Source organism: Medicago truncatula, chromosome 7 (genome assembly GCF_003473485.1).
Source record: "Medicago truncatula cultivar Jemalong A17 chromosome 7, MtrunA17r5.0-ANR, whole genome shotgun sequence".
Lineage (NCBI taxonomy): Eukaryota > Viridiplantae > Streptophyta > Magnoliopsida > Fabales > Fabaceae > Medicago > Medicago truncatula.
Genome location: NC_053048.1, coordinates 24,941,466 through 25,085,644, shown reverse-complemented (window position 1 = coordinate 25,085,644; position 144,179 = coordinate 24,941,466). Strand labels below are relative to the sequence as shown.

At 33.7% G+C, this 144,179-nt stretch overlaps 10 protein-coding genes and 2 non-coding genes across 12 annotated transcripts; 9 read left to right on the top strand and 3 right to left on the bottom strand.

Moving 5' to 3' along the window:
• The first annotated feature begins 6,068 nt into the window (after window positions 1-6,068).
• Window positions 6,069-9,216, top strand: LOC11442997 (cation/H(+) antiporter 4). The gene is made up of 3 exons (XM_003622771.1): window positions 6,069-6,374; window positions 6,831-7,874; window positions 8,101-9,216. Exons 1-3 carry the CDS (start codon window positions 6,069-6,071, stop codon window positions 9,214-9,216), a joined length of 2,466 nt encoding a protein of 821 aa, XP_003622819.1.
• Window positions 9,217-21,346: 12,130 nt separating this feature from the next.
• Window positions 21,347-21,450, top strand: LOC120577229 (small nucleolar RNA R71). The gene has a single exon (XR_005643304.1). It is a non-coding gene; the product is annotated as a small nucleolar RNA R71 (small nucleolar RNA).
• Window positions 21,451-23,586: 2,136 nt separating this feature from the next.
• Window positions 23,587-26,566, top strand: LOC25498168 (cation/H(+) antiporter 4). The gene is made up of 4 exons (XM_013593047.1): window positions 23,587-23,892; window positions 24,350-25,393; window positions 25,621-26,026; window positions 26,133-26,566. The coding sequence occupies exons 1-4, from the start codon at window positions 23,587-23,589 to the stop codon at window positions 26,564-26,566; spliced, it is 2,190 nt and encodes a 729-aa protein (XP_013448501.1).
• Window positions 26,567-40,160: 13,594 nt separating this feature from the next.
• On the top strand, window positions 40,161-46,867 carry LOC11435934 (fimbrin-2). The gene is made up of 14 exons (XM_003622766.4): window positions 40,161-40,519; window positions 41,129-41,299; window positions 41,997-42,241; window positions 42,339-42,510; window positions 42,882-42,920; window positions 43,043-43,114; window positions 43,198-43,314; window positions 43,585-43,796; window positions 43,881-44,036; window positions 44,383-44,582; window positions 44,879-45,036; window positions 45,727-45,823; window positions 46,474-46,565; window positions 46,645-46,867. The coding sequence occupies exons 1-14, from the start codon at window positions 40,433-40,435 to the stop codon at window positions 46,816-46,818; spliced, it is 1,992 nt and encodes a 663-aa protein (XP_003622814.1). The 5' UTR covers window positions 40,161-40,432; the 3' UTR covers window positions 46,819-46,867.
• Window positions 46,868-46,999: 132 nt separating this feature from the next.
• Window positions 47,000-47,072, bottom strand: TRNAK-UUU (transfer RNA lysine (anticodon UUU)). The gene has a single exon. It is a non-coding gene; the product is annotated as a tRNA-Lys (tRNA).
• A 46,980-nt stretch (window positions 47,073-94,052) lies between these two features.
• On the top strand, window positions 94,053-95,558 carry LOC11432664 (uncharacterized protein At5g48480). Its single transcript, XM_003622761.4, has 2 exons — window positions 94,053-94,417; window positions 95,070-95,558. Exons 1-2 carry the CDS (start codon window positions 94,143-94,145, stop codon window positions 95,290-95,292), a joined length of 498 nt encoding a protein of 165 aa, XP_003622809.1. The 5' UTR covers window positions 94,053-94,142; the 3' UTR covers window positions 95,293-95,558.
• Window positions 95,559-96,241: 683 nt separating this feature from the next.
• LOC11438470 (cation/H(+) antiporter 4) lies at window positions 96,242-99,385 on the bottom strand. The gene is made up of 3 exons (XM_003622760.3): window positions 99,113-99,385; window positions 97,584-98,627; window positions 96,242-97,357 (listed from the first exon to the last, which is right to left on the bottom strand). The coding sequence occupies exons 1-3, from the start codon at window positions 99,383-99,385 to the stop codon at window positions 96,242-96,244; spliced, it is 2,433 nt and encodes an 810-aa protein (XP_003622808.3).
• A 5,986-nt stretch (window positions 99,386-105,371) lies between these two features.
• LOC11439441 (F-box/kelch-repeat protein At3g23880) lies at window positions 105,372-110,594 on the top strand. The gene is made up of 3 exons (XM_024771570.2): window positions 105,372-105,489; window positions 106,333-107,686; window positions 110,155-110,594. The coding sequence occupies exons 2-3, from the start codon at window positions 106,400-106,402 to the stop codon at window positions 110,242-110,244; spliced, it is 1,377 nt and encodes a 458-aa protein (XP_024627338.1). The 5' UTR covers window positions 105,372-105,489; window positions 106,333-106,399; the 3' UTR covers window positions 110,245-110,594.
• Window positions 110,595-111,736: 1,142 nt separating this feature from the next.
• On the top strand, window positions 111,737-112,368 carry LOC11431692 (putative lipid-transfer protein DIR1). Its single transcript, XM_003622756.4, has one exon. It carries the CDS (start codon window positions 111,800-111,802, stop codon window positions 112,112-112,114), a length of 315 nt encoding a protein of 104 aa, XP_003622804.1. The 5' UTR covers window positions 111,737-111,799; the 3' UTR covers window positions 112,115-112,368.
• A 4,395-nt stretch (window positions 112,369-116,763) lies between these two features.
• On the top strand, window positions 116,764-120,012 carry LOC11435618 (uncharacterized). The gene is made up of 4 exons (XM_003622755.4): window positions 116,764-116,918; window positions 117,039-117,263; window positions 119,487-119,657; window positions 119,786-120,012. The coding sequence occupies exons 1-4, from the start codon at window positions 116,913-116,915 to the stop codon at window positions 119,837-119,839; spliced, it is 456 nt and encodes a 151-aa protein (XP_003622803.1). The 5' UTR covers window positions 116,764-116,912; the 3' UTR covers window positions 119,840-120,012.
• A 10,155-nt stretch (window positions 120,013-130,167) lies between these two features.
• Window positions 130,168-138,419, bottom strand: LOC11436958 (protein NRT1/ PTR FAMILY 4.2). Its single transcript, XM_024770889.2, has 5 exons — window positions 138,315-138,419; window positions 133,034-133,139; window positions 131,755-131,972; window positions 130,562-130,966; window positions 130,168-130,278 (listed from the first exon to the last, which is right to left on the bottom strand). Exons 1-5 carry the CDS (start codon window positions 138,417-138,419, stop codon window positions 130,168-130,170), a joined length of 945 nt encoding a protein of 314 aa, XP_024626657.2.
• A 26-nt stretch (window positions 138,420-138,445) lies between these two features.
• Window positions 138,446-142,621, top strand: LOC112416627 (uncharacterized). Its single transcript, XM_024770888.1, has 6 exons — window positions 138,446-139,583; window positions 139,644-139,765; window positions 139,904-140,010; window positions 140,128-140,212; window positions 140,984-141,592; window positions 141,767-142,621. Exons 1-6 carry the CDS (start codon window positions 138,446-138,448, stop codon window positions 142,619-142,621), a joined length of 2,916 nt encoding a protein of 971 aa, XP_024626656.1.
• Window positions 142,622-144,179: the final 1,558 nt, after the last annotated feature.

Here is a 144,179-nt window from a genome sequence, read left to right as displayed (position 1 = left end):
CCAAAGACTGTTTAGTTATTGAATAAATTCTGCTGCGAAGTATTAAAGATTTTGTTATTGAATTTTAAAGGATAAATAGTTATTTATTCAGTTTATGATTTTAAGAAAAGAATGTGACATTCCGTTTTATGTGAATACTCTGATTATTTTTATGTTGGGAAAACGGGGTGTTACACTCGCCATTATTTCTTTTGGCTGAAAAATGTCCCCTAAAAGGTATTCATTGAAGGTGTTAAATTTTTTTGAAAACTATTGAAGGTGTTAAATTAAAAAATGTCTTACGAGAATTATCTCTCGAGTTTTTTTAAGGAGTCTAAGAGACATTGAGAGAGCCTAAAAAGAACTGCTCGAGTTATTTTTGGCAGGCTGAACTAAAATTTTTAGGGAGGTGAGTGAGATATCCTATAAAACCAAGCATTGCATCCTGCTATCTGCTCCTCGAAGGGACGCGTCTCCCGATGATCATCATACGGACTGAAGATCACTTTGTCGACCTCAGACGATCAAGGAACATCATATATTTATCTATTGTCTTGTGGCCCCTGCTACGAATGAACCGCAAAGCATGTGGCATGTCAAAGGCAGCGTATGGATCGTCAAAATATGGATATATTCCTCTCATATGCTCCGTAGCCCAAGCCTACAATCAAACACAAATATAAAAACATATTACAAGCACAAATATAAAAACACAAACACAAGTATAAAAATCTACTAAGTTAAAAAACATTATTAAAGTACAATTAATTACCTACATTAGGGTAATCTATCCACCCATCGATCATGTATGGGGCTTACCTGTAGTCGTGCCAACGTTGGCCCCTTTTAGAAGAAGGATTTGCTGCAGTATTTGCTCTGTGTACACTGTTGGTCTGGGTCGGCCTCTCTAGCCTGAGTATGTCTCTGTTGTCAGCCATATCTACATATCAACCAACAACAACAAAATCCACGAAATTTTTTGAGACATTTCATCAAACAGTTAGAGCACAAAATATACATACTTTGTTCATCATGTATTTCATTTCTCAAACTACCACATTACACTTAAACTTAGTTTAAACAACATTCATAGTCAACACATACAAGCATTTGATCAAAAACTACCCAAAATATCATCAATTTCAAAATAAAAAATAAACACTAAAATATGAAGAATTAGAAAAGAAAAAAAACCCTAACATATAAAACTAAAAATGTGTATGCTTAGGGATTTCGAACACATACTTGATTACTTGTTTATGCAACCACAATCAGCGCTTGAGGGGTTCGATGTTGCTCATATTTTACAAGAGATGCTGACTTATAAATCTGATCATATTAAAGCTTTTCAAGAAGTACTCAAAACTAAGATTATTGGAGGAACAATACATAAACATGTGGATGCTCCATAATCTTTTCGATTGCTCGTGCAAGAACTACAATATTTGGCTCTTAAGCTGAATCATTTCCTTGTATATGAGAAAGACTTTCAGATTCAAAGGAAGGAAATTTAATTGGACTGAATCAGAAATTCATATCCCAGTAAGTGGAGCCAGCTACATAAATCAAAGGACATCATGGTGTTCTATACAAACTAATATTTTTCTTCAACTCATTTATTTCTAAATCCTTCATAATAGTTTCTCTTGTAGTTTTTCTAGGTCTACCCATACATCTAGTGATTTGACTCTCCTCGATCTGATCTAATCTCCTAACTATATAATCTACATGTCTTCTCTCTACATGCTCAAACCACCTAAGTTTAGTTTCTACCATCTTTTATAATATAGGTGCTACCCTAGAACTAATGTCGTTATTTTTAATTTTATCTCATCTAGTTTTGCCACATATCCTAGGCACAACCTCATTTATGCTGCACTTATTTTATGTTTGTGTTGGTTCTTCACCACCCAACACTTTGCGTCGTACAACATCGTCGGTCTTACGTTGTCTGATAAAAAATTTCCTAGCAGTACTTTTGTATCACATAAAACACATGAGGCACTCCTCCATTTCAACTGCTCAGCTTGGATTCGATGGTTTACATCTTCTATTTCCCCGTCATTTTGTACTATCAACTTAAGATATTTAAAATGTGTAACTTGTGATATGATATGATCTCCAACTTCACCTTCACACTAGAGACTCTATGCCTCTTGCTAAAATTACAATCCACGATTTCTTGCTTATGTTTGAATAAATTTGATCGAGCTTGATTTTGTGATGTTGGAGGGAGTATGGTTTATGTGTGACAGTTTTTGTATATGTGTGGTGGTTCTGTTATGATATATGATCAATGCAAAACAATAATTAATAACCGTTCAACAATGAACGACAGTTAATTGTCGTTCAACATCAAGCGATAATTAATTATCGTTGGGACATTTCGGTCAGTTCAGGGTACCTTAGAACAAACCATGAGTATCTAAAAAGTAATTTTCTTAATTATTTACAAGACATATTATAAACAAAATTTGTCAACAAAAAAGAAATATTAGAAAAAAAAATTGTTTGATATGCCGGTCCACCAACTTATCAGTCTCACATTAACCGGAGTTTGGTGAAATTTTAGATTCGATCACTTAAATTGACTCTTCATCCCACTTTACCATCCATATATTTAGCCTAAAAATTGAATCTTGAGTCTCAATTTATAAAATTAATGATCGGTATTGATTCTTCTGAATCTTAGGAGATTATTTTCCATTTGTCTATTCTTAGCTTGGACAGGTTGGATATATATTGGTGAGGAACACCAGGGTGATTTGATTAAGCAAGACCTTTTACACCATTGCCTTGCTTAACCAAAAAATCAACGAGTTTTACACGGGTGAACAAGATTTAATTAAATTAAATATAATAATAATAATGATGATTGGGATTTGAGAACATGGAACAAGAGCAACCTCCGATATTATATATCGCATGTTTGATAAGAATATCTAGTACTGTATGAGGCATGAGCCCATTTGTTATTATTTTTTCCTATAATTTTTTAAAATGTTATTCTAAATATATTATCATTTAGTTATAATTTTTTTTGATAATAACTTTTTTTAAAAACTCTCGAAAATGAGAAGCTATTTCAATTAACTTCTCATAAAAATCATTTTTGAAAAAAAAAATGTTATTTTTATTACGTAAAATCACTAACAAAGAATATTTAAGTTGGTGAATGTCAAAATATCTTTTCTATGCACTGGGCTTTGTTGTAGTCCCGTTTTCTGGCCGTTTCTGCTGAGCTTTCACAATCGGCATGTTGTAATATGTTGTTTTCAGAAGAAAAGAAAAAACTTATAAGGAAAAGTATATGAAGAAGGAAAACCATGAGTATCTAAAAAGTAATTTTCTTAATTATTTACACGACATATTAACAACAAAATTTGTCAACAAAAAGGAAATATTAGAAAAAAAAAATTGTTTGATATGCCGGTCCACCAACTTATCAGTCTCACATTAACCGGAGTTTGGTAAAATTTTAGATTTGATCACTTAAATTGACTCTTCATCCCACTTTACCATCCATATTTTTAGCCTAAAAATTGAATCTTGAGTCCCAATTTATAAAATTAATGATCGGTATTGATTCTTCTGAATCTTAGGAGATTATTTTCCATTTGTCTATTCTTAGCTTGGACAGGTTGGATATATATTGGTGAGGAACACCAGGTGATTTGGCTAAGCAAGACCTTTTACACCATTGGCTTGCTTAACCAAAAAATCAACGAGTTTTACACGGATGACCAAGATTTAATTAAATTAAATATAATAATAATAATGATTGGGATTTGAGAACATGGAATAAGAGCAAGCTCCGATATTATATATCGCATGTTTGATAAGAATATCTAGTACTGTATGAGGCATGAGCCCATTTGTTATTATTTTTTTCCTATAATTTTTTAAAATGTTATTCTAAATATATTATCATTTAGTTATAATTTTGTTTTATAATAATTTTTTTAAAAACTCTCGAAAATGAGAAGCTATTTCAATTAACTTCTCATAAAAATCATTTTTGAAATGTCTTTTTGAAAAAAAGATGTTATTTTTATTACGTAAAATAACTAACAAAGAATATTTAAGTTGGTGAATGTCAAAATCTCTTTTTTATGCACTGGGCTTTGTTGTAGTCCCGTTTCTGCTGAGCTTTCACAATCGGCTTGTTGTAATATGTTGTTTTCAGAAGAAAAGAAAAAACTTATAAGGAAAAGTATACGAAGAAGGAAAAATATTCCCCCGCCACCCACAAGCTAGCATGCAGGTAAAACGACTCACCAATAAGTTAAGATACTCGGTGAAGGGTGATAAATGACGTAGTATGCAGTATCCACTATGAAGAGCTCGTCTTCGCATTATAAGTTGTGTGAATTTTTGTACATATTTTAAAATTTCATGAGTATGCATAATTAGTATAAATTATCTTGGTTTAATTAAACATGTGGTAGTTATGTTCATTTGAGTGTTAAAATTTACGTAAGTTTTTAGATATTTTGGAGTTTAGTTGACTACAGTTCTCTCGCTGACAATTTTTTTTTAACATTTTAATTTATTTTAAGTAACTAATATAGTAAATTAAGATGGAGCATTGTGCAACGTACAATACACTAAAATATACATCAAAATGGTGGAGTTCCTTTTCAAACTCATGCAGTAGTTTTAGTACATCGAACTACCTTTTTATATATATATATATATATATATATATATTTAATGATTGGATAAATAATATATAACCGACCAAACTTCATAAATACCATCATATGTTCAATGTTCATCTAAAATTTATTTGATTTTACAACTTAAAGAAATAGGTGGATTCTAAGGTGAGGGCTCTATCAAGCCCCTCACCGGTGATCCATCAATAAGAGCAATTGGATTAATATAATCCATACATCTTATTGTACATTTTCTACACTTGATTACAATTACCTTCTCCCTTTCACCAACAATCACCTTTTGCTGCTACTGCATCCACCAACCAGCCACAACAACAATCAAAGACTTACAAAATTGTTCAATCAATTGTTAATCAATTCAATATCCGTCAATCAAAATTGTCCAATCAATTGTTACAGCTAGATTAATTATAAATAAAATACTATACACATTACAATTCTCAACATCTTAATTGTCATGGGCAAAAGGATATATTATCACAAGTCTAATCTTGAATAGAAATTTCCTCAACCATCCATTTCGTAAGCAAATTTCATGGTAGGGAGTGTGCAAAACAGTTCTAAGTACTAGGCAAATAAACTAATGTTAATTTTAAATGATTTTTTTAATGTAACCGAAGTTTATCAAATTTCTCCATTATCCATTTTCTCATGCTTTCTGGATTGAAGGATATTTCGGTAAGGTTTTTTTGGATTAAAGATTTTGCTGGTGTTTTAGAGCATTGAGAGAGGAGATTTATGATCCAGAGTAGAGAGTGTATAGTAAGATGTGTGAATTTGATTAATCTAATGGTTTTAAATAATGGTCCACCGGTGAGGGATTTACTAGGACCTTCACCCTAGAATCCACCAAAGAAATAAATGGGACCTAATAAAATTTATTATTTTGTAAAAAAAAAAAAAAGTTATTGGTGAGACGGTGAACATGACAAAAAAAAAAAATCGAAAATTGAAAGGCAGATAAAAATAGCTATTCAATTTCAAATGAAAAACTTGAAAACTAATGAAAATCACGATGTTTAACGGTAAAACGATAATAAAAAAATTGAAACAGATAAAAATAGCTATTCAATTTCAAATGATAAACTTGAAAACTAATGAAGATAAGGATGTTTAACGGTCTTCAGTTTCTGTTTTAAAATGTGTTATGATGCAGTTTAATAACTACAAAAACAAGTTGTTAATTTCTGATATTATTGTTATACCATATGAATATGATTATTTGTTAATGATACCTAGCTGTTAAAAATGTCACACCCATGCATAATAACGTAATTGTTTACAAATGAAGTAGTTATATTAAAGACACATCTTGTTACTTGTTCATATTAATTAAATTTGTTTACAATCTTACACTCTTCAATTGATTTCAATTCATCATTCCATTCTCCTTGTGTTTTTGGAGACATAATGAATCAGGACAAAGCAGAAAAATTTACAAATATGATATTAGACCGAACAATTTTTCCACGTTCATCTATTAATACAACAGCCTCGGATCCTGAAGGCAAATTTTTAGTCTTAAATGTTTGTATTGACATGCCACCCAAGGTTACATCTGATGGCAATTGGGCTAATCATGATCAAGCTGCAATGCCTATGCAATCCACTTTGCCATTGTTAGAGCTTCAAATTCTCACAATCTTTGCCATTACTCAATGCTTTCATTTGGTACTTAAGCGTCTTGGGGTCCCTTATTTCGTTTCACAAATCATGGTAATAATATTTCTTATGCATTTCACACTTCTTTTTTTCTATAGCTAGTTTGAGATGTAAATTGAAAACGTATAAACACAATTTTCATGGCATAGCTCTTTAGGGAAGTTCATTTGAATGAATATCAAAACTAATGAAAACAACTTTTTCTTCTTTGTTTTTTTAAAAAATATGATAGTATTAATTTTTTCAATCTATGTACTTATTTAAAAGGTTGGAGTAGCAATGAAAACAAATTAAAGACATAGAAACATGAAATTCATCTATAATTTCGTTACCAAGGTTTTTTTTTTTTTTTTTTAGGAAACGTTGCTAAGTATTCTTCTCTATTTTTCGTTGTTAATTCAACTTTTTCTAAAAGAAATGATTTGATGAGATACTTGTTACGTTTTAGTTTTTATTTAAAAATATATTTGTTTTCATGGCGTCAAAATTACTGATACATAAATTTTGCAGGCTGGTTTAGTTCTAGGACCATCTTTGAAGTTTTCAAAAACATGGACTGGATTCAAAAATATCTTGTTTCCATACGGTACTGAAGATGTAATAAGTGTAATATCCCTAATTGGATATGCATTTTTCCTGTTTCTAACTACTGTGAAAATGGACTTCACCATGATAACAAGAACAGGTAGAAAAGCATGGACAATAGCTTTTTGTTCCTTTTTGATTCCAATGTTTTTTGGTCTCCTAGTGTGTTACAGATTCCAAGAATTTTGGAAACTCGAGATGGGAAATTTTGAAGCAAAAAACCTTCCTGTTATAGTTATAGGGCAAAGTGGTTGTTACTTTGCTGTCATAGCTTCTTTGCTTTCTGACCTTGAGATTCTTAACTCAGAACTCGGACGTTTAGCACTCTCAACAGCTATGGTTATGGATTCTTTCAACTCAATTGTTACAGGAATTGGCACAGCTTTTATTAGCAGCATCAAAACAGATTCACATGATAATGGGGATGGAAAAGGAACTCTTAAAGCCTTTTTAAATGTTTTCTATTACTTATGTTTTATGGTAGTGACTCCTCTTGTGTTGCGTCCTATATTGAAGTGGTTTGTTAAAAAGACACCAGAAGGTAGACCGATGAAGAAAGTATACATGTATATTGTGTTCATTATTGCTCTTGCAGTTGGAATGTTGGGATTATTGACAAAGCAAAGTGTTTTAGGTGGAATTTGCATTGTTGGTCTTATTGTACCTGAAGGTCCTCCATTAGGAACTGAAATGATCAAGCAATTGGAATTGTTTTGTAGTTGGTTCCTTTTTCCTATTTTTGTCACAAGTTGTGCTATGAAGATTGATCTTAGTGTATATGTTAAAAGCGACTATATTTATGTTTGGCTTGGCATTATTGTTGCTGTTCATTTGTTCAAGATGCTGGTGACCATTGGAATTTGTTGGTATTGTAACATGCCTATGGCTGATGGTTTGTGTCTTGCTCTGATGTTGAGTTGTAAAGGTGTTGTGGATTTTTGCAACAATGTGTTTCTTCATGATTCCATGGTAATTTCTTTAACTAATAATCCTTTCAAAAACATAGTAAGTTGTAGCTCATTTCAACACAATGATCACAAAGTGTTTTTTAAAATCCAGGGACCAGTACCGTGTAGCACAAGTTAGAGTGGCTAATAATATAATGAACTCAAAATAGTAAATTCTAAGTGGTTTCTTTTGATTTACTTGTTAAATAAAAGTTATCTAACTTTTGTCCACTATAACGTATGTGCAGCTTTTGAGCAGTGAAGCACTATTCGTTTTGAGTATAAATGTGTTGGTGATTGGAACCTTGGCACGCATTGGTGTGAAGTACTTGTATGACCCTTCAAGGAAATATGCAGGTTATCAAAAGCGTAACATCTTGAGCTTGAAACCAAACTCAGAACTTAAGATAGTTTCATGCATCCTCAAACCAAGTCACATAATTCCCATAAAGAATGTTCTTGACATTTGCAGTCCAACATCAAGCAATCCATTGGTAATTCATATCTTACATCTCTTGGAGCTTGTTGGAAGATCTTCTCCCGTTTTCATATCGCACCGGCTTCAAGAAAGAGTTGGTTCAAGTTCCCACACTTTCTCTGAAGCTGTCATCGTTACTTTTGATCTTTTCGAACATGACAATGCTGGTACTGCATCAGTGAGTACCTACACAGCTATATCGCCAGTGCGTTTCATGCACGATGATATTTGTTATCTTGCATTGGACAAACTTGCATCCATCATCATTCTTCCTTTTCATCTGAGATGGTCAGAGGATGGTTCTGTTGAATCAGCGGATGAGACCACAAGGTCTTTGAACACCAAGGTTCTTGAAAGAGCACCTTGTTCGGTAGCGATCCTTGTGAATAGAGGACACTCTTCTCCATTCAACCACAATGAGAATTCAAAGCAAATTGCCATGATTTTCTTAGGAGGTTCAGATGATAGAGAAGCATTGTGTTTGGCTAAAAGGACAATCAAAGAAGATACTTATCACTTGGTTGTGTATCACTTGGTTTCAACAATCAAGAATGATGAATTCACTAGTTGGGATGTTATGCTTGATGATGAGTTACTAAAGGGTGTTAAGGGAGTTTATGGTAGTGTAGATAACGTGACATATGAAAAAGTAGAAGTCGAAAACACTTCTGATACCACGGAATTCATCTCAGATATAGCGATTCAACATGATTTCATTATAGTTGGGAGGCGAAATGGCATCAAATCGCCTCAGACACAAGCACTTGCATCGTGGACTGAGTATCCAGAGTTAGGTGTGTTGGGAGATTTGCTTGCTTCACCCGATACTAATACCAAAGCTTCAATTTTAGTTGTGCAGCAACAAGTAATGCCTAAGGCGTCATAAACATTTAATACATGTACAAACACACAACCGTTTTCTTGTATGTAACATTTTAGTTTTCTATACATATTCTAATGTTGCAGATCATATTTTTCATCAAAATTCGATTTTGTGTAGATACTTCCTGGAATTATTTGTCCTGTAATGTGAATATTCATTTGAATGCAATTTTGAGAATCAATTATTCGCATACTAGAGTCCATTTGTTACAATTATTAAATTGTACTGTGATAGCAGATAAAATGCCCTTATTTGTGAGAAAAAATCGCTTCACCTCAAACTCAATTTTAACCAAATTAAGTTAACAAATTTTCAAAATAAAAAGTTATTCATTATTTTAGAGATTTTTTTTTTAAGCTCGCTGTAACGCCCTCTTTGAATTATTTGTTTTATTTAATTGTTTAGAATATATTATATGATTATATGATTTATTAGGTAGCTTATTATATTATTTAATAGAATAAGATTTGAAAATAAAATAATATTGAGTTTAAGGGTTGTTATGAGATTTGAAAGAGTTTTGGGGAGAAAGAGAAATAAGATAAAATAGAATAAAGGGTTATAAATAGGATAAACCTAGTTTAGAAAAAAACATAACGTACGATCAATTTTGGAGAAAAGGGAGAAAAAGCCAAGAGAAGGGAGAAAGACCTAGAAAGCGGCGATTTTGAGTTATAAGGTAAGGGTGGGAATAACATTCAATAATCTTAAGTCATTGATTCTGAAAATTGGATTTAACATGTTGTAGGTTTTAGTTTTTGAGAATTTGGGAATTAGGGTTAAAAATGATTATTTGATGATTTTCTAAAATAATATTTTGGGTCAAGTTTTGTATGGTTTTGAGTCTCTTTTGATGTATATAAATGTTTAGACAAACTTTGGGATCAAATTTGGGCATAGGGAAGTTAAAATTGGGATTTTGGGGTGAAAAGTGTGTTTTTCCCGAGTTGCTCTGTGACAGCATGTCCTGTTTTATGTTCTTGCATCTTTGTCATATGTTTCTGTTTCAAATTAGCCTTTGGTGTAAACATGAAAGTTGTAGATAACTGTGTTAGCTTTCCAGTGGCGTCCGTTTTACCTGAAAATGATTTTCGGGTTATGAGTTATGGTCAAATTACTGCACGTAGGTCACAGTGAATTTTTATGAATTTCAGCACAACTTTGTCCGAATTTAAAATGAAAACTGATATTGATTGGCACAGAATTGGTCTTAGGTGTAAACACGAAAGTTGTAGGTATAAATGTTAGCTTTCTAATGCCGTTGGTTTGACTTCAAAAGGATTTATAGAACTTGATTTATAGTCAAATTACTGCACGTAGGTCACAGTGAATAATTGAATATGATTGATGAATTATTATATGAATGTATATGTTGTGAATACGATATTTTCCGTGATTGATGAAGTGTTATATGTATATATGATGTTTTAAGATGTTGATTAGTATTTGATCTTGTTATATTGTGATATAATTTGTTATCGCGATTTTCGGGTGTCAAGTCATTAATTAGGCTTGAACCTTTCAATCTTTGATATTCTCTATTTTTTCTTGGGAAGGGCAAAATTGAGAAAAAACCCTTAGATTCTAAGTTCGGGGGTCGTTTTCACTACGGGAAGGTGTTAGGCACCCACGGTGACTATAGTACTCTATAGGAGCCGTTTTCTTAGTTTATGTCTACGCTTTATTTTTAATGTTATTTATGAAAAAGGAAATTTATGTTAAGAATGAGGGGAGAAAGTGTTTGAGGTTTTATTTTAGTGGACTTGGAGAGGTTTTGACCTCATGCCTACATACCCATTTAAGGGATCAAACTCCATGTAGTTCTCTTTCAAAAAATGTTTTTTGTGTGTTTGGTTGATTTTAGTTTTTTGTTGGAAAATGGTTTTGAAGAAGAGGAAGAGGCCTTAAAGGCATAAGAGAAGAAAATGGTGAATGGTTGGTTCAATTGTTATTAAAAAAGTCTAAGTAGGAATTAGGATTCATTTGGATTTGGTTAAGAAAATAAAGGAAAAAAAATTCAATGGAGTTTTGACTCCAAGGTTTGTTTGGAAAAAAAAATAAAATTGAGTGATGGAATTTATTATTATTTTTTTTGACAATTGGTATTTGTCTAAAAATCGCGTTTCCTAAGCATACATCTAAACGGTAAGCATGCAATGTGTGTGCGTGTCGGTGCTTGTGTCGGTGTACATCATTAGAGTCCATTGTCCTTTACATTGAGTCCTAACTACATGCTACGGTCTTGCAAGGAATTAAAAGGAGACTAATTTACCTAAAATTATTACAAACCCATTTGATATAGAAATGAATAGGGAAAAAAAAATGCCTAAACCATGAGATGGATGAAATATGAGATGAAATGGTTAGTATCATAAGGCATAAAAATGGTAAAAAGGTAAACAAAATTGAATAGAATAGCAAGAGAAAAAAAAAAAGTAATGAAATGAAATAAAATGGCAAAATATACCTAAAATTGGTTATGACACTTAGACATGCACATGACCTATAATCCTCTCATCAACTGCTCAGCTTGGATTCGATGGTTTACATCTTCTATTTCCCCGTCATTTTGTACTATCAACTTAAGATATTTAAAATGTGTAACTTGTGATATGATATGATCTCCAACTTCACCTTCACACTAGAGACTCTATGCCTCTTGCTAAAATTACAATCCACGATTTCTTGCTTATGTTTGAATAAATTTGATCGAGCTTGATTTTGTGATGTTGGAGGGAGTATTGTTTATGTGTGACAGTTTTTGTATATGCGTGGTGGTTCTGTTATGATATATGATCAATGCAAAACAATAATTAATAACCGTTCAACAATGAACGACAGTTAATTGTCGTTCAACATCAAGCGATAATTAATTATCGTTGGGACATTTCGGTCAGTTCAAGGTACCTTAGAACAAACCATGAGTATCTAAAAAGTAATTTTCTTAATTATTTACAAGACATATTATAAACAAAATTTGTCAACAAAAAAGAAATATTAGAAAAAAAAATTGTTTGATATGCCGGTCCACCAACTTATCAGTCTCACATTAACCGGAGTTTGGTGAAATTTTAGATTCGATCACTTAAATTGACTCTTCATCCCACTTTACCATCCATATATTTAGCCTAAAAATTGAATCTTGAGTCCCAATTTATAAAATTAATGATCGGTATTGATTCTTCTAAATCTTAGGAGATTATTTTCCATTTGTCTATTCTTAGCTTGGACAGGTTGGATATATATTGGTGAGGAACACCAGGGTGATTTGATTAAGCAAGACCTTTTACACCATTGCCTTGCTTAACCAAAAAATCAACGAGTTTTACACGGGTGAACAAGATTTAATTAAATTAAATATAATAATAATAATAATGATTGGGATTTGAGAACATGGAACAAAGAGCAAGCTCCGATATTATATATCGCATGTTTGATAAGAATATCTAGTACTGTATGAGGCATGAGCCCATTTGTTATTATTTTTTTCCTATAATTTTTTAAAATGTTATTCTAAATATATTATCATTTAGTTATAATTTTTTTTGATAATAACTTTTTTTAAAAACTCTCGAAAATGAGAAGCTATTTCAATTAACTTCTCATAAAAATCATTTTTGAAAAAAAATATGTTATTTTTATTACGTAAAATCACTAACAAAGAATATTTAAGTTGGTGAATGTCAAATCTCTTTTCTATGCACTGGGCTTTGTTGTAGTCCCGTTTTCTGGCCGTTTCTGCTGAGCTTTCACAATCGGCATGTTGTAATATGTTGTTTTCAGAAGAAAAGAAAAAACTTATAAGGAAAAGTATATGAAGAAGGAAAACCATGAGTATCTAAAAAGTAATTTTCTTAATTATTTACACGACATATCAACAACAAAATTTGTCAACAAAAAGGAAATATTAGAAAAAAAAAATTGTTTGATATGCCGGTCCACCAACTTATTAGTCTCACATTAACCGGAGTTTGGTGAAATTTTAGATTTGATCACTTAAATTGACTCTTCATCCCACTTTACCATCCACATTTTTAGCCTAAAAATTGAATCTTGAGTCCCAATTTATAAAATTAATTATCGGTATTGATTCTTCTGAATCTTAGGAGATTATTTTCCATTTGTCTATTCTTAGCTTGGACAGGTTGGATATATATTGGTGAGGAACACCAGGTGATTTGGCTAAGCAAGACCTTTTACACCATTGGCTTGCTTAACCAAAAAATCAACGAGTTTTACACGGATGACCAAGATTTAATTAAATTAAATATAATGATAATAATGATTGGAATTTGAGAACATGGAATAAGAGCAAGCTCCGATATTATATATCGCATGTTTGATAAGAATATCTAGTACTGTATGAGGCATGAGCCCATTTGTTATTATTTTTTTCCTATAATTTTTTAAAATGTTATTCTAAATATATTATCATTTAGTTATAATTTTTTTTTATAATATTTTTTTTAAAAACTCTCGAAAATGAGAAGCTATTTCAATTAACTTCTCATAAAAATCATTTTTGAAATGTCTTTTTGAAAAAAAGATGTTATTTTTATTACGTAAAATAACTAACAAAGAATATTTAAGTTGGTGAATGTCAAAATCTCTTTTTTATGCACTGGGCTTTGTTGTAGTCCCGTTTCTGCTGAGCTTTCACAATCGGCTTGTTGTAATATGTTGTTTTCAGAAGAAAAGAAAAAACTTATAAGGAAAAGTATACGAAGAAGGAAAAGTATTCCCCCGCCACCCACAAGCTAGCATGCAGGTAAAACGACTCACCAATAAGTTAAGATACTCGGTGAAGGGTGATAGATGATGTAGTATGCAGTATCCACTATGAAGAGCTCGTCTTCGCATTATAAGTTGTGTGAATTTTTGTACATATTTTAAAATTTCATGAGTATGCATAATTAGTATAAATTATCTTGGTTTAATTAAACATGTGGTAGTTATGTTCATTTGAGTGTTAAAATTTAGGTAAGTTTTTAGATATTTTGGAGTTTAGTTGACTACAGTTCTCTCGCTGATAATTTTTTTTTAACATTTTAATTTATTTTAAGTAACTAATATAGTAAATTAAGATGGAGCATTGTGCAACGTACAATACACTAAAATATACATCAAAATGGTGGAGTTCCTTTTCAAACTCATGCAGTAGTTTTAGTACATCGAACTACCTTTTTATATATATATATATATTTAATGATTGGATAAATAATATATAACCGACCAAACTTCATAAATACCATCATATGTTCAATGTTCAACTAAAATTTATTTGATTTGACAACTTAAAGAAATAGGTGGATGTTATCGCGATTTTCGGGTGTCAAGTCATTAATTAGGCTTGAACCTTTCAATCTTTGATATTCTCCATTTTTTCTTGGGAAGGGCAAAATTGAGAAAAAACCCTTAGAGTCTAAGTTCGGGGGTCGTTTTCGCTACGGGAAGGTGTTAGGCACCCGGAACGATTATGGTATTCCATAAGAACCGTTCTCCTAAGTTTATTTCTACGCTTTATTTTTGTTGCCTACTTATAAAAAAGAAGTTTATTTGAGTGAAGAATGGGGAAAGAAGATGATTGAGATTTTATTTTACTTGGCTTGGAGGAGTTTTAACTCATTGCCTACGTACCCTTTTAAGGGATCAAAACCAAACGTAGTTCATTCTCGAAAATTGTTTTTGTTTTTGTTGGTTGATTTTAAGTTTAAAAAAGGAATTTTGAAGAATGGAGATGAGAGGCCTCAAGGGCATGAGATTTGGAAAAAGTGAGGTGAAAGTAGTTATTTTTGCAAAATAAGGTCTAAGTATGATTAAAATTTATTAAATCTTTTACTTAAGAAAACAAAAGGAAAGTGAGGAGTTTTGACTCCTATTTTAAAAAAGTTTTCAAGTGAGGTTATTCACATTTTTTTGGAAAATGATTTTTTGTCTAAGCGTTGTAAAACCTAAGCATACATCTAAACATACATTCCCTAATCATGCATCTAGAACATCCATGTGGGGTGTGTGCATGTGTCGGTGCTCGTGTCGGTGTACATCACTTATAGTGTCCATAGTCCTTTACATTGAGTCCTAAATACATGCTATGGTCTTGCAAGGAATTAAGAGGAAACTAATCTACCTAAAATTATTACAAACCCATTTGATATAGAAATGAATAGGAAAAATAATGCCTAAACTATGAGATGGATGAAATATGAAATGAAATGGTTAGTATCATAAGGCATAAAAATGGTACAAAGGTAAACAAAATTGAATAGAATAGCAAGAAAAAAAGAGCAATGAAATGAAATAAAATGGCAAAACATACCTAAAATTGGTTATAACACTTAGACATGCACATAACCTATAATCCTCTCATCATAGCAATGTTAAAGGGGTTTGATTTTGAGCTATAATGTGAGAACAAATAGGACACTTTCAAGCCAAGAATTATGACACATTTTTAAAGATACTTTGTACTTTATTTCTTGATAAAAACACACATTACTTGCAAAACAAGAAAGAAATGAAAATCTACATCCACAATCAGCAAAACACACATATGATCAGCAACACATTCACCATGAAATTGCACACCAATCATCCACATCACATGCCAACATTTTATGAGAAATATACCACAAAAATGCACAAACTTAGATCAAACACAAATTAATCAAGAAAAATAACACACACATTTTTATCATTTTTAAACCATTGAAAAATATCACAAAAGTATTAAAATGTATCAAGAAACATACAACAATTTTTTAGGAATTTTTAGAGAAAAGATTGAGCACACAGAGGTTCAATTAGCAAAAAAGCAGGGTGCAGATAGCAAGAAAATAGCAAAAACGAAAAAGGAAAAGCCCAAACCAAAACCAAGGGATCCGGATTCACAGGGAGCGTTGGATTGATCCAGGGAGAGAAACCCTAGATCCAACGGCCAGGAATGAAGGGGATTGGACCGGTCTTGGACCGGTCCGGTTCACTGGCTTATATATACATGTTTGCACCGGTTTTTTTCATTTTTCTTTGTTCTCTCTCTCTAACCTAAACCTAGTGAGAGAAGCTCTCACCTCTCTCCTCTCTACCTCGCCGGATTCCTGGAAATGAAGATGATCTTCATCTTCTCTGGGGAAACTTGTTCCTCCGGCGTGGTGGCCGGCCGCCCCAAGGGTGGCGGCGCCGCCGCCGGAAGTTGAACAACTTTCTCCGTTTTCAAATTTTTTTACACTTTTGGAAATCCTTTTTCGTTCTAAACACGAATCCGGCACTGGTTTTTTCATACAAGGCTTAAATCTTTGTAGATCTACACTTTTATTCACGGTTTTGAAAAAGATTTTTCTTGATTCTTTTTAGTTTTTTGTTGAATGAAAGCTTTGGAACTTTGCAGATCTATATTTGATTCGTGTTTGTTGATATTTTTGAGAAAGAAAGTGGAGTTTTACGTGTTTACCTGTGGTTTTCAGTTGGAGATCTTGAGCGAAGATCTTCGGAAACACTTGAACTTGATTTTCGTTTGTTGATTTCTAGCTTTGAAACCGAAAATAAATCGGTGTTTCTTCACTGATTTGATATCTTCTTCTTCTTCACCGGTTCAATCTTCTTCGTTTTCTTTCTCTCTTCTTCTCACGGATTCTCTGTGATCGTGCTTGAATTTGTCGCCAAACGGTGACGGATTCGCACTTGAATTGCAGAGAAATCAGTTCGATGATGATGATTCTTCAATGAATCACTGAGAACCGTGATGAATTTGTTGAATCTTGTGTTGATTTTTGATTCTGGAGAATTAGGGTTTATGAATGTTCTTGGTGATTTTCTGAGTTTTGATCTAACTGACAAGAGAGAGAAAAATTGATTCTGTTTGTTGAGGTGGCGTGTGATTAATGGATCTGATTGGAAATTCTGACACTGTGTTGTATTTATAGCTGACATGTGTACTTGAGACCCAATGGGGTGATGACACCTGGACTTGCACTGTGTTTGATTCAAGGACCTTCCTGCAAAATATAAAACTTGGGGACCGGACTGCAATTAAAAAAAAGTTTTGGACTAAAATGCAAATTAAAATAAAATTGGATTAAAATTGGTAATTTGAGAAAAAAGTAAAGTGAAACAAAAAATAAAATCAACAAAAAGACTAAAACGAACCAATTACTGACATGAGGTATTTTAAAATACCTCCCTGCCGAAATTTTGACAGGAAAAGACCAAAATGCCCCTAGGGACTAAACTGACCTAAACTGCCTCAAATGCAATTTTTGAAATGATTTTTAAACAAAGACTCAACAATGATTTGTACAGACCAGTTGAAAAGACTCAGAGGCAAACACAGGGACTAAAATGGGTTCCACTGCAGGAAATGACCAAAATACCCTTTTGTATGATTTTTTTGAAATAAAGCGCAAGAAAAGTAATGCGATGTTTCTGAGAGTTCTTAAATGACTTGTAATGCAAGAAAAGACACTTTGAATAATTTTATGCAAGAAAATCGAGCTTGAACGTACTTTGAGACAGAGATAGTAAAATATGCAGATGAAAAGAGAGCAAAGATTCAGAGTAAAACAACAGCGAATTGACAAGTATCAGTGTTAGAAAAGAAATTTGAACGAGTATTTTTAGGTCCAAAATCAGGGTACAACAGTGGATTCTAAGGTGAGGGCTCTATCAAGCCCCTCACCGGTGATCCATCAATAAGAGCAATTGGATTAATATAATCCATACATCTTATTGTACATTTTCTACACTTGATTACAATTACCTTCTCCCTTTCACCAACAATCCCCACCAACCAGCCACAACAACAATCAAAGAAATCAGGGTATGTCCAGTGGATTTCTAAGGTGATTGCTCTATCAAGCCCCTCACCGGTGATCCATCAATAAGAGCAATTGGATTAATATAATCCATACATCTTATTGTGCTACAATTACCTTGACTTTTTAAGAGATAGCAAGAAAATAGAAGCTTGAACGTAATTAAAAAAAGACATAAACTAATTATGGGACGCTTATACTAGGCTTTTACCAGAGAACAAGCAGCGAATCCACCGGTGAGGGATTTACTAGGACCTTCACCCTAGAATCCACCAAAGAAATAAATGGGCCTATTTATTATTTTGAAAAAAATCCTTGTCTGAATTCTTGATCGAAATAGCACTTTCGTTTTATGAATTGATATTTGATGGACGAACAAACCCCCCCATTCCACCACACCAATTGATACCAATAAGAATACGGTATGAATTCAAGATAAAAGAAATGGTATTGTGAGCATAAAACATAAGGTTAGGTCTTCCTAGTGTTTAGTTCTTTCCGTGTTGTAAGCTAACCTTGGATGTTAAGGGAGTTGAATGTCAGTGTTGAGGTTAACTGGTCAAGAATATTGCTCCAAAAAGACGCGGTTGATAGTCATCGGTTTACAATCTTAGATCCCAAGAGTCGTGGATGAACCCCGCATTTGTAGAAAGCCCATTCTCATCGACAGAATGCTGAAGAACATCTCGTAGAATCAATATTCAAAAGCCGAAAGAAACTTATGGTTAGGTTTATCAAAGTCAACCTATCTGTTGTAAAACTAATTAGAAAACTTAAAAATTGTCATTAGTTGTGAAATTCTATACCTCGCAAGGTTCTTCAACATGATGCAACCCATCCTAACCTTCTAGCAGATTAAACACATTATCTTTAATACCTAGCTTATTCATGTCATGGTTATCAGGGTACCTGCAAGGTTGTAGAGGTTTAGAGATTAGAAGTTTGTACCTATCCCCTTGTTTGTTGTCCCGGAAGATGATGCCATGATTTTTGGCCTGTGCTTTCTTCTTTGGGGGAGTCCTCCGGATGAGCTTGCAACTTCCTTTCCACTTCTCTTTGAAGTCATTGCCTTGACCTTGCTTTGGTGTGGTGTTTGGGTAAGGGTTTTTTGTGAAAAGGTTTTTTTTGTAGTTTAAGTGAGTTTTGGTTGTTATGGAGATTGGTGAAGAATTTTAGGTTTTTGGGTTAGGTTTATGAGGGTTACGAATTTGTGATGTTTTTGGATGGATGAAATTGGTTTTGAATGGTGGGTTATGATTGGAATGGTGTTTGTGATTGATTGGGTGGAGAAATTTGGGAATTGGTGAGATTTGGGGTGGGTGTGGAGGTTTGAGGTTGTATGGTTATGGAGTTTTAGAGAGAAGGTGAAGGTAGAGAGATGTTTGCGTTTGAGAGTGAAGGAAGAAGATGAGGGAAAAACGAGCAATAGCCTACCTGGGTCGGCACGGCGTGCCAACCTTAGCACGGCCGTGCCAACATTCTGGAATTGCTGCTGGTTTTGGATAGGCAAGGTCTGGCACGGCCGTGCCAGTGTGAGCACGGGCCGTGCCAAGGTTCTGGACATGGAGCCTCAAAATTTTTCTCGTTTTCTTGAATCACCTTCGGACAATTACCTACAAAAAAACTTAAAAACAAAAAAAAACAAACAAAACGAAAGCAGTTAAATGCGTGGGTTGCCTCCCACGAAGCGCTCTTTATTGTCATTAGCTTGACGTTAAGAAAGTGTCCATTAGAAAGGATCAAAGATGTTGTATTGTGTAGATGACGCTAAAAAGCGTTCTTTCACATCATATTCTTTGACCATATTGCATAATAAAGGCGGACCTTCTTAATGTTTTCAAACTCAAATCCTACCATGTCTTCACTCACTTGAAAAACTATCCTACCACTCTTAACGTCAACTATAGCACCCGCAGTAGCGAGGAAAGGTCTTCCTAGGATCATAGGGCAATCATGGTCTTCCTCGATGTCAACAACCACAAAGTCAGTTGGGATGTATATCCCTTCTATCTGAACGGGGATGTCTTCAACATATCCAGCTATTAGGATAACAGAACGGTCGGCTAACTTAATATCATCTCGGTAGGTTTCAACTCTTCTATTCCCATCTTTTAAAGAGGGATAGAGGCAACAAACTAACACTACTCCTAAATCCACAAGGCTTTGTCAACGGTCTCTTTCCCTATCACACAAGGGATGGCAAAACTACCTGGATCTCTAAGCTTTGGGTTGCTTCTGACGATTGCACTACTTTCCTAGTTAGCTATTGTCTCTTTGTGATCTATAACCTTTTTCTTTGAAAAAATTTCTTTTTAAAAATTTGGCGTATAGAGGCATACGAGACAAAGCTTCAGCAAAGGGAATCTTAATGCAAATTTTTTAAGAATGTTTAAGAATGTAGCGAATTGAGCCTCCAAGTTGAGCTTAGTAAGCCTTAACGGGTTAAGGGCCTTGTTCTTATCAAGTGGTTCTTTTATCGCATCCTTCTCACCTAGAAGCTTAACACTCTCTCCCTTGATACTTTTGGCTTTAGTAATGGTCTCTTCTAACTTACTGCCCCCGAGAGAAATAGCATTGACATGGGCTTTGGGGTTTGTTTCAGGTTGACCAGGAAAGACTCCTGGTATTTGAGAAGAGGTGGCCACTTGTTGGGCTACTTGGGAGATTTGGGTCTCAAGCATTTTGGTGTGTGTGGCGATAGAATCAACCTTGGTAGTGAGTTTGGAGAGAGAGTCGTTCAGAAATCCTGTTTGGTTTTTCAATTCTTGAAGATTTTTATTTTGATTAGCAATGCAATTTTCCAATAAAATCTCCAAACTTGATTTCTGAGCCACTCTCTGGTTGTTTGTATAGCCAGGTGGTGCTGCTTGTCCATAGGAACCTTGAGATATGTAAAATTGATTGGCCTCATTCCTTGGTTGTATTGAGCGTAATTTAGTTGCTCAATATTGGCAGCACTACCTAACTGACAATCAACACCTGTATGACCAGTTATACCACAGACTTCACATGTAGGGGATGCAGGAGAAGGTGGGGCAGCATTAACATTAAGTTTTTCAATTTTTTGTGTTAATGCCTCAACCTTAGCAGCAAGGTGGTTATATTCAGAGACTTCGTGTATACCTGCCTCTTTCTTAGAGGGAGTAGGAGTGGTGACGGCTCTTTCGTTGGTCCATTGATAGTGATTTTGAGCCATGTCCTCAATCAAAGCATAAGCCTCCGTGTAGTTTTTGTTCATTAGAGCTCCACATGCAGCTGCATCAACAGACATCTTAGTGGTATATGACAAGCCATTATAAAACGTGTGGACTATAAGCCACTTCTCTAGGCCATGGTGGGGACAAAGTCTAAGCATTTCCTTGAAACGCTCCCACGCCTCATAGAGAGACTCCCCATCTTTTTGATTGAAACGCGTTTGGTCTCTAAGCTTAGCTGTTTTAGATGGGGGGAAAAATCGGGCGAGGAATGCTCGCCTCATATCGTCCCATGAAGTAATGGAACCGACTTCTAGGGAATGGAACCAAGCGCTAGCTCTATCCCTTAAGGAAAAGGGAAAGAGATGAAGTCTTACGGCTTATTGGTTCTCTTTTATGGTGCCACTGAGTCTAAGGAAGGAAGAAATATGGAGATTTGGATCCTCAGTGGGTGATCCAGAAAACTGGTTTTGCTGCACTAAATTGAGTAGTGCAGGCTTGATTTTGAAGTTATTACCCGTAACCGTTGGGTACAATAGCTTGTGACTCTTCCGTTGAAGGAGTAGCATACTCTTAGAGAGTACGTTCAGCCATAGCGGTATTATTTTGTGCCTCTCTCTTTTTCTTATGCAAAAATCTTTCGATCTCAGGAATAAATTCTCCGAGACTTTTACTTCTTCGCATAAGAAACCGAGAACCCAAGAAGTTAGTGGTAAAACAAAAGAAAGAAAAGTAGATGAGAAGAGGAAGAGAAAAGAGAAGAGAGTTCTAATCACAAAGAAAGATTTAATTAAATTAGTTTACTCCCCGGCAGCGGCGCCAAAAACTTGATGAGATAAAACCGCAAGTGTACGGTCTTACCGAAGTAGTATAAAAGAGTATCGTTCCGACAGGGAGTAGTTCAATTTAATTAACCTTAGAGATGATTAGAAGAGAGAAGAGAATTGTAAGTTGGGGGTTTTTAAACGGTCAAAAAGCAATATAATAAAAGAGCCTTGGGATCGTTGGTTTCATCTAAATAACAAGTCCTTCTCAAACCAAAACCATAAGCTTATAATGTTATGTTAGACCTAATTTCTCAAGACAGTTTCTCTTAAGTTCCTCTAGCAACCAAGCCTATTTCGCTGACTTGATTACTATTGGATTTTGGTTCCTCTAACAACCAAGTCTATTTCGCTGACTTGATTGTTATTAGTTCCCTTGAAGATCGAAACTATATGTCTCAAAGATTGCAAAGCCTATTTCGCTGACTTTGCAATCCTTGTCTAAATTCACTTGTTCGAATATCAAAGCTCCACTTTCGTTTTATGAATTGATATTTGAAATAATGGACGAACAATTATCAAACCCTCCACTTTCGTTTCCACAGTTTGATAATGGTTAATCCATGTTAAGACGGTGAATTCAGATAAGAAATTAGGGTTACATAAGGTTAAGGCTTAGGGCTTGGTTTGATTAGGATTATGTCATTTAGACTTATCCAACAATCCCAAGACAAGAAGAAGTCTACTCACTCATGTTCATCGTAGACATGGGGGAGAAGAGAGAAAGCATGAAAGTAAAAGACAGGAAAATAAAGGAAAGGAAAAGAACTTTATTTAGAAAAGCAATTGTCACTTATTGTATTCCAAGTAAAGATGAATATTTGTGATGGCTAGCTACTCTATTTATAGTACACAATTGACTTAAAATCTAAGCAAGTATATTCCAAGAATATTCCTCGGTAGATTGTGTGCCAAAATAGAATAGCTTGGAGTCCAAGCAAAAGCAGCAAAAGGTCTTCTGGAGGGTGGCACGGCCGTGCCAAGGCTAGCACGGGCCGTGCCAGGCTTCTGACTTGTGGGAGATATATTTTGTTTCCCAATCTTCGTATTTTCGTGTCCAATTTGCTCCAAATCCCTTTCTTTTGCTCCAAGACTCAATCCATCCAATATTCTTCCCTGAAATATAATAAATTGCAATTTAAAGTAAACTATCCTAAAAAGGAAATAATACTAATATAAAATTATATAAAATCTAAATAAAACTAAACTAAAAAACATATTAAAATAGCATATAAATGACTCATCAGATGTTTAACGGTCTTCAGTTTCTGTTTTAAAATGTGTTATGATGCAGTTTAATAACTACAAAAACAAGTTGTTAATTTCTGGTATTATTGTTATACCATATGAATATGATTATTTGTTAATGATACATAGCTGTTAAAAATATCATACCCATGCATAATAACGTAATTGTTTACAAATGAAGTAGTTATATTAAAGACACATCTTGTTACTTGTTCATATTAATTAAATTTGTTTACAATCTTACACTCTTCAATTGATTTCAATTCATCATTCCATTCTCCTTGTGTTTTTGGAGACATAATGAATCAGGACAAAGCAGAAAAATTTACAAATATGATATTAGACCGAACAATTTTTCCACGTTCATCTATTAATACAACAGCCTCGGATCCTGAAGGCAAATTTTTAGTCTTAAATGTTTGTATTGACATGCCACCCAAGGTTACATCTGATGGAAATTGGGCTAATCATGATCAAGCTGCAATGCCTATGCAATCCACTTTGCCATTGTTAGAGCTTCAAATTCTCACAATCTTTGCCATTACACAATGCTTTCATTTGGTACTTAAGCGTCTTGGGGTCCCTTATTTCGTTTCACAAATCATGGTAATAATATTTCTTATGCATTTCACACTTCTTTTTTTCTCTAGCTAGTTTGAGATGTAAATTGAAAACATATAAACACAATTTTCATGGCATAGCTCTTTAGGGAAGTTCATTTGAATGAATATCAAAACTAATGAAAACAACTTTTTCTTCTTTGTTTTTTTAAAAAATATGATAGTATTAATTTTTTCAATCTATGTACTTATTTAAAAGGTTGGAGTAGCAATGAAAACAAATTAAAGACATAGAAACATGAAATTCATCTATAATTTCGTTACCAAGGTTTTTTTTTATTTTTTTTTAGGAAACGTTGCTAAGTATTCTTCTCTATTTTTTGTTGTTAATTCAACTTTTTCTAAAAGAAATGATTTGATGAGATACTTGTTACGTTTTAGTTTTTATTTAAAAATATATTTGTTTCCATGGCGTCAAAATTAATGATACATAAATTTTGCAGGCTGGTTTAGTTCTAGGACCATCTTTGAAGTTTTCAAAAACATGGATTGGATTCAAAAATATCTTGTTTCCATACGGTACTGAAGATGTAATAAGTGTAATATCCCTACTTGGATATGCATTTTTCCTGTTTCTAACTACTGTGAAAATGGACTTCACCATGATAACAAGAACAGGTAGAAAAGCATGGACAATAGCTTTTTGTTCCTTTTTGATTCCAATGTTTTTTGGTCTCCTAGTGTGTTACAGATTCCAAGAATTTTGGAAACTCGAGATGGGAAATTTTGAAGCAAAAAACCTTCCTGTTATAGTTATAGGGCAAAGTGGTTGTTACTTTGCTGTCATAGCTTCTTTGCTTTCTGACCTTGAGATTCTTAACTCAGAACTCGGACGTTTAGCACTCTCAACAACTATGGTTATGGATTCTTTCAACTCAATTGTTACAGGAATTGGCACAGCTTTTATTAGCAGCATCAAAACAGATTCACGTGATAATGGGGATGGAAAAGGAACTCTTAAAGCCTTTTTAAATGTTTTCTATTACTTATGTTTTATGGTAGTGACTCCTCTTGTGTTGCGTCCTATATTGAAGTGGTTTGTTAAAAAGACACCAGAAGGTAGACCGATGAAGAAAGTATACATGTATATTGTGTTCATTATTGCTCTTGCAGTTGGAATGTTGGGATTATTGACAAAGCAAAGTGTTTTAGGTGGAATTTGCATTGTTGGTCTTATTGTACCTGAAGGTCCTCCATTAGGAACTGAAATGATTAAGCAATTGGAATTGTTTTGTAGTTGGTTCCTTTTTCCTATTTTTGTCACAAGTTGTGCTATGAAGGTTGATCTTAGTGTATATGTTAAAAGCGACTATATTTATGTTTGGCTTGGCATTATTGTTGCTGTTCATTTGTTCAAGATGCTGGTGACCATTGGAATTTGTTGGTATTGTAACATGCCTATGGCTGATGGTTTGTGTCTTGCTCTGATGTTGAGTTGTAAAGGTGTTGTGGATTTTTGCAACAATGTGTTTCTTCATGATTCCATGGTAATTTCTTTAACTAATAATCCTTTCAAAAACATAGTAAGTTGTAGCTCATTTCAACACAATGATCACAAAGTGTTTTTTAAAATCCAGGGACCAGTACCGTGTAGCACAAGTTAGAGTGGCTAATAATATAATGAACTCAAAATAGTAAATTCTAAGTGGTTTCTTCTGATTTACTTGTTTAAATAAAAGTTATCTAACTATTGTCCACTATAACGTATGTGCAGCTTTTGAGCAGTGAAGCACTATCCGTTTTGAGTATAAATGTGTTGGTGATTGGAACCTTGGCACGCATTAGTGTGAAGTACTTGTATGACCCTTCAAGGAAATATGCAGGTTATCAAAAGCGTAACATCTTGAGCTTGAAACCAAACTCAGAACTTAAGATAGTTTCATGCATCCTCAAACCAAGTCACATAATTCCCATAAAGAATGTTCTTGACATTTGCAGTCCAACATCAAGCAATCCATTGGTAATTCATATCTTACATCTCTTGGAGCTTGTTGGAAGGTCTTCTCCCGTTTTCATATCGCACCGGCTTCAAGAAAGAGTTGGTTCAAGTTACCACACTTTCTCTGAAGCTGTCATCGTTACCTTTGATCTTTTCGAACATGACAATGCTGGACACCAAGGTTCTTGAAAGAGCACCTTGTTCGGTAGCGATCCTTGTGAATAGAGGACACTCTTCTCCATTCAACCACAATGAGAATTCAAAGCAAATTGCCATGATTTTCTTAGGAGGTTCAGATGATAGAGAAGCATTGTGTTTGGCTAAAAGGACAATCAAAGAAGATACTTATCACTTGGTTGTGTATCACTTGGTTTCAACAATCAAGAATGATGAATTCACTAGTTGGGATGTTATGCTTGATGATGAGTTACTAAAGGGTGTTAAGGGAGTTTATGGTAGTGTAGATAACGTGACATATGAAAAAGTAGAAGTCGAAAACACTTCTGATACCACGGAATTCATCTCAGATATAGCGATTCAACATGATTTCATTATAGTTGGGAGGCGAAATGGCATCAAATCGCCTCAGACACAAGCACTTGCATCGTGGACTGAGTATCCAGAGTTAGGTGTGTTGGGAGATTTGCTTGCTTCACCAGATACTAATACCAAAGCTTCAATTTTAGTTGTGCAGCAACAAGTAATGCCTAAGGCGTCATAAACATTTAATACATGTACAAACACACAACCGTTTTCTTGTATGTAACATTTTAGTTTTCTATACATATTCTAATGTTGCAGATCATATTTTTCATCAAAATTCAATATTGTGTAGATACTTCCTGGAATTATTTATCCTGTAATGTGAATATTCATTTGAATGCAATTGTGAGAATCAATTATTCGCATACTAGAGTCCATTTGTTACAATTATTAAATTGTACTGTGATAGCAGATAAAATGCCCTTATTTGTGAGAAAAAATCGCTTCACCTCAAACTCAATTTTAACCAAATTAAGTTAACAAATTTTCAAAATAAAAAGTTATTCATTATTTTAGAGATTTTTTTTTAAGCTCGCCATTATTTCTTTTGGCTGAAAAATGTCCCCTAAAAGGTATTCATTGAAGGTGTTAAATTTTTTTTGAAAACTATTGAAGGTGTTAAATTAAAAAATGTCTTACGAGAATTATCTCTCGAGTTTTTTTAAGGAGTCTAAGAGACATTGAGAGAGCCTAAAAAGAACTGCTCGAGCTATTTTTGGCAGGCTGAACTAAAATTTTTAGGCAGGTGAGTGAGATATCCTATAAAACCAAGCATTGCATCCCGCTATCTGCTCCAAGGTGACTCCACTTCTAGACATCGACCACCCTAATGTGTAACGTGCAGCAAGAAATCATAGAAATGATGATCAACACCAAACACATTAACATGAGCTACCTTTGAAGGATGTCTCGAAATATCCTGAACATGCATGTACTGCCTCTTCTCTTCACCCTCTCTCACAAGTGACGTTAAACCTTCCCTCGACCGCATATATTCATCTTGAGTACCAGCATACCTCCTCAAAGGGACGCGTCTCGCGATGATCATCATACGGACTGAAGATCACGTTGTCGACCTCAGACGATCAAGGAACATCATATATTTATCTATTGTCTTGTGGCCCCTGCTACGAATGAACCGCAAAGCATGTGGCATGTCAAAGGCAGCGTATGGATCGTCAAAATATAGATATATTCCTCTCATATGCTCCGTAGCCCAAGCCTAAAATCAAACACAAATATAAAAACATATTACAAGCACAAATATAAAAACACAAACACAAGTATAAAAACCTACTAAGTTAAAAAATATTATTAAAGTACAATTAATTACCTACATTAGGGTAATCTATGCACCCATCGATCATGTATGGGGCTTAACTGTAGTCGTGCCAACGTTGGCCCCTTTTAGAAGAAGGATTTGCTGCAGTATTCGCTCTGTGTACACTGTTGGTCTGGGTCGGCCTCTCTAGCCTGAGTATGTCTCTGTTGTCAGCCATATCTACATATCAACCAACAACAACAAAATCCACGAAATTTTTTGAGACATTTCATCAAACAGTTAGAGCACAAAATATACATACTTTGTTCATCGTGTATTTCAATTCTCAAACTACCACATTACACTTAAACTTAGTTTAAACAACATTCATAGTCAACACATACAAGCATTTGATCAAAAACTACCCAAAATATCATCAATTTCAAAATAAAAAATAAACACTAAAATATGAAGAATTAGAAAAGAAAAAAAAACCCTAACATATAAAACTAAAAATGTGTATGCTTAGGGATTTCGAACACATACTTGATTACTTGTTTATACAACCACAATCAGCGCTTGAGGGGTTCGATGTTGCTTTTATTTTACAAGAGATGCTGACTTATAAATCTGATCATATTAAAGCTTTTCAAGAAGTACTCAAAACTACGATCATTGGAGGAACAATACATAAACATGTGGATGCTCCATAATCTTTTCGATTGCTCGTGCAAGAACTACAATATATGGCTCTTGAGCTGAAATAATTAATCAAAGGAAGGAAATTTAATTGGACTGAATCATAAATTCATATCCCACTAAGTGGAGCCAGCTACATAAATCAAAGGACGTCATGGTGTTCTATACAAACTAATATTTTTCTTCAACTCATTTATTTCTAAATCCTTCATAATAGTTTCTCTTGTAGTTTTTCTAGGTCTACCCATACATCTAGTGATTTGACTCTCCTCGATCTGATCTAATCTCCTAACTATATAATCTACATGTCTTCTCTCTACATGCTCAAACCACCTAAGTTTAGTTTCTACCATCTTTTATAATATAGGTGCTACCCTAGAACTAATGTCGTTATTTTTAATTTTATCTCATCTAGTCTTGCCACACATCCTAGGCACTGTAACACCCCGTTCCCAATTATCAATCATTTAATAAGATAAACATGCATCAGAGTATTATCCCAATGGGCATGTCACACTTCTAACTCAAAATCTTATAAATAGAATATAAAAATCTATTTAATTCACAACCTTCAAAAATCATCATTTATTTCTCAGCGGAATTATTATCTCGACATTAACAACCACAACATATTAAATCTTTGGCATAAAAGCCTCAACCAGAAAGAAATCCAACAATCATAGGGCTACAACAACATTATCCAAAATTTGATACATAGGAATGAAAGAAACATTAAAAATCCCATCCCACGTATCAGAGCCCTAGACACTTTGAGCCATCACTCCTACTAATCTTTATTACCTGCAAGTTACCTATACGAAGGGCAACATTTTCAAGCAGAATGGGTGAGATTCACAATCAATAATAATAATATATAATTCATCAAATGCATCTAACAACTTAAACTCCATCAATTAGTAATAATAATTCTTTTAACGACTCTTAAACCATATCATGTACTGATCATATCAACAGTCATAACTCGATATCATAAACAACATCATAACAGCATCATTTAACATCATAATCAACATCTTAATCATAATCATATAACATCATACTCATAATTTGTATACAACATGACAACTTCATAATCAATGACATAAACAACGTAACAACATCATATTCATAGTTCATATACAACATAACAACATCATTAATTCGTATTAACATTCTCCACCAAGCACCTTATTAACAACTCATGAATAGAGGACAACTTAGCAACTATATGTAACATCATCATTTCATAATAATAATAATTATTCATCAAACATTCCATTAGCAATTCATGAATAAAAGACAACTTATCAACTTAACATAACCATCATCAAGTACATTTAACAACTCATAGATAACATCACATAATCATCATCACAACATTCATAATCATCATCACAACATTCATAACAACCTCATATTCAACACCATAAACAGTCATCATAACATCATAATCAATTATCATAAACATCTTCTCATAATAATATAAACGACATAACATAATCATCACATCATAACAATATAAACAACTACATATATTTAACAATAATGTTCTTACTTCTTTAACTTTAGTAACACTTACTAATTCAACCAACAACGACGATAACAACAACAACAACTCAATCAACAACGACAACCACAACTTAATCAACAACAACAACAACAACTCTCTCAAGAACAACGACAACTACAATTATCCAATATATGTATATATTTCATAATCAACAACATCATCAATAACATGGCAATTCAAACCAACGACAACGACTCATGCAATGACATGACGACACTTCTAAGACTCCTCAACAAATGCAATTATGCATGTGGTACCATGTTCAGGACCGTAGCCCACACCGCTGTCGAATGGTTAAAGCATTCTTTTCAGAACATAAGTCCTCACCGCTAAACACCGCTTTGAACCACTAGTGTTCCACCGCTTTGAACCACAAGGCGTTCCAGAGTCGAAGCTCTCTCACTTTTATGCTTATGCAACTGACCCACTTGTGTATATCTACATACAACTCAACAACATCAACGACAACCACTACTCATCAATGCATATATGTAAATATGACTTCACCTCGACAATCCAATAAATAATACTTCAACCTTTGAAAAGAATTCAGCAACATGTATAATTTATTTAAATATAAATATACATCACAATCAACAATAATCCATCATAATTGATCCAATGATTCCAGAAAATACACAATTAATCATAATCAAACTAATGCATCAAGTTCATTCAACATAGTATATGTTCACTTGGTTTCATACTCAATCATCTCCAATTCACTAAACTCAACAACGGCAACATCAACGACAACGTAGACAACGACGACTGTGCATAAATAATTATAACTTACTCCACAACTTGGTCAACAACTTAAGACTCCAATACTTTGGACGACATCTTACATCTTAGACCGACACATTCAGCTTAATCAATTTACAACAGCAACATAGGCAGCACATAAACATCTCAATATATAAAAATATCAAATGATAATCAACATCAACTTAAACATCTTATATAATCCACATAATGCATATACAAATATATCTCATTACTAACAACATCAAATCATATTATATCTGACTCACTCAACATCAACAGTACTATAATCAACCTCCATTCCTACCCCAAGGGTCAACTCACAACATGGGTTAAATACTCTTAAACACCTTAATTGCACTCATATTACTTCTAGTTTTGAGCCTTGGAATTATCCCATAAGTTTTGGATTAACTTGGAAATGGTTGTGCTGAATTTTCATAAGATTTCCTTAAGACCTACTTGGAGTATTTTCATCATAACTCCTAAACCAAAAATCATTTTAAAGTCAAACCAAAGCCATTGGAAAGCTGACAAAAGTATCTAAAACTTCCATGTTTACACCAAAGTCCAATTCAAAACAAAAACGTGTGAAAAAGACACAAGAACGCGAAATAAGAAATGCTGTCAAAAGGCACTTCGTTTAAGCGAACGAGTCTTCGTGTCTTACGTTGGTTCTCATTTCTGCTGCACTTATTTTATATTTGTGTTGGTTCTTCACCGCCCAACACTTTGTGTCGTACAACAACGTCGGTCTTACGTTGTCTGATAAAAAATTTCCTAGCGGTACTTTTGTATCACATGAGGCACTCCTCCATTTCAACTGCTCAGCTTGGATTCGATGGTTTACATCTTCTATTTCCCCGTCATTTTGTACTATCAACTTAAGATATTTAAAATGTGTAACTTGTGATATGATATGATCTCCAACTTCACCTTCACACTAGAGACTCTATGCCTCTTGCTAAAATTACAATCCACGATTTCTTGCTTATGTTTGAATAAATTTGATCGAGCTTGATTTTGTGATGTTGGAGGGAGTATGGTTTATGTGTGACAGTTTTTGTATATGCGTGGTGGTTCTGTTCTGATATATGATCAATGCAGAACAATAATTAATAATCGTTCAACAATGAACGACAGTTAATTGTCGTTCAACATCAAGCGATAATTAATTATCGTTGGGACATTTCGGTCAGTTCAGGGTACCTTAGAACAAACCATGAGTATCTAAAAAGTAATTTTCTTAATTATTTACAAGACATATTAACAACAAAATTTGTCAACAAAAAAAGAAATATTAGAAAAAAAAAATTGTTTGATATGCCGGTCCACCAACTTATCAGTCTCACATTAACCGGAGTTTGGTGAAATTTTTTATTCGATCACTTAAATTGACTCTTCATCCCACTTTACCATCCATATATTTAGCCTAAAAATTGAATCTTGAGTCCCAATTTATAAAATTAATGATCGGTATTGATTCTTCTGAATCTTAGGAGATTTTTTTCCATTTGTCTATTCTTAGCTTGGATATATATTGGTGAGGAACACCCGGGTGATATGGTTAAGCAAGACCTTTTACACCATTGCCTTGCTTAACCAAAAAATCAACGAGTTTTACACGGGTGAACAAGATTTAATTAAATTAAATATAATAATAATAATGATTGGGATTTGAGAACATGGAACAAGAGCAAGCTCCGATATTATATATCGCATGTTTGATAAGAATATCTAGTACTGTATGAGGCATGAGCCCATTTGTTATTATTTTTTTCCTATAATTTTTTAAAATGTTATTCTAAATATATTATCATTTAGTTATAATTTTTTTAAAAACACTAAAAAATGAGAAGCTATTTCAATTAACTTCTCATAAAAATCATTTTTGAAATGTCTTTTTGAAAAAAAAAATATGTTATTTTTATTACGTAAAATCACTAACAAAGAATATTTAACTTGGTGAATGTCAAAATCTCTTTTTTATGCACTGGGCTTTGTTGTTGTCCCGTTTCTGCTGAGCTTTCACTATCGGCTTGTTGTAATATGTTGTTTTCAGAAGAAAAGAAAAAACTTATAAGGAAAAGTATTCCCCCCCCCCCCCCCCCCCCCCCCCAAGCTAGCATGCAGGTAAAACGACTCACCAATAAGTTAAGATACTCGATGAAGGGTGATAAATGAGGTAGTATGCAGTATCCACTATGAAGAGCTCGTCTTTGCATTATAAGTTGTGTGAATTTTTGTACATATTTTAAAATTTCATGAGTATGCATAATAAGTATAAATTATCTTGGTTTAATTAAACATGTGGTAGTTATGTTCATTTGAGTGTTAAAATTTAGGTAAGTTTTTAGATATTTTGGAGTTTAGTTGACTACAGTTCTCTCGCTGACAATTTTTTTTTTACATTTTAATTTATTTTAAGTAACTAATATAGTAAATTAAGATGGAGCATTGTGCAACGTACAATACACTAAAATATACATCAAAATGGTGGGATTCCTTTTCAAACTCATGCAGTAGTTTTAGTACATCGAACTACCTTTTATATATATATATATATATATATATATATATATATATATATATATATATATATATATATATATATATATATATATATATATATTTAATGATTGGATAAATAATATATATCCGACCAAACTTCATAAATACCATCATATGTTCAATGTCCATCTAAAATTTATTTGATTTTGCAACTTAAAGAAATAGGTGGATTCTAAGGTGAGGGCTCTATCAAGCCCCTCACCGGTGATCCATCAATAAGAGCAATTGGATTAATATAATCCATACATCTTATTGTACACTTTCTACACTTGATTACAATTACCTTCTCCCTTTCACCAACAATCACCTTTTGCTGCTACTGCACCCACCGACCAGCCACAACAACAATCAAAGACATACAAAATTGTCCAATCAATTCAATATCCGTCAATCAAAATTGTCCAATCAATTGTTACAACCAGATTATACATAAAAAACTATACACATTACAATTCTCAACATCTTAATTGTCATGGGCAAAAGGATATATTATCACAGGTGTAATCTTGAATAGAAATTTCTTCAACCATCCATTTCGTAAGCAAATTTAATGGTAGGGAGTGTGCAAAACAGTTCTAAGTACTAGGCAAATAAACTAATGTTAATTTTAAATGATTTTTTAATGTAACCGAAGTTTATCAAATTTCTCCCTTATCCATTTTCTCATGCTTTCTGGATTGAAGGATATTTCAGTAAGGTTTTTTTGGATTAAAGGTTTTGCTGGTGTTTTAGAGCTTGGAGAGAGGAGATTAATGATCAAGTGTAGAGAGTGTATAATAAGATGTGTGAATTTGATTAATCTAATGGTTTTAAATAATGGTCCACCGGTGAGGGATTTAATAGGACCTTCACCCTAGAATCCACCTATATAATTACACTGATTTATATCATTTTCTCAAATCATTATTGGTATTAACGTGTCGATGTCCGTGCCCTCATATTGCAAGCTCATGTAACACCATATTTTCCCAACATATAAATAATATAACATAAATCAGAGTTCATCGCAAACAGAATGTCACATTTCGTTCTTCAAACTAATATTTAAACACAAATATAGTTAAAATTCACTCTTTATTTAAATCATTTATTTCCAATAATTTTCAACAATGTTGCAGGGGAAAATAATTATTATTTCGACAAAATTGACGCTAAGGCCTCAACATAAACAACGTCATAAAATTCCAACAAAACGGTTCAACAATAAAGTCATAAAGAAAAATATGTAACAAAGGAAATAAACATCAAATCTCCATCCTGTTACGTATCAGAGCGACTCCTAAGACGACACGAGGAATCAACTCACATCAGTGGTTACTCTTGGTTATCTGCATGTTACCCACGTAGAGGCAACATTCAAACAAAAGGGGTGAGATTTCACATTCAATAATAATAAGCATATAATTCTATAAAAGAATTTAACAACACATAACAACTATTCATCATTGGCAATAAATTAGATTTCCAACTACAATTCATCAATTGATTCTGCTCAACAATGTAACAACAACGACAACTCAATGATGCAAAAACAACGACAACTCAACAACTACAATATGCATGTGGTACCATCATAGAATCAAGCTTTCTTCATTAATGTCATAATTCGACTTGTCAGGCTACATCCCCCTTCGCTTAAATAACATAGCATCAAGCCCTCTTCACTTAGAGTTGACATAGCATCAAGCCCTCTTCGTTTCAAAATGATTATGCACTGACACAACTAATGCAACAGCAACAACAACATCAGCAACAGCAATAACATTAACTTCATAGTTTCACAATTCATTAATAGGAGATACATCATATAGGCATCATATTGAACAACCCCAATTCATCATACATCTTTGTAAAAACATATTGAATTATCCTCAAAAGATTTTCACGTCATACCAAGGCTACTGGAAAGATAACACAGATATCAACAACTTTCATGTTTATATCAAAGACCAATTTAAAACAGAAACGTACGAAACAGACGCAAGAACACGAAACAGGGCAGACTGCCACTGAACAACTCGTGAGGCGAGCCAATCTACTTGCTATGGCGAGTTCAACAATTGAACTACTCGCTATGGCGAACTAAAACTGATAGGTCTCGGGAACTTTGCATTTTTCACCCAAAAATCTCATTTTTAACTTCCCTATTTTACAAAACATTATTTTACAAAATCATCGATTTTCTTACTGAACAAGAACACTCGCCGTAGCGAACGCTGACAGACAGCTCTACGGGAAGAAACCTGTTTTCAGCCAAAAACCCAATTTTCAACCACCCAAATCCCAAATTCAAGAGGAAATTCAACCTATGTTTATTCTACAATTCTGAACCTCATTCCTTACGTTAATTCAATGGTTACCTACTCTTTCAACAATCAATTCTACAAATTAACCATAACTTCTATAACATCAAAACTAACAAAACAACAATATGTTAAACCCCTTTCTAGAATCTTACAACCCATTATTAGAGAAAGCTAGTCTCACCCTTACCTTAGATTGGTTGAATTCGGACTCTAAAGCTTGCCCCTCTTCTCTTTCTCTAACTTCTCACTTTCCCCCTTTTCTTCCAAAAAAAACAGTTTGCATGTAGTCTACCTTTTTTTCTAATCTGACTCTCTCATTTATATAAATCATTAACCTACTTATTTTTCTTTATTTCCAATTCTGCCCCCAAGCCTCATTATTCTAATTAATTATATTTCTCCACTAAATAATAAAATAGAGGCTACTAATAAATATCATACACAACAAAAATATCACCTATCAAAATAAATCGATTTAATTATAAAAAATAAAAAAGACTCTAAACTCAATAAAATAAATAAATAATAAAATAGGGCATTAAAGCTCATGCTGGGGGTGGAAAACATTTTCCTAAATGAGATCAAACCAAACCTAATGATACCCCAAATACTTGTCAGTGTCCAACAACACGACACCTACATATATAATGATAATGATTTATATCATTTTTTCAAATTATTATTGATATCGACGTGTCGATATCCATTTTGTGTCTGATATCCATGTTTGTGCCTCATATTTCGAGCTCATGTTGGATGGAGGTGGAAAACATTTTCCTAAATGACATCAAACCAAACCTAATGGTACCCCAAATCAGCAAGCAATGATGAAGCTCAGTGTCCAGTTAACAATAGTGGAAAAACCATGTGTGTGAAGGCCCCATTCTGATACGCAGGGCAATGAAAACTTTGATACATATGCAATATCAGGGTATACTTACCATGTTGTGGACCTTAATAATGATTCTAGTGGTGGTGTGAGCAATAGTAGCAAAAATAGTAAGACGTATAGTATCCTCTCTGGAATTTATAATTACCAAAGTTGCTGGCCTTATATCCTCTCAAATGCCTCTCTTGTATAATTTCATTAGGTTGAGTGGTTTTAAGTGGTGTGAACTAATTAACAAATGTTACATAACACACTGTATGTTAAAGAGTCTCACATATGATAAAAGATAACATGAACATTATAAATAAGATAATTTTTCACCTTTAAAAATCGATTTTATGGAATTGTGTTAGACCCTGCCACGATTTTTAAGATAGTACCAGAGCTTACGGAATTGTGTTAGCTCCATGTACCTGCTAGCAAGTTTTCCATCCCTAGTTAAATAATAGTCCCTCCTTCTCATATTAATTGGCTTAATTGTAAAAAATAGTGTCCGAATATGACTGTCACCTTAAAATTTTAAGGTGATATTAATATATTTTTAAAATTTTACTATTTAGTTAATAGTACATGCGCACCTCTTCTTTTTAACTAACGAATTTAATATCTTTCATTATACATTACTTTTTTTCCCTAAAAAGAATGTAACTATAAAATATATCAATATTTGATAAGAGTAGTTCAGTAAATTTGTTATTCTCTATTTTATTTGTAATTATTTTTTTTCATCTATATCAAAAAAAATTAGGTTAAAGATGGAGTGCAGGTCACCTCTTTCAACACCCTAACTAATCTATATGAACCGATAAATATGCTGATGATTATAGTCATGAGAGAAGTCCAATTTTTTTTTTTTCTTTTCAATAAGTGGTGTCAACTCATTTTTGTGGTCTATTCTCATATCTAAAGTTGATTACATTTTGAGAGTTACCTCTAGGTAGTGGCTACAAGAGGTTTCTTCCAAATGAGATGAGACCATATTTGCTTTTATGATTTTGGTAGGATGGCTAAATCCCAATTAGAAAAAGTTGAGTTGCCCACGTGAGAAGTCTTTTCGACTCACTGCTTTCAAAACTATGCTTTTTATTGTTAATGAATAACTTTCGGTACAAAAACAATTATTATAGACACATGTTTTTGTTGAAGATGGCTATCAAATATACAAATGAAGATTTGATTTGAGAGTCGTTATTAAAATTATTTTTTAAACATGTGATCCAAGTTCCATGACCAATAATATTTATTGAAGAACATTTATTAGAAAATTTGGAGTGATTCTGATTCCTTTTAAAGTGTCAGATTTGATTCTTCTCAATTTTAATTTTGTTGAGTTAGTTTGACTTCTTATAAAAAAAATCAATTTTTGATGGAGGTTGAAATTGATAGATCTCCGACGACGATGGCTCTCCTGCCCATTATGATGGTGATACTGGTCCGAAGGAGAATGTACCTCCACGAAAGGCATTATGATATCAAAGTCAGTTCAAACTCTTTATATTGGAAGTGAGAGAGAATCGATTGCCTGTCTTATGTTTTTAAGTCATAAGGTAATGAAATTACATATTCATTCGGTTGGTCTAACATCCTAATAAATCAGTCATTAGTTGGATTGTTTGACATAACACAAATGTAATCGGTCCCTCCTATTTATATGAACGAGTTACCTTGCATGGTATGAACTCAGTCTTACGGACCGGTACATAGATGAAGCAAGGCTACTTGGACTGGTATAAAGGACCATACCACGTGGACAATATATTGACTATTCAACATGTACAACTCAGCTTGATCGTACAGGTCACGTGAGCTCCACCTGCTTAGCTCAGCTTGATCGTTCAGGTCATGTGAGCTCCACCTGTTTAGCTCAGCTTGAACGTTCAGGTCATGAGCTCCATCTGCTTAGCTTAGTTTGATCGTTCAGGTCACGTGAGCTCCACCTGCTTAGCTCAACTTGAACGTTCAGGTCACATGAGCTCCATCTACTTAGCTCAGTTTGATCGTCCAGGTCATGTGAGCTCCACCATCAACGTCACTAGATCTCTCTCAAGTCGTTGTCCAAGCAACATTGTGGTCCTCCTCTTTAGGGCATCTCATAACGTGCCATGCGTCCTGCACCGACAGGTGATGTGAGTTGTGTACCCTTGACTCCACGCGCCTGGTACAGATGAGCCATATGGACCTCAGGGTTAATGGCCCTGGATATCCAAGAAAAGGCCCATTAGGTCAAGAAAGTGAGGCCTATAAAAGGAGACAACTAAAGAGCAGTATGAGGATCGAATTCATTATCTTGAACAATGTATTTTTCATCTAAGTCTTATTCAAAGTGCTCTTGGAATTCTACCTAAGACATTTCATTGAGCAACTCACCTTTTGTAATTAACTTTGTGTTTACATAAGCAAACACTACTCAAAAATAACTAATTGGTATGTTTTTCCCAAGAAAAAAGAAGTATATTTTTATATTTAATTACTAATAATATATATCTAGCTATTCCAAATAAGTTCATTTGTTTCTAAGAGTTATAAAAATTGAAAATGAAATATTAGATCTATTCAATGTAGAGTCAAGTCAATTATCGATGATTTTGACTCGTTGAAACATTGTCAAGCGCAACTTTTCTACATTATCAATTTTTGCTTCATTTTATGTAAGTTAAAATTGTTTCCCATTTTCCATAATATGCATAAATAACTTTAAAAAACCATAAAAAAATTACCAACATTTGAGGAAAATTTATATAAATAAAATTATGATTTTGTTTTTCCATTTTATATAGAAAATAAACTTTTAAGTAGGATTTAATACAACTATATGTAATGTACCTCACCTACTAACTTCAATTTTTTTAATTACAAAATGCTCCTTCCTTAGAGCATATATGAAAGTTGCATAACTTTTTGGTGTTGTAAAAGTATTATTACATGTCATCACAAGTTCCATAAAATTGACAGCTTCTTTACCAATATAGATAGAGAGAGTGTGTTTGATTAGTGATAAGATAATTAAGTAATGCAACTTGGTTTAGAAAGACATTTAAAAAGGTAGTTATAATGTTAAATAAAATATAGTTAAGCAGATTATGATGATGAATTCGTTTTTTTAATATACGATACGACAATAGTCATTAGAAATCCAACCACATAAATATATGAATCAAAATTTGAACCCGATCATGACGTTTGGTTAAGCAGTTAAGCAAGCTAGAATTTGTGGACTATGACAATGAATTCCATCAAAAGAAAAAAAGATTATGATGATGAATTCTTTTTTTAGATCTGCGATACGACAATAGTCATTAGAAATCCAACCACATCATGAACCAAAATTTGAACCCGATCACGACGTTTGGTTAAGCAGTTAAGCTACAATTTGTGGACTATGACGATGAATTCCACCAAAAGAAGAAAAGATTATGATGATGAATTCTTTTTTTAATGTGATACGCCAATAGTCATCAGAAACTCACTCACATGAGTATATTAACCTTCCTTCCTTAAAAAAAAAAGAGTATATTAACCAAAATTTGAACCCAATCATGAAGTTCGGTTTAGCAGTTAAGCTAGAATTTGTGGACTATGATGATGAATTCTACCAAACAAAAAAAAAAGATTATGATGATGAAACATTGGAATAATCTCTTTAACGGCAATACACATGGGGGCCATCCCCAAGTGTTTAGGAACTTGTTGGGACTAAAAGGATATTGTTGTAATAATTTGAATTTTTTCTCTCTCTTTCTCTAACACACACATGCAATGACACACTCACCAAAACAACTTTGAACTATGACAGCTCTTCCCGGTCCCAAAATGGTGTCCTTGTTCCATCTCCTTCTCTAACACACTTTCATCTTTTTTATTAAGTTTTAGATAAAATTCAGATACATACATAGACTCATTGCATTGGTGCAAGCAAGAACAAGCACAAAAGATACACAAGTAACATAATTCAATAATAGATTTTTAGTTATAGTCTTATAGCTATGTCTAGTCATTGGGGTATTATAGTTTCAGATCCATGGCTTCAAAACCAGTTTACACAAGTTGAGCTTCGCAGCTTAAAATCACAAGTAAATTTATCATCTTATTGTTGTTGAGAATGAATCATGTTTTTTACTTTTTGTATTGATTCTCCAAAAAAGATTAGATTTTGATTGTTTTCATTGTAATTCAGCTCCTGGGTCATGATCATTTTTTAAGATATTGTTGATCATCCTATTGCTTGGTTTGCAAGATATTGTTGTTGAGATTGAATCATATTTTTTTACTTCTTGTGTTGATTTTCCAAAAAAGATTAGATTTTGATTGTTTTCATTGCAATTCAGCTTCTTGGTCATGATCATTTTTTAAGATATTGTTGATCATCCTATTGCTTGGTTTGCAAGATATTGTTGTTGAGATTGGATCATATCTTTTTACTTTTTATGTTGATTCTACAAAAAAAGACTAGATTTTGATTCTTTTCATTGAAATTCAGCTTCTTGATCATGATCATTTTTTAAGATATTTTTTATCATACTATTGTTTGGTTTGCTTTGCAAGATATTGATGTTGAGATTGAATCATGTTTTTTTTTTTTCCTTTTTTGTATTGATTTTCCAAGAAAGATTGGATTTTTATTCTTTTCAATGCAATTGAGCTTCTGAGCCATGATCATTTTTTATGGTTGTTGATTGCAGTTCATGATCATGAGGAGAGAGAGTGGGAAGCTTACCATTGGAGACTTGTCTTCAAAGATGTCAAGATTGAAAGTTGTAGGAGAAAATCTTAGTGAAGAAGAGAGAGATTCTTATATCAATGATTTGTATCAGAAATCAGATGAAGATGTTGATTTTGAATTGTTTCTCAAGGTTAGTTTTTGTTAACTTGGTTTAATACCATCCTTTCTAAAAGCCAACTTTTTGTATTTGTTCTTTTTGCCTTTTGGTAATTCTGATCTAAAACTTTCTAGTAATTTTCTAGGAATTTTGTTAACAAGTTTACCTTTTTACTTTCTAGTAATTTTCTTTTTGTGATCTATCTCAATCTTGATATCTATCTAATTTCAATATATATGAAATGGAAAGGAAAGTTACGAAATTAGTGTTAGCTCGTATTTTCCTTTCCTTCTTTTGTTGATCTAGAACTATGAAGCACTGACTCGGACATGACACTAACACTGACACGTTGAAACTAGTAATAATTTGAGAAAACAAAAGCAACTAAGTGTAACTACATGTGTCGGTGTAGACACTAGACACGCCTTCGATTTGAAGTGTAAGTGATTCGTAGGAATATATGCATACATACACTTTTTCTTTACATTTGACACAAAAAGAAGAGGGCTAATTAGAAAAGCACATTTTTCTCTGCATGTTTTCTGTAGAATGTTTTGAACTGCAACCATATTTTTCAGCTCTTCAATCATTTTCTTTAATGCTAAACACCATAAGGGAAGTAAAATTTGGAACTGGCTCACCTTAAAACACTTAATGCATGAGAAACCATCAAAATTTAAGTGTTTGATTTGAGTGATATCAAATAATGGTTGCTATATAATGATGACAGGTATACTTGAAACTGCAAACTTTTGCAAGTTCTAGAACAGGAAGCAATAATGCAAAAAACACATCAGCATTCCTCAAGGTTGCCACTACAACATTGCTTCACACAATAAGCGAATCCGAGAAGGCGTCGTATGTTACACATATAAATAACTATCTTGCAGAAGATGAATTCCTCAAGAAATACCTTCCTCTTGATCCTTCAACCAACGATCTCTTCGAAATCGCAAAAGACGGTGTTCTTCTTTGGTATATACTAGATATTATCCTTTTATCTTCTTATATGACTCATTATGCCAGCATTTTTTATGGAAACATTTTGAAAACAAATTACTTGTTCTTGCAGTAAACTTATTAATGTGGCAGTTCCGACAACTATCGATGAACGCGCAATCAATACAAAAAGATTACTTAACCCTTGGGAAAGAAATGAAAATCACACACTTTGCCTCAACTCTGCTAAAGCAATTGGATGTACCGTAGTCAACATTGGCACTCAAGACTTAATTGAAGGAAGGGTACGTCAGTGTAAAAAGTTTCACTCCGTCAACAAATCATAATTAATCATATATGTGACTTTCGAAGTAGTTATGTTTAAAGTCAAACATTTTTTAATGATCCAGTGATTAAAATTAATTGACAATGTAAAATTTTTTTACACTGTGTATATGAATTAGTGTTTACATTAAAGCTTTTCGCTGTGACCCAATGAAAATTCAAACTAACATTAGATTTATGTTTTGCCACTCTACGGCTTCTCCTTACATTTTCTTAGGATTGATCCACTTTTCTCATCGAAGTATCTATTGATCTTGTTGAAATAACCCTTCTCTATTTTTATATTTACATTTTGTAGGTTGGTATCTAACTTCTTTCGTTTTAATTTCAGCGTCATTTGGTGCTTGGTTTGATTTCACAGATTATTAAGGTAAGTGATCAATGATTTATGCATTCTAGTTTTTAGATCAATGAAATTAATACATACTAAATACAGTAAAGTAAACTTTATGCTGCAAAATTTTGACATTACTAATGCTGATGTTAAATTAGATACAATTATTGGCGAATCTGAACCTAAAGAAAACTCCTCAACTTTTGGAACTGGTTGGTTGGGATAGTAAGGTAAAATACCGTTCTTCACTATTATCTTTTCATATTCGTCATCGCTTCTGTATATTTTGTATTCATATTTAGTAAAATAACAGGATATGGAAGAGTTGATGAGTCTACCGCCAGAAAAAATCTTGTTGAGATGGATGAATTTCCATTTGAAGAAAACAGAATATAAGAAGATTGTCGCAAATTTCTCCTCCGATGTTAAGGTAACTGTTTATTTTTGAAACATAAATGTACTTAGTTATCTTTAGTACTTATAGTTATATACTACTCCTTCCGTTTCAAAATAACTTCGATTAAGATTTTTTGATAGATTAAGAAAAACAATAAATGAATGAATGTGTAACAGATTTATTGAACTGCCTTCATTAACTATATTTAGAGACAGTGCTAATATTAATTATAACAGAAACTTCTTAACACATTTCTTGTAAATAGTCTTTTCATTAACATATATAATTCTTTTGGCATTGTAGGATGCAGAAGCTTATGCACACCTTCTAAATGTTCTTGCATCTGAATACACTAATCCATCGACATTGGCTGTGAAAAATCCGTTTGAAAGAGCAAAACTAGTTCTTGAACATGCTGAAAAGATGGGTTGCAAGAGATACTTAACTGCAAGAGATATAGTGGAAGGTTCACCAAATCTTAACCTTGCTTTTGTTGCGCATATTTTCCAAATCAGGTGATAATAATATACTTTCTCTTCAGCACATGCTTTTGTTGACATATGTGATATGTGCAAGCTAATTCAATTTCTTTGTAACAGAAATGGACTTTCAGCTCTAGCAAAACAAAGTTCTCTCCTTGACTCATTGCTAGATGATACTCAAGACTCGAGAGAAGAGAGAGTTTTTCGTCTTTGGATTAATAGTCTTGGAAATTCAACATATATCAACAATGTGTTTGAGGATGTCCGGAACGGGTGAAATATCGAAATATCTCTTGTTTTCATTACTTCTCGTAGACATTTTGAATTTGAACTGTTTTTGTTAATATAATCTATGCGATTGAAAATTGCAGAGTGTGCCTCATATTCGCTTATAAGTGGGAAGATTCACGAGTAAACTTGTAAACTGGACCATAGTATTTGAACAAAACTTTGTACTTTGTAACGCTAATTCTTTGCATGATAGAAAAGTATAGCAGCTACTTTGCTATCGGAAACATAGTCATAATTGGCCAAACATCGTGATCAATCATTGTTTTCTTATACATTTATCGGAAACATAGTCATGATTGAGATTTATATTTTTTTTAATAATTTACAGGTGGGTACTTTTAGAGACTCTTGACAAAGTGTCACCTGGGATTGTTAATTGGAAGATTGCAAACAAGCCTCCCATAAAGATGCCATTTAAAAAAGTAGAGAATTGTAACCAAGTTGTGAAAATTGGAAAACAACTTAAGTTTTCCTTGGTAAATATTGCTGGAAATGACATTGTGCAAGGATATAAAAAATTAATACTAGGTATGTATTGTCGTCCTACAAATTATAGTGAATCAATTGAACATATATTCCAAACATTTAATATGTTTTTCATCAGATCTCTGTAACGATGAAACCTCGCATTAAAGGCGTGTTTGGTGTCTGACATTGTGTTAGACACCGACAGGTTACAATCAATTGTTCCATTTTTTTCAAATTATTACGAGTGTTAGTGTAGTGTAGTGTAGTGTCTGGTGTACGTATTTGTGTCAGTGTTTCATAAGATGTTAGATGGTATTAACATTGTCGAAACCATTATGATTGATTTTTTATTTTAGCATATTTGTGGCAATTGATGAGATGCAATATCCTACAACTTCTAAAGAACTTGAGATTTCACTCTCATGGGAAGGAAATAACTGATTCTGATATTCTGCAATGGGCAAACACCAAAGTCAAAAGCTCAGGAAGCCAAAGCCATATATATAGTTTCAAGGTATTTTTAATTTTTTTTCCTTTTAAGAACTTGATGTAAAGGACTAAATTATCATGTTCATTAGTTTACCTAGCCCTTAATCTTATTCATTATTCATTTTCATTTATTAATAATAGTGCTGATGCACTTTGTTTGTGAGATTTGTGTAATTTTCTTGTTTTATCCTTAGTCTTGCTGACTTGCTAATGAAGTAAGATAAGAAGCTACTGTGTTTTTGTATAACCAATTATTAGTTTGTAAACTTTGGTGTTAAACTCATAGGTACTACCATGATACATTAATTTGCAATCATTTGTATTTAATTTTGATACATTGACGGTGTACAAAAATTTGCACCATTGACAAACTAAAATCGATCATACTGTAAGTTTAGAAGTAGTTATGATTAAAGTCATACATTTTTAACTATTTGATGACGATGATTGAATGACAGTGTAAAGAATCTTTATACTTACGCTTCTGTGTGAATTAAATCCATACATTTGTAAATACTTTGTATATACATTTTGTACTCCTCAAGATCTCAAATTCGATTGTCCCTGGTGTCAATTTGGATGTCTTAGTTTAGCTTCTTCAAAAGAAAAATATATATATATATACACATTGCACTTTTTATCCACTTGTATGTATTAAAATTCAAGGATTAAAGGACTACATGATTTTTTTCATTATAATTGTTTGAAATTTCAGGATAAAAGTTTATCAGATGGAATATTTTTTCTGGAGCTCCTCAGTTCTGTACAACCTAGAGCTGTGAATTGGGGTCTTGTGACAAAAGGAGTAACTGGTACATTTTCATTTTACTTGTTGAATCTTTGACTTGGATGCCTTTTCCAGATTCTTTTTTTATATGTACAATCACATGATTTGCAGACTGAAAATGATGTTCCCTCCACAATTTTAGATTCTTTATTTATAGCATTTATGCTTTAAAATCAGAAACATCTCCCATATTGTTTTCTACCATGGCCCGGATATTATATATTATAAATAAATAAAATACTATTCATAAACTTTCTTACAATTGACAAATCAATAATCCTTCTCCCTCAAAAAAAAATTCAATAGTCCTTTATTTTTTTGTAACCATGATATTGGTACAAAGTATCCACCGATTTTGGTGGCGGCTAATTCTAAAAGGAATTTGACTGACCATAGTTAGCGGTGTCTCCCTGCTTAAACACATTTTTTCTATTCACAAGGCTCGAATCTGAGACCTTGTTCCTTCTAAAGCTTTGGTTGAAGTGCATATTGTATATAATTTTCTAATCATAAATCAACTAAATTAAATCATGAAATTCTCTCAAGTGGGGTTAATTTTATCTTACTTTTCACAATTGTAAGGTTTGGTGTGAACATAAATTTGAAAACATGTACTTTTAGCAAACCATGATTTGTCAACAAAAACATGCTTCATATTTGGTTTAAATTTTGTAGATGAGGAGAAAATGATGAATGCTACCTACATTATCAGTATTGCAAGAAAACTTGGTTGCTCAATATTCTTGCTTCCTGAAGACATCACTGAGGTAGTTCAAATTTTGTAAACATTTATGATACCTACTTTGTGGTTTTTATGGTAAATATTTGAATGATGTATTTATATAGGTAAATCAGAAGATGATCCTAACACTAACAGCAAGTATAATGTATTGGTTCTTAAAACACCCTGCTGTTGTTGAAGAAAGGACAAGTTCAGATTGTGAGAGTCAAGTTGAGACCATATCAAATTCAACACTTGATGATTCTGCTTCTGATTTTTCAGCAGAAGATAACATGTAAATAATATGAATATATATTTGACTTATGAAAAAGTTTTGTTATGATCCAACAGCATGCATGCATATACATATGAGAGGTTTTTTTATATTTACATTATTACTCTTTTGCTTCTTCTCCATTTACACAGAACCGAATAAATTCTCAAACAACAAAAATATAAAAAATAAAAATATAACAATTTCGCCGTCTGTGGGAATCGAACCCACGACCACGTGGTTAAAAGCCACGCGCTCTACCAGCTGAGCTAAGACGGCTTGTTATTTATTAAACGAAGAAATATGTATAAATATACAGAATACATATTATTTATGAAAAATGATTTGTCTATTTCGGATTTAATGACGGATCAAACATGTGAAAAAGGTAAGGTAGGAAGTTAGATCTAAAGTGGTGATATTAGTAAAACATTGATGACCAAAAAATTCAACATATAATATCAAAATAGTATGTTTTTGTCAAATAGTTTATCGACTAAACTCACACGATATAAGTGTGGAGAAGCGGGGATTTGAAATTCAAACTCTGACCCTTTTATATCAATGTCGACTAAGCTAAATAAAACATAATTACAAAAATACAACATGCCTGCAAGTTAAATGGCTTAAAAATAAATAAACATTATGCATACATAGTAATATAAGACACAATTAGCCTAAAATGAACACTATATATATGTGATAGAACCTTGAATGTGTGTCTTGACACATGCATGATAATTAAATTTACCACTTCTCAATGGGTCATAGGGGATTATCTACAAAAATATAATGTCCTTCCTGAAAGCAATTCATGATTTCCTTCACCATAAATCACAAAACAAAATCATTATGTCGGATTAAGATAGATTGCTTCAAGACAACCCACACCACATGACCCATCACACTCACCACATAACTAAAAGATGCATGAGCATACGATTCACTATATATGTTAATACAACAACTTACGTATCGATCTAGCATATGTAAACATGAGAACATGTATATCATACATATATTCCAATCATATGAAAGCAAATTACATCAATAGATCATAATCACGTAGATCACACATAATTGTCTTTGTCAAGAAACTTGCAAAATCAATTGGGAGAAGCTGAAGAAAAGGAAAGTTAGATAGGATATTGTTTAGTATATGAAATGAATTTAATATGATATGTTGAAAAGGAAAAAAATTACTAATCGTCCTTCTCTCCATCAAACTGTTGTTTGATAATGTAATCTTAAAAACAAGATTTTGAGTTATAAAAGTTGTTTTAGCATAGAAACGTGAAAATTTATTAGTTGTTTTGTGCATGTAGGTTATGACTGATCAAGATGCACTAAGCCCCAGTGAGTCAAGCATGCGTGAGTTGATACACTGGTCATCCTTTTTATCTATATTTTCTTCCCATTTCTTCATAATTTACCTTTTTTCAACTCGATCTACACTTATTTTCTTTTTTATTTGCCCTTCCCTATTTTTTTGGATAATTATATTTTGATATGAATTTAATGATCTTCATGTTTCCTTTTTTTAAGGATTGTGGTTGACATCCTTGGAGGAACAAACCCAAAGCGAGGTATATATAAAAGAAATAGTTTTCGATCGGCTTCTCATAACTATTTTTTCTTCTTATAATTATGTACATGGGTTTATATAATTATATTATTTTTTTCACTTATCAAGATGTTGCATGGATGAGTTGATATAAAAAAATTTGGATGACATACAATGTGTTAGTAACATTTTAAGAAGAAAAAAAACTTGATGGTACTGGTTATATTGTTCCACCTGCCAAATGCTGATTTTAGAAATGTTTGTTTCGTTTCTATCAAAAAATTAACATGCATGCAAATTCTTGTTTAATTGTATTTGTTAATTTCCAGCTGATTTATTTTGTACTTTCGTTTTTTAAACAAGAAAACGAGAATACATATTCATTAGTTAGAGGACTAATTGTGTGCATTGGGAATCTCCACATTATTCCGTCATGTGTAATGGCAGACTGATATAATAATTCTGACCATGTTGTAAAAAAGTTAGTGTTGCGATATCTTTGGCTTTGATAGTTATTTTTGGCTTTTGTACTTATAATGTCTACAATAATTATAATTAATAATCAGAGTTAGATTATGTTTCAAAAGAGTTTATATCCTTAAATGATATAGAGGTCTTGTTTTTGCAGCTTTGGATGCAGAACATTTTCCCTCCAAGGAGTTGGTTTACAACAGGCTAAGAGTGATTGACTAGTTAAGGTTGTTATATAACTTATAATAAATTAATATAATAACCGTTGAAAAATAAATTACTTTAGAGTTGAATACAATGATACATAGAAATATAAAATGCTAAATGTAACGTCCACTTTCGTTTAATCGTTATTTAATCGAGTTTAGGCCATTATATTATAATTATATAGTATATGCATGATTTTGATATGTTTTGATGATTTGTGGTGAATTTAGTGATTTGATTGATGACGTGATAAGTTATGAGTTTTGGAGGATTTGATTATGATATGAGAATTATTTTATTGATAAATAGAATAAAGATTTGAAAATAATATAAAATATTTAGTTGAGGGCTGTTTTGATATTTTAGATAGTTTTGGGGGAGAAAGTGAGATAAGATAAGTATTTTAAGAGGAGATATAAAAGAATAGACCTAGGTTTAGAAAAAACACTTTGTACGTGAAAACTTTTGGAAAAGGGAGAAAAAGCTTAGAGAGGAGCAAGAGACCAAAGAGGGCTGCGATTTCTTCATAACCAGGTAAGGGTGGGACTAATAACTCAGTAACATTAATCTCTGTAATTCTGATGATTAGTTGACAAAGTTAGGATTGATTTAGAGAAGTTTTGGAATTAGGTCAAAACCCTAAAATTTGAGAATAAACGGTAAAACTTGTTTAGATTGATGAAAGAACCGTCCTTTAACCTTAGAATATGTTTAGGAAGAATTCTGGAATCAAAACCAAGCTTAGAACCATGGGAATCGACGGATTTTTGTGTTTTTAGGAAGCCTGGCCGTAGCGACATTCATCGCTCGCCACGGCGAGCTATGATCCTCGCCTCGCGAGTGATGGAGTTCATCGCTCGCCACGCGAGCCTTTTCCCTTCGCCTCGCGAGTTGTTTGGTGCAACTCGCCATGGCGAGCAACCCTTCCTCGCCTTGGGAGCTTAGGCAGAGTGCATGTCATATTTTGTAGTTTCGACTTTTTAGTTGGACCTTGAGTGCCTTTAAGTGCCTAAACATACCTAGAGATGATTAGGAATGATTTTAGGACAGGATTGAACCCAAAACAACATTAGTTGGGAATTTGAGTGGTACTCGCCATGGCGAGTGAGAACTCTCGCCTCGCGAGCAAGTCCAGAATGTAGTTGTTTGAGTGGTTGTGCGATCTGTGTCGCACCTTTTGATCAGGAGTGAACCCCTAATTGGTAATGAAACCTTATGATAACGTTTAATGCAGTCTGTAAAGCTATTAAGATGTGTTGATATTAATTGAGCATGATTAATGTATTATGTAATATGTGAGATATAATGAAACGATTATGATTCTATTGAATTGCTGTTGATATATTGATATCTCCCTGCTGATATGTGACTTGACTATGCTGCTGCTGTTATTTAACTGAGTATGCAATGTTTATTTATGAATATAATGAAAATGATGACGTTTCGCTTCAAGTTATTGAATGCACATGATTACGATGTTTTGTTGTTAAGAGTCCATGCATAGCATATCATTGAGCTTAGTCCTCACCACGTTTTATTAGGAGCTTTGTCCTCCGCACGATTAAAGTATATTTATACTTATGATGATGATTGGTACCACATGCATATACGGAGTCTAGGAGCATTGTCACATTGTCATGTTTATTATGCTATGTTGATGATGTTTGATTATGTGATTACGTGATAACGTTATAATGTTGAAGATGATTAATTATGTGATTACGTGATAAATGCTTATTAAAGACACAATGATGATTATGTTTTAAATTGATTATGATCAAGACGGATTAGGATGTTATCTTATGATTCTTAATTGCATTGATTAACGCTATTCTGTTATGAAATCTCACCCCTTCTGTTTGAATGTTACCTCGACCGTGGGTAACGTGCAGGTGATTGAGCTTAGTGTGCTGTTTCCGTCGTGAGTGGCCTTGCCTTCACTGTGTCGTCTAGGTCGCTCTGATACGTAACGGGATGGGGCTTTATGATTATGGATGCTTCATTCTATTACGTGACTTTTATGCTGTTTATGATTATGAACTAATTTCTTTTAAGATTTAAGATGAGGCCTGCGTGCCAAAACGTTTTATGACTATGACATAATTTCCGCTGCGATGTTTAAGATATTTGGTTAAATCATTATTTAACTGTTTTGGATTACGTTTATGTGATATCCCGTTGTTTATGATGCTTACTCTGATAAATGTTTTAAGAAAATTTCATATTGGGAAAACGGGGTGTTACAATTGGTATCAGACCAGGTCGATCCATCCGGTCAATTAGAAGAGTCGTGTCGAGTCTTAGTAATATTTATATTACTATCTTATACTGTTGTTGCTACTTTTGTAGAATATCAGAAATGGCTGGAAGAAACGATGTTGCGTTAGCTGCTGCTCTACAAGCTGTTGCCCAAGCTGTGGGACAACAACCTAACGTGAATGCTGGTGCAAATGCTGAAGCTAGGATGTTGGAGACGTTCATGAAGAAGAACCCTCCGGCTTTCAAAGGACGTTATGACCCTGATGGAGCCCAGACGTGGCTTAAAGAGATTGAGAGGATTTTCCGAGTTATGCAGTGCACGGAGGATCAGAAAGTGTGGTTTGGTACTCATCAGCTGGCCGAGGAAGCTGATGACTGGTGGGTTGCTCTTCTGCCTACCCTTGGGCAGGAGGGAGCTGTTGTGACTTGGGCTGTTTTGAGGAGAGAGTTCCTGAGAAGATACTTTCCGGAAGATGTTCGCGGGAAGAAAGAGATCGAATTCCTTGAGCTGAAGCAAGGAAATATGTCCGTGACAGAGTATGCTGCCAAGTTCGTGGAGCTGTCTAAGTTCTATCCGCACTATACTGCTGAGAATGCTGAGTTCTCGAGATGCATCAAGTTCGAGAACGGTTTGAGGCCCGACATTAAGAGGGCGATTGGGTACCAACAGCTGAGAGTTTTTCAGGATTTGGTTAATAGCTGCAGGATCTACGAAGAGGATACGAAGGCTCACTACAAGGTAGTGAATGAAAGGAAGGGCAAGGGACAGCAGAGTCGTCCTAAGCCGTACAATGCCCCCGCTGACAAAGGGAAACAGAAGATGGTCGATGTTAGGCGGCCTAAGAAGAAGGATGCTACAGAGATTGTGTGCTTCAATTGTGGTGAGAAAGGCCACAAGAGCAACGCCTGTCCTGAGGAAATCAAGAAGTGTGTCCGGTGTGGTAAGAAGGGTCATGTGGTGGCTGATTGCAATCGTACGGACATTGTTTGCTTTAATTGCAACGGAGAGGGTCACATTAGTTCACAGTGTACTCAGCCTAAGAGGGCGCCGACTACTAGTAGGGTCTTTGCTTTGACTGGGACTCAGACAGAGAATGAGGATCGTTTGATCAGAGGTACTTGCTATATTAATAATACTCCTTTAGTTGTTATTATTGATACTGGTGCTACGCATTGTTTTATTGCTTTCGATTGTGTTTCTGCTTTGGGTCTTGATTTGTCTGATATGAATGGAGAGATGGTTGTCGAAACTCCAGCTAAGGGTTCGGTGACTACTTCTCTCGTATGTTTGAAATGTCCTTTGTCTATGTTTGGTCGTGATTTCGAAATGGATTTAGTTTGTCTACCTTTGAGTGGTATGGATGTGATTCTGGGTATGAACTGGTTAGAGTACAATCACGTTCTTATTAATTGTTTTAGCAAGTCAGTACATTTCTCTTCCGTCGAAGAGGAAAGTGGTGCAGAGTTTTTATCTACTAAGCAGCTGAAGCAACTGGAACGCGACGGTATCTTGATGTTTTCGTTAATGGCTACTTTATCTATTGAGAATCAAGCAGTGATTGATAGGTTACCGATGGTGTGTGAATTTCCTGAAGTTTTTCCAGATGAGATTCCTGATGTGCCTCCAGAGAGAGAAGTTGAGTTTTCTATTGATCTTGTTCCTGGAACGAAGCCGGTCTCGATGGCACCTTATCGTATGTCTGCTTCTGAGTTATCTGAGTTGAAGAAACAGTTGGAAGACTTGCTTGAGAAGAAGTTTGTTAAACCGAGTGTTTCACCTTGGGGAGCGCCGGTTTTGTTAGTAAAGAAGAAAGATGGTAGTATGAGGCTATGTATTGATTATCGACAGTTGAACAAGGTAACTATCAAGAATAGGTATCCACTTCCGAGAATTGATGATTTGATGGATCAGCTAGTGGGTGCACGTGTTTTTAGCAAGATTGATTTGAGGTCAGGATATCACCAGATTAAAGTAAAGGATGAAGATATGCAGAAGACAACTTTCAGAACGCGTTATGGTCACTATGAAAATAAAGTTATGCCTTTTGGTGTTACCAATGCACCTGGAGTGTTTATGGAGTATATGAATTGCATCTTCCATGCATTTTTGGATCGGTTTGTGGTTGTGTTTATCGACGATATTTTGATTTACTCCAAGACTGAAGAAGAACATGCTGAGCATTTGAAGATTGTTTTGCAAGTGTTGAAAGAGAAGAAGCTTTATGCTAAATTGTCTAAGTGTGAATTCTGGTTGAAAGAAGTGAGTTTTCTAGGCCATGTTATTTCTGGTGATGGAATTGCAGTGGATCCGTCTAAAGTTGAAGCGGTATCACAGTGGGAGACTCCTAAGTCAGTTACTGAGATTAGAAGTTTCTTGGGTTTAGCTGGTTACTATAGAAGATTTATTGAAGGATTTTCTAAGTTAGCTCTTCCGCTAACGCAGTTGACTTGTAAAGGTAAAACTTTTGTGTGGGACGTTCATTGTGAGAAAAGTTTCGGTGAATTGAAGAAGCGTTTGACGACTGCTCCAGTGTTAATTTTGCCGAAGTCAGATGAACCTTTTGTGGTATATTGTGATGCGTCCAAGTTGGGTTTAGGAGGTGTACTTATGCAAGAAGGTAAAGTGGTAGCTTATGCTTCAAGACAGTTGAGAATTCATGAGAAGAATTATCCTACGCATGATCTCGAGTTGGCGGCCGTAGTCTTTGTATTGAAGATAAGGAGACATTACTTGTATGATTCGAGATTTGAAGTGTTTAGTGATCACAAGAGTTTGAAGTATTTGTTCGATCAGAAGGAATTGAATATGAGACAGCGAAGATGGCTCGAATTGTTGAAAGATTATGACTTTGGTTTGAATTATCATCCAGGTAAAGCTAATGTTGTTGCAGATGCCTTGAGTAGGAAGACGTTGCATATGTCCGCCATGATGGTCAGAGAGTTCGAGTTGCTTGAACAGTTTAGAGATATGAGTTTGGTTTGCGAATGGTCACCTCAGAGTGTGAAACTGGGTATGCTGAAGATTGATAGTGAATTTCTGAAAAATATCAAGGAAGCACAGAAAGTTGATGTAAAGTTTGTGGACTTGTTGGTTGCTAGAGATCAGACTGAAGACAGTGATTTTAAAATCGACAATCAAGGTGTGTTGAGATTCCGAGGAAGAATTTGTATCCCAGACAATGAAGAGATTAAGAAGATAATTCTTGAAGAGAGTCATAGAAGTAGCTTGAGTATTCATCCGGGAGCTACGAAGATGTATCATAATTTAAAGAAGATTTTCTGGTGGTCTGGTTTGAAACGAGATGTGGCACAGTTTGTGTATTCCTGTTTAGTTTGTCAGAAGTCGAAAGTTGAGCATCAGAAACCTGCTGGGATGATGGTACCTTTAGACGTGCCAGAATGGAAATGGGATAGTATATCGATGGATTTTGTGACGAGTTTGCCGAATACTCCGAGAGGGAACGACGCAATTTGGGTTATTGTTGATAGGTTGACGAAGTCAACTCATTTTCTACCTATTAATATTAGTTTTCCCGTTGCCCAGTTGGCAGAGATTTATATCAAGGAGATTGTGAAGTTGCATGGTGTTCCTTCGAGCATCGTGTCAGATAGAGATCCAAGATTTACTTCTAGATTTTGGAAAAGTTTGCAAGAGGCCTTGGGTTCGAAGTTGAGATTGAGTTCGGCGTATCATCCACAGACAGATGGTCAGTCGGAGAGGACAATTCAGTCGCTAGAGGATTTGTTGAGAATTTGTGTTCTTGAGCAAGGAGGAACTTGGGATAGTCATCTTCCGTTGATTGAGTTCACTTATAATAATAGTTACCATTCTAGTATTGGAATGGCACCGTTCGAGGCTTTGTATGGTCGGAGATGCAGAACTCCGTTGTGTTGGTTTGAATCAGGAGAAAGAGTGGTCTTAGGACCAGAGATTGTTCAGCAAACTACTGAGAAAGTTCAGATGATCCAAGAGAAAATGAAAGCGTCGCAGAGTCGACAAAAGAGTTATCATGATAAGCGTAGGAAAGATCTTGAGTTCCAAGAAGGAGACCACGTGTTTTTGAGAGTCACTCCTATGACTGGTGTAGGACGTGCTTTGAAGTCAAAGAAGCTGACCCCGAAGTTCATTGGTCCGTATCAGATATTGGAAAGAGTTGGAACGGTGGCTTACCGAGTGGGTTTACCGCCGCATCTTGCGAATTTGCACAACGTTTTCCATGTGTCGCAACTTCGAAAGTATGTTCCGGATCCATCTCATGTAATCCAAAGTGACGATGTGCAAGTTAGAGACAACCTTACGGTAGAGACTTTACCGGTGAGGATTGATGATCGTAAAGTGAAGACGTTGAGAGACAAGGAGATACCTCTCGTGAGAGTCGTTTGGACGGGAGCGACTGGTGAAAGCTTGACGTGGGAGCTTGAGAGTAAGATGCTGGAGTCTTATCCAGAGTTGTTTGCTTGAGGTAAATTTTCGAGGACGAAAATCTTTTAAGTGGGGGAGAGTTGTAACGCCCACTTTCGTTTAATCGTTATTTAATCGAGTTTAGGCCATTATATTATAATTATATAGTATATGCATGATTTTGATATGTTTTGATGATTTGTGGTGAATTTAGTGATTTGATTGATGACGTGATAAGTTATGAGTTTTGGAGGATTTGATTATGATATGAGAATTATTTTATTGATAAATAGAATAAAGATTTGAAAATAATATAAAATATTTAGTTGAGGGCTGTTTTGATATTTTAGATAGTTTTGGGGGAGAAAGTGAGATAAGATAAGTATTTTAAGAGGAGATATAAAAGAATAGACCTAGGTTTAGAAAAAACACTTTGTACGTGAAAACTTTTGGAAAAGGGAGAAAAAGCTTAGAGAGGAGCAAGAGACCAAAGAGGGCTACGATTTCTTCATAACCAGGTAAGGGTGGGACTAATAACTCAGTAACATTAATCTCTGTAATTCTGATGATTAGTTGACAAAGTTAGGATTGATTTAGAGAAGTTTTGGAATTAGGTCAAAACCCTAAAATTTGACAATAAATGGTAAAACTTGTTTAGATTGATGAAAGAACCGTCCTTTAACCTTATAATATGTTTAGGAAGAATTCTGGAATCAAAACCAAGCTTAGAACCATGTGAATCGACGGATTTTTGTGTTTTTAGGAAGCCTGGCCGTAGCGACATTCATCGCTCGCCACGGCGAGCTATGATCCTCGCCTCGCGAGTGATGGAGTTCATCGCTCGCCACGCGAGCCTTTTCCCTTCGCCTCGCGAGTTGTTTGGTGCAACTCGCCATGGCGAGCAACCCTTCCTCGCCTTGCGAGCTTAGGCAGAGTGCATGTCATATTTTGTAGTTTCGACTTTTTAGTTGGACCTTGAGTGCCTTTAAGTGCCTAAACATACCTAGAGATGATTAGGAATGATTTTAGGACAGGATTGAACTCAAAACAACATTAGTTGGGAATTTGAGTGGTACTCGCCATGGCGAGTGAGAACTCTCGCCTCGCGAGCAAGTCCAGAATGTAGCTGTTTGAGTGGTTGTGCGATCTGTGTCGCACCTTTTGATCAGGAGTGAACCCCTAATTGGTAATGAAACCTTATGATAACGTTTAATGCAGTCTGTAAAGCTATTAAGATGTGTTGATATTAATTGAGCATGATTAATGTATTATGCAATATGTGAGATATAATGAAACGATTATGATTCTATTGAATTGCTGTTGATATATTGATATCTCCCTGCTGATATGTGACTTGACTATGCTGCTGCTGTTATTTAACTGAGTATGCAATGTTTATTTATGAATATAATGAAAATGATGACGTTTCGCTTCAAGTTATTGAATGCACATGATTACGATGTTTTGTTGTTAAGAGTACATGCATAGCATATCATTGAGCTTAGTCCTCACCACGTTTTATTAGGAGCTTTGTCCTCCGCACGATTATTAGGAGCTTTGTCCTCCGCACGATTAAAGTATATTTATACTTATGATGACGATTGGTACCACATGCATATACGGAGTCTAGGAGCATTGTCACATTGTCATGTTTATTATGCTATGTTGATGATGTTTGATTATGTGATTACGTGATAACGTTATAATGTTGAAGATGATTAATTATGTGATTACGTGATAAATGCTTATTAAAGACACAATGATGATTATGTTTTAAATTGATTATGATCAAGACGGATTAGGATGTTATCTTATGATTCTTAATTGCATTGATTAACGCTATTCTGTTATGAAATCTCACCCCTTCTGTTTGAATGTTACCTCGACCGTGGGTAACGTGCAGGTGATCGAGCTTAGTGTGTTGTTTCCGTCGTGAGTGGCCTTGCCTTCACTGTGTCGTCTAGGTCGCTCTGATACGTAACGGGATGGGGCTTTATGATTATGCATGCTTCATTCTATTACGTGACTTTTATGCTGTTTATGATTATGAACTAATTTCTTTTAAGATTTAAGATGAGGCCTGCGTGCCAAAACGTTTTATGACTATGACATAATTTCCGCTGCGATGTTTAAGATATTTGGTTAAATCATTATTTAACTGTTTTGGATTACGTTTATGTGATATCCCGTTGTTTATGATGCTTACTCTGATAAATGTTTTAAGAAAATTTCATATTGGGAAAACGGGGTGTTACACTAAAGATATTAAACATAACAATTATTGATTGAAAAATTAAATATAATATTACACCCTGACTTGAAATGATTACGACGACAAAACTTATTCCATTGAGGTCCAAATTGTATAGTACTTCCAGCATCGTTTTTGTGTATGATATTAAATATCTGGTTATCTCCACTATCACCACATAGAATTATACTATCGCAGATGTTGTAGTTAGATAATTTCCCATATCATATGGTAAAACATGTAAGGAACTAAAAAAAAAAAAAGTTAATAAAATGTACGAACCGGAGATAAAAGATTTGTTTGAGTTAGTAAGGTATACCATTTGCGATCGTTCCAAATCACTTTTCCATATTTGAATGTCAAAATATTTTATTTTATTAGGTATTAAATTTCTGCTGTGAAATATTTGAATTTTTGTATAACTCACAATTTATTTGAAAGATGTGACTTTGAAAACATGAATACCGAAAAAATCAAAGTTAACTTCAACATTTTCAGGTAAATGATAGTATTTTTTTAGTTCTTCCCAACCATTGGTAGTTGTAGGATTATAGTAGTTTTTTTTAAGTTGAGTCTCAAAACTGAACCATTTTGGTATATAATGTCCTAGCGATCTTGGAATTGATTTGAAAACATTTCCACAAAAGAAATATAAATTTCAGCATGGTATTGTTAGGAAGAAAAAACAGATAGAATCATTATAATATTAAAATAACAAAAATTGATATAAAAAAAAAAAAAAAAAACATGATATAATTGTATTAGTTGTTAAAAAATTGAAAAGAATGTTGCTTAATCTGGAATGATAATCTAACTACAACAAAGGTATGAATTGGACCCCTTTGGAGAACTACTTGTAGAGATGCCACCTTGATACTTTGGCTTGCAATATAGTTAAGATATAGATATGAAATTAAGATAATGATTTGTGTTGGGTTAATTTTCCCATAATATTTAATGCAAATGAAAGCTTGCATTAATCTTAAATAGTTGAAAACATTATTCATGTTTTGGTTTAAAAGCAAAATTGGTCAATATTTTGAAAATAATCTATATTGTTGAAGAAGTGCAAATCCAGGGAGTGTGTTGTTGTTAAAATTAAAGAATATTAACTATTTGAACCGATAGAATATGTGTTGTAGTGTATAGTCAGTTATATTGAATTGACTAAAGTTATTGAAAGATGCATGTGAGAATATTGTCATGAAGAAGAAATAGATAAAGCATATGAAGCCAAAAATTAAATATGTTCGGGTAAGAAGATAACAATGTCGGACTGATATACAAATCATGTTGGTTCTTGGGTTTATGTGTTGGGCTTAGCAATTAACATTTAAATTTTATAATTACAAATATAATAGTTATTTAAGTTTAGTGATATTTAGCAATAAATTGATTAAGAAAGGAAATAAGGAACAAACATTTATAGTGTTAAAAAACGACATAGTATTTATGTTTGAATCCATAAATAGATTATCACTGAATTCTCAACCATAAAATTACAAAAACAAATATGTACTTTATAACGATTAGTACATATTCAAACATAATAATTTTAGATAATACAATTAGAGGTAAAAGTAGTTGTTTAGAGTTTATAAACATGACACATGGTCTAAGAGCCAAAATTGGTAAATTTGAATCAAATAATTCTTGAGAATCTTTGTCTCAATGTTATGGCCAGGAATCACATGTATAAGGAGGTTTGACACCTTTTGTAACACCCTGTTTTCTCAATATGAAAATTTCTAAACATTTATCAGAGTAAACAGCAATAACGGGATATCACATTATAACATAATCCAAAAATCAGTTAAATACAATTTAACTTTCAACAAATTACTTAATAATGCAGCAGAAATTATTTCATAATCCATAAAACGTTTTGGGACGTAGGCCCCATCAAAATATTTCAATAGTTAATCAACATTATAAAAATAACATAATTGTTTCACGTAAGAGAATGAAGCATGCATATCAAACACCCCATCCCGTTACGTATCAGAGCGACGTAGACGACACAGTGAGGCAAGGCCACTCACAAAACAGCAACTGCACACTAAGCACGATCACCTGCAAGTTACTCATACGAAGAGCAACGTTTTCAAGCAGAAGGGGTGAGATTTCATAACACAATAATATTAATCAATATAATTCGGAATCATAAATAACATCATAAACAGTCTTAATCGACAACACATCTTTGATAAACAATTATCACATAATCACAACTTCAGTCATCATCAATACATAAACATCTTTAAACTTGACAATGTGACAATGCAACTTAGACACTTATATGCATGTGGTACCAATCTTTATCATAAGTATTAATATACTTTCATCGTGCGGAGGACAAAGCTCCTAAACGTGCGGAGGACAAAGCTCCTAATCGTGGTGAGGACAAAGCTCAATGAATGCTAATGCATGGACGCTAAACAACAAAACATCTTAATCAACTTATCACATATACATCCAATAATTTGGAGTTCATCATCAACTTATACATAGTCATGCAACTTAGTTAAATAACATTTGCAGCATAATCAAATCACATCAGGTTCAATAGCAAATCATTCTCAATAGTTTCTTGATCATTTAACAATAATTCAAGTAAATACAAATCAAATCATAATTCATTTCTTAATCACTTAACAACTCATAAGGCTTCACAGTTCTCAGATAATATCTTTAATAGGTCTCACTAGCACCTAAGTTCCATTCCTAACCAAACCAAACAGCTCAAGTCTCTCAATCCTCAAAAGCACTCGGTTCTGGAAGTGCTCGCGAGGCGAGAGCATCTGCTCGCCATGGCGAGTACAAGCCAGAATTCCAACTACGGTTGTTCTAGGTTCAATCTCGTTCTAAATCATTCAGCAATCAATAGTAGACACCTAAAGGTACTCAAAGGCCTCTAAGGTTCAACTCAAAAGTCAAAAACTCACAAAAAGACATACACTCTGGTCATGCTCGCTATGGCGAGTAGGGTTGTTCGCTGTGGCGAGCTACACCAAGTAACTCGCGAGGCGAAGGGCTTTGGCTCGCGTAGCGAGCGATGAAGTTCATCACTCGCCGTGGCGAGGATCATTGCTCGGGAGGCGAGCGATGAATGTCGCTACGGGCAGAATGCAGTTTCTACACAAAATCATCATCTAACAAGGTTCTAAGCCTAATTTCACATCCAGAATTCGTCCTAAACATATTCTAAGGTTATAGGACAGTTTTTACATCAATCTAAACAATTTTTACCGTTTGATCATCAATTTTAGGGTTTTGACCTAATTCCAAAACTTCTCTAATTCAATCCTAACTTTATCAATTAATCATCAGAATTACAACAACTAACATTACTGAATTATTAGTCTCACCCTTACCTTAATTTGCAGAAAATCGCAGCTCTCCCTCTTGGTTTCTCTTCTCTTAGCTTTTTCTCCAAAACAGTCGTACGTACAATGTTTTCTAAAACTAGGTCTATCTCTTATATACTTCTTCCTAATATCTTATATTATCTCACTTTCTCCCCCAAAACTATCTAAAATCTCAAAACAGCCCTCAACTAATTATTTTTCATATTTCTATTTTCTTATCAAATCTTATTTTATTTAACAATAAAATAAGTCTCATAATCTTAACAAATCATCAAAACACATCAAATCATTCAAATCGACTTAAATCATATTAAATCAACAAAACTCACACATATATTATATAAATATAATATAATCGCATAAACTCGATTAAATAAATAATTAAACGAAAGTGGGCGTTACACCTTTGGCTACCTTTGTACACTTGCAGCAAGCCAAGTAATACCAACCAAATTTTATTGAATTCACTTTTTCAACTTTCACAACAGTCACACAATATGATATCTACATATGATGAAATTGATATATCAATAAGTTTACTTATGTTGGTTTATGTTAAGAAGATATTGCAATGAATAGAAAAACTCATTTATAATATAAATAGTACAAACCTGATCAAACTAAATAATATCATACAGAGGCATGATAAAATTATTAGCAAGAATCTCATCTTTAGTATTAAACTGAGATCTAGAATCTGTTTGTGTACACATGAGCTGACTTTGTGACTCAAACAGTTCTTCTTTAAGCAAACTAAATGTCAACACAGAAAGTTTAATATTTGGTATAGGAAATCCAGTATTAAAGTAGAAGATGACAAAAGAGAATTTTTACTTGTACCATATAGGAATAAAAAAAACTTACCTTTTATTGAAATTGTTGATCTCAACAACATCCTCATTAATGAACAACTGTGTAACATTGTATGTGTTTGTAACACTAAGTGAGTATTGACATATCAATTATTAATGTTAATAAATATGTGCCAATATATAATCATACTACCAGGTTTAATACTCTAAATAATATTTTATAGAGTGTAATATATTTAACCTTCTTCCTTGACTTTTGTATACTTCAACATTACAATGATTGGACCAACTTCCTTCCGTTCATTGCTGAACTTGATAAACGTTGCAGCATATTCCTCCCATAGAGTATAGTTTAAAGGCATGTCACTACATCATGTCACAATACGTTACATAATGAGTACAAAGTTATATGTCTTAGTAATTTTATTTTAACCATAGGTATGTTTGTATGTTTCATATTGTAAGTCTTTCAGCATGAAGTTAACTTGACGTTTCTTTGAAGTACCTTCATTCATTTGACAATAATCCATCTTATGTACAAATCCAATAACATCTAAGCATCAAAGTACGTGTTAATCAGGTAAGAAAGTTAAGTATTGATAGGTTGTATGTATAACAATCAACTTATAACAATGTGAAAAATAACTTACGAATTAAAAGATCATGATGCCATCTACCAACAACTATTTCAGCAAAAGGCTTGAACTTCAAAACAACATCAGGTATTTCATGAACATTCACTTGATCATCAGTTGTTCCACCAACCCATTTCAGTTTGCACATATGATCAGAAGCCTTGAACACCAAATCATTAGTCTGAACCTGAAAGTTACTTAAAGTATAGATACTTTTTTCTTGAATAAGTTTTTTGTATTGAACTTTGTAAGCAGTTGGGATCATCACTTGAATGTCATTTCCCTGAAACCACAAATGAAAGAGAATAGTCATTAGAAATGTTGAAAATAAATTAGGTCAGATATACATAATACGACCTCAACATCAACAATGATCATCTTTAAGTGTTCCTTGCCGTCGTTAACCACTGTCCATTTGCCCAGCACCTTAACAGTCAATTTTCAGAAGTCTTTTTTATCGTTAATATCAGCTATCAATTCGAAAGGTTTAGCCATTTCACAACCTAAAAGATCCATATAAAACATATTAAGAGGTAATATTGATTTTAGTAAATATTGTTCATGGTTTATGTTATAAACATGAATATGAATATTGTTTGAGTTATGAATTATTGATTCAGAAAAATTATTTTAATTAACATATCAATAAAAACACAAATGTAGGAACAAAAATAACACATGATAGATATTTTAGCAAATGTACTAAAAACTATCGAAGTCATATAATAAAGTTCGATTCCACGAGGACCGTGTTAATCTCAAGTAAACAATAGCATTATTAAATAGGATGTGTAAAGTTTATTTTTAGTTTTCCCTAGGCAGTAGATTTGGTTTGATTGCATAAAAATTAACGACAGAAAATAATTGATTAAAAAATATAGAGAGATGAGACCAGGTCTTTCGAATCCTCTGAGTTCCCCTAAAGGCAAACAACCTAAGCTTCTTTTGGTCTTCTGTGATGTTAGCAGGTGGTACACAAAATTGACAAGTTTCATAAAACCGGCTCAAGTGTTCATGTGGGCTCATAATGTCTCTCCCATCATATTGGTTTTCTTTCAACCCGTTGTGGACAGAAGTTTTGATATCAAAAGCTACTGGATTAGCTGGATGGAACACATGAGTAAGGTGGCCACGGTTGGCCGCCAAACCATAATCTCCCATCAACATCTCCCATCTTGATAACAGAAGCGGTGATTGTCTTAGGTTCAAAGAAAGTCAGAATAATGTGCGGTGTTCTGTAACTAGGGTTAGTTGAACGAGCCATCTGGGCAGCTAGATCTCCGATTCGTTTTTGCTGTTTTCTCAATTTTGGGGCCGTACAACAAGTCTCCTAGTTGCCTTCTAGCTCACATAAACAGCAAACGAATACCTTAGTAGCACTGCACAAATAAGAATAATAATGAACTCTGAAGCAATATAAATTTTTTCGACAAAAAATAAATTGCGGAAATCCTAAATTATAACGCAATTGCCTTGTTGAAATAATTTAATAGTCCCTGGAAACGCCGCCAAAAACTTGATAGATATTTTAGCAAGTGTACTAAAAACTATCGAAGTAATATAATAAAGTTTGTTTCCGCGAGGACCATGTTATTCTCAAGTAAACAATAGCGTGTTGGAGTAAGCCCTTAAAGGCAATCTATGTTGATTGGGCTTGGCTTTGTATCATGAAATTGATATAAGTATATATTGTGAATATATAATAATATAAGGCATTTCTTTATTGATTTTGTTTTGTTTCAAAATAATAAAGTCCCTAGAATAGTTAGTCTGTTTAATGGAACATTAAGTATAACTTAACTGTGAGACCCCGTTAAACATTAGGAAACTATTCTTAAAGTATCTGTAGTCAAGCTTTATTGAGAGGTGGGATATCATTAAAGCATAGAGACTATTATGTGGGTAGACTGATGATCACATCTCACAGATCATGGATAAAGAGTTATCAAGTCTTCACATAGATATAAATATTAGGAGTAATATTTATATTGGATTGACCCTCTATGAGAATACTACATAGTAAAAGTTATGAAAAGTGTCATAAATAGTGATAGTGGTGTATTCCACCCTTCGACTTGAAACCACTATGTACCCTAGATGTTGGAGTTGAGTGATTTGTCACCATTCAAACGTTGTCCGTAACAGGATGACTATAAAGTTGATTGATAGGTACTGCACGAATCATGCTGAGGGACATGAGTGACCTAGAGGGAATTTGCCCCTCCTACATAACAGAAGAAATGTCTACGGGCCCAATATTGAACTAGACAAGGATGACACGGTCTATGCCTTGTGTTCAATATAGACATAAGGGCAAAAGGGTAATTATACATATGAACATTATCACAGAAAAGTTTCGTCAGATCACATGACATTCTCGTCACTTGGGTAGCAGTGATGTGTTGCTAGATACCGCTCACTGTTTATAATATTAAATATGTGATTTAATATTATTGTCAACGTTACGGGAACCTATAGGGTCACACACAAAGGACAGATAGATGAGAGAAATAAATAAGTAAGACTTATTTATAAAATAATAAGTGAGACTTATTTATAAATTTATAAAATAATAAGTAAGACTTATTAGTAATTAAATAATTAAATATGACTTTATTATTTAATTTACGAAAAAAATAGAGAAACGCGGTCCACCGTAAAGTACGGTGTATCTAAGTGTTGTCTTGCTGACTACACAAGTAATTCTATAAATAGAACCCTTGTGTTGAAGTATTACTAACTTTTTGTGAGTGCTAAACCTAATTCACAAAAGTTGTGAAACCCTAGCCGCCGCTCTCTAAACCTTCTTCTCTCTGAATCTCCGTTGGAATTGGCTAGCACCGGTCATCGGAGAAGTTATGTTCGTGTAGACTAAGTAGAGGCATCGCTGTTTTGCTTTGCTCGTGATCAAAAATAATTCTACTACAAAGGTTCTGCTCTTCAAGAGGTAAACAAATGAATCCTTAATTAAAGTGTTTAAGTATGTGTTTGATTTGTGATTAATGATTTAATCAAGATCCGTTTCAATGAGATTTCTTCCTCAAAGAGTATTAAAATTTTGAAAAACCCCTCTTAAAATCCCTTCATATCGTTGTTAAATAGGATGTGTAAAGTTTATTTAGTTTGCCCTAGGTAGTAGATTTGGTTTGATTGCATAAAAATTAATGACAGAAAATAAAGATTTGATTAGAAAATATAGAGAGAGATGAGACCATGTCTTTAAAATCCTCTGAGTTTCCCTAATTGATACATTGCACCTACTTCTTATGAATACTTCTCTAGTTTTACGATAGTTAACTAAAATAGCCCTGATTAATCCTTTGACTTAGGACTCTCTTCTCATATTACAGTCCCTAATTCCTTAGGTGAGCTAATATTATTCGAAGGTTTTAAGAACGTTAACCTAATATCACAAATAAACGATTATCCATTCCTAGACTAACCCTGTTTAATTGAACAATTCAATTAGGTCTAAGTTGAAAGCTATGGTCAGTAGTCATTCATTCTCAATAAAACATGTTTATATTTTATAAGGATATAAAAAGCATTAAGAACAACTGAATTGAATAAAACTAGATAGATAATTATAATAATAGAGTTTTACAACAGCATGGTTCAATTAGGGTTACATCAGAATCATCTCAGACCTAATCTCTAAGAGATTTAGCTACTTATAATCGAGTTTACAAATAGCATAATCAATATAGGAATCAAAACATACATGAACTGATAAAAGGTTGAAGAAATCGTCCTCCTAACAGTCTTCTGGTCTCAAAATCGCACTTTGCTCTCTCCAAATCGTAACCCTTATTTTTTGCATTGAAATCAGCTTAAATAGGCAAAACTAGCTCTCAATCATGACACGTTTTAAGTGAATCATATCCCAATTCCTTCTTCCAAAGCCCATGGGTAAAAAATATATGGCCTAAATCGTGACACGAAAAGCTTGTCGTGTCCTTATTCTACCAATGTCGAATGTAGGATTCTTGAGCTCCAAATCGTGACATGCTTTTCAGCAACCGTGTCACGATTTCACTTTCTTCCTTTTCTTCAGTTTTTTCATTTTTTTTCTTGCTGCTTAAGCTTGCTTGTGAACTGCAGATACCATGAATTTACATAAAAAATTATGTAATGATAGAATGTCATCACAACACAACAAAGGGAGATGAAAGAAAGCAGAAATGCAAAAGCTTACTAGGGAAATGAGAAAGGAAGTTTGTTGAAAGGGTGAAATGGTCCTTCAAAAGCTTGGTTTGAAATTTGAAAATCTTGCATTAGTGACGTATTATACGAGTTAGTAGTATTGATAAGAATGAGATATTGAGAATAGTGAGAAAAATGACTGATTGGTAGTATAAAGTTGTACTTTTGTTTAAAGTAAAGTTTAAAATGTTAGTCCATATAGAAAGGAAATGTCAGCATAAAATCGGATTGGAAGTATAAAATGTATATCAAAGAGGAAACAAACTGAACTACTGTAAACATATAAGATTTGGTTGGAAAAAGTAATATTAAGACATGTTTTACCCTTAAAAGCACGACGTGGTAGAAGGAGATTGTATGACATTATTTAGTTTCCATAACATAGGTTGTTCTTATATTAAGAGAGTATGTGTCGTGATGTTTTTGTTCGGTGATTTTTTCCCTTTTACATTGTTAGTATTTTGATATTTGATTTGATTAGCTTTAGTTTAGAATATTTAAGGTACCAATTTATCCGGTTTAATATCAATACGGAGGCCGAGTAGCACAATCGAGTCATCGAATTAATCATGCGGTTCAACTAGTGATCCAATGGTTTGACTCGTCTTACCACTTTACCATTCATAAACATGCATCATTTTTTATATTTAAATTAAATTTATGTCACAAATAATTGAAAAATTATAAAATATTAAAATAACGACTTATTTAACATCTTCTTCATCTCGAGATTTTAATATATATTAATTTATTATATTATAATATATTTTAGGGTTAAATATGTTTTTGATCCTTATAAATATACAAATTTTTTATTTTATTCCCCAAAATATTTTCTTTAACTTTTAATGACTCAAAAATTTTCAATCATCACTTTTGATCCATACTTTTAAGACAACTCACGTACAGTCATCATATTTTTGAATAAGATATTTCCAAAAATGTATAGAGTATTGTAAGAATCTATCCAAAAAAATTAGAACTATTTAACAAAACATGAATTAAATATTACTTTTTACCGCCAAAAACATAAAAAATCATATTTAATTTCTATTTTATTAAATAATTCTAGTTTTTTTTTCGCGAGAGATTATTATAATATTATGAACATTCATGAAAAATCCCGCTTAAAAAAATGAAGGCTACACAAGAATTGACTTAAAAGTAGTGACCAAAAGCGGTGATGTAAAATGTTTAGAGACTAAAAGTCAAAGAATTTTTTTAAAAGAACAAAAACGAAAAGTTAATATCTATACCTATTATACCTACTAATAAATATTAATAAAGGCAATACTTTTTTTTGGTGTAGCCTACTTTAGATTCCAATCTTACCCTCTAACTTCCACCCATTATTTAACTTCCGCGACTCAAAAAACTACCCATCTGGAGTCGGTTACCTTAATACAGAAAAAAGAGTGTGAACAGATATTGAAAAAGTACAACTGATCTCTAAAATCAAAATATATACACTTTCACAAGAGAAACATGAATTCGATAGGTAGTATGGAGGAATAGCCTAAATAGCAGATAGCAAAAAGATTTTTGTTTTACACTCTCACCTTTAACCATTAATTAGCGAAGAAGGCATTAAAATAAGTATGAGTTTTCAACTTTTTCCTCACTTTTATCTATAACATCTATAACATCTAATAAAGGTAAAACACTCTTTTGGTGTAGCCTATTTTATCTACACTCTTTTTAATTTTTAATATTTTTGTCACGTTCAATAATTAATTGGTGCAGTTTTTCTTTTCAAATTTGTTCTTATGTTCACCAAAGTTTGTTACACTTTGAGGCAGAAAAGAGGAAAACCCAACATCTTTTTCAAAGTGCAAGTGACTGTTTGTATATGAGTATATGACAATGCCAATATGCCATTCATTGTTATCACAAAAGAAGAAAAAAACATGTCATTTAACATGCATTTCTGGCACTATCGTCATTCCTTCATATAAGTTACTCCAATTGATGCATCTTCTTATAATTTGCATTTTTTTATTATCAATCACTATTTTGTATCTTTTTCAGTTTGTAGATGCCCTCAAATATGTCATTCATAGTTTTCATTGCATGTTACAAAGTTTTAACGAAAGCACATTAGCTTTGTTTTGAAAACATAGATTGTTTTCTTCTAAATTTTTTAGATTCTTTTTAGTTAATTTCTACTCTTAATTTTATCTCCAACTAATTTACTTCTTCCCCTTGATTTTGTGTAGTGGCGTTGCGATGCAAATTGAAAGGATGGCCATTTCTTATAATTAAGAAACTCTAATGGAAAGAGATAACAAAAAAATTTAAGGGGGAGGAGTTGAAAGGAAATGGAAAATTCTATGGCGTATTTCAAATTAAAGGTTATGACTTGAAATTTAATTACTTTACAGTTTTATTTTTATTTTTTTTATCCTTTAGTATTATATTGTTTTTGTGTTGTCTTAGTGGAAAACACATTGTAGAAGAGAAAAACACATAAGAGAATAGAGAGGTCAAAACGATTACTCTCTCTCTCTCATTTTTACAGTTTTTGCTAACACTTAATTTTTTTCCATTTTCATTTTATGTTATCTTTGTTTCTTCTTACCTACAATTTGTTATTTTTTTTCGTGTTTTAATTGATTATCTCCCTTGGTTGTCAAAAAAAAAAATTTGATTATCTCCCTTACTTTGGGTGGATTTAACAAGTATAACATAGCGAATAGGTCATTGATAACCACTTACTAGAGAGACATGTAAATGATCCCTTCAAAAAAACTATAAACTAATTGTCACACATACAGACACTAAAGTGAAATTGGAAGCCTGTTAATCATCAGAAAATGAGGATGAGAGAAGAGAGATAAACATGCATGGATACAAAAGGTAATGAGCCGGGAAGCCCACACGGTCGTAACCAGAGGACAACATGCATATGGACCATGGTGGCGGTGGTATTTCTAATCCTTTGGTTCTCTCTCTCTTTGTTGGTTATTAACAAAAGATTGCGAGAAAGACAACAAAGAGATAGAACCAAGAAACACCACGATTATTAACATGTAAGTTCTCTTTGAATTGAAACACCCGCTAAGATTAGGAAATGGGAGGAGATTAACATATGGCATTTTTGTAACAGGAAATTGCCACCAAGAAACTTGGTTGTCGCAATGTAGCGCCATAGAAGCAAATTGATTGTTCGAATATTCATCTTTCACCTAGGAGACGGTGGCTAATCAAGCATTGTACCATTTTAATGACAATGACTATTCATCTTCACTCATGACTTCTCTTTATATATTTTCTATGTTTGATGATTGTTCTTTTTTTTTTTTTGACATTTTTAATTTGGTTTTATGGGTATTCAGCAATTCCATGGTAATGAAAATATCTTTCTTTCTTTTCAAGTTGAGATCAAGGCGTTTGTGTTGCATGGATCAATGAATAATATTTGGTTCATAGCAATGTTTATTCTCATTTTAATAGATAAATTGCAAAGGTGATACACCCTTTTATATATGTAAGAGCTTATTGTGCATCATATTTAATTAATAAAAAAGGAAGTAACAACGTTGTTATCATGGTTTTTGGGTGCCAAGCCATTAATTGGACTTGAACCTTTCGACCGTTGATATCTCTCTTTTTTCTTGGGAAGGGCAAAATTGAGAAAAAACCCTTAGATTCTAAGTTCGAGGGTCGTTTTCGCTACGGGAAGGTGTTAGGCACCCGGAGCGATTATGGTATTCCATAAGAACCGTTCTCCTAAGTTGATTTCTACGCTTTATTTTTATTGTCTACTTATTAAAAAAAGAAGTTTTATTTGAGTGAAGAATGAGGGGAGAAGATGATTGAGATCCTATTTTTATTTGGAAAATGGTTTTTGAAAAGGAGGAGAGAAGCCGTAAGGCATAGAAGAAAAATGTCGAATTTGATCTTTATTTTTTTATTTCACAAAAAGGCATTGGAGTTTTGACTCCAAAGTTTGTTTGAAAAAATTAGCCCATTTCGAAGAAGAAATTTCACTAGGCGTCGAATTCCTAACATACACCTAAATCGATAATCATGCGACGTGTGTGCGAGTGTCGGTGCTCGTGTCGGTGTACATCCCTTATAATGTCCATAGTCCTTTACATTGTCCTAGATACATGCTATGGTCTTTGTGAAGAATTTTAAAAGGAACTAATCTATCTAAGATTATTACAAACCCAATTGATATAGAAATGAATGGAAAAAAAAAAAAAAATGATGCCAAAACTATAGGATGAATGAAATGTGAGATGAGATGGTTAGTATCATAAAGCATAGAATAATAGAAGTGCACAAAAAAATATTGAGAGGAAAGACATAAAAGAAGCAAATAAAGTGGCAAAATGTGTGTGAAAAATGGACATAAAACTCTAGCACATGTATGACCCATAATCCCTTTATTTTGGCGTTTTTAGAGGTCTTGCTTTGTGTAAAAAAAAAAAAAAGATGGGACATATTTTATGCTAGAATTTATGGCGCACTTTCAAAACATTTTGACACTTTATTCACTAATGAAAATGCATACAAATTGCAAGGTGAAGAGGGAATTAAAATTGATATACAAAAGCAGCAAATTGCACATATAATCAGCAGCAAGATCATCATAAAATTTCACTCCAAGAAGCCATATCACATGTCAACGCTTCATGAGGAATATTGCACTAAAAAATGCACATACATGGACCAAAAATACACTAATTGAACAAAAACATCACATGTGATCTTTATCATTTTTTTTAGTTGAAAAGCATCACAAAAATATGAGAATCCACCAAGAATCATGTGATATTTTTTGTGCAATTTTTTAGAGTATTTTTCAAACATGCAGAGGTTCAATTAGTAAAGAAACAGGGTGCAGATAGCAAACAAAATAAAAAAAACGAAAAAACTAGGCCCAAACCCATGCTGCTGGAAACGGATCAGGTGGAGAGCACAGGGACCGTTGGATCGACCCAGGAATTAAAATCTAGATCCAACGGATGAGAAAGAAAGGAAAGAACCAAGAGTAAACCGGTTCGGTTCAGCAGCCTATATATAGGTGTGAAAACCGGTTTTTCTCATTTTTTCCTCCTCTTTCTCTCTCTTCCCTCAATCTAGTGAGAGAAGCTCTCACTTCTCTCTAGGATTTCCGGTCACCTTCTCCGGTTCACATGGCTTTTCCGGCGCGGCGGACGGCGGTGGCGCCTCCGCGCCGGAGTTCGAAACTTCTCCGATTCAAAAACTTTTTACGTTTTTGAACATCCTTTTTTGTATACTACTCGAATCCAAGCTTAGATTTTTCAAAAGAGTTTTGAATCGGAGTAGATCTAAACTTGAACCTTGATGAAAAAAACTTAAGAAAACGGAAAGGAAAAGAGGGAGAACGACGGCGGTTACCTCTTTGGCACTTCGAACTCACGATTGCGGTGACTCTTGGCTTGGCGTTGTTGCTTCGTGTTCTTCGCGTGCTTGCGTTTCTGTTGCTTCTCGTTCCTCTGTACAGATTCGATTTTCCCTTCTTCTTCTCCCACCGTGATCGGTGCTTGAGTTCTTCACTTCCGGTGAGGAATTCGCACCTTGTATTGCGGTGGAATCGATTTAATGATGAAGATTCGTACACGAATCTCTGAGAATTGATGATGAATTTCGGTTAGGGTTCTTTGTGTTCTTGAGAAATTTTTGTTTTGATCTAACAGAAAAGAGAGAGAAAGTGGGAATCTGTTTTTGGTGATGTGTATTGCAATGAATGGATCTGGATTATGTGGCACTGTGAACAGTATTTATAGCTGATGTGTGAGTGATTGGACCATTAGAAAGCTGACATGTGGCATTGGACTGAAAAAGGAAAGTAAGGACTGAAATGAAATTAAAAACTGTTTGGACAAAAAATGCAATTTTGGGACTTCAATTGAGGGACCAAAATGCAATTAAAAATAAAATTGAATAAAAAACGTAATTTGACCAAACGTAAAGCGAAACAAAAAATAAAGTTGACAAAACGGACTAAAACGAACCAATGGCTTAAATGAGGTACTTCAAAGTAACCTCTCTATGCCGAAATTTTGTGTGAAATGACCAAAATGCCCCTAGGGCTAAAAATGACCTAAACAGACTCAAATCGACTTGACACTGACTCAGATGCAAGTTTGAAATGAATTCAACAAGGTTTACTGATGAAATGCTAAAAATCAAACTGAAAAGACTCAGAGACAGTCACAAGGATGAAAATGGGTCCCACTGCAGGAAATGACCAAAATACCCTTCTGTACGACTTTTGCAAATTTTGAAATAAACTGTAGAAGAAGCAATGTAATGATTCAGAGACACTTTTGAATGACTTACAAGACGAGTAAAGACATTTCGAAAGGTTTTATGCAAGAAAAACATAGGTAAAATTGTGATTGAAAATACTGCGAGGCAGAGGCAATTTGAATTGTGCAGTTGAAATTTGATAATTGACAAAGTTTGAAATGAAATTGGGCCCAGTATTTTTAGGTCCAAAAACAGGGTATAACAGCTGCCCCTATTTAAGTTTCTTTGTCTGGAGAGTCAAGAGACGGAGTCTCTAGCTTGACAGGACGAAGATACTTAAATATTAGCATTTGCACTGTGTTTGGACGTAAAAATACGCCTACCCATTTTCGAATAATATGCATGCCATGCATCATTTGGATTATGAATGCAAGACCTCATGGGGATTGGAATTAACAAAATATGTCGTATCCATTGCAGGATTGGTAGACATTGGCAAAGATAGTGAATAGCAGAGTAACAGGGAACTAGAAACAAGTTGGGCAGGTACAAGCTGTTCTTGGATTCAAACTAGCCACTTGACCGGGAATGAAACGAACAGACAACTGCGAGTTGTTCTTATGGATTCGAACTGGTCACTTCACAGGGGATAGAGGTTACTGGACAAACATGAGTTGTTCTTATGGATTCGAACTGGTAACTCACTTGGGGATATAGAAAAGGTAGACAGGTACGAGTTGTTCTTGATTCGAACTGGTCACTCGACTGAAAGCAAAGGCAAATAAACAGGTGTGAGCTTGTTCTTGGATGCGAACCGGTTACTCCACCGGACAGAAACAGATAGACAGGTACAAGCTGCTCTTGGATTGAGCTAGCCACTTGACCGATAACGTAAGCAAATTGATAGGTACAAGCTGTTCTTGGACTTGAACTGGGCACTTGACCAAACAGAAACATATTGACAGGTACAAGCTGCTCTTGGATTGAGCTGGGCACTCGACCGGGAATAAAGGCAGACAGACAGGTGCGAGTAGTTCTTGGATCTGAACTGGTTACTCGACCGATAACATTGAAAAGTAAATGGGTGCAAGTCGTTCTTGGATGCGAACTGGTAACTTGACCAAACAGAAACATATTCACTGGGGATTAGTTTTTTTTGACAAAATATAGATTGAGATTGACTTGACGTCGATTTGATTTGACAGGAAGAAATTGACCGATATTATTGGCTCACAAGGTTTTGACAGAGAACCTGACATGAGTATTGAATTGAGACTGATGTTGATATTGGAAATGCAATATGCATGGATGATATAACAGTTTTATTAAATGCATGAGCACGTAATATGCCTGATTATGCATGTATGAATGCTTGTAATGCATGACTGTTTGCAATTCGTAGGCACGACTTCACGGGGAAGACAAGACATTAGAGTATTGGGCACATAGTGGCTCGTGCTATATTACACATTCTTGGAAATCCTCTTTGGAGATGACGTCGTTGGGAGACGTGTCGGAACCAAGGCTGAGGGCAGGTAGCTATGCAACTTGCTGGGGATAGAATCTCGGGAGACTCTACTGGGAATAATGCCGGATGTATCGTGGACGTTGCGTCTGTGGTCAATGCTTTTTTGCATGTTATTTTCTCAATTTTCATTCATTTTCATTTTTTTTTTATCCCATTTTTGCCTGGATCGCCCTTTCGGGTTTTCGATCCACCGGGGAAATAAATTCTTTTCAATGCCCCATTTTTGCCCGAACTGCCCTTTCGGGTTGCCAATCCAGCGGGGTGCTCATTTTTGCCTAAGCCGCCCTTCCGGGTTTTCAACTTAGCGAGCCTATTCATTTTCATGCATTTTCATTCTGTTTTTTCATTCTTGCCATTGACCACAAACTATCCTGGAGGAGAACCTGCTTGTAACATATATTGAAATAGACACCAACACACACTCGCTCATGCATGTTCATTTGAATGTACCCTGTTGCTCAGGTTTGCTTTTCAAAATAGACAAAAAGTTTTCAATTTTCAAAAATGTTTGTTTCAAGCATTGTCATTATCAAAATAGAAGGAAAATAAATTGTATATAGCTTTGAAAGTAAAAAGAAAATAGAGTTTCAAACAAAAGCACAGGCTCAAATTGATGTATAAGAGTGGTGGTCAGCCGAAGGCGTGACTCCACGGATTTACAAAGCTTGGAAAATGGTAATTTCATTGGTTGGTGGTACATTGAACACAGTAATCATGACATTTCCTAGAAACTTTGAATTCGCAAGCATAAGAGCTTTTGATGAAGATGGTCATTAACAGCCGCAGATGCCCCAAGGGGGACGGTGGTTAGCCAGATATAGTTACTTGCCTTTTGTTTCAATCTCATTTTTGCATGAACCGCCCTTCCGGGTTTTCGGCTCATCGAGACGCTCATTCTTGCCTGAGTTGTGTACAATCTCAGCGAGCTTTTCATATTTGTTTTTTTTGTCCCTTATTTTTGCCTGGACCGCCCTTTCGGGTTTTCGATCCACCGGGAAGCGCATTTTTGCCTAGGCCGCCCTTTCGGGTTTTCGACCTACCACGCTGTTCTTTTCATATTTCTAGGCAAAGTATTTCTTGACTATATCGGCATTCACTGGATTTGGAAGTTCTACACCATCCATGTGTGTAAGGATCAAAGCACCACCGGAGAAGGCCTTCTTGACAACATAAGGACCTTCATAGTTAGGCGTCCACTTGCCCCTTGGGTCGGGTTGCTGGCTTACCCTCCTTTTCAATACAAGTTCCCCTACCTTGAATTCTCGAGGATGGACTTTCTTGTCAAAGGCAGTCTTCATTCTTGCTTGATATGAATGTCCACGAGCCACGGCATCCATACGTTTTTCCTCAATCAAATTCAACTGATCATACCGGCTTTGGCACCATTCAGCCTCAGATAACTTTGCTTCCATGATCACACGGAGAGATGGGATCTCCACTTCCAAAGGAAGAACTGCTTCCATACCATATACAAGAGAGAAAGGGGTTGCCCCGGTTGAACTGCGCACAGTAGTACGGTAGCCATGCAGAGCATAGGGTAACATCTCATGCCAGTCCTTGTAAGTGGTTACCATCTTCTGGACAATTCTCTTGATATTCTTGTTGGCGGCCTCAACTGCACCATTCATCTGAGGTCTATAGGGAGAAGAGTTATGATGCTCAATTTTGAATTCTTCACAAAGAGCTTGCACCACATTGTTATTCAGGTTGGTACCATTGTCGGTAATAATCTTGCTGGGAACACCATATCGACATATGATATTGTTCTTGATGAACTTAGCTACCACTTGCTTGGTCACATTGGTATAAGATGCTGCTTCAACCCATTTGGTGAAGTAGTCAATTGCCACTAAGATGAAACGATGACCATTTGAAGCCTTCGGTTCAATTCTTCCAATCATGTCGATGCCCCACATTGAGAACGGCCATGGGGATGAAATAACATTGAGAGCGTGCGGAGGCACATGAATCTTATCAGCATAGATTTGGCATTTGTGGCACTTTCTGGCGTGCTGGTAGCAATCATGCTCCATGGCCATCCAGTAGTAACCTGCTCGTAACAACTTTCTTGACATAGTATGCCCTGTAGCATGGGTCCCGAAGGTACCGTCATGTACATCATGCATTAACTGCTCCGCTTCATGTTCATCAACACATCTTAACAATACCATGTCATAGTTTCTTTTGTACAGAATATCTCCATCTAACATGAACCTACTGGCCAATCTTCTCAGGGTCTTCTTATCTTGTTTGGAAGCACCCGGCGGATACTCACGGCTCAGCAAGAACCGTTTGATGTCGTAGTACCAGGGTTTATAGTCAACCACATTTTCACCAGCCTGATCGATCACATCCCCAATAGCAAACACATGCGAAGGTCTTTCAAGGCGTTGCACTTTGATTATTGGCACATCATTCCAATGGTTCACTCGAAACATGGAGGATAGAGTAGCAAGAGCATCAGCCATTTGGTTCTCATCACGAGGAATATAGTGCAGCTCAACCTTTGTAAAATATGTCAGCAAACGTCTCGCATAATCACGATAAGGAATCAACTTGGCATGGTGGGTCTCCCATTCACCCTTTATCTGATTGATGACGAGCGCGGAATCTCCATAGATGTCGAGGTGTTTGATTCTCATGTCAATTGCTTCCTCGATCCCAGAGATACATGCTTCATACTCAGCCATATTGTTTGTACATTCGAACAGAATTCTGGCGGTAAAAGGGATGTGATGCCCCTGCGGGGATACAATGACTGCCCCAATTCCTTTACCATAAGCATTGACGGCACCATCAAAGACTAAACCCCACTTGCTATTGGGATCTGGACCTTCATCAATCAACGGTTCTTCGCAGTCTTTGGATTTCAAATACATGATCTCTTCATCGGGGAAATCGAACTCAATTGGTTGGTAATCATCAAGAGGTTGGTAAGCAAGATGATCGGCAAGAATGCTACCTTTGATTGCCTTTTGAGTTTTGAACACAATATCATATTCAGACAAAAGCATCTGCCAGCGTGCAATCTTCCCGGTAACAGCCGCTTTCTCAAAGATATACTTTATCGGATCCATTCTGGATATCAACCAAGTTGTATGATTCACCAAATAATGACGCAGGCGTTTAGCGGCCCGGGCCAAAGCACAACAAGTCTTCTCAAGCATTGTATACCGAGTTTCACAATCGGTGAACTTCTTGCTTAGATAGTAGATAGCATGTTCTTTCTTTCCAGTCTCATCTTGTTGACCAAGTACGCATCCCATGGATTCATCAAATACTGCCAAATACATAATCAAAGGCCTTCCTTCCACGGGTGGGACAAGGATAGGTGGTTCCAGCAGGTAATTCTTGATGCTATCAAAGGCTTCTTGGCATTCATCATTCCATACAATAGGCTGATTCTTTCTGAGTAGCTTGAAGATCGGCCCACAGGTTGCGGTCATGTGAGATATGAATCGGGAGATGTAATTCAAACGTCCGAGGAAACCTCTGACTTGCTTCTCGGTCTGTGGAGCTGGCATTTCTCGGATGGCCCGGACTTTATCAGGATCGACTTCAATGCCCTTTTGGCTGACAATGAAGCCTAATAACTTGCCGGATCTGACGCCGAATGTACATTTGTTAGGATTCAATCGAAGCTTGTATTTTCTCAACCTTTCAAACATCTTCGTCAAATACTCAACATGTTGCTCCTCATCTGTTGACTTTACAATCATATCATCCACATATACTTCGACTTCTTTGTGAATCATGTCATGAAAGAGAGTAGTCATTCCTCTTTGGTAGGTAGCACCAGCATTTATTAGGCCGAACGGCATCACTTTGTAGCAGAAAGTACCCCATGGAGTGATAAAAGACGTCTTTTCTCTATCTTCCGGAGACATTTTGATCTGATTGTAACCGGAGAAACCGTCCATGAAGGAGAACACCTTAGACTGAGCAGTATTATCAACAAGCACATCAATATGAGGTAATGGAAAGTTGTCTTTTGGACTGGCTTTGTTCAGGTCTCTGAAGTCAACACACATCCGGACTTTACCATCCTTCTTTGGCACAGGTACAATATTAGCAACCCATTCAGGGTACTCAACTGTCATGAGAAAACCCGCATCAATCTGTTTTTGAACCTCGCTCTTAATCTTGAGAGCCATATCTGGATGAGTCCTTCTCAATTTCTGCCTGACGGGAGGACATTCAGGCTTGGTGGGGATCCGATGCTCCACAATCATAGGATCTAGACCTGGCATATCTTCATACGACCATGCAAAAATATCCGGATATTCCCGGAGGAGTTGGATGATCTTCTTTTTAACCCCTTCCTCTAGAGCAGCACCGATCTTGATTTCTCGCTTGTTCTCCTCGGTACCTATGTTGATAAGCTCAATCTCTTCCTGGCGAGGCTGAATGGCTTTCTTTTCTTGCTCAAGTAGCCGAGTGATCTCATATGGTATATCATCACCTTCCTCATCTTCGGCTTCATACACTGGGAATTCAAAATTCGGAGAGAATGCAGGATTACTGTGCCCAACGGGTTCATTATAGTTCAATCTGCGTAAAATGATTGGATGATTTTAGAAAGAGGGTTTTTATGCAGATTTTTGAAATTAATAAGAAAAATACAGATGTTTTGGTTTTTTCTGGCATTACCATTATTTCCAAGGAAAAAAGGTACTAAAAAAAGCAGTCGTGGAAGAAACGACAAAATTTTTATTAATCAACGGCAATGCCGAAACAAACATGCCCTTACATCAAATATCACTCTCGCTTTGGGCGGAGCGAGAGGATTGTTATTTTTGAAAAAACAAGATACTTAAGCAACAAGGTATATTACTCAGAAACATGCATGATTGAGGGAATGTCAATGGCATCCCAATCTCTCGCAATGCCTCCTGGTATAACAAATACAGGCCTCGGGCCAAATCCAGTTGCTTCTTCTGTGATTGCGTTGACAAACCCAGCACTACAGAATGCCCCGGAGGAAACTCCTGAAGTTGGGGAGAAGCCAAGACCTTCCTTATGCTTGTTCTCACGAAGCTGTATTAACTTGCCCCAGCCGGCAACTTGACCCTCTTGGACGGCTCTCTGTGCATCCTTCAAAGAAGCCATGGCAGTTCCATCCCTCTTGGGCTCCGTACCTTCGACAGTTAATCCTTGAAAAGCGGTCCCCTCTGCCGACCCCGCCTCTATGCAAGAGAAGGATGATAGCTGGCTAACCAGGTATGCCTCCTCTCCATGAATGGTAACAAGCTTTCCATTCTTTATGAACTTCAACTTCTGATGTAAGGTGGAGGTTACCGCACCCGCATCGTGTATCCACGGTCTTCCCAGCAGACAACTGTAGGATGCATTAATGTCCATCACTTGGAAGGTAATCAAGAAATTCTCAGGGCCAATGGTTATCGGTAAGTCTATCTCCCCCAGCACATTCTTTCGAGATCCGTCAAAAGCCTTGACCAAGAAAGTACTCCTCCTCAAAGGGATCCCTCGGTAGCTCAACTGATCTAGAGTTGACTTGGGCATTACATTGAGGGAGGAACCGGTATCCACCAACACATTTGATATCATGTCTGATTTGCAATTCACCGAGATGTGCAAAGCCAGATTGTGACTCTTTCCCACTTTCGGCAACTCTTCTTCACTAAACCAGAGGTTGTTACAAGCAGTAATATTTCCCACTATGCCACCGAAACGATCTACCGTGACTTCGTGATCAACATAAGCCTGCTCCAGCACTTTCAACAAGGTATTCCTGTGAGCCTCAGAGCTCAAGAGTAACGACAAGACAGATATCTTTGAAGGAGTTTGCAGCAATTGATCAACGATCTTGTAATCGCTCCTCTTTATTATCCTCAGAATCTCATCTAAATTCGAATCCTCTATAGATTTGCCTGGCTGGTTCACATCTGTAGCAATGAGTGAAACAACGGTTGGAATTGCTTCTTCAACTGGTGGAGTGGTTGGCGTAGCTACCTTCTTCTGAAATAACGGCGGACGGACCTTCCCGCTTCTTAGCGCTGCAGAAGTCCCTTCGGCAATATTGCTTACTGTGGCAAAGGAGGCTAGAGGCACCTCCACTCCATTTTCTATCATAGTAGCATTGTATTTGTATGGAACAGCCTTGTCCGAAACATAAGGAATTGGTCCTGGCAACCTTATCACCAACGGCTCAACGCTCTCCCTCAAAGGCACCCTCTTAACAGGTGGATCGTGAAAGACCGGCACAATTACGCAAATATCACTGACAGTAAGGTAATTGCCGTCCATCAAGCTCTGGACATCGTTTTGGACGACATGGCAGCCCAAAGGATTGCGGGAACATTCTTGGCATTCAGCATGATCATGTTCAAACAATAAAGCTTGGCACAACTTGATATGGAGTGGCACCAGAGGAGTTGCAACATTGCGGACATCCAGCATGGGAACCTCTTCACATATCTCAATCATATTCACGGCAGCATGATTTGGGAGCGGATTATCGAGGACATGTGGCACATTGTTCTCAAAAGTTAACTTCCCTTGATCTATAAGCTTCTTGACGATGTACTTTAGAGCATAGCACCCCTCAACATCATGCCCTAAAGCGCCTTGATGGAAGTCACACTTAAGATCAGAGCGGAACCTTGGAGGTAAAGGGTCCGGTGGAGGCTTCCCCTGTCTGATTGTGCAGTGCCCTCTGAGAAGTAGAGTCGGGAGCAACTCAGCATATAGCATTGGTATCAGAGGAAAAGTAGGTCTAGCTTGTTGCTGCTGTCGTTGTTGGTGAACCGGTGGATGATTGTTCCTGGGCGGCTAGCAGAGCAGTCATGGTATCATTGGCCTTAGCCAATTCTTCCCTCAGAGAAGCTAATTCGGTACGGAGCTGAGCATTTTCCTCTTCCATGGCTGCCGAATTCTTCTTTCTGTAGAGTCTAGTCCGGTGTATTCTGTCTGATTCGTAAACTTTTCGAGCACGAGCCACCTTTCAATCTGAGGCAGAAGAACCAGGAGGCAGTGAGCACTTGGAAACCTCTTGTGGCTTGATGAATGATGCACATGATGCATGATATGTACAAATGCAAATGCAAAAGTTGTTTTTGGACATCGAAGGATTTTTAGACAAATTAGGAGTTTTGTAAACAATATCTAAACAAGCAAATTCATACCTGTAATGTTTACAAAGTTTTTAATTTGTCCAATCCTTCGATGAATGCATGAGAAAAAAATTATGCATGAATGCATGTATGCATGATTGTTTTTTTTTTCAATTACAGAGAAAACATGGAGGGTTGAGATTAAAGTCGAGGAGCCACGGGCGGACACGATGCCCGGTAAACTAAGGCTTAGGATAATAGTAACCAAGGTTCTAATCAAGTTCCCAAACTGCAACCTCTCTTACGTATATCATGGTAGCACGGGACAACGTCCGTTCCATGTTTATTCGAAAGAAGGTCTAGTTTGAGTGTAGTATCGCGTGACGACTAAAACTCGAGACAACACTCGGTTTAGCCACCGCACTACGTCCTAAAAAGGCCAGGGATGGGTTTGGTAACTACGGTCCATAGCATCGTCGAACAATTGAAAGCAAAGTGCCTAAGCATGACAACACACGCCGACAATATTACTTCCAAAATGCCTCAGCTATGTGAGATTGATCGCATAACCCAATACACGAGGCAACCCTCGGATCGAATTGTCGATTATATCTCTACCTATTCATAAGTTCACTCAGCCCGGGTATAGGACTTTTGATATTCTCACCCCACACGTCAAATGAAAATAAACAAGTATTCACATATGTAAGCAATAAAACAAAGCGTGAATATAAACTAAGGAAAACTAGGCGTGACCCGCTAAAAAAAATCCCCAGTGAAGTCGCCATTTCTGTTATCATGGTTTTTGGGTGCCAAGCCATTAATTGGACTTGAACCTTTCGACCGTTGATATCTCTCTTTTTTCTTGGGAAGGGCAAAATTGAGAAAAAACCCTTAGATTCTAAGTTCGAGGGTCGTTTTCGCTACGGGAAGGTGTTAGGCACCCGGAGCGATTATGGTATTCCATAAGAACCATTCTCCTAAGTTGATTTCTACGCTTTATTTTTATTGTCTACTTATTAAAAAAAGAAGTTTTATTTGAGTGAAGAATGAGGGGAGAAGATGATTGAGATCCTATTTTTATTTGGAAAATGGTTTTTGAAAAGGAGGAGAGAAGCCGTAAGGCATAGAAGAAAAATGTCGAATTTGATCTTTATTTTTTTATTTCACAAAAAGGCATTGGAGTTTTGACTCCAAAGTTTGTTTGAAAAAATTAGCCCATTTCGAAGAAGAAATTTCACTAGGCGTCGAATTCCTAACATACACCTAAATCGATAATCATGCGACGTGTGTGCGAGTGTCGGTGCTCGTGTCGGTGTACATCCCTTATAATGTCCATAGTCCTTTACATTGTCCTAGATACATGCTATGGTCTTTGTGAAGAATTTTAAAAGGAACTAATCTATCTAAGATTATTACAAACCCAATTGATATAGAAATGAATGGAAAAAAAAAAAAATGATGCCAAAACTATAGGATGAATGAAATGTGAGATGAGATGGATAGTATCATAAAGCATAGAATAATAGAAGTGCACAAAAAAATATTGAGAGGAAAGACATAAAAGAAGCAAATAAAGGGGCAAAATGTGTGTGAAAAATGGACATAAAACTCTAGCACATGTATGACCCATAATCCCTTTATTTTGGCGTTTTTAGAGGTCTTGCTTTGTGTAAAAAAAAAAAAAGATGGGACATATTTTATGCTAGAATTTATGGCGCACTTTCAAAACATTTTGACACTTTATTCACTAATGAAAATGCATACAAATTGCAAGGTGAAGAGGGAATTAAAATTGATATACAAAAGCAGCAAATTGCACATATAATCAGCAGCAAGATCATCATAAAATTTCACTCCAAGAAGCCATATCACATGTCAACGCTTCATGAGGAATATTGCACTAAAAAATGCACATACATGGACCAAAAATACACTAATTGAACAAAAACATCACATGTGATCTTTATCATTTTTTTTAGTTGAAAAGCATCACAAAAATATGAGAATCCACCAAGAATCATGTGATATTTTTTGTGCAATTTTTTAGAGTATTTTTCAAACATGCAGAGGTTCAATTAGTAAAGAAACAGGGTGCAGATAGCAAACAAAATAAAAAAAACGAAAAAACTAGGCCCAAACCCATGCTGCTGGAAACGGATCAGGTGGAGAGCACAGGGACCGTTGGATCGATCCAGGAATTAAAATCTAGATCCAACGGATGAGAAAGAAAGGAAAGAACCAAGAGTAAACCGGTTCGGTTCAGCAGCCTATATATAGGTGTGAAAACCGGTTTTTCTCATTTTTTCCTCCTCTTTCTCTCTCTTCCCTCAATCTAGTGAGAGAAGCTCTCACTTCTCTCTAGGATTTCCGGTCACCTTCTCCGGTTCACATGGCTTTTCCGGCGCGGCGGACGGCGGTGGCGCCTCCGCGCCGGAGTTCGAAACTTCTCCGATTCAAAAACTTTTTACGTTTTTGAACATCCTTTTTTGTATACTACTCGAATCCAAGCTTAGATTTTTCAAAAGAGTTTTGAATCGGAGTAGATCTAAACTTGAACCTTGATGAAAAAAACTTAAGAAAACGGAAAGGAAAAGAGGGAGAACGACGGCGGTTACCTCTTTGGCACTTCGAACTCACGATTGCGGTGACTCTTGGCTTGGCGTTGTTGCTTCGTGTTCTTCGCGTGCTTGCGTTTCTGTTGCTTCTCGTTCCTCTGTACAGATTCGATTTTCCCTTCTTCTTCTCCCACCGTGATCGGTGCTTGAGTTCTTCACTTCCGGTGAGGAATTCGCACCTTGTATTGCGGTGGAATCGATTTAATGATGAAGATTCGTACACGAATCTCTGAGAATTGATGATGAATTTCGGTTAGGGTTCTTTGTGTTCTTGAGAAATTTTTGTTTTGATCTAACAGAAAAGAGAGAGAAAGTGGGAATCTGTTTTTGGTGATGTGTATTGCAATGAATGGATCTGGATTATGTGGCACTGTGAACAGTATTTATAGCTGATGTGTGAGTGATTGGACCATTAGAAAGCTGACATGTGGCATTGGACTGAAAAAGGAAAGTAAGGACTGAAATGAAATTAAAAACTGTTTGGACAAAAAATGCAATTTTGGGACTTCAATTGAGGGACCAAAATGCAATTAAAAATAAAATTGAATAAAAAACGTAATTTGACCAAACGTAAAGCGAAACAAAAAATAAAGTTGACAAAACGGACTAAAACGAACCAATGGCTTAAATGAGGTACTTCAAAGTAACCTCTCTATGCCGAAATTTTGTGTGAAATGACCAAAATGCCCCTAGGGCTAAAAATGACCTAAACAGACTCAAATCGACTTGACACTGACTCAGATGCAAGTTTGAAATGAATTCAACAAGGTTTACTGATGAAATGCTAAAAATCAAACTGAAAAGACTCAGAGACAGTCACAAGGATGAAAATGGGTCCCACTGCAGGAAATGACCAAAATACCCTTCTGTACGACTTTTGCAAATTTTGAAATAAACTGTAGAAGAAGCAATGTAATGATTCAGAGACACTTTTGAATGACTTACAAGACGAGTAAAGACATTTCGAAAGGTTTTATGCAAGAAAAACATAGGTAAAATTGTGATTGAAAATACTGCGAGGCAGAGGCAATTTGAATTGTGCAGTTGAAATTTGATAATTGACAAAGTTTGAAATGAAATTGGGCCCAGTATTTTTAGGTCCAAAAACAGGGTATAACAAACGTAATTTGGTGTGTCAAATAATTCATATGTTTTTTTTTGCATATGTTTGGTTTTTACTTATTTCCGTCCTAGATCAATTCTTTGGTGCTCTTAGGTATCTATTGTTTGTTTCTTTAATCAAGCTATTGATTTATGATTGTTATAACTTTGGCACTTGATTTAAAAATATATATTCTGCTTTTTTTTTCCTCTTCTACTTTTTAGTTGCCTTTGAGGAAAGCTTACATATAGTGAATTTTCATTGGTATTGTTGGGAGGCTTTATTTTTGTGTGTAAGAATCTTTCAAAAAATTTATTTGTTGGTGAGAAATATTGATTGTGATTCAACATATTATGTATTTTAGAAATGTTTTTTTTTTTAGAAAGAATGGTGTGTTTAGATGGAAGATTTATGAGAGGAGGGCTTACTTTTCCTTTTTAAATTACAAACACTAAAAATATTTTTTTTACAAAATTGCTAAACTGAATTCACGACATAAAAAAAACCACCAAAATAACTTTTTTTCAAATTTTGTGTGGCTTTGATTAAAGTGTACTAAAGCGGAAACTCAATAGTAGGGATAAAAATGATTAGACAAATGCAATAAGAGAGAGGTAGATTGGGTAAAGAGGGAGCTTTCTTTTAATAGGAGAGATGGTGAATGGGTGAATATTAGACAAATGCAAAAAGATTAAACTCTAATCAATAAAGGTTTTTATAAATTGTGTTAGCGGTAGGAAAGATTTATTGTCTTCGTGAAACCCACTCGCATAAATTTCACTCATGTTTCATGCATATTCATATTTCTTATATAGATGAGTATGCATCACAAAACTAAGTAAATCGTAAATAACTTCATGTTAGACAAGTGCATGTATTATCTATCTTACATTTTTTTATCACATTAGAACTTTCTCTTTTTGAGGGGAATGTATGATATTTCTTTTAATTCTAATAATTTTCTCCAAGATATATCAAGAAAATCTAAACAACATTGTTGTTGAAAAACATACTGTTTATGAGTTACATGCGTTAGCGCAGTAGAAAGAGCGGACAGACCGGGCACGGGAGTGCCCGTCTGGACGCTAGTATTTATAGGGACAAAACCATATTTAATTTTATATTTAAAATTTTAAAGAAGAATTTAGTATTAAGTGATTTTGAATGTAAACAAATGTTAGAAATGATTTTAAATTTATTTTAATTAAAATCTTAAATATTATAATAGCCACTTATTCAAAAGATTTAATCACAACATTTTAATTTAACATTTATTTCAATTTGTTTATCTTTAACATCTATTTATATTTATATTAAAATGTAGGTTTCATCACACTTTTGGTCCTCGTATTTTGACATGCTCAAGAAAATGGTCTACCTCTTTCAAATCGAACAAAACCGTCCCTAAACTATAATATTTTTTGCACTTTTGATTCTAACCCCCAATTTACCATCCAAAAATGTTGATGTGGCAAAAGAACACCCATGTGGCAGTGCCAACTTAGAAAATGACATTAACATGTCATTAAAACAACATTTTTTAATTTAAAAAAACAATTTAAATATTTCAGAAAATAAAAAAAAAAATATTGAAAAAAAGGAAATAAAATTGAAAGAAGGATAAAATCCCTAATTCCAAAATTTGGGAGGCACTCAAATCCTATTCAATTCCTTCCGTCTTTTCCTTCTTCCATCCTCGTTCATGGGATTGAAATTTTTTAAAAAGGCTTTAAACACATACACCATTCGGTCACTAATATAAGCAAAAAAATTACATTTATGTTCATTCATTTAATGATGTATGTGGTCTATAATAAAGATCATGTACATCATTAACAGTCTGTTTGGTTGAAGAGAAATAAGGAAGAGAGAAAGAGGGAAGAGAGACCAAATTTCTCTTGTTTGGAATGAAGAGAAATAGGGAAGAGAGATTAAAAAATAGTGGGACCCACCACCTTTTTATGTCTCCTCGCAATAGGGAAGAAAGTGGGGGAGAGAAGGCTTTTAATCTTGTTATTCCTTTTTTACCTTTGTATTGAAATATTAGATCTAATTATTTACCCTTGTTCCTATTTAATCTTGTTGTTCCTTCTATAATCTCTCGGCACTGTACGTGAAGGATTTTTAAATTACTGGATACCCAAGTGATAGTTTAGTAGATAGACCAACATTGGAAATGGATTTATGAGTTGATTTCGTTAACTTTTTTTTTACCACAACTAAATTATTTAAACCCTGTCCAAAAACTAAAAATAATTAATCTAATCAAATTAAATAAAAATAAAAATATTTTGTAGTTTAATAAATAAATTAACATACATAAATAAATTAGTGTATGTTGATTGAAGGATTTTTAATTTAGTGTTATAAAAAAATAATTTTTAATTTGGGGCATTTTAGTACTTTCAAAAGTAATCAACACTTCTTTCTTCTCTATTTCTTCTATATTTCTCTTCTAACAAACAATCCATTAAATCTACTCTATTTCTTACTTATTTCTCTCTTCTCTTACTCTCTCTCACCTATTTCTCTCTTCACAACTTCTCTTCACAACCAACAAAGTGTAAATGAATGAATCTAAAATGTAAACTTTTGCTTGGAGGGTGGGATTGAAGAAATTGAAAAGGCTTAAAAAATTAGAATTCATTCCTTCATTTCTTTCTCCTACATCGAAGAATCTAAAAAGGCGTCAACAATAAGTGCTTATCTATTCTTTTGTTTCAAATAAAGCCACAGGCACATAATCTATTGAAAGTTCATGGGATTCATTTGTTAACTTTTATGTTTTTCAAATATGAAGTTAAATGTTTTGGGTTCATATGTGTCAAAATCTTCTTCTAAGTTCTCTGTGAAATGAATGAGCATGGAGCTCCATTGGTGGGTGCCTGGAACATATGTTCAATCAAGAGGCGAGGGCTGCTTCTTTGTGCACATGTTTTCGAAATTTTGGGGTTGTTTGTTGATTGTGCGACTGACGGTGTTTGGTTTGCGGTTGTTTTGCATTCGGTTTGACCACTTGTGTGTGTTTTTTATGGCCCGCAACTGCTGTTTTTATTTTGGTATAATGTTGCTGACTTGCTATTTGATAAGGAGGAAGATGAAGTTTCTTTATCGAGCTTGAAAATAGCAATAGCAATGAAGAACAGAAGAAGTTAGATTTGTAATTTTGTAATTTAAGTTTTATTTATTTTTTTAGTTAAATTGTAATTTTAAATAATTGTTTATTTATTTTTCCAATTAAAAAAAGATAATTTGATGACATGTTAATAGGGTTGGGAATAGGCCAGGCCAGGCTTTGATAGGCCTGAGCCTGGCCTACGAAAAAATTTGCAGACCTGAGCCTAGCCTATGACCTTTCATAGGCCTATTTTTTTGGCTTGGTCTGACCTATTTAAAAGCATGGTCTGGCCTGAAAGCCTATTTACAGGTCTACTCACTATTAAAGTCACTAAACATTCCATTTTATCTACTTTTAAATAGGCTTAATAGGCCTCAAAGCCTATTTCAGTGTAAGACTTGTCTATCATTACTATAAGGCCTTAAAAGCCTATTTCACTATAAAGCTTTAAAGCCTATTTAAAAAGTCCACTATGAAGCCTCACATGCATAAACAGGCCAGCCTATTAGGCTTCATAGGCTTTTTTGATAGTCTAAGTCTGGCCTATTTACTTAAATAGGCTTTTTGATAGCCTTTTTAATAAACAGGCCAGGCCTGGCCAGACTTAAATAGGCCAGACCATAGGCCCCTGTAGGCCGGCCTGACCTATTCCCAACCCTACATGTTAATGACATTTTTCAAGTTGACATTGTTACATATGTGTTTTTTTGGCCACATTATTTAAAATTCTGATGCATCAGCGTTTTTGTAGGGTAAAATAGGGATTATATGACCGAAAGTGCAAAAAACATGATAGTGTAAAGACGGTGGTTGTGGTTGCCGGATCAGATTTCTGGTTATATTGTTCGTGGTGTATATGACTTGTTGACATCACATGAACAACCTCATGTTCATCAAAATATGGAGTTAATCTCGCATAAACAGGTTCCTTTAAAAGTTTATATCCTTGCTTGGCGACTGTTGAGGGATCGTTTACCTACTAAATCAATTTTGGTAGAACGTGGAATTCTATCTGTGGAAAATCGGTTTTGTGTAACGGGATGTGGGCAGGTTGAAGATGTGAATTGTAACGCCCACTTTCGTTAATTGTTTATTTAATCGAGTTTAGGCGATTATATTATATTTATATAATATATGCATGATTTTGGTATGATTTGAATGATTTATGACTATATTGATGGTTTGGTTGATATTGTGATAAGTTATGAGTTTTGGAAGATTTGATAAGATTAAGGGACTTATTTTATTGTTAAATAAAATAAAGATTTGAAAATAATATAAAATATTTAGTTGAGGGCTGTTTTGATATTTTACATAGTGTTGGGGGAGAAAGTGAGATAAGATAAGTAATTAAGAGGAGATATATAAGAGTTAGACCTAGTTTTAGGAAAACATTGTTGTACGTACGTTTTTGGAGAAAAGGGAGAAAACCAAGAGAAGAGCAAGAGAGACCTTGGAGGGCTGCGATTTCTACACTTAAGGTAAGGGTGAGACTAATAACTCAGTAGTGTTAATTAATTGTGATTCTGATGATTAGTTAGCAAGTTTTAGGATTGATTTGGAGAAAACGAAAACTAGGTCAAATCCCTATAATTGATAATCGAACGGTAAGAATTGGATAAATTGATGTAGAAAGTGCCCCTAGACCTTAGATGATGTTTAGGACGAACTTTGGAATCAATATCAGGCTTAGAACCATGTGAATCGTTGAATTTTTGTGAAAATAGAAAGTCTGGCCGTAGCAACATTCGTCGCTCGCCACGGCGAGCTATGAACCTCGCCTCGTGAATGATGAACTTCATCGCTCGCCTCGTGAGTGATGAACTTCATCGCTCGCCACGCGAGCCTTTCCCTTCGCCTCGCGAGTTCTTTTGGTACCGCTCGCCACAGCGAGCAACCCTACTCGCCATAGCGAGCTAAGGCAGAGAGCATGTTAAATTTTGTAATTTCGACTTTTTAGTTGGACCTTGAGTGCCTGAACATACCTAGTAATGATTAGGGATGAATGTAGGACAAGATTGAACCCAGAACAACATTAGTTTGAAACTTGACTTGTACTCGCCATGGCGAGTAAGAACTCTCGCCTCGCGAGCACTTCCAGATTGGAGTGCCTTGAGTGTTTGTGCGATCTGTGTCGCACGTTTTGATCATGAGTGAACCCCTAATTGGTAATGAAACCTAATGATGACGTTTAATGCAGTCTGTAAAGTTGTTTAAGATACGTTGATATTAATTGAGCATGAATTAATGTATTATACATTATGTAAGATTAAGAATGAAATATTATGATGCTATTGAATTGCAATTGATATATTGATATCATCCGTTGTTGTGACTTGACTGTGCTGCTGCTGTTGTTTAACTAAGTGCATAATGTCTATATATGATGAAATGATGACGTTTAGCTCCAAATTATTGGATGCTCATTGATATGTTGATTACGGTGATTTGTTGATAAGAGTCCATGCATTAGCATTCATTGAGCTTAGTTCTCACCACGATTATTAGGAGCTTTGTCCTCCGCACGATTTATTAGGAGCTTTGTCCTCCGCACGATTAAAGTATATTAATACTTATGATGACGATTGGTACCACATGCATATAAGGAGTCTAAGAGCATTGTTGCATTGTCATGTCTAATATGCTATGTTGTTGATGACGATTGAATATGCGATTACGTGATAAATGTTTACTTGTTACGCAAAGTTGTTTAAGATTAATGTGATGTTAATTATGATTCGAATTACTTTGATTAACATTATTTTGTTATGAAATCTCACCCCTTCTGCTTGAAAATGTTGCCCTTCATATGGGTAACTTGCAGGTGATCGTGCTTAGTGTGCAGTTTCCGTCGTGAGTGGCCTTGCCTTCACTGAGTCGTCTAGGTCACTCTGATACGTAACGGGATGGGGCTATATGTTATGCATGCTTCGTTCTATTACGTGAATAATATGCTATTTGTGATATTGAACTAACTCTTTTAAGATTATTTTGATGGGACCTGCGTGCCAAAACGTCTTATGATTATGATATAATTTTCGCTGCAATGTTTACGATAATTGGTTAAATTATTATTTAACTGTTTTGGATTCTGTTATATGTGATATCCCGTTGTTTATGATGCTTACTCTGATAAATGATTTAAGAAATTTGTATATTGGGAAAACAGGGTGTTACATGAATCATTTGTTTTTGTCTTGTCCAATTTTTGGTGCATTGTGGCCTATGGTGCGGGCTTGGCTTGGTGTCGAAGGGGTAGATTCTCATGCTATATCAGATCATTTTGTGCAATTTATTGAATATGCAGGTGGCTTGAAATCGCGTTGATCCTTATTTCATTTGATTTGACTTCAGTGTGTTTCAGTTTTATGGAAAGAACTGAATGATAGGTTATTTCAAAATCGTCAAAGTTCTATACCACTATTGCTAGATAAAGTAAAATCACATACCTTGTGGTGGTTGAAAACTAGTAACATAGTCTTTATTTTTTGTACACATAGTTGGTGGTCGAGCCCGCTTTTATGTATGTGCATCGATTATCTTTGATGTAATTTTGACAGGGTTGTGATCTTTTCGTAATTGTTATGACACGTTTTGTGCTTCAACAATTACGGTGTTCATAGTAATATATTCCATTTTTGTTTCTTCAAAAAAAGTGTAAAGACGGTTTTGTTCAATTTAAAAAAGACAGGATAATTTTTTTGAACATATCAAAATGTGAGGACTAAAAATGTAATTAACCTAAAATATATTAAAAAAAAAGAAAAACCAAAATACCTTTTGAACACACATAAGACAAGAGTGGGTACAGAGTTCAAAAAAAGAGTTGGTACAGATAAAATAATATTTAAATAATAAATAGTATTACTAATAAATAATAAATAATGTAATCCATAAAAAACCGTTGGAGTCTTCTTAATGGCGTTGTTTCGTAAATTCAACCAAAAACCAGGGGCATTTTTAGTTACTACATTATCCAACATTTTCAAAATGACGACAGTCATATTAACGAAAATGACTACTACTTATTTTTTATTTAATAAAAAAAGACTGATTTATTTTTAACCAGAAACAGATACTATTTTTAAAATGTTTAATTTATTCCTTTCCTTCATATATACTATTAAACAAATAATATATTATACTACTTGTCTTTTTAAAAAATAATTATGATTTCATACCTCATTAATTGATATGACGGCATATCGTTCGATATTTGTGTAAAAATTTTGTGCATTGTTGATATATATACACTAAATTATTTTTAGACAAATAATCATTTTTTCCTCTTAACTTGAGTAGATACAATAGTTCTTCAATGCAATGAAATTACAAAGTGTAGTTTTGATTGTTAAGCAAACCAAAATTAGCATGTTTGCAATAGATTCAACAACATTTTGACTTGAAAAAAATTAAATTCATCACTTTTCACCATTTCATAACATAATATTTCTATTTGTATTCTCTTAACTAATGTCTCAAGGGAACTATTTAGCAGTTTTCTTGATTGTTCACTTTATTAGTCAAAATAGTTACCGACTCTTCATGATAATTTCTAATTATGCACCCTATTAGTCAAAATAATCTTTGATGGCTTATCTATTTTGACTTCAAATCATTTTGGCTAACAAATTATAAATCAGAAATTACTTTGTAATTTAGATACAATGGTGGACTATTGTTGTTGCACCTTACACATTTTATAACGAAAATAATCATTATTGATTTATTTTTAAAGAGATATATTTTTAATTTAGACTGATTTATTTTTTAAATGGAAAAAGTGATATAGATTGATTCATGTTACAACAGATGAAATAATCTATTTTTAATTTTCCTTTTTTATTGACAAATTTAATTTTCCTTTTAATAACCTAATTTATTTCTAGTGTTACAAGAAACAAATACTGCACTACGAGTACTTTTTATAATATTAATTAGCTTAAAAAAATAATTAATACTCCTTCGTTTTAAAATGAGTGTCGCTTTAGCCAAAAATATTATTTTAAAATGAATTTCACTTTCAGTTTCTTTTGCAATAATAACGTTTTCTTTACCTCCAATTAATACTCTGCACACTACTTCCAAAGTATTACTTTTAAAGCTAACCAATAGTTTTTTTTTTTGATCAAAAACTAACCAATAATTAATAAACATAATTTGGTTAAATAACCATCATCTTTTTATTCATTGCATTTCTTAAAAAATATGAACAATATTTTTAAAATAGAGGGAATATTAACTAATAGAAAACGATTCGAATCCTTCCATTTTCCTCAAACATTCCAAAAGTTTTTTACTAATACCCGTAAAGTAATGCCCTAACCACTAACCCCATCTTTTCCACAAAATCCCCATTTTACCCTCCCAACGTTTCCTTTCCCCGCTTCCAACTTCTATATAAACACTGTCCCACCACTCCCTTCCACTTCACACTCTTCTCATTTCATTTTCACCACCTTCAAACTTTCTCTCTCCTAGGGTTTCCAATTTCTCTCCCTTCACCTTCAACAATGGCTTCCGAAACTCCTCAAAACGGTGCTGCTTCTGAAACCGCTTCTCCCGTTGTTTCCTTCGTCGCTTTCAAGCCTCAGCTCTTCGTTGAAGCTCCGAAAGCTAACGACGCTGTTGTGTTCTACAAGAACGCTTTTGCCGCTGAAGAGGTTTCTCGTTCGCTTAACGCTAAGCGTAAGGCTGATCAAGAGCTTCCTCTTGTTCTCTCTGCTGAACTCAAGATCGCTGGTGCTTCCTTCCTTGTTGCTGATGCTGTTGATGATTCCGCTAAACTGTGAGTTTCTATTCTCGCTTTTTTTCCTTTTTTTGTTCTAGATCTGAAAATGTTGTAGCATTTATTATTTTCTTACATTTTTTCTGTATTTGTTTTTCATTTTTATTCTACTTTTTCCATTTTGATCTGTTTTCGGATAATATTTTTGTCGATAGTTGTGATTTTCGTTTTGTCTCTGTATGTTCCGTAGTTATTTTGTTACCTTTTTTGTTTCATTTTTGTTATATTTTATTTTTATATTATATTATATGAAAAATAATTTTAAAGTATTTTACTGTATGAAGAATATGGTTGATAAATATTTTTTTTATATTTTATATTTTTCATGTTATTTTGGCATTTTCTGTTTATTATATATGCTTGATCTGTTTTTGGATAAAGTTATTTTTCTATTTAGTTGAGATTTTCATTTTTGTCATTTTCATTCTGCTATAGTTTTGTTTTTGTTTTGTGCTAGTTTCTGTAATCATTTATTTGTTTTTATTTCCTTCCTTTTACTATTGAGTTTGTCTTTTATTTGAATTTTAAACTATTTTCTAATATTTTTTTTATTTTATTGTTTTTTAATGGAAGTTAGATTTTCGGTTTTTGTCTCTTCGTAGCTTTTTGTTCTCTGCTGAAATAGTTACTTTGTTTTTTTTTTTTGTAACAGAGTGAAGAGTGGTGGAAACGGTGTCGTTTTCTGTCTTGAATCTGAGAACATTGAAGCTGCGATAGCAAAAGCAGTGAGTGCTGGAGCAGTTGCTGAAGGTGAAGTAGCTGAGTGTGAAGGCGCGTGTGGTGGTGGGCGCGTGGGAAAGGTGACTGATCCATACGGTTACGTTTGGCAGTTCTGCACTCCTGCGAAGAAGGCTGTTGGTGACGTGGAGGCTTGATGACTGTCCGATGATGTGAAGATGATCTGACCGTAGAAGATGAATTTAAGTTTCGTTATTAGTTTTTTAATTAGAATTTAAGTTGAAATGACTATTTTGTCCAGAAAAGACAAGTCTCATGGTTCTTTTGGATATTGATGACTGTTATTATCCCTATGAGTTTAGGTTAATTAATATTTTGATATGTTGGTGGTACTTTACTGCATTATGGAGGAAGTCTATTATCTAATAGTTCGATGAATGAATGAATGTATTTTCGCTGTTTATCGCTATTGTTTATTATGTGCACGTTCCATTTTTAATTCGTTGAGTATAATTATTTTGATCCATTTAACTAAACTTTCATCCCTTAAATACTTTCGAAATGTTATCATATACTTTCGACCTAAACCAAAAAAAGAAAAGCGCAGGGACCAATTATGAAATGTTATCATATACTTTCGAAATGTGGACTTCACGCATTATTTTTGTTTTCAATTCTTAATGTTTTATTTCGTTTTGAAATGTTTTGCCCTTGCACTGCAACAAATATCATGATGTAGGGTCCATCTTTTTGATTGACCAAGGTTGACACCTCCCGATCAGTTTTATAGCCAATCTATCTTTTGTTTTTTAATTTTTTTGGACATTGTTGGATTGACAAACCTTTCAGGATATTGTTTGGGTCTGTGTTCACATGGGAAAGCAGATAAAATGCCCTTTTTCTCATAAATAAGGACATTTTAATAATAAGTACAATTTAATAATTGTAACAAATGGTCGCATGCGAATAATTGATTCTCACAATTGCATTCAAATGAATATTCACATTAGAGGACAAATAATTCCAGGAAGTATCTACAATATTGAATTTTGATGAAAAATATGATCTGCAACATTAGAATATGTATAGAAAACTAAAATGTTACATACAAAAAAACTGGTGTGTGTTTGTACATGTATTAAATGTTTATGATGCCTTAGGCATTACTTGTTGCTGCACAACTAAAATTGAAGCTTTGGTATTAGTATCTGGTGAAGCAAGCAAATCTCCCAACACACCTAACTCTGGATACTCAGTCCACGATGCAAGTGCTTGTGTCTGAGGCGATTTGATGCCATTTCGCCTCCCAACTATAATGAAATCATGTTGAATCGCTATATTTGAGATGAATGTCGTGGTATCATAAGTGTTTTCGACTTCTACTTTTTCATATGTCACGTTATCTACACTACCATAAACTCCCTTAACACCCTTTAGTAACTCATCATCAAGCATAACATCCCAACTAGTGGATTCATCATTCTTGATTGTTGAAACCAAGTGATACACAACCAAGTGATAAGTATCTTCTTTGATTGTCCTTTTAGCCAAACATAATGCTTCTCTATCATCTGAACCTCCCAAGAAAATCATGGCAATTTGCTTTGAATTCTCATTGTGGTTGAATGGAGAAGAGTGTCCTCTATTCACAAGGATCGCTACCGAACAAGGTGCTCTTTCAAGAACCTTGGTGTTCAGAGACCTTGTGGTCTCATCCGCTGATTCAACAGAACCATCCTCTGACCATCTCAGATGAAAAGGAAGAATGATGATGGATGCAAGTTTGTCCAATGCAAGATAACAAATATCATCGTGCATGAAACGCACTGGCGATATAGCTGTGTAGGTACTCACTGATGCAGTACCAGCATTGTCATGTTCGAAAAGATCAAAGGTAACAATGACAGCTTCAGAGAAAGTGTGGTAACTTGAACCAACTCTTTCTTGAAGCCGGTGCGAGATGAAAACAGGAGAAGACCTTCCAACAAGCTCCAAGAGATGTAAGATATGAATTACCAATGGATTGTTTGATGTTGGACTGCAAATGTCAAGAACATTCTTTATGGGAATTATGTGACTTGGTTTGAGGATGCATGAAACTATCTTAAGTTCTGAGCTTGGTTTCAAGCTCAAGATGTTACGCTTTTGATAACCTGCATATTTCCTTGAAGGGTCATACAAGTACTTCACACCAATGCGTGCCAAGGTTCCAATCACCAACACATTTATACTCAAAACGGATAGTGCTTCACTGCTCAAAAGCTGCACATACGTTATAGTGGACAACAGTTAGATAAATTTTATTTAACAAGTAAATCAGAAGAAACCATTTAGAATTTACTATTTTAAGTTCATTATATTATTAGCCACTCTAACTTGTGCTACACGGTACTGGTCCCTGGATTTTAAAAAACACTTTGTGATCATTGTGTTGAAATGAGCTATAACTTACTATGTTTTTGAAATGATTATTAGTTAAAGAAATTACCATGGAATCATGAAGAAACACATTGTTGCAAAAATCCACAACACCTTTACAACTCAACATCAGAGCAAGACACAAACCATCAGCCATAGGCATGTTACAATACCAACAAATTCCAATGGTCACCAGCATCTTGAACAAATGAACAGCAACAATAATGCCAAGCCAAACATAAATATAGTCGCTTTTAACATGTACACTAAGATCAACCTTCATAGCACAACTTGTGACAAAAATAGGAAAAAGGAACCAACTACAAAACAATTCCAATTGCTTAATCATTTCAGTTCCTAATGGAGGACCTTCAGGTACAATAAGACCAACAATGCAAATTCCACCTAGAACACTTTGCTTTGTCAATAATCCCAACATTCCAACTGCAAGAGCAATAATGAACACAATATACATGTATACTTTCTTCATCGGTCTACCTTCTGGTGTCTTTTTAACAAACCACTTCAATATAGGACGCAACACAAGAGGAGTCACTACCATAAAACATAAGTAATAGAAAACATTTAAAAAGGCTTTAAGAGTTCCTTTTCCATCCCCATTATCATGTGAATCTGTTTTGATGCTGCTAATAAAAGCTGTGCCAATTCCTGTAACAATTGAGTTGAAAGAATCCATAACCATAGCTGTTGAGAGTGCTAAACGTCCGAGTTCTGAGTTAAGAATCTCAAGGTCAGAAAGCAAAGAAGCTATGACAGCAAAGTAACAACCACTTTGACCTATAACTATAACAGGAAGGTTTTTTGCTTCAAAATTTCCCATCTCGAGTTTCCAAAATTCTTGGAATCTGTAACACACTAGGAGACCAAAAAACATTGGAATCAAAAAGGAACAAAAAGCTATTGTCCATGCTTTTCTACCTGTTCTTGTTATCATGGTGAAGTCCATTTTTACAGTAGTTAGAAACAGGAAAAATGCATATCCAATTAGGGATATTACACTTATTACATCTTCAGTACCGTATGGAAACAAGATGTTTTTGAATCCAGTCCATGTTTTTGAAAACTTCAAAGATGGTCCTAGAACTAAACCAGCCTGCAAAATTTATGTATCATTAATTTCGACGCCATGAAAACAAATATATTTTTAAATAAAAACTAAAATGTAACAAGTATCTCATCAAATCATTTCTTTTAGAAAAAGTTGAATTAACAACGAAAAATAGAGAAGAATAATTTGACGTTGTTCTAATTTTTGTTGTGTGTAATACTTAGCAACGTTTCCTAAAAAAAAAAACCTTGGTAACGAAATTATAGATGAATTTCATGTTTCTATGTCTTTAATTTGTTTTCATTGCTACTCCAACCTTTTAAATAAGTAAATAGATTGAAAAAATTAATACTATCATATTTTTTAAAAAAACAAAGAAGAAAAAATTGTTTTCATTAGTTTTGATATTCATTCAAATGAACTTCCCTAAAGAGCTATGCCATGAAAATTGTGTTTATATGTTTTCAATTTACATCTCAAACTAGCTAGAGAAAAAAAAGAAGTGTGAAATGCATAAGAATTATTATTACCATGATTTGTGAAACGAAATAAGGGACCCCAAGACGCTTAAGTACCAAATGAAAGCATTGAGTAATGGCAAAGATTGTGAGAATTTGAAGCTCTAACAATGGCAAAGTGGATTGCATAGGCATTGCAGCTTGATCATGATTAGCCCAATTGCCATCAGATGTAACCTTGGGTGGCATGTCAATACAAACATTTAAGACTAAAAATTTGCCGTCAGGATCCGAGGCTGTTGCATTAATAGATGAACGTGGAAAAATTGTTCGATCTAATATCATATTTGTAAATTTTTCTGATTTGTCCTGATTCATTATGTCTCCAAAAACACAAGGAGAATGGAATGATGAATTGAATTGAATTGAAGAGTGTAAGATTGTAAACAAATTTAATTAATATGAACAAGTAACAAGATGTGTCTTTAATATAACTACTTCATTTGTAAACAATTACGTTATTATGCATGGGTGTGACATTTTTAACAGCTACGTATCATTAACAAATAATCATATTCATATGGTATAACAATAATACCAGAAATTAACAGCTTGTTTTTCTAATTATTAAACTGCATCATCACACATTTTAAAACAGAAACTGGAGACCGTTAAACATCCTTATCTTCATTAGTTTTCAAGTTTATCATTTGAAATTGAATAGCTATTTTTATCTGTTTCAATTTTTTTATTATTGTTTTACCGTTAAACATCGTGATTTTCATTAGTTTTCAAGTTTTTCATTTGAAATTGAATAGCTATTTTTATCTGCGTTTCAATTTTCGATTATTATTTTTGGTCATGTTCACCGTCTCACCAATAACTTTTTTTTTTTTTACAAAATAAATTTTATTAGGTCCCATTTATTTCTTTGGTGGATTCTAGGGTGAAGGTCCTATTAAATCCCTCACTAGTGGACCATTATTTAAAACCATTAGATTAATCAAATTCACACATCTTATTATACACTCTCTACACTGGATCATTAATCTCCTCTCTCCAAGCTCTAAAACACCAGCAAAACCTTTAATCCAAAAAAACCTTACCTGTAACGCCCTATTTCATTATTTGAATATTTTATTGAGTTTAGAGTCTATTTTTATGACTTATGTGATTTATATGATTATTGTGATGTGTTGTTGATTTATTAAGTGACTTATTTTATTATTTAATAGAATATGATTTGAAAATAAAATAAGATTAAGTTGTGGAGGCTGTTTTGGAAATTAGATGAGTGATATTTTGTTATGTTATATGTTGATATTTATTTGTAAAATATATATGTTATTTGTTGTAGAAATATATGTTATTTGGTGTAGAAATATTATGTTATTTGTAGTAGAAATATATGTTATTTGGTGTAGAAATAATATGTTATTTGGTGTAGAAATATATGTTATTTGTTGTAGAAATATATGTTATTTGGTGCAGAAATATTATGTTATTTGTTGTAGAAATATATGTTATTTGTTGTGGAAATATATTTCTTATTTGGTGTAGAAATATATATGTTATAGAGATATATTTGTCATTCGTTATAGAAATATTAGAATAGAATATTGAGATTTGAAAGGTAGATTTGGAAATAAGAGAAAATAAGTAGGTTAAGAATTTATATAAAAGGGGAGAGTTAGAATTAAAAAAAAACAAGGATTACGTGAAACCTGTTTTTGGAGAAAAAGGGAGAAAACCAAGAGAAGTGAGAAGCCAAGAGAAGATGTTAAGATGCCCTTTCAGGACATTGTTAGATTGACAGATAAAATGCCCTTTCAGAAATTAAAAAATAATAAAAAAATTCATATGATTTTTTTTTTAATTCTGTAATTCATTTATTGAATGTTAGATTTTTTTTTTTTTTTTGCAAAAAATAATAATTATTTCAATAAAAATAAAATTTTGGAAACTAAGATAAGTTTTTATTTTTCTAAAAAGAATATATTTTTTAATTTCATAATAAAATAGAAATCCTAAAAAAAATATTTTAAAATTAAAGTTTTTTATTTGTCTAAGAAAATAAAATTCTGGAAAAATTCTGAACAATTTTTTTTTCATTTTTTCAAAAAAAAAATTCTAACGTTCAATAAATGAATTACCGAATTAAAAAAAAAAATTATCTGAATTTTTTATATTTTTTTAATTTCTAAAAATTAATTTTTAGAATTTTAAAATTGTTGAAAGATAGTGTGAAGAAAAATCTAGTGTTGAAAGAACATGTTAAGAATATGTTCTTCACTTAATCTAATCATTGAATCCAACTTTCCACCTATTGTTTTTCTTTTCAAAAAATAAAAAACGTTAGGATCTTGTTTTTCTTGTTATGATTTACTGCTCGACGTATTATACTATGTTCTTTTGACTGCTTCGTCTCCGGTGGGAAATCTGAATAGATCTCCTACGATAGAAGACGTAGTTGTATTTTTTTTATTTGTTTTTAGCAAAATAAATATGAACTATTTGATAAAAGTTAATTAACTTTTGGATCAAAATCCTTACTATACACTTTCAGCACCCAATTACTTTCTTTTATAATAAAGAAACTATTATTCTATCGCAATAAGTTCGAATAATAGAAAACAGGAGGTACAATTAAAGTACTAGATATTTTTTAACATACAATTAAAGTACTAGATGCAATGAAAGAAAAAAGAAAGATGGAGAAAATACAAAGAGACGGTTAATGCTATAAAACTGATCAACACACTATAATGGATTAGACCATCAGCAATGAAGATAAATTGAGATTTTCTTTTAACTTAGTCATAATCCAATAATCCAACTCTAAACGTGAATTTTCGCAATATCGAAAATATTAGATGGATGTGAATCTTTATGATAAAAGGGAACTTTTATGGTACACTCACAAAATGAGATGTACCGGTACTCCTACTTTTTATAAATGAACGATTATTTTTTTATGTAGTAAATAACTATTTGTCAAATATTTATATTTTATAGAACAACATTTCATAAGAAAAAACACCATTTAATTGTTTATAAGAATCATAGTAACTTTTTTTACATATTATCGTAAAAAATAATGAATGTTCTCAATTATGAGTGATAAAAATTTTAAAAAATAAAAAATTATTTCTTGTTGACACTTTTGATGAATAAGATTTAGTTATTATAATAAATGATAAAAAAAAAAATAATATTTTTCTTCAAAAAACAACTCATTTAACTATGAATTTAAAGAGTGAGTGTACCGGTACACTCAAATATAGTGGATGTACCATAGAATTTGCCATGATAAAAATGTAAAAAAAAGAAAAATTGTTGCGCTCTTTTCAAATTATCTTAAAACATGTCAATCAAATGATTTAAAAACATTTACGATTCCTAAAAAAAAAAAGACTTAAAAACATTTACGAGATTCTTTTGAGAATGAGTGAAGACCACAAAATTGATTGGTGTGTGAGATGATATTATTAGACATAGTGAGAAAACCTATCCAATTCATGACGATATTTCAAACACTTTGAGAGAAGAAAGGGCAACTAAAAACAAGTGTTGATAGGGGAGTAATCATTTAGGAGAAGAACTAAAAGCTATAAAAATCATTTTAAAACACCAACTAAAATGAGAGATTGAACTATAGATGAAAACTACCAATATGATGCTTTGGTGTCAATTATAAACAACTTTTATTTTCTAGATTATAAACAACTTTTATTTTCTAGATTTAGGGACCAATCACAAATTATTTACAAACTGCAGGGATCTAAACCAAACAAAAAAAAGTAGAGAGACTGATACCAAAAATTGATGAAAGTGCAGAGACTAATTACACATTTAAACCTTAATTTATTATGTGAGATATGGAGTACGTTAATCCATTTCAATGGCTGCAACACATTTTGAGACCAAGTGCGAATATTTTGAGTTTGTTTAAATTTTGACAGTGAGCCATGTTTCAGTTTGATATGCGGTCCCCTTCTCTATTATTCTGGTTAATTTTCTATTGTGTTGGGTACAGTGTTATATGGTAACAAGAAGGAAAATGGAATCCTCGTGATGGTGAATCAATTCTGTTTGTTCAAAGAGAGGACAAAAGATTGTTTTTTTTATTGAAGAAAGGACAAAAGATGGAGTTATAAAGCTTATAAATGTACTAATTTTTCTCCCTAAAAAAAATGTACTGATCTTTCTAAAATTTGGGACATACAAATTTTTATAAGATATGAGTCCAATTTTTTTTTTTAAAGCAGATAATAAAATTAAATCTGTAGACTTTAAATTTAGAGAAATGATGTTTTGAGATCAATTTTTTTAAAGAAGAAAAAATATTATATGATAATAATAATTAAAAAAATCTAATCCCAAAACAATGTATGCGTAGAACGAATTCAACGTAATGTCAAAATACAAAGAACACCGAATGAAATAACACGGTGAAAACACCAAAATTATAAGGTGAGAATTCCAAGACAAGTTAAGGGTTTTCCTTACAAAGAATGCATTTTAAAAGATGAATTCAAGTGTTTAGTTTTTAGCCAAAAAAAACCCGCAACAATAGCTTCATCTAACAATTGTAACAATGAAGACTCCTTATGACGGAAAACTCGCGAGTTTCTCCTTTCAACTAATCCAAACACTAGTCATCCAAATTAAATGTAGACGAAAATGAACCTTCGGAAGAATAAAACAGAACTACATATTGAAGAGCATGATGACGAAGAGGTGTATCTTGGTGAGAGGTCGGCATAGATAACGAAGAGGAGGTAGCAGCAGGGATTGGGCGGAGTGAAATAGAGGTAGAAGGAATAGTGATGATAGAGTGAGAGAGACATCACAATGGCGTTGAGGCAGAATCACCAAAAGTGAAAGAGTCTGTCGACGGCTAGAGTGAGATGACGATAAAGATGAGGCCAAGGCGATCGAGGGTTGTTTCTAAGCGAGTCTAAGAGAATGAGACATTGAGTCAATAATTTTTTTTGTCGTTGTTATTAATTTTTTGGTTAATTGTTTAAATTGTGCATACACGAAGTCTGATAAATCACCATGTAATTAAAAAACACAATTTCTACCCCTATAATTTGAGATTGTTTCCTTTTTTGTCCTCTAGTAGCTCAGTCACACATGAGACGCTGACATAACTGATAATCTTGCCACATGAATTTTTTGATGATGTGGCATTCTTTTGCTCAAGAATAAATTCCTTCGGAACAAAATTTCCTTAGTTTTCTTTCCTAACATTAATTGAAGGACTAGAATAAAGAAAGAATGGATCACTTTTTTCTCTGGACATAAACTTCAGAAAAGTGATCTAGAGGTTGAATTTTTTTCATTTTTTTTTCATTTTTTATGCATGTTTAAGACTTCAAAACAAGATCTCCTACATAAAATTAGAATTTTTCGATAAAAGACTAATTAATTATAAATTTTCAAGCGTCAAAAACTCAAAAACCAAAACAATGAAAACCTTAAACTAGAAATTGAATTTCGATATTTTTTTTGTAGAGAACTCTAAAAAATACAAGGATATACAATGTTTCATAGCTTTAAGAAGACTCTTCATTTTTTTTGGAACCGAAATGTGTAAAATCTCAAATTCATTCATAATAAACATATACTCATAGGTCAAATTTTATTTCTAAATTTTGCTGACATGTTTATAATATCATAAAAAGCTCTACTACAAAATTCTGGAGTTTTCGAACGAAAGACAAATTAATTATGACTTTCTGTTCCACATAGTTATGAATATTCAAAATAGATCCATTCATTGTATATTGAAACAATTAAAACATAAAAATGTTAACAAATGTGCTTAAAATACTATTTGTTTTAAGAAAGTGCCATTATGGTACTATTGTTTAAGCATTAAAAAATAATGCTTGCTTTACAAAATTGTGAGTTGTTTTATAAAATTGTCCTTAATAAACGATATGAAAACGATAAATGAAAGAATTCAAAGAAGATAAAGTAATAAATAATTAATGATATAATAGAAAAATTAACATTAATACTTCATTGTCATTTTTTTATTTGAAGAATACTTTATTGATATTGTAAAGCTATGTATAATTTGTACCCGTGAGCTTAACTCAATTGTGAAGGACAATGCATAATATATAATATAGATAAACTCTTGAAGTTCGGATCCCAAACACAAAAAAAAAAATTGAGACTATTTTATTTTTCTTTTCAAAACCACGTATAATTTGGAATGAGAAAGTAGTTTGCCACATAGGCAGGGGTATAATTGGTATATGGCAAAACCGGGGTGTGGCATTGGCGCTTTTATTTCTTCTTGTTCATTTATCTAATATAAAACCAAAACACTCAAAGAAAGAGAAACCATTTCATCACTGTTAATCATGACTCACGCATTTCATAACCGTTTTCTCTCTGATTCCATTCTTCATTTCTCCCTCAAGTTCCAATTCGTAAGTATCGTTACTTCTCTCTTCCTCATTCTTATTCATTTCTTCAAATCATAATCATGATATTGATTTCATAATCGTGATTACATTGTTGTTTATTCTTGATTCTTGATTTACTGTGTTCCTAATCGTTTTCGTTGTTATTTCTATGATTTCTTGCGATTTCTTCAAATTTTGAACAAAAGATTAAATTATTTTCAAGTAAGCTTCTATAAGTTGTTTCCATAAGCTATTATGTAGAGAGCCGGTGAAAATATCACTGAAACAGCTTATGGACATATATTATTAAGTGCTTAAAGCATATCTTGTTATTATATAAGTGCTTATGTATAAGAAAATTCTTCTATATAATCTATATAATAAAATATGAAGTTAAATTATTTTCATATAAACTATTTTCATAAGATATCCTGAAGAACTTATGAAAATAAAGTCAAATTGTGTTCATATAAGCTATAAGTTGTTTCCATATGCTATCTAGAGAGTAGATGGAAATATTCTAGAAAATGCTTATGGACTTATATGAGGTTTTGTTTGGATAAACAACTTAAGCAAGCGCTTAAAGCATAGGTGTTTATCATTTAACTGCTTATGTATCACCAATTTCTATTAAACAAATTATAAAATCAAATTGCTTTCATGTAAGCTATTTTATTAAGCTACCTTCGAGAGGTTATAAAAATAAGATGAAAATAACTTATGGGCATATCATAAGCTATTTCCCAAAGATCTGTTAAACAGTTCTACAAGTAATAAGCTAAAAGTGATCATAAGCTGTTTCTCTCATCTGCTGCGTGTTTCAAATGATGTATCAAATTAACAAGTTATTTTCATGCATTTTTTCAGGAATTTGTTAATAACTTTTAGGGTTACACTTTCTTGAAGTTGAACTGCTGTGGTGCTGTTCGTTGTGATGAATATCCTTCCTCATCCTCCGCCCAGTGCTGCGGATCCATCGGCAGTGGTAATCTTCCTCCCCGATGATGTTATCATCGAATTCCTGACGTTTCTTGAAGTGAAAGATCTGATACGAATGAAGTGCGTGTGTAAGTCCTGGAACACCATCATCTCTGATCCAATCTTTGCCAAAACGCATCTTAAGAAGAAGAAGCGAACAAAGAAACCACATCTCGCATTTCTCTCTGACAAGTCTGAAGGTTCCGGAGATTGTAGAGCAGTACCCATTTCTCGTTTGCTGCAAGAGATGAAGAAGTCTTCGTCGAACCTTACCCACGATGATCTTCCTTACTACTACCGATTCAACTACAAGAACTACAGTGATATTGTTGGTTCATGCAATGGATTGGTCTGTTTGCTCGGTTGTTCTTTCACCGACAGTCACTATGTTGAGAAATCGCTCTCTTTCTGGAACCCTGCCACAAGGACTAAATCTGATACATTAGTGTCCTTCCGCTCTTATTTCAAGCGCCCCTATCGTGAATTTTGCAAGTTCGCGCTTGGTTATGATAATTCAACTGACACATTCAAGGGGGTGTTGCTAACTTCTATAACTGACGGCAACCTTGTAGCTATTGGGAAAACTGCTGCAAGAGTTTTCACTTTGGGGGGCGATAATAATAATAATAATGCTAATGCTTGGAGAGTTATTCAATATTTTCCTGTCGTAGTTGTCCCTCATCGTTTTTGTTACACTCAATGCGATACTGTCTATTTGAATAATAGTATCAATTGGTTGGTCTGTCACCGCAAGAAGAAGAAGAAGAAGAAGAAGAATCTTACCATTGAACAATATGTTATTGTCTCGCTTGATTTGAAGACAGAGACATATACACAGTTCTTGCTCCCTCGATCTTGTAATAAAGAGCTACTTACTCGTCCAATTTTATCTCCAACAGTGGACTGTCTTTCTGTTTTAATGGATTGCATGTGTTTTTCTTATGATTTCAAGAAAAGCCATTTCATTATATGGAAAATGGACGAATTTGGAGTTGAAAACTCTTGGACTCAATTCCTTAAAATTAGTTATATGAATCTTCAAATAAATTATCTTCCTCAATTGATTCCACTGTGTTTGTCGGAGGATGGTGATACAATCATATTTTCAATCAACCGAGCAAACCAAGCAATTCTTTACAACTGGAGAGATAACAGAGTAAAGAGAATTAAAAGCACCAATATGATTACATGGAGCTTAGCCAAGGCATATGTTGAGAGCTTGATATCTACAGACTTGTGGAAAGTAAGTCCCTGTTCCGTGATTTACTTGTTTGAATTTGAGTTAAATCGTGTCCGTGTACAATGTATCGTGTCATTATTTTCATATCATGGTTTTGATTTGATTATATCTGAATGATTTATTTTATTTTCAATTTAAAATCATGGTTTAACTTATAGTAATTAGCAAGGATTAGTTGTTTTTTTATTGACAATTAGATCTTTGGAGTTGGTATTAGCCGACGTTGCCTAGCAGGCCCTAGGCGCATACTTTAAACCCGCACTTTAAAGTGCATACTCTAATTGTCAAATCAAAGTTCATTGTTTCCCCTGTTACTTTTTATTTAGTCATTTTGCCCTGAAATTTATTTGCTTTGTATTAGGTTTAAATACTTGTAACAATGAACTTTGATTATTAGCTATGAATGTCTTCAATTTTATGCCATGTTCTATTTTTGAGCTTTTATGTGTATGGTGCTTTGGTTGTATTACGTGTAAATACTGTTAGCAATGAACTTTGATTATTAGCTATAAATGTCTTCAATTTCATGTCCTGTTCTACTTCTAAGCTTTTAAGTGTATCGTGTTTTGGTATAAATTTCTTGTATTGTTTCCCTAAACTTCGTTCTAATGGCCATGCCACTATAGCGTTTCTGGCCCCAGCCTCTGCGCTTTTCTATGCGCTGTTGACTACAGAGTTAGAAAAACCAAATTACAAGCTTGCGTGCATTCTATAGTTCAGGAATACAACTAACCATTACTCTAAAGTTGCAATTTGATTGATTTCCACTTTCTATTTCTTATGTACAGTATTTAATTAGGAAAGCCAAGGTTGTAAAGTGCAAATAGTTTAGGTGCTAAAATGTTGCTAAGTCGTGTTTGCTGAAGCGTTATTAACACTAAATGTTGCTTACATCAGAAAATTTCTCTAGTTTTTTTCGCTCGCATATGAGAACATGTCTTACGTTGGTGAAATTTCATCTCTTTTCATTCCTTCTATTTACAAATCTTGATCTTATTTGCTGATTAGAAGTTCTCAATCATCAAAAATCGAAATAGGGTAACATATGTGTTACTCTAAGGCTGTCATCATGTACACATGCAATTTTTCTAAGCTTATGCTACAATTAATAGTTCAATACCATGCATTGATAGATTGCACCATTTTTACTGCACAGATGGATGCACATAATCAATAGTTCTATTCCTGTACACATGCACATAAATGCTTGTAATTTATCTGCTCTTACGTTTAGCTTACATAAATTAGTGATATACAATGCAAAATCAAACATTTAGGAGTTTATAGAGAATAAATTATAGAGCATATAGCGAATAAGGAGATATAGAAATTTGGATTGGGATAAGCTTAATATCAAAGAAAGCTAATGAGGACTGGTGGTTTGAAGTTGTATCTTCCTTTAGTTTGGCATTGTATAAAAGCTTTATGCAGGGTTACATTCATAAAACCTAGGAGAATAGTTGGATCCCTTGTTTACTATGCAAAAATCCATATGATCACCTCTTTGTGTAGTCCATCAAGTTTTTAGAATAGATAGTTAGCAGTTTATAAGTCAACTTTGGAGCAGTGTTGTTGATGGCAGAATATGCCGATGGCCAATAAACCGCTATGTAAACACGCCATTGCAGCTTATGGCGCCACCATGGTGGGCATCCCTTCACAAAATGGCTACGGCCGTTGTAAAGAATTCTGCCATGGCGGTGCCATGACCGCCACTTAACAACACTGCTTTTGGGAAGGAATACAGGTGTTGAAATTATGAAGTAGCGGTCATGAGTTAAACTCCCCATAATAACAAAATAACAACAAACATTTGTCATTTTAAAAAAAAACTCTTTCTGAAGCAGCTCAGAATAGTATGATTTAAGAAGTGTAGTCATTGCCAAATGAAAAGGCAACACCAACCTAGTTTGCAAAGGATGCAACCTGTCGAAAAAAAGAGAAAGACTGCTGAATCATTTCGTGATTATAGATTGCGATGATAGTTGGAAAGGTCACGGGTTCAAGTCCTGGAAACAACATCTTGTGTAAAAATAGGGTAAGGCTGCGTACAATACACCGAATGGTGGGACCCCTTCCCGGACCCTGCGTATGCGGGAGCTTTGGTGCACTGGGTTGCCCTGTTATTTTTTTTTTAGATTGCGATGATATTGATTCTACATCTGTTGGTATAGAAGCAGAGGCGTATAGGTTTTCAATGTTTGAGGCCACAGTAGCAAACGAAAGCACATGTAATGAACTGTTTAACCATGTCATATTATGTATAATAACTACTTAAAAATTGTACAGGTAATGAACATGTTTGAATTGCAAAATCACTTTTAAATAAGGTATTAGGTAGTTTTGATTAGAGTTTTGATCAAGGTTTCAACAATTATATAAGTTATATTATATGGATTTTTTAGTCTTTTAATTAACTTTGTTACTTTGGTAAAAAAAATAAATTAACTTTGTTACTTTGGACCAAGCAGGATCACGATAAGCTTAAGCAACTGCATATTTCATCTGATTCTCCCAGTAAGCAAGACACTGATCATGCTCATACAAAGAGGTCCTCGTGAATTGTTAATGCTAGCTTGTGTTGATCTAGCACTGAAGCAAACTGTGCCCTGCTGTTTGTCCTGTAGATATTGTTTTTATTTTTTATTTTGATTGCATGGATAATATATCATATGGTGTTGAAGACATAATTACATTTCACTTGTTTCTTGGTACATCCGTAGGTTGTTTCCTTGTTTCCTCATCCGTAGGTTACTTTTGAATCTGCAAAATGTTCTGTTGTGAACAATGTTTAGCAGATGATAAGTATCTTAGTACATGATGATTTTTTGAAATTGGCCTGCGAAGTTTATTGTGTGGCAGATTCCATGCAAGACATGTGTTATGAATTACTCATTCAAAGCTTTTTGAACTCTGAGGTGGCCAGATTGTGGTGAATTAGGTTTAAGTGTTACTGCTGTTGTTCTTGACCAAGAAGCCTATCATTAGGTTTTTATGGAAGATGGAGAAGTATATTCACTATGTAGATTGGGAAGTTTGTGTTTAAACCTCAATCAAAAAATATTATTTGGTGGCGTATGTGTTTAAATAATTTTGATTGAGGTTGTGTTCAAAAAACATTTCTTGATTTGGTGACGAAGCTAACAATAGAAGTTGATGATGAAAAAAACTTGAGAGGATTGTGTGAATGATCTCAACATTAAAATGCATTAGATTCTACAACTTATAAAAGTAATAAGTAGAGTCCAATGAATTTTAATGGTGAAATTATTCACATAACCTTATTTTTTTTTTCTTTCTGGAATTTAAAGGATCCAAATCCCATTTAACAATTTTTCATTTTAAAGAAATTAACCTTCATTTTGGTTTATAACCCGTTCCATTGTTTATGAAGTATGTCTCTCTAACCAATCTAAACGTGACAAAATAATGACAATATCAAGAGCATCTGTGTACTATTATTGAACATTTTGTGACCTCACATAATATTCCATGAGGAAAACGACATATATATAAAAAAAATAAGCTATAATGTAATTGTCTGAAAAAAGCAAAAAGCTATGATCTAACAATTCAAGGTTTGTCCTCTTTACTGAAACGTAAGTTTCTTTTGAAATAAAAGAAGTTACTAACAAATAACTTTTACCATTGAAAAAACCAAATATAATTAAAAATTTATTAAAACTCACTTATTACGTCCTCGTCAGATTAACTCCGTTGATTGAGATAGAGGTTAATATTCGAAACCCAAATTTTTCACTTATTCATCTTATCATATGAATTTTTTTTAGTCAAACTTCTCGACCAACAAAAAATTCACAACTTTTATTTTCTTTTTCTAACAAACTTATAACTTTTTCTATTAACAATTCAAATTGAGATTTGTTTTTCTCTCAAAAAGTTTCTTTTGTTTAAGAAAAAATAAAATCCAATTCAATAATGAAAAGTGCACACAAATCTCTCCACCCGTGACTCCATGTACTGCCATTTCATCTTCACGGGTTCATAACAATAACATATAGTTTTAGAATCACATTCTTCTATAAATAACTTACCAAATCCATTACATAGTTTCACACCAAAATTATTGAAGTACAACAAAATTATTGGTGAATTATGGTGATGAAAGAACATAGGAAATTGGTGTCACTACTTATGGTGGTAGTAATAATGGCATCTATGTTAAAATTTTCCAATGGCATGAGTCTATGTAACATGAATGAAGATGGACTTGATGCTTGCAAGCCATCAGTGACTCAGCCATATCCAGCAAAACCATCCACTGAATGCTGTAAGGCTCTTACTGGTGCTGACCTTCAATGCCTTTGCTCTTACAAGAACTCAGCAGAGTTACCTTTACTTGGAATTGACCCTACTCTTGCTGCTTCACTTCCTAAAGAATGTGATCTCACTCCTCCATCTAACTGCTAGGCTTCATTTATCTATAGTTTGTGTATGTGTGTTTATCTTTTGTGTTTGTCTTTGTTTGTGGCTTATAATATTTTGTGCAACCAGCTTTATTATTAGGGTAAAATCTGCTAATTGTACTATGTTTGCTTCATGTATAAGTACGTTTTATTAAGTAAATGGAGCATACCTGAACTCCAATATAAGTCCCTTTTTCTTTGCGTGCATAATAGGTATGTGTAAATTTAATTTTTCGTAAATCAGGTGGTTATGTTCAAGTGGTTTTTTTGAATGGCAAAATATATATATATATATAAATAGAATAATAATAATTACAAGATACACCAGAAGAACCGTCAAAAGACGCTACAACAAAAAACCACCAAGGGATGCACTCTGTTCAAGTGGTTGATGAGCTATAATTAACGACGAATTATTTGAGAGAATCCGATCTTAAATCGTAATTGACTAATCAACGGTTAGACTTTACTTATCTTTCACCCAAATTCCAGATTAACAAACCACCTTTCCGAGAAATCAGAAGGTTAAAAAAAAAAAATTACTTTTCATAAACTACAATCTATTTTTCTTTTTAGAATTTGAACTAATTGATTATTGGTACCATAATCTAAAATAACTATGGTTATTTGAATTTCAATTGATATTTTAATTTCCAAAACTTAAGAAGACATTTAAAGATTGATAACATTTTGTTTCTTTGTGTTTGAATTGGTGTGTTGAAACGAAGCAAGGTGAGTTAATAATAGCTAAATCGAGTTCCCTGCATACGCTGAGTCTCCACATAAGCCTAACTTAACTGACACTCATATATTAGTATGCATTTTTGGAGATGAAAAGATTAATAGTATGCACCCCGTAGATTGCTCAACCTGTGAAATAAAGCGACCGGAAATTATGCTCTGATCCAAAAAATGTCCATCAGATCGTAATCTCCGATAGGTTTTATGCGATTGGGACTTGTTGAATTTTGTGCAAACCGAAGGGCCCGTAGAGCAACCACCCTTAAGGACAGTCGAACAATCCAAAGAGTCCAAATCATCAAACTTGATTCAAAAGTCAACATAGTCACTCAATAAGGCCCACTATAGTGGAAGGACAAAAATGTCAACAAATTTGTTTTTGTAACAAAACCAAAAGAAAAGCATATGAAGACATGATTACATGAAGTCACCTCACGAGAGAAAGAGAGAGCAATGAATCATCTCACTTATATTTTTTACGAAGTTAAATGCGGTCTCATATTAGCACAACAATTGATTTCTTGCTTTGCAAGTAATTTTAAATAATGAATGTAAATCAAAAGAATAGAATGAGAATGGAGAATAAAGAAGTTAGGGAGAGCGAGAGAGGGAGGGAGAGAGAGGGAATGAAGTTTGTTGTAATGTGTTTTGCATTGATTAATGAAAGATTAGGGATTGACAACTTATTTATACACACATGAGGTCAAGTTATTAGAATTAACTATAGTCTAATTAATGCTTAACCAAAACTGAAAACAATTTTGTATATAATCTCTTATTGTAATTATGGATTAACGATCTAATATGCCCCTTTAATCTATAATCCTACAAGCTTATGAGACCTAATTTGTCCCTCAAGTAAACAAATTTGTCTAGCTTTAATGCCTTGGTAAATCCATTTGTTAAAATTGTTAAAAATAACATATTCAAGGGTGAAAATACAAAAAAATTGAGAACTAACATAGATGAAGAAAATAAATGAAAAAAAAGTACTTGGGTTGGGTCAACTTCGTTGTTTTTGAGGATGAGACCATGCGTGTAGCACATGTTGCTTCGTCTTTCATTAGTATCAACAACAAATTGAGATGGGATTGAGTTCAAATAAAAGGGAACAAGGTCAAACAACAACAACTACCGAAATCGAGCAAAAACCAATGAGATCGAACGAGAAAGAAACACAACTACAATAGGGAGGACGAAACGTAGCAATGGCGAAAAATACTCAAAACGTAACAACGACGATAAAGATGCAAAACACAACAAAAACGACGAAGATGTAAAATGCACCAACGAGAACGATCAACCAAAGATTCAAGTTCTATCAGTGAAGAAAAATGGGTATTTGGTGAATAAGAATGTGAGAACCATTGAAAATTTTAGGTAATGGGTATTTGAGATTTTTTAATTCCGTTGTAGAGATTGCGAATATTGGATTGTAAATCTGAAGAACAATTGAGTATATTGAGAATGAATATGCGCAATGGGTGTTAGATTTTTCAATGGGAGGGTAAGAAAAAAAGTATTCCACTCGTAAAGGAAATAAGGGGTCTAAATTGGAAAATAAAAAAACCGGAAGTACAACTAATATAAGGTAAAACAAAATTTATTTAAGATGGGAAAATTTGGCAATTGCCCTATGTTAAAACTCGCCAGTGAAGGATATGAAAATGCTATCTTGTCTTTGGATTCTTGGTAACAAAAGTAAATCAAATTGTCTTGTTTTCAAAGCTCGTAGTTGCTGAAAACCTCTCTTTGTAATGGGTTAGAACCCTCCCCATTATTCATTATTGCTAATAAAAAAGTAGAAGAAGGAAAGTTTACGACAGAGAAATACACATTAAAGAGTTTGATGAGTTCAAAGTTTAGCGAGACCTTTAATTAGTGGACCTATCTGACTCGTGTTTCTCTTTCATAAATTAAGTCATAATTTTTTTTTTGAATGACAAAATATTATATTAAAAATAAACCAAGTTACATATACAAACGATTAAGATTTGCAGAAAAAACGCAAGCCCAAAATCGAAAAAAGAAAACACACCACCCCACCAACACCAAAGAAAAGGGAAGACACCCACACCCAAAAAAGAGATAGGAGAAGCACTCCACCCCTGCTAAAAGGCCGCAAGAAAACTCCCTCCCAAAACCGGAACCCTTCCCCCGGGGAGATGAACCAAGCCAACTACCCCAAGAGCAGATACAAAGAAAATAAAACCAACTCAAAAACTTTGCTCAAAGGCACCCAAGCAAAACTCCTCCCCAGAAATCTATCGGTCCCAACATATTGATGGTTCCACTACCTACTCATAATGGGAACAAGGATGACCAGAGTGACTCCTAAAAAAGCAGTGCCAAGAGGTAAACTGAATTTTATCAACCAATTTCTCTACATCCAATGTCCTACCAGAGAACACCAGATCATTACGAGCAGACCAGATGGACCACACCACTGAATGCCAGATCAACAAAAAACCACACCTAATACTGCTCTCCTAGGAAACACACAACACACCTCAAAGAGGCCTAACAAATACCTAGGAAGGACTAACTCCCAACCAAGCCATCTAAAAATATCATACCAAACTCTCGGCACAACCCCATAGGTAACAAAAAGGTGACTAACAGTCTCCGCCTCGACACCACAAAAAGCACACAAAGCAACCTGATCTCTCAACACACCCCGTCTCAAGAGGTTCACCCTAGTAGGAATCCTATCAAGGAAAAGTTGCCAGGAAAATACACTCACCTTGGACGGCGCCCAACTCTTCCAGACCAAAGCCAGAATATGAGAGAGACCAACCGCTCTGCTACCCGTTCCTAGATGAATTTCAGAGAGATAACTGTAAGCTTCATTATATAAGAAATAATGGAGAGGATCTAGATTGTGTTATAGGATGATGTAGATCCCATATTATCTAGTTTCATTTTGGTCTAAGTTCAAGTACCGCATCCGTTCTAAAATATAATATTCTTTTTTGAAAAACACAAGAATTAAGAAAGTTAGTCCCGTCTAGAAGTCCTAGCACAACTAAAAAATGTTAAAATTGCAAGGTCGGATATCATGATCCGAGTTCGAACCCGAGACTTCACAGTGTGTGTGAGTTTAATTTCAGTGGTTTACCGCTTCATCTTTGATAAAAAAAAGAAAAAAAGAAAGAAAGTTAGTTCATGTCTTAATGTGGTTAAGAATTGTTATCATTTTTATAAATTTACCCTTTAAAAGAGGATTAACTATTGTTTTCATAGATTATTTTATTACATATACTGGATATAAATATATAACATTAATATATGTTGATAAAAAAAATAATTAATGCACTTTAAAATTTTAAAAAATATATTATGAGTAGATTTATATACTCTTTATGTACCAGTTATTTATGAGAAAAATAGTGATATATGGAAAAGGTTATTAAAGTCTCGTAGTTGGAACCCACTTGTTGAAATGAGCCATATATACAAATCTATCGAGAGTTGTCTTATTTGAACAACCATTTCAATGACAACATATAAAGAAAAACGAGGTATTGATACAAAAATCAAAACAATAGAGAGAGAAACTAAAAACATAATGTGAGTATGAAAAAGAAACTTATCACAAAAGTTGTAAAAAAATGATCGTACAAATATCATTTTTCTTCTATCAATTATGTCTATTGTTCTTATAAATAGACACCACATGACCCGTTCTCGTGAGCTTAGCTCAGTTGGTAGGGACAATGCATAAAATATGCAAGATCCGGGTTCAAACCCCGACTACCAAAAAAAAAAAAAAAAAAAGAAAAACACCACATGGCCCTATCTTGTACAAGAAAAGAAAAGTTAGACACCATAGGGAAGATAGATAAATTGGTCAAACCCTAACTCGTTAATTTCCTTTATATTTCCTCAAGCTTTAGTCCTCTCTCTCTCTCTCTCTCTCTCTCTCTCTCTCCTTTTCATTCCCTCCTTTTATTTTTTTGAAGGATCCCTCCTCTTCTTTTTAAATCCATAGTAAACTCAAGCTCAGACATACGTAACGAATTCTGTTTAGATTTGATCTTCACTTATCTCTCAGCTCTTTAATGGAAGTAAGTCCTTTTTATTTTTCATCTTCTTCCAATGCTTTATTTATCATAACCCATTTCTGAATTGTATCTATTTTCTTCTTCTTCTTTTGGTGTTGTTTATAATATAATACTATAACATAGGAATACTATTACAAGAGGAGTCATGTACCAAAATTTGGAAGCTGGGATTGGAACGATCATAATAATTTCCCATACACAAACTGTTTCGATTCTGTGACACAACCCGGTTCACTACGCTATAGTTACTCAGCTGAGTCTGAGGATCGTGATCTTTATGGTACAGCAGATTTCTACGACAACCATGTTGTCTCATCCACCATGCTCCTTAATGTTCCTCGTAAAAGGGTATCTCCTAAATTCTTATTCTTAGTTTTCTTCTATTTTGGTAAAAGTTTGTTTGATCTTGTTCTTATTTTGTCTCAATTTTGTTGATATAAATTTTGTTACTACTAAATCATGTAGATCTACATAAATTTAATAGAATCCATTGTACAAATTCTTGGTACAATGAATTATAATATTGATTAGTTTTAATCCCATGCCATTATTTATGAACAAAAAAAAAAGTAAAATAGTATTTTTTTTAATGAGAAAAATCTATGGTGAGGGATCGGAGTTCAAGGTATGAAAGACTTTAGATTCTTAAATTATTTTACAATTATCTTTCATCAAAAGCATTAGCGGGACTTTGAAGTTAAACTACTATCTAGTCCTTACCATATAATTCTCAACATATGCAACATTTTTTTTTTCTACATGGAAATTATATATATAGGGGAAATTTAAAGGCTTAATAACAGTTTTCGTCCCCTAACTTTCATGAAGTTGCGATTTTGATCCCCTAAAAAAAAACTAAAAAACCGTCCCTTAAGTTTTGCAATTGTAGCAGTTTTGGCCTCCCAATGCCAATTTTTGGTAAAAAATAACACGTGGAACCTCACTTAGGGTGCCACGTCAGCGTAGACTGAGTCAAAATTGGCCTTAGAGGCCAAAACTGCCACATATGCAAAACTTAGGGGGCGGTTTTGTAGTATTTTTTCTTAGGGGGGCCAAAATCACAACTTTAAAAAAGTTAGGGGTTAAAACTGCTATTAAACCAAATTTAAAATAATGTCACTCATGTAAATTTACATTAATTTAATAGAATTCATGAATTGCATGGTTTATAGAGTGTTGCACCGGTATATTCAAGTCTCAAAATGATAGTTCAAATACCTCATAAAAGAAAAAAGAAAAAAAGCAAAGTTCTATTATTTGTGCTAACTCATCTTGGTGGGATGATGTCATTCTACTACAATAAAGAGTCTACTTTATTTGTTCTTTAACTTCATGCTTTTAAAATAAAAGTAAAGTGTTAGTAAAAAAAGGGCAGTGTCCTCACAAGAATATATGTCATTAACAGTGACCAGAATACGAAGTTCTGTGTCATTCCAATAATAGGGCCAGACCTTTTGTTTGTTGTGAAAAAGAAAAAATTGGTTTTGTTTCTCATACTTTATTGTATCACATCTGATATATCATATATGATACATTGTTTTTGGTCCTCAATGTCCACTCTTTTATGTTCAAATTGCATTCATGTTATGTCCATTTATGTTCAAAATTTATATATTTATATTATGTTAAAAAAAAGTCAAAAACATATCAAAATTATATCTATTAGCGACTAAAAATAAGACAAAAAATCTTGTGAGGATGAAAACATCTCATTTTATTTTTTAGGGATAAAAATCAAAATTTGATATATTTATAAGGACGAAAAACTTAGTTAAACCTATATTGTATAATATCCTCTGGGCTTAGCTCGGTTGGAAGAGATATTGCATATTATATGCAGGGGCTGAGGTTCGAACCCCAGACACCCCACTTCTCCACATTTAAAATGTGTGAGCTTTAACCACTAGGCTACTTGACAAAAAAAAAGAAGATACATTGTGTAATATATGTTGGGGTCAGGGTTTGAACCCAAACACTCCATTTTCATCTTTAAGAGATGAATTTCTAATATTAGAATACTTGAACAAAAATTGTTTCAAAAATAAAACAAAATTTAGATACTATGAGTCCGTTTGATGGTCATGATAGAGAGATCGGATATGATACATTAATCATATCCTGCTTAAATATCATGTTTGATGCACCAAAGAGATAGGATAAAATAAACCATTTTCCTATCCTATCCTGATTTTCATTTGTAATTTCTATCTTGAGTATATAGGCTGTGTTAGAAATTATGCTGATGGGATTAGAAGATCATTCTTTATTAATTATCTTGATATTCTGCCATTTTTGAAATATTGTCATTTTTAAAATAATGATAGCATGTATTTTCTATTATAATTAATAACATGCCATTTTTACAATATTTTTTAATTAATTATGAGATAATTTTTTTCATTTAATTAATTATAATGATATCCTGTTTGTTATCATGTACGCTTCAAACACATGATAGTATTAATGTTTATCATGTCCTTATTATATCCTATCTCTATCCAACTTTATATTATATGTTGCCTCTATCCTATCTTGACCATCAAACAAACCTATGTGTTTATGACATTTCAGGCAAAGGTGACTGACAAACATGAAAAAGAAATCAAAAAGAAGAATTGGGTCAGTAAGATGGATATTGAACTAAAACCAAATCCACAGCCCAATTTAATACCAACCTCATTGCCTATTGAAGAGGACTTATACAACATCTCACCACACCTTCCTTATGCCAAAGTTAAAAAGGTCCACACCCCTTGCCTAATTTTATACTCTTTTATACTCTTAATTTGGTCAAGATTTACATCTTTTGATAAAGTGGTGATTACTTTCCTTTTATAATTTTATTCTCTTTCTCATCTTATTGTGTGCAGAGAAGGGGGTTATGTTTCTTTTCTACTTGCTTTTTACCAGCTTGCATTGCTTGAAATTACAAGAATTGAAGTAGTGGTCCAAAGGCCATATATGTACAAATACGTGTATTAGAGGAATGTATTGTTGGATGATGTAGCTTATGTAAATGCAGCATATTTATTTTATAAGAAAATGCAGCATATTTTTGGTCCAAGAAGATTACAATGATCAGGCTATTATTTTTTCACCCTATGTGTTTTTCACGCGTCCTATTCATTTTCTTTTAAAAATGCCTTTGGTTCGGATTATATGATTGTTAGGTTTTTTAGATTCTAAAATTCGAAATATACTTTGCCCATATTTTTAAAGATTGTGTTTATATTATTTCAATGACATAAATATAGATGACAAAATTATAAAATAAATATAAAAATAAATAAAATTAAAAGAACAAAATGATACAAATAGAATATAATTAATTTTATTAATATATCAATACATTTACAATAAAATAAAGTTTAAGCTTAACATAAAATATTCAAACCTAATGCTAAACTATAGTTAAACCTGTAGTGCAAGTGGGAGGGGAGAGAAAGAGATGGTGGAGGGAAGGTGGTTGGGGTAAGGTCAACCTTGCGCCCAAGCAGACCAACATGGCACCTAGACAAATCATGCTTCTTTGTAGCATGTCACCATCCCCATTAACTATTCATACAATCCCTTCATTTCTAAAGTAGCCTTTTTTTATGAAAGACCAACGATGGAAACACATTTTTGTAGAAGGAAGAGGAGGAGAAAGTGTGAGATGATGGTGTGAGAAATGGTGAAGGTTTGAAGGGTATTTATAGGGGAAATTTGTGAAAATTTTGGTTGAGTCAAAAATTGTTTTACCAGCCATTAAAGCTGGTAAGACCTTTTGAAAAACGTGTTCCATGAGTTACTCAACACCATCCAAAACTCTGACATGTTTCAGATTATATAATCCGAAATTTCTAAAATATTTTCGGATTATATAATCCAAAATGCTTCAATAATGGGTGAAAGTGACACAAACTTCGTACTTTGTAGAGTGAGAGATAAATTCTGAAGATGGTCATTTAAAAATATAGATAAACAGATTTTGAAGATTTTCATCATGCTATCAAATATCTCTCCGTTGAACTTTACGTCAAAGATGTCTATTTAAACATATAGATATATAGATTCTGAAGATCTTTATCATGTTGTCACTGCTGAACTTTACGTTAAAGATGTTCATTTAAAAAGATAGATAGATAGATTATGAAGATCTTAATCATGTTGTCAAATATTTCTCTGCTGAAATTAACACTAAAGATGTTCTTTTAAAAAGATAGGTATATAGGGTAGAAGTCAGGTTCAAACTATATAATCCGAACCAGTTCAGCACATGTTTTTTTTTGTGATCCACATTACACCGACGGTTTATGTGGTCCACGACGCACAAAAATTCTATAAATAAGTGTGCTTGATTCATTTTCTGTAAAACACAACAAAAAACTCCGAAATTTTTCTGAAATATATGAACACCAAGATGTTTCTATGAGCTAGATCTTGATGCCTTGGCAATATACCTATGTCAGTTGGCAAGACAACATGATCTAACTCAAAACAATCCTCTTGAAACACCTTGCCTTTCATCATTATGTTGCAGATTTAATTCCGAAGGTTCCTATGAACTTGATCCAGTTGACCTGCCGATCGAAATATGTCAGTTGACAGGCCAGCTGGATCAAGTACAAAAGAACCTCTTCGAACACCTTTCCAAAAGATCCATCACTTATGTTATTGCCTTGTTTTAAGCTGTTTAATTATTTTTGTACCTTTTTTTTTAAAAAATTCATATGTCATTGGCCATGAAAACCTACCTAAAATGAAACTTAAAGGCAACCTGGTGCTATTCGGATTATACAACCCATAAATATTTAGACAGGTTCAAATTGTATAATCTGAAACCTCTCAGACTAGTTGGACGGTGATGTTTCACCAAAGGTTTGGACGATTTGTGGTGTGTTTAATGCATTTTTGGTGGTTGGACCATGGGAAACGTTTCGTTTGACCGTAGTTATGATCTAGGACTGGTTTAAGACTATTAATAGGATTTCATTTTCAAGAATTTCATTCAATATTCACTTTCCATCTTTTCTTAAACATTTTTTTAGTTTTTTTAGGAGTGTTTATGGTGCCATGGTCATAGCTGACCGTTCATAGAAACAATTACTTTGCATTTTATATGGGGATTCTACGACGGTTAGCAGATACCTTTGACATTAAATACAACACAAAAAAATGCAGTTCATAGTGTTTCTGAATTTAGAATCCAAATTTTTTTAACAATTTGATTTAGATTATATAATTCAAACTGAGGGTATTTTTTAAAAATTTATAGGACGCACGAGTATATCATAAGGTGGAAAAAGAAAAAGCCTAATGATTATCATGGGAACGCCTTCTTACCAATTTATTTATTGGTGTTTAATTATTCTGTCATTTTCCTAGCAGTTTTAGTATTCGATGTACTTGTGTATGTAAAAAAAAAAAAGTATTCGATGTACTTTTGATTAAGGCATTTTTAAGATAGTGATATTTGTTTGAAAATGTATAAAAAATATTGGTAAAAGTTCATTTATTCATATTATATCCTACTTCTGTCCCTAATCATAAGCTTTATTTTATTTTATTTTATTTTATTATCAAAAAAAAATCAAGTGTTTGGAAATTATTAACTGATGATACACTAATTGAAGTGTTTGCTAAAATTAGCGATTTAACTAGCTGATAAATGTAAAACAACTTAAAAGACATTCTTAATTCATAAGACAACAATAGTGGTTCAACTATACCTTATGAAAATCTACTTTTGCTCCAAGTTGACCAAAGCTTTAGCAGTTGTCATGAATAATCTCCCTAAAATTAGCGGGCAGTACTCTTCCTTTTCGTTGTCTTGTGCGACAATGACATCAATCTCAAATTGAAATCATCCAATGTCAATCATCATGTTCCTCACCATTCTTAAAATCCAGCTGTTTGAAACATCCAGGATCTCCTTCCTTTCACAGGACTTGAAATTCATAAACAACACAACTGCTTTTGCTTAGAGAAATAAATTCTTCATCTGATGGCTTCTCTTCTAGTTACATGATCTCTTGAAGAAATTTCATGCAACAAGGAATTTGTTCGACCATTTCTTTGATGGGCATGTTAACTTTAAACTTTTCTAACACTTTGATGAGCTCTTGAAAATTTTCTTTTTCTTAATTCTCACCATTTTCAACTTCCACTTCAAGAGTCTTGCATTTTTCAATGTTATGTTATGTCTATTCCTCAACAACTGTTTCTGATACCTCAACATTAGCATCTTCTTTATGTCCCTTATTCTTTTATCTTTATTTTATTTTGATCATTCTTTGAAAGTTTGTTTTTTCCTTTTATGGACTTTACTTCCATTGTTGGTACTTGTATTTTCTTGGAAGTGGTAGATTCACCTTCACCTACAACTCTAGGTTCAACCTGACTTGCTTTTACCTCTTTACTCAAATCCTTCATGGGTACTCCTTCCTTTCCTTTTTTAAAGAGAAACAACAAAAGGTAGAGTAACATTGGTATTTTCTAGAATCTCCAAAAGTACTTGCATCTTATTAATCTTGCTATCTTTCTTTTTCGGTTTCTCAGCTTTCACAATTAAACGGGTAGGTTCACTAACCTGCTGCTTTGGCTTACCACTGACCTTTTCCATCGGTTACTTCCTGACCAAGCTTTCCATCTACAACCATCTTGCACACTTCTCTTCTTAAGCTCCCAATGTTAGCGAGTTGAGTGGAAATCTACCCAATCTAAATCTCTAGATTTTAGAATGAAGCCTCGGTGTTCCTTTGTATTTCCTCTTAATTCTTTGTGATTGCTTCAATTTGACTTTGAGTAGTCTTTATGTATTGAGTGAGAGTTTCTTCAAGATTTTTCCTTCGTTGTTGTTGATCAGTAGGTTGAGGTGTTTATAATTGAAATTTGACGGCTTGGCCAACTAGAATTGAAATTGTTAGAGTAAGGAATCATTTGCTGTCTAGCAAAAGCTCCCATGTAATTCTCTTTCTCTTTGGATAACTTAAACTAGCTGGAAGTCATGCACCACTTTCACGAGCCTTCACACAAAAGTTGTAACCGATAACATTTGTTGACAATTGGCCACCTCTTAAGCTTCCAACTTCTTAGGTATTGTTTCTATCTTGTCGCTTAGAAGTTTATGACTTGCTAGTAGGGTATCCTGAGTGTCGGGATGTAGAACTCCTTGCTTATTAACAACACTCCTATCATTGTTCAAGGACATGCGTTGTCAATTAGCTCCCGAATCTCTGCAGTTGTTTTGTTCTTCATGGTATCTCCTGTTGATGCATGCAACATCATTTTGGTTTGCGTTTTAAGACTATTTTTGAAAATCAAGGTGATTTCAATCTCACAAAAGTTGTGCCCCTAACATCTCTTAAGTAGGAGCTTGTATCTCTCCCATGCATCGTATAAGTATTGTTCGTCTTCTTGCTAAAAACTAGAAATCTCTCGCCTATTCTCCATGTACCTTATTGTTGGGAAAAAGCGGTTGAGAAAATAGTAAGCCCTCTTCAATTGGTTCCAAGTAGCTATGGTGCCACTTGGAAGTGCATTAAGCCAGTCATTTGCACATCCTTTCAGAAAATAGACAAAAAAAAGTCGCTTGTTGGACTTTGAAACTCCTTCTAGATTGATAATGCTGCAATTTTCTTAGAAATAAGTCAGCACTTTAAAATTGGTTCTCCTTCAAATCTATGAGAACTAAGTTTTTAATGTAAAAGAAGACTGAGTTTGCTAGTTGAAACCCTCTTGCTTCTCGGATAGATTTCCATATAGCTCTCTCTATTTTATCGATGTATGAGTTAAATAGTAAGGTACCTGAATTTTTACCACACATAAAACAAGTCGCGAGAAATTTTGAAAAAGAGTTTGCATAGAGGATTAGACTAAAACAAAAAGGAAATAAAAAATATGTATTTTTTTCTTCGTTTTTATGATATATAACTAAAAAATAATATAAACACAACTAAATCTAACCTGAAGAAAATCAAAAATAAAATGAAAATAACAACGTACCTAAACCTCACCTACATATTTACAAAATAAATTATACCTATTAATTTGTCGAAATATCAACAATATCTGGCAGCGGCGCCAAAAACTTGTGGATGAAAGGTTTAAATAATGACAAGTGCACCAAATCGTAACAAGTAACAATGTAGTAAGTTTATCATCTCCATGGTTGTCGTTCAACTCAGTAATTAGTGGAACTTATTGAAAGTAAATAAAAGAAGAGATTTAAAAGAGGTTTGTAGGGTTTAATTGCCTTGCCTAATGCGAGATTAGGTTGGTTTGATTCATATGCGTAACGACGATTAGAGAACTTTTTAATCCCCACTTCCTTCTTTGTTCGATTAATTCAAATTACCTATTAATTTAGATCTAAGGATTATATTAACAATGGTTTTTTCATAGGAAGAATATCTATATAGATGTCAGATTGCTCCATAACCTCCATAACTCGACTATGAAAGCCATGGACATATCCTTTGACGTCAAAATCTCGTATTGCAGTTTTTCGCCCTTTTTCGACCGTTCTTACGTCTTGAAATGCCTTGGAACTTGAAATGAATTTTCTTCATCTTGTATTTTCTTCAACAACATTCTAAGAACCATTATTCTTCAATCTTCATATCCTTGATCCTTCACTCGATGTCCCGTTTTTCCGATTTACATGATATCTCACCAAATAGGCTCAAAACACCTATGAAGTCGCATGATTTAGGATAAAAATGAATTACAATGATTCGAATGAAAACAATTCAAATAGTTCCTCAAACAATTGACAACTTCTCTAAATTGCAACTTGTTTTCCTTCAAATGCAAAGAAAACTACTAAAAACATAGCCTAAAATATCATATGGTGCTCCATCATCGGTGATCTCCATCTTTGAAAAATTGTGTCCCATACATCTCTTGAGAAACATCTTGTATCTTTCTCATGTGTTGTACAAGTTTTCTCCGTCTTCTTGTTGAAAACTAGAAATCTCTCGCCTCTTCGTCATGTACTTTGTTGTTGGGAAAAAGCGGCTGAGAAATGCCATCTTCAATTGGTCTTAAGTAGCTATGGTGCCACTTGGAAATGCATTATGGTGCCACTTGGAAATCCCTGGCAAACGTAGTTTTCACAAGGGTTTTTGCTGCTTTCCCAGGGAATCCGCCCCTGGCAAAGTGTAATGTTTCTTGTAGTGTAATTAATTAACAACTAGTGAAACAAACCAAAATCGAGCATACCCCGATAGTAAGTACTTAAGAAGGTGACATACCTAATATCGATGAACATCTGCTTAAATCAAGTAGTAAGTAGTTAGTAATTAAGAAAACTATGACTTCACGACTTAAATAAGCCCAATAACTCCATTCTCTTTCCTTGACAAAATAGATGCTGATAGGGCTGCCCGTTTGCAGAACTACTAAGAGGGAGAATGTCTTATGTATTTCTAAGATTCATAGATGAGGGAACCTTTATGAACATTAGCCATCATACCTTCGGAAATTTAGGAACTCGAACTTAAGTTTATGTTTCAATTACACCTGAGTGAGATAACCCCACACGTAAAGATCACCATGTGATCAACAAGTACAACTCAACAGGCGGAGGGATAAACTGTAATCGACCGTGAAAGTATAGACCCCGCACGTAAAGATCACTATGCAACTACCAGGTGCAGCTTGACAAACTGATTTGGTTATCACGTCCTACAAACTCATCACTTAAATAACCCTTACGTGAATTAACTCGAATAAGACTTGTCTCTTACGTAAATCCAACAAATAAATAGAGGGGATTTAAAGAATCCTAACAGCCGCTAACATTCTGCAATCAAAATATGTAAACTTGCTTTGTTGCAAATAAAAATTGCAAATCTCTAAACCCTTATCTCTTTTATATTTTTGTTCTCAAATAAGTAACACAAATTGTTTAGACGAAACGACAATCCCCATGGATACATTACTTTACTTATCACTTTATTACTTAGTAAACAATTTAGTACACTTGACTAATCCGACCATCAAGTACTAATTTCTTATTTCATCATTATTCTTAATGAAATTTAAGTATGAAACCTAGGGTTTTCTTTTCTCTTGTTTTGGGAACACCATAGTTTTAACTAGGTTGACATGTAGCACCCGTAATATTTAATTGAGTTTAGAAACTAGTTTCTTAAATCAAAAGTAGACACCACATAATTGTTGTTTTACCAAGTTAATTATGATTAGAATTATATTGGCCTTTCATAAGCTTCGTCGTTTCAATCATTTGCAAACAAGGTTAAGGTTTATAAACTAGTTCTTGCGCTTTAACCGAATTGTTACATATGACTTTTTCTCAATTGTCTTTAATTCATTAGGAACCCCTTAGGTTTTAGGGTGAGACATATCATGAAGTGTAATTCCTTTAGATGACAATTTAGGAGTCACACGAGATGTTGCCGTCAAAGGACATATTCATGGCTTTAATAATTGAGTTATGGAGGTTATGGAGTAATCCCACACCTGCATTAATATTCTTTCTATAGTAAACCATTATTTATGTAATTCATAGGTCTTAATTAATAGGCACTTTGAATCGATCCAACAAAGAAGTAAGAGGGGGTTCAAGGATTCCTAATCACCGTTACACTTCTAAATCATACAAACCTAATCTCACGTTGGGGAGAGCAATTAAACCCTGCAAATCTCTTTCACATCTTTTTTCTATTTTCTTTCTAATAATTTTTTCTAATTACCGAGTTGAACGACAATCCCTGTGGAGAACAATAAACTTACTACCTTATTACTTGTTACGATTTGGTGCACTTGCCAATTTCGTCTATCATTACTGGGCCAAACTTAAATGTTAGTGAGTTTGAGTTAAGTTTAAAATGAAAAAATGTTCACCTCAAGTCAAGTTGAACCATGTTTTACTTGACTTATTTCTGAACCAAATGATACCCAACCCACCTTAGAAATCAAAGATTATCTAAATAGTAAAAAAGTTACAAGAAAAAAAAGAGAAAAACGTATGAGCAAAGTCTTCATTTGAAAAGTAAGATTTCAAAAGCTTTTCGTGAGTAAAAGTACATGTACATTTATACCAGTTTACATATTTCTGTTTGAATGATAAGATCAACAATATAATCGATAAAATAATTTTTTGGATTTCAAAGTAACTCTGAGGTTGTCACACACACACACACACACACACACACACACAAGGTCTAACAACCTTTAAGAAAAATATCAAATTAAGGTGAAACTCATTCACAATCCATTCAATGAGAATCTGTTTTCATATGGTATTTGTTTGTAAAATAAATATATAGCTATTTCTAATAGGAGATGAAATTTTATTTAATTTTATCATCCATGTAATGTAATGCTACAATCATCAATTGTCCAATAGACAATTGAATAAATTGTTCATTTTAATGACATTTTATTCCACACTTACATATAAAATTACATTTTTCTTCAAATTAAATTTAATAAGAGATTTAATACCTCTTAGCAAAGTAAACATACAATAGAAAATTTAAAATATTGATAATACAAAGAAGAGCATAAAAGTTGATGGGCCTTTTTAAGATTTTAGTTTTATCGTTCATTTCATTTAAGTTACTGGATCAAACTCAAGTTTGAGTTACGTTGAAGTGAAAAAATGTTCACCTGAAGTCAAGTTGCACCAAGTTTGACTTGACTTATTTTTGAACCAAATGACACCCAATCCACCTTAGAAATCAAAGATTATCTAGATATATAGTAAAAAAGTTAAAAGATAAAAACTTATAGGCAAAGTCTTCGTTTGAAAAGTAACCACATAATGATTTCAAAAGCTTTTCATAAGTGAAAGTACATTAATACGGGTTTACATATTTCTGTTTGAAAGATAAGATCAACAATATGTAATCGATAATAAATTAATTTGTTGGATTTCAAAGTAATTATGAGGTTGTCACACATACAGTCTAAACCCTTTGAGAAAATATCAAATTAAGGTGAAACTCATTCACAATCAATTCAATAATCTGTTTTCAACAGGAAATGAAAAGTTATATAATTTTATCGTCTATGTAATGTTAATGCTACAACCATCAATTGTCAAATAAACAATTCAGTTAATTGTTTATTTTAATGACATTTTATTCCAAACTTACATATAAAATGACATTTTACTCCAAATTACATTTGATAAGAGATTTAATACCTCTTAGCAAAGTAAACATACAACAGAAAATTTAAAATATTGATAATACAAAGAAGAGCATAAAAAAGGTCCAACCTAGAATGATTCAGATCTTTTCCACCAAACCATTCCTTTCCAAATCTTCCACTAATTGAATTGCTTAAAGTCACCAACACTGAACTCATAAAAAATCCCATAGAACTTGAACACCAAGATAATGAAGTACAAATACTTTTCATACTTTCAGGTGCTTCTGAGTAGAAAAATTCAAGCATTCCTCCCAATGTAAGTGTATCAGATAACCCTAATAAAATGTATTGAAACAATAACCAAAACACCGATAGTGTTTTCCCATTCTTGAATGCTTCAAGCCTCTTGGATTCAATGATTGATGCCACAAACATTGATGTTGATACTAGTGCCAATCCAATTCCCATTCTAAAAAGTGGTTTGTAGAATTTGGGGTTTGAAGCATCTTTGTGTTTGTTCATTTTTTTGAGTTGTTCAAATAGGATTATGAAAGTGAGTGATATAATAATTGGAACAAATGCTATAGATTGTGTGGGGATTGTGAAATTGTGTAGTGTTCTGTTCATGAGGTTTCCTTGTTGTACTGAGAATGTTAAAATTTGACTTACGCAACAGTTCATCATGATTGTGGTGACAAATATTGGGAGAAGGCCAATGAAGGATTTTGTTTCCTTAACTTGAGCAACGCCAATGTTTTGATCTATCAATGCTTTATTCAGAAACCTGCAAAATTATATCATTTTACGTTATTATATGATTCTTCACTTCTTTTTATTTTAACATTGGTGGATTATTTGAAAGGATTCATGGTGGATGATTTTTTCATTGTGAGATGAAAACTTAGAATTAGACACATTTATATATATATTTTTTTTATTTAATAATATGCATACCAAAAATTTCATAAACTAGTACAACATACAAAAATAAGCTTAAAACAACTATGGACACATCATAAACTATTTTTATAAACTCTCACAAACAATCTCACATGTATTTATATTTTTAATTAAACTCGAATAAGTTAATCTAAACGGGTTATTAATTCAATTGTGTATTTAACAAAATGAATAAAAGATAATGAGCTTACTTGAATTTATCATGGGATTGGTCTCCAGCAAGTAATAGTTCTGTCACATCATGATTCAAACTTCCACCAGTTGACACCTTTATATTCCCAGCTGAAGTAACAAGTGTCTTGACAACAAAAATACAAAAAAAATAAAAAAAATTAGAAATATACATGCATCAATAAATAAACTAAATTTGACAAATTTTTTTGTATAGATTTTAATGTTGATACATCATTTGTTATTGTAAAAAAGAATAAGATTGTCAACAAATCACATGTGACTTTCGAAGTAGTTTTTATTGAAGTCAAATATTTGTAGTAGTTATGATTGTTGACAATATAAAAAAATATTTACATTGAAGTTGTATATAAATTAATATTTTTTTATATTGCAAACATGTATATCACCTGAATGATCTGAGTTAAAGGACTTCCAGAAGGTCGTTTATATCTATACAAAGGAAAGCCAGACACAAAAGTGCACAATGCTAAACTTGCAACAAAAAGCAATATAAAAAAACTTGTACTCCACCCATATTTTTGTTCAATTGGAACCATAACACATGTTGCCAAAAGTCCTCCTGTGATTAAACTAAAGAAATACCAACTGAAGTAAGAGGAAATGAGGCTCTTGTTGTTGTGATCAAGTTGATCAGCACCATGTGCAGCTAAGGTAGCTCTCATTCCACCAAGTCCCGCGGCTATAGCATAAAGTCCAGTAAAAAGAAAAAGAGCTTGAATATAGGATGGTGTTTTATTTTCTGGTGGTTGCAAATTAGGGTTTTGTGCTTGGTATGTTAGCATCATTAGTCCCTGCATTTAAAGGAAAACAAATTGAAGAGTAGGTGATTTGTAAAAAAAATTAAAAATTGTAAACTAAGGTTTTAATGAAATTATGATTAATGTAATAATGTCGTAACTTGTATTTTTAATTGGATATATATATTTTGGAAATCATGTAGTACATGTATTAGAGCATTCTTAATATGTGATGCATTTTGTATCACATAACTACAAAATAAAAGACGATCAATGGTATGAAATTATTACTTGTGATTTACATGTTGAACCCTATTAAGATTCTATGTAGATCTATGATATGGCATAATTGATGGTTATAAGTGGTGGATAATCATCATCTGAACCAAATTTCGGGTTGAGTTTGGATTTATCATTTAAAATTCAAGATTATATATATGCTGTTGGCCGTTGTATTTTATATTTGTTGTTGGGTTACCTCTAGATGTCTAATATTGGGCACAAGAGAAAGATTTGAATTCTTACATTGAGAATTTTCTATAGTGTCTGCAATTAGTCCATTTAGGTTGTTGGATAGAGATCAAACGACACAAAACATAACTATGACAAATTTGAAAATTACAATCTCAATTGTCGGATCTGAATCTACTATCGAGATCACAAACTAAAGTGAGTATTAACTACAAATAATATATAATTTACGTGGTCCAGAAGATAATAAATAAAAATTGTCTTATTTGAACATTAAAAAAAAATACACGCTCCATCTTTAAAAAAAATTAAATAAATGCACGCTACTTGTGTTTGAACAATATATTAAAGAGAAAATGAGATTTTCATACCATCAATTGTAAGGTACCAGAAACTAAGAATGTAGTGAATCTTGTTATGTAAGAGTCACTAATAAACCCCCAAATAATGCTAAGCAAATAGGCCGTTCCCAAGAAGTTGGTAACCATGTTTGAAGATTCAGCAACTGAATAATGCATTGACTTGAAAAAATAGTCAACTAAGGTTACTCCATTGCATGAGGTGATCAAGCTCAACATAATCTCTACAACTGCAGTTATAAAAATTACCATTTATTAATCAATAATAAAACCAGTGGTTGAATTTGTGAAGATATATTCAACTTTTTCATATTTCTTTTTAAACATGTTTTCCAACTATCTTCAAATTTTATAACATAGACACTTTTGATTGAAGATATGTTCGGTGTCCAACACTGACACTACACTATCAACATGAGAATACATTTAATTAATTTATTCATTTTCACAAATTAATTAATTAATTTTTAAAAATTATTATAAATGTCAACACGTCTAGATATGTCAATGCTGACAATTGAAAAATGTTGCTGAGTTACTTGCATAACATCACTGGAATCACGACATCAATCAAAGTTCATAAAATGCTTACAAATTACAAAGCAATGCAATTCTTACTTAGATAATGGAAGTTGAAACCAGATTGTTGTGAGTTACATATGTTGCATCCTTACAACCAATCAGACTAATCTTTGGTGGCCACACTCTTCAAACTTTCGTGGTTATGTAATAATAAGTAATTATATATATATACACTCATGTCAAGTTTTTGAACCGGAGCAAATACAGTAAAAACTATTTTTCATTTTTAATTTCCTTATTTTAATTTCAAAAATATTTATCATGATTTAGTTTTTATTAATATTTATATGTTCCTCAATATGAGATTATTCTATTTTAGGCATTATTGATATTAAGTGTGGACACATCTCTCATGACTTGAACATTAGTTCACCATTAGTGGACACATCTCTTATTTAAACTTTCATTCTTTTGTACATGAAAGAAAGACCCTAAAAAATAATACCTGAAACAACAAATAAATTTTGGCATGTAATTTACACTTAATAAGAGATAATATTTACCAAGAGAATTTGACATGTAAGATTGGCTAATCAAAAAACACTTACACAAAGATTCAAATATATGATGCTCTCAATATTATTAAATAATATTTACTTGGGATTGATTAATCCATTTCCTATTGATTAATCTGATCCAAATAATAAACTAATTAACATATTTACGGAATAACAAAAATATATATGAATCAACAATGAAATTTGCTTACCACATGCAATGGAAGCAGCTCTTACTCCACCATGCTTTCTTTGATCTGCCTTCCTGCCTTTGTAGTCAGTATAATTGTCATTTCCAATATTGCTATGCTCTGGATCCTACACAATACATATTTGAAATGAAGTCAAGGAAAACAAGAAAAAATTTCAAACAATGAAAAATAAGAAGTAAATATCAAATGATACATTAAACACAATTCTACTATGTTTTCGGAAACATACCATGGATGAATGAAATAAAACGACTGTTGTTACTCACTATGGGTTCTTTTATTAAAGAACAAATCAAAACAAGTGACTTAATAAGATTTGTATTCTAATTGAACATAATATATTGATATTGATGCCTGCACAAAAGAACGAAAGTTTAAATAAGAAAATAATTCTTGAAAAACATTATATCTAAAAAATTCATTGTACCGAACAATTAATTCCTATCTTAAAATTATTCTTTGCTTTTATGTTTTGTCAAAAAATACAAAATTTACATTATCACTTTACAATTTTAAAGAAGAGAAAAACTATACAGACAAGTACTTTTGGCTTTCTCTGGTCAAAAAATAAGTAGTTATAGCATTTAATTTATATTTTGAATATTTTGTCAAAAAAAATATATTTTGAATATATCCTTTCTAAACTTGATGTATAATGACAAAAAATAATTCTTTATATAGTAAAATAAAATTCACAATATATATGATAAGTGTGTAATAGGATTTTGTCCATATACATAGTCATATTGAAGGTTGAAATGATTTTAAATAATTAAATTTAATTTTGTGGTTAAAGTAATTTTGGTTAATCTAATATGTATTCGTTATTGATTTATTGCTTTTTTTAAAAAGAATGGTGATTTGGGCTATGTTATGAAGATTTGTTCCTTTTATGAGTTGATTGTGCTCGATATGAATATTCGACTACTAGTATAGTACATTGTATCTTAATTAAAAAGGGGTATGCAATTACAAATGAGATACATATCATAATCTTTACCTCTGATTCTTTTACCTAAAAAAAAGGCCTCCGGATCTTTCTTAATATAGGACTGGAGTAGGAGAGAGATAATCAGAGCTGGATCTTAGTTGAGTTTTTTTTTTCTTTTTTTTTTTTGTGACAACGAGTTATATCTTTTGGTGACAAGATCTTAGTCGAGTTTGCTGAACATATGAAAAAAATATTTGTGAGACTTCAATCTTTTAAATAAATTAAATTTTTGACCCGTGCTCCGCTCGGGTTTATAGTAAAGGGATTGACATACGAATAATAAAATGCAAAATGTAATTGGTAACAGTGAAAAAAATAAGTTGCAACGTCACGTCTTTCCATTTGCAAAGCTCTAAATATCAAAATATATGATTTTTTTGTTGTGTATGAATTTTTTACACGGTTTAGGTTTTTTTTCTTCTTCTTTTTCTTGAGAGAAACAAGTTTAGGGCTTGGTATATACAACCAAGTTTACATGGAAATTAGAGTATTTTGTTTGTAAACGTATTAAATAAGTGTAGAAAATATTGTCAAAAAAAAAAAAAGGCAACATGATAGGAATGAAATAAAGGCATGAAATTGGTTCAAAAAAACAAGTGTACAAAATATTGTAAAAAAAAAAAAGGCATGAAATTAGTGTAATGATTTTTCCTAGTATTGTGTACAAAATATTGTCAAAAAAAAAAAGGCAAGAGGATAGCAAAAAAAAAAAAAGGCAAGAGGATATGAATGAAATTGGTGAGATCTATTTTTTTTAGTATTAAATAAGTGTACAAAATATTTCCTTAAAAAAGAAAGTGTATGAAAAATTGTCAAAAAAAATCCAAAAAAAAAAAGTATAAAATAGAAGCCATCAAACGTGATCATTGATATGCTCGAAGTTTCTAGAAACAAACATGCAGCATCAAATAAGTGTAGAAAATATTTGCTTCAGAAAAAAGGCAAGAGGATAGGAATGAAATTGGTGTGATGCATTTTTTTAGATGAAATTTGTTAGGTTAAATAATTGCAAACCTAATAAAGCAAATGAGCGGGAAAAAATTAGGTTAAATTCTGTTTGTAAAAGTATTAAATAAGTGTAAAAAATATTGTCAAAAAAAAAAAGGAAACATGATAGGAATGAAATAAAGGCATGAAATTGGTTTAAAAAAACAAGTGTACGAAATATTGTAAAAAAAAAAGGCATGAAATTAGTGTAATGATTTTTCCTAGTATTGTGTACAAAATATTGTCAAAAAAAAATAGGCAAGAGGATATGAATGAAATTGGTGAGATCTATTTTTTTTAGTATTAAATAAGTGTACAAAATATTTCCTTAAAAAAGAAAGTGTATGAAAAATTGTCAAAAAAAAATCCAAAAAAAAAAGTATAAAACGTGATCATTGATATGCTCGAAGTTTCTAGAAACAAACATGCAGCATCAAATAAGTGTAGAAAATATTTGCTTCAAAAAAAAAGGCAAGAGGATAGGAATGAAATTGGTATGATGCATTTTTTTAGATGAAATTTGTTAGGTTAAATAATTGCAAACCTAATAAAGCAAATGAGCGGGAAAAAATTAGGTTAAATTGCTGCAAACCTAACAAAATTAATAAATAAGGATTAGACCGCGCTCCCCTGCTTCGGAGGGGGTGAGTTATATTTAGAATGTAATATTGTTGGTAATTGTGGTGAATAAAATTATTGTCATTAATTCAATTTGAAAAAAATGTACAATAAATTATTCGTGTAAGAATACATTATTAAAAATAATAACAATCATATAAATAATTTGAAATCCTTCAACAACATATATGAAAATAAAATCATATAAGTCTTTGTTTGATCAATGTACATATTAGGTCGTACATTTATATGTGTTATGGACTAGTCAAAAGCCTAGTCCACTACAAATTATGCCCAATTACTCAGAGGCTAAACAAGCAAAAGCCTAACATCTGAAATCGAATCTGCTTTGCCTCAATGAAGACGCATAATGACCCAGCGACTCATAATGGCGTCCATTGAGAGCATTCATGGGGCCATTCATAACGGCTTCCCACCATAATCACATGTAATTCATGTAAAAATACATTATTAAAAACAGGGCCCTGCTAACCGGTGTCTTCGGGGCACGGGTTAAGCATACCATAAAATGAAATTATTACCATAAAAGGAAACTGTTTTTAACTTTATTATAAATTAATTACACAATTTCAATACATTAATTACTATATAATTTCCTTTTCAATATCCTTAACCAGTGCCCCGGGGGCACCGGTTAGCATTTCCCTTAAAAATAATATCAATCACATAAATAATTCGAAATCCTTTAACTAACATATATGAAAAAAATCCATATAATCTTTGTTTGATCAATGTACATATTAGGTCATACATTTATATGTGTTCTGCACTAGCCAAAAGGCATGTCCATTACGAATTAGGCCAATTACTCAGAGGCTAAACAAGCAAAAGCCTACCATCAGGCATCAAATCTACTTTGCCTCAATGAAGATGCATAATGACCCAACGACTCATAATGGTGTCCATTGAGAGCATTCATGGGGCCATTCATAACGGCTTTCCACCACGACCACATGTTATTCGTGTAAAAATACATTATTAAAAATAATAACAATCACATAAATAATTTGAAATCCTTCAACAACATATCTGAAAAAAAATTCATATAAATCTTTGTTTGATCAATGTACATATTAGATCCTACATTTATGTGTTATGGACTAGCCAAAAGCCTAGCCCACTACGAATTAGGCCCAATTACTCAGAGGCCCAACAAGAAAAAGCCTACCATCATGCATCATATCCTCTTCGCCTCAATGATGATACATAATGATCCAATGACTCATAATGGCGTCCATTGAGGGCAGTCATGGGGCCATTCATAATGACTTCCCACCATGACCACACAAGGTCTCCTAAACTTTATATAATGAGTTCTTGACAAGCTCACAAGGTATGTATCTCTCTATGCTCTTCTCTCTTGTTCATATACTGACTTGAGCCTCGGAGCGCCTGTAGGTACAACACCCCCTTCTCCTAAACGGGGTTGCGGCCAACAAACCCTCAGAGCACCGACATTAACGAATGGAGCACATATTTCCGTCGATCCACCACCACTATGAGTATCCTTATCCTCCTCGGATAAATTATACTATTTGTTTCGAACAGTGGCGCTGTCTGTGGGAACCATTTCTTCCCGTCGTTTTCTTCAAAAGATCAAAATTACCAAATCCAATCTCACTCACGGTGGATCTTAGAAGAATTTAATCTGATTCAAACGATTCAACATATCATACCTTGCTTCAATGTTGCTGTTCGCTTTGTTCGAAGACAAAGGCTGAAGAAGTAACTTCAACTATCATCGTCAAGAAAGTTGAAATTCATCATAGGACATGTGAAAATACTAACAACACAAGTTCAAACTTTCCTCTCAGTATCTCATGTTGATATGCCTAGTTGTGACAATACATCTCACCACCTCCATAAAGGCCGGTTGCAATATCAACTCATACATATTACACACATTTTTTAATTATCGTTGCACGAGCATATTATTATAAAGGAATAAACTAGACTTTTGACCTGTGCTATCGCACGGGTCTTATCGACTGTAATAGAAAGTAATAAGTGATCTTCGACCTGTGTAACGTATCGGTGTGATTTACTATTTACTATTCGAGTGAATTATTATTTATAAATCAATATATATCAATTAAAGTTTTTATCTAAAAATGTGTAATCTAGTGATTAAAGGGTTGAGACATTTCTTTTCTTTTTTTTGAGCAAAGGTTGACTAACTTACATAATAGTTAAAGCTTAACTTCAACAACATTATGCAGAATAACTTACATTTTGGTAATTATGCATGAATGAAAAGGAGAGTAGTGTCAAATGGGAATGAATGAAAAGGAGAAGAATTGATTTAAAGCCTTAGGTTATTGACCTTCCGGCGAGTTGCGATTCTCAACAACGGAAGTTTCGGCGTCGGAGTGTATTACTTTTCATGTTTTTAGCTTTACTATTAGAGTAGCAATTCTCTAGTTGCTAGTTCACAGTACTTAGCATACTTTCCCTCTTTTGTATAAATACCATTGTACTGTACTCTTTTGACATAATGAGAATTAAGAGTTTCATTCATTTCTCTCTAAGTCATAATATGGTATCAGATTTCTCTCTCATGAGAGAGAAGTTCCGATCCTAACCGTTTTCTGTTACGGTTGTTTCCGCCGCATTCTTCTTCTTCTACCTCTGTTTTTCTTCCCTCTTTCCACCATTGTTACTTGCAGAAGCTCTTCTCTTTGCTTCTCTACTTCCTCTTTCTTGTTTCAATCGGTGATTTTCATCGCTTTTCTTCTCTTTCTTCTCCTTGAATTTTGCGTTTTTACGCATTGATTTTTCGATTCCTCAATTGAATCATGCCTCCTCGTCAAGCTCCTGTCATCTTTCAAGCTGCACCGCAACAAGATGTAGAATCGGTTTTCTACGTTCATCCAAGCGAAGGATCGAATTCTGTTACGATCATTCCCAAACTCAATGGCTCAAATTACTTAGCTTGGAGTCGTTCGATGAAACGCGCATTGGGAGCGAAGAACAAACTCGCCTTCATCAATGGCATTATTCAACAACCTGAAGCTTTGGATTTGAACAGAGCAGCGTGGGAACGGTGCAACCATCTAATTCATTCATGGATTATCAATTCCGTTTCTGAATCCATTGCTCAAAATATTGTCTTTCACGATTACGCTTTAGATGTTTGGGAGGACCTGAAAGAGAGATTCTCAAAAGCTGATAGAATCAGAATTTCTACTCTTTGTTCTTCCATCAACAATCTAAAGCAGGGAGGTAAAACTGTTTCTGAATACTTCACTGAGATGCGTTCACTTTGGGAAGAACTTAATTCACATAGACCTCTTCCAAATTGTTCTTGCATTCATCGATGCTGTTGTGAAGCTTCAACTCGTGCTCATGTTTATCGTGTTGAAGACCAAATCATGCAATTCCTCATTGGATTGAATGATCAATTTTCAATTGTCAAGACTCAGATCTTGCTTATGGATCCTCTTCCATCCTTGAACAAGGTGTATTCTTTGGTGATTCAAGAAGAGAGTAATCATGCACCTATCCTTTCTCTTCCTGCTGATGAATCCAATATTTTGGTTAATGTTGCTGATTCCAAGAAATCCTATGGTCGTGGTAAAGGATATTATAGCAATCAGAAAAATTCATCTAGACACTGTACCTTTTGTAACCGCACCAACCACACCATTGATACCTGTTACCTGAAGCATGGATTTCCCAATGCTAACATACCAGGAAATTCCACTGCCTCCACTCAAGGATCCACTAATAGTGTTACAGTTGAATCTGGAAATGTCAGTAACACTGAGCATGGGAATGGTGACTCAGGTTTTAGTATTTCTCAAGACAGATATGAGCACCTTGTAAACTTGCTTCAACAAGCAACTCTGTTATCCTCAGCTGTGTCTCCTTCTGTTTCTACTTCAAATCAACTCACCACTTCACCATCCATGCCTATTGTTCCTTATCAGTCAGGTATACAAAGTGCTTTCTCATGCTCTTTTCATATCAATTCTTTGCCTATTTGGATCATAGATTCAGGCGCTAATGATCATGTATGTTTTTCAAAATCTCATTTCACTGCTTTTTACAAAATCAAACCTGTGCTTGTTACTCTTCCCAATGGTAATTCCATATATGTTCATTATGCTGGTAATGTATATTTTACTCCTCATTTGTACCTAAATAATGTTCTGTATTCTCTTGAATTCAAAGTCAACTTAATTTCTGTTTCCAAAATGTGTGATTCCTTATCTTGTAGTGGCAATTTCGTTTCGAATAAATGTGTTATACAGGATGTGACATCACATAAGATGATTGGTTTGGGTGATAAATCAAATGGTCTCTACACATTGTCTATGCAGTTTCCTAATCAGAAGATGCATCCTCATAGCAGTCTTAAGTCTTTACCAAATAAAATGGCACATAGTGCTTGTACTATTTCTGATTCTAGTTTTACTTAGTCTCAAACTGTGTTTGATAGTTCTAGAATACCTGAATCTGCATTGTGGCATTTCAGGCTTGGTCATTTGTCGAATCATAGATTGTCCTCTATGACTCATTTGTATCCCTCTATTATTGTTGATAATAAAGCTGCATGTGATGTTTGTCATTTTGCCAGACATAAGAAATTGCCCTTTTCCCATAGTTCTTCTCATGCTAGCAGTAAATTTCAGTTACTTCATTTTGATATTTGGGGACCCCTTGCTATTAATTCTATTCATGGTCACAAATATTTTCTCACCATAGTTGATGATCACACTAGATTTTTGTGAATCATATTGCTTAAAACCAAAGCAGAAGTTCCTATGCACATTAAAAACTTCATTGTCATGATTGAGAATCAATTTCATGTTACACCTAAAATCATCAGAACTGATAATGGTTCTGAATTTCTCCTCCATGAATTTTATGCCTCTAAAGGTATTTTGCATCAAAGGTCTTGTGTTGAAACCCCCCAACAAAATGGAAGAGTGGAAAGAAAGCATCAACACATATTGAACATAGGCAGAGCCTTATTATATCAGTCAAAATTACCTTTATCTTTTTGGTCATATGCTTTCTTACATGCTGTCTTTCTCATCAATAGAATACCTACACCTGTTCTGCACAATTTTTCTCCTTACCATTTACTTTATGACAGTCCACCAGATATCACTACTTTTAAGGTCTTTGGTTGTCTTTGCTATGCTTCATCCCTTCAAAGTCACAGAACTAAACTTGAAACTAGAGCCAGAAAGTCAGTTTTCTTAGGATACAAGTTAGGTTTCAAAGGCTATGTTTTATATGATTTACATACTAGAGAGATCTTCATATCTAGACATGTTGTTTTTCATGAATGTGTTTTACCATATAAATCCATTTCCTCATCTCAGAGTCTTGATTGGGAATATTTCACTTCCATTTCATCCCTTCTTATCATTCCTTCTGTTTCTGATATCTCTCATTCTCCATCAACTACTAAATATGTTCCTCATACTCAGCCTACAACTACTACTACACCCACTAATGACCCTTCTCGTCCTCCACCCATTAGATGTTCTTCCAGAAATAAAATCTCTCCTTCTTATTTGAAGGATTATATTTGTCCTCATAAATCATCTACATCTGTCAATAACTTGTACTCTATTTCTAATTATGTTTCTTATCATAACATCTCTAATCCCCACTCTCATTTCATTTTGTCTCTTCATGCTCATAATGAACCCAAAACCTACACTGAGGCAAACAAGTTTGAATGTTGGAGGCAAGCTATGCAAGTTGAGCTCACTGCTCTTGAAAATACTGGAACTTGGAAGATAATTGATTCACCTCCTAATGCTAAACCTATAGGCTGTAGGTGGATTTACAAGATTAAGCATAATGCAGATGACACTATTGAAAGATACAAGGCCAGACTTGTTGCTAAAGGCTACAATCAAGTAGAGGGGTTGGACTACTTTGACACATATTCCCCTGTAGCCAAACACACCACCATCAGATTGGTTTTAGCACTTGCTTCATTAAATCATTGGCATCTTCACTAACTAGATGTCAATAATGCTTTTCTGCATGGGGATCTTCAAAAGGATGTGTACATGGACATCCCTCCAGGTGTTTCCACCACTAAGCCTAATCAATGCTGCAAGCTTCTCAAATCATTATATGGACTCAAATAGGCCAGCAGGAAATGGTATGAAAAACTGGCATCTCTGTTAGTGAATCATGGGTATAAACAAGCTTCAGCAGATCACTCTTTGTTCATCAAACATAGTACCACTCAATTCACTGCTCTCTTAGTCTATGTTGATGACATAATCTTAGCTGGTAACTCTTTAGATGAATTCACTTTTATTAAGAATATTCTTCACAATTCCTTCAAAATTAAAGATTTGGGCCAGCTTAAATATTTCTTGGGTTTGGAGGTTGCTCATTCAAAACTAGGCATTTCTTTGTGCCAAAGGAAGTATGGTTTGGATTTGTTGTCTGATACAGGTCTTTTAGATTCAAAACCTGTAGCCACCCCTTCAGATCCTTCAATCAAGCTATATCATGATGATTCACCTCTATACACAGATATTCCTGCTTACAGAAGACTTGTTGGGAGATTATTGTATTTGAATGCAACTAGACCAGACATTACCTTCATTACTCAACAATTGAGCCAATTCTTATCTAAGCCAACTCAAACACACTACAATGCAGCTTTAAGAGTGCTTAGATATCTCAAAACTTGTCCTGGCAAAGGTCTTCATTTTCCCAGATCTTCACTTCCTTATATCCAAGGTTACTCAGATGCTGACTGGGCAGGTTGTAGAGACACCAGAAGATCCATTTCTGGGCAATGTTTCTTTCTTGGTGATTCATTGATCTCATGGAGGACCAAGAAACAACTCACTGTCTCTAGGTCTTCTTCTGAAGCTGAATATAGAGCATTGGGAGCAGCTACCTGTGAGCTTCAATGGCTGATGTATCTTTTGAAAGATTTGCAGATTACTTGCACTAGAATTCCTGTGTTGTACTGTGATAACTAGAGTGCTCTTCACATCTCAGCTAATCCAGTGTTCCATGAAAGAACTAAACATTTGGAAATTGACTGCCACATTGTCAGAGAAAAACTTGCAGCAGGAATCATGAAACTTCTTCCCATTTCCTCTAAAAATCAACTTGCAGATTGTTTTACTAAGTCCATTCTTCCTCAGCCTTTCAATTCTTTGTTGTTCAAGTTGGGTTTAGTTGATATACACAAACCTCCAACTTGAGGGGGACTATTACTTTTCATGTTTTTAGCTTTACTATTAGAGTAGCAATTCTCTAGTTGCTAGTTCACAGTACTTAGCATACTTTTCCTCTTTTGTATAAATACCATTGTACTGTACTCTTTTGACATAATGAGAATTAAGAGTTTCATTCATTTCTCTCTAAGTCATAATAGAGTGAGAGACACCATCGATGAGTTTGGGGATCTTGGGCAACACCGCACTTGGTTATTATCTTCTTCTTGATACAGATTTGTTGATGGACTTGGAGTGAATGAGCACACAACAAAACCGAGATGACATTGGTAAGCCGCACGGGAATTGTGCGATATAGTGGGCAGCTATGGATGTATGCATGGGAATTGTGAGATATAGTGGAACTTAATTTGGGCATGGAAAAGAGAGTGGATTAAAATCTGAATGGAGAACACGAATAGCCATGTTGGAAAAAGAGAGATGAGGGTGGACGTTATTAAATGCAATAACATAACCATATGTACATCAACCGTTTTCTTGATACATGCATCGCAGATTCCAAAGGTTGTGGGAGAGAAATTTAAAAATTGAACTTAAAAATTGGAGGAAAATAAGGAGAATTTTTCTCTAATTCCTATCATCAGATTTTTTCCCTCAATTCTTGGGATTCATTTTGAAATTTAAATATTTGGCTTTAGAGGGAATTTTCTAGGGTTATCACCAACAACATTTAATGCAATAGATTTAGAGGGAAATTATTAGGGTTTAGTAGTTGCAAACCTAATAACATTAAGGAGTAAGGGATAAATGAATGAAATGAGTGTTAGAACAACATATATAGGAGAGCTGAAATACTATAGCAACTATCCTACACTAACCGTATTCTAAGAATAACCCTAAAATAATTATGTAAAGTGTAACTAACTGATAACTTGTATTGCAAGTTATCTTTATAACTAAGATTTATTATCACTAATATTTTCACTATGCAATAGCCTCCTACAAGTTGGAGGTTGGTAAATATCTACCAATCTCAACATGGATAATAATGTATGAAAAGGTTGAGGTAGCAATGCTTTTGTGAAGAAGTCTGCAATCTGAGCCTGAGAAGTGATTAGAAGCAGTTTCATGACACCAACCTGCAACTTTTCCGTAACCAAATAACAATCAATCTCTAAGTTCTTTGTCCTTTCATGAAAAATGGGTTAGCTGCAATGTGGAGGGCACTCTGATTGTCACAGTAGATGAATGGTGGTTTGATGCAAGTTAACTGCAAATCCTGAATGAGATATAGAAGCCATTGCAATTGACAAGTAACTGCTGCAAGTGCTATTTACTCAGCTTCAGATGATGATAT

What these genes read in the sequence shown, in the direction of transcription:
- LOC11442997 (XM_003622771.1), top strand. Translation starts at nt 6,069, where the DNA reads ATGAATCAGGACAAAGCAGAAAAATTTACAAATATGATATTAGACCGA. An exon ending in ATTTCGTTTCACAAATCATG is followed by an intron (nt 6,375 to 6,830) that starts GTAATAATATTT and finishes TAAATTTTGCAG; the next exon opens with GCTGGTTTAGTTCTAGGACC. An exon ending in TGTTTCTTCATGATTCCATG is followed by an intron (nt 7,875 to 8,100) that starts GTAATTTCTTTA and finishes ACGTATGTGCAG; the next exon opens with CTTTTGAGCAGTGAAGCACT.
- LOC25498168 (XM_013593047.1), top strand. Translation starts at nt 23,587, where the DNA reads ATGAATCAGGACAAAGCAGAAAAATTTACAAATATGATATTAGACCGA. An exon ending in TGTTTCTTCATGATTCCATG is followed by an intron (nt 25,394 to 25,620) that starts GTAATTTCTTTA and finishes ACGTATGTGCAG; the next exon opens with CTTTTGAGCAGTGAAGCACT. An exon ending in TGACAATGCTGGACACCAAG is followed by an intron (nt 26,027 to 26,132) that starts GTTCTTGAAAGA and finishes TGATTTTCTTAG; the next exon opens with GAGGTTCAGATGATAGAGAA.
- LOC11435934 (XM_003622766.4), top strand. Translation starts at nt 40,433, where the DNA reads ATGTCTAGTCATTGGGGTATTATAGTTTCAGATCCATGGCTTCAAAAC. An exon ending in TTCGCAGCTTAAAATCACAA is followed by an intron (nt 40,520 to 41,128) that starts GTAAATTTATCA and finishes TGTTGATTGCAG; the next exon opens with TTCATGATCATGAGGAGAGA. An exon ending in TTCCTGAAGACATCACTGAG is followed by an intron (nt 46,566 to 46,644) that starts GTAGTTCAAATT and finishes GTATTTATATAG; the next exon opens with GTAAATCAGAAGATGATCCT.
- LOC11432664 (XM_003622761.4), top strand. Translation starts at nt 94,143, where the DNA reads ATGGCTTCCGAAACTCCTCAAAACGGTGCTGCTTCTGAAACCGCTTCT. An exon ending in GTTGATGATTCCGCTAAACT is followed by an intron (nt 94,418 to 95,069) that starts GTGAGTTTCTAT and finishes TTTTTGTAACAG; the next exon opens with AGTGAAGAGTGGTGGAAACG.
- LOC11438470 (XM_003622760.3), bottom strand. Translation starts at nt 99,385, where the DNA reads ATGATATTAGATCGAACAATTTTTCCACGTTCATCTATTAATGCAACA. An exon ending in ATTTCGTTTCACAAATCATG is followed by an intron (nt 98,628 to 99,112) that starts GTAATAATAATT and finishes TAAATTTTGCAG; the next exon opens with GCTGGTTTAGTTCTAGGACC. An exon ending in TGTTTCTTCATGATTCCATG is followed by an intron (nt 97,358 to 97,583) that starts GTAATTTCTTTA and finishes ACGTATGTGCAG; the next exon opens with CTTTTGAGCAGTGAAGCACT.
- LOC11439441 (XM_024771570.2), top strand. Translation starts at nt 106,400, where the DNA reads ATGAATATCCTTCCTCATCCTCCGCCCAGTGCTGCGGATCCATCGGCA. An exon ending in TATCTACAGACTTGTGGAAA is followed by an intron (nt 107,687 to 110,154) that starts GTAAGTCCCTGT and finishes TGGACCAAGCAG; the next exon opens with GATCACGATAAGCTTAAGCA.
- LOC11431692 (XM_003622756.4), top strand. Translation starts at nt 111,800, where the DNA reads ATGGTGATGAAAGAACATAGGAAATTGGTGTCACTACTTATGGTGGTA.
- LOC11435618 (XM_003622755.4), top strand. An exon ending in TTAATGTTCCTCGTAAAAGG is followed by an intron (nt 117,264 to 119,486) that starts GTATCTCCTAAA and finishes ATGACATTTCAG; the next exon opens with GCAAAGGTGACTGACAAACA. An exon ending in CTTATGCCAAAGTTAAAAAG is followed by an intron (nt 119,658 to 119,785) that starts GTCCACACCCCT and finishes TATTGTGTGCAG; the next exon opens with AGAAGGGGGTTATGTTTCTT.
- LOC11436958 (XM_024770889.2), bottom strand. Translation starts at nt 138,419, where the DNA reads ATGCGTAAAAACGCAAAATTCAAGGAGAAGAAAGAGAAGAAAAGCGAT. An exon ending in CTGGTACCTTACAATTGATG is followed by an intron (nt 130,967 to 131,754) that starts GTATGAAAATCT and finishes CTTTAAATGCAG; the next exon opens with GGACTAATGATGCTAACATA. An exon ending in CTTTAACTCAGATCATTCAG is followed by an intron (nt 130,279 to 130,561) that starts GTGATATACATG and finishes TTTGTTGTCAAG; the next exon opens with ACACTTGTTACTTCAGCTGG.
- LOC112416627 (XM_024770888.1), top strand. Translation starts at nt 138,446, where the DNA reads ATGCCTCCTCGTCAAGCTCCTGTCATCTTTCAAGCTGCACCGCAACAA. An exon ending in CATCCTCATAGCAGTCTTAA is followed by an intron (nt 140,011 to 140,127) that starts GTCTTTACCAAA and finishes GTGGCATTTCAG; the next exon opens with GCTTGGTCATTTGTCGAATC. An exon ending in AACACACCACCATCAGATTG is followed by an intron (nt 141,593 to 141,766) that starts GTTTTAGCACTT and finishes GGACTCAAATAG; the next exon opens with GCCAGCAGGAAATGGTATGA.